The sequence below is a fragment of the Bidens hawaiensis genome, unplaced genomic scaffold, assembly GCF_021521415.1.
Source record: "Bidens hawaiensis isolate Kalapana, Puna unplaced genomic scaffold, B.hawaiensis_p1.1 tig00006950_1, whole genome shotgun sequence".
Classification (NCBI taxonomy): domain Eukaryota; kingdom Viridiplantae; phylum Streptophyta; class Magnoliopsida; order Asterales; family Asteraceae; genus Bidens; species Bidens hawaiensis.
Genome location: NW_027491476.1, coordinates 651,467 through 795,645, shown reverse-complemented (window position 1 = coordinate 795,645; position 144,179 = coordinate 651,467).

Here is a 144,179-nt window from a genome sequence, read left to right as displayed (position 1 = left end):
TAAAGCAGCAATAACTTTTCATTTCATATATTTGGTATATTAAACTTTGTTTTGTTTATTTTTTCTACAAATATTTATGATATGTCTGTTTGTTGTGTGTAATGTTATCAAATTTTTAATTTTTTATAATGTAATAACTATTAATTAAACTTATATTAAATATAAGTTATCCAAATAGTAGGCTCGCTTGGGCTCGCGGGCGTCGATAAGTGAAGATCGGACACGTTTATTTAACAAGCTTATTGTAAGGCTCGGGCTCCTTTAAGCTTGGCTCATATTGGGCCTTTTTACGAGCCAATCTTGAGTAGTTAGCAAGTTTAACTATCTTCATTGACCAAGATTATTTATTTTTTATGAATTTTTGTTTGTTTGTGATCAATAATTTTCTGGATCAGATTGGCTTATCAGTTGCAACAGCTCATGCATCTGGATGGAAACCAGAATGCCATCCTATGCGTAAGTTGTCTAAATAATTAACCGATACAAATGAACTTTAAATTCAAGATGTATACATTTTAGTTGGATTATATGCAGCCATATAGGACCTCACTACCTCATGAATATAAATAACATATCTACTGTATGATGTCTGATTCAGTGATTTTATGATTATTGATGATTTTATCGTCTTATCCTTTGCATGGAAATTGATTTTTATTATACAATTCACTCTTTTTTTCTTTATAAACATGAGATACGGCTGCAAATATGTGAGCATAAACTAGTTTTCAGTCTATTATATACATATAGCTTGAACCGAACATTTGGTGAACAGTTATGTGGGAAGGTTTATATTTATTATTTAATAAACGAACGAGCGTGAACTATTGTTTTTCCATTTAGTTAAAAGAACGATTATGGACAGATGTCTCATTTGTGTTTGTGAACGATGGTTCATTAAAACTCGTTTACCTGCCTTCATTTAAATTCATTTATATTTGTTGTTTTTTGAACTTCATACTGACTCATTTTAAGAATTAATAACTTTTTATTCTTAATAACCAATTTGTAGTTGCTCAATGTGAGGTCCAAAAACCGAACCCGAAACCAAATTTTTTTTTTCTTTTTGGGTTTCAAAACCTGTTTAGTTTCATTTCTACAATATATGTGAATTACTACATATGCAATGTGTTATATGCCAACTGATTTGAGTTCGAATTTTGGCTTTGCAGGGGTGATGGCAGTGGTCTTAGGCTCTTTAGACCGTGGCAGTGTAGGGTAGTGTCCAAGTGGTGGCTGTAGTGGCAGCGGTGTCACTTGTATGGTCTAGATTGGATCTGTACACTGGACTTACCGACATCCAAGTGTAGTTATGTTATTTGTAGGTCAATCTTTAAGAAGGTGGATTGCAAAGAGCCGTTTTCCGCCTTTTATCGCTACGTTAAAGGTAATTTCATTAATTTTTGTCCGGTTTTTTTTTTCTAGCAAATTTTTTCATTTTATTAAATTCAAACACCTGATTATCGGTCCGAATAGTACCACCAATATTAGCAGCCTCCTTTAGTGAATGCATGTTGTGATTTAGGTTTCAATTGGAAGGGCGGTCGATGAGTTCAATGCTGGCCTTGATTTGGGAGAGGGTCAAAACACTAGAGCGCCTCAACCACAGGTAAAATAGTTGTGTGCTAAATGGGTCGGGGTCGGGTCACTCCGATGGATTCGTGGGTTGGCCCGTTTAACCCTTAAATTTAAGGAGTAATTAACAGTTTTAACAAATTCTTAAAGTGAACCCACAATTACCATGGGACCAGGGGAGTTAATGGTAGTTAGTTAACATATGAGTTTTTATGATTTTTTTGTTTAATGTTTTTGCACATCTGGTAATTTGTAATATTATATGCAGCTTGGAACGAATTTTGATTTCATGAGGTCGGAGTCGACAATAGTTAATGCATTCCCATTCAATTCAGAGAATGAGGCGGTGTTACTGTTAAATTGGTAATTTTATTTGTTCCTTATTATAGTTTTTGAAATATGCATTTTTTGGTTATCGTGAACTGTTTATTTATTTATTTTATTTTTATTTTTATTTTTTACAGTCAGCTTATGAAGTTTATATACACCGGAAGGGAACTGCTGAAATTGTGTTAGCTGCATGTGCAGTTGACTTTTTTTGCGAAGTAACTTTTTTTGCTGTTGCCAAGTCTAACTTTTTTGGTACAATGAAGTTGTTTGCGATTTTTTGATGGTCAAAACCAATTGCATAATCATGAGTGGTCAAAAAGTTTTGGAATACCAAAAATGATCGCACCCGAACATATGAATTTTATTGGTTACAAAAATTGGATATTAAATACAACTTTCTTTCAATTCAGAGCAAACCTGAACAAACTGTTTGGGATAGTTTCTTTTGTGTTTGTTAGGATTGAAAATAGGGATGGCAATGAAACCCGACATAAATGGGACGGGTAATACCTGACCCATTAGGGTTTGGGACGGGTTTGGGATTTCTAATATACCCGATAACCTGATCTGATTACCCGATAACATATACCCATTTACCCGATTATATACCCGGTGTACCCGATATATCTTTTATATATATATATATATATATATATATATATATATATATACTATATTCCAAATATATTATTTGTCAAAACTTGTTTATGCCAATTATTTGAGATATTTTACCTTTATGGTAAACATCTTTGTAATCGATTAGTTATATTTTGTCAAAATCCCGTTTTGAGCCGGGTATACCCAACGGGTATTTTATCAAAACCCGATAGGAAACCCGAAACCCTATGGGAAAACCCGAAACCCGATGGGTAATTACCCGATTAAAACCCGACGGGTTTGGGACGGACTTTTATAACTGGGTATGGGTTTGGGAATACCTAAACCCGACCCAAACCCGACCCATTGCCATCCCTAATTGAGAATTTTGTTTTAAAAGATTTTGTTAGAGTTTGCAACTCAATTTCAGTATTTTGCATAAACTAAATTGTCGATATGTTGAATTTTACGGTCATGCGTAAACTAAATAGTCTACATGTTGAATTTTGTGGTTAAACAAACTAATTTTGAATGTTTAGTCCAAACTACTTTTCAGTCGAAATTAACAATCAATATGTTGTTTCTTTTGTTTGCTTACAAGGCAATAACAATGTTTTATAAAAATGTGTACATTATAAGCTGAAAATGCATCAAATCCAATTTAATGTCCTAAAATTTTAGAAAAAAAAAACTGTGATTTTTGGGTCAAACTTTACTCTTAAAATGTTTTTATAACTCCCACTTATGTCCAAATACTTAGCGTATTTTTACATCTAGTATTAGATATTCTAAAGTCGTATAACAAGAGTAACCCGAGTTGAGTTGTATCATGTAAACATCATTTTGATTATAATAAGTTTATATCTTTTGGGCTCTCTTTGGTGTTATAACGAGGGCCAATATTGTACCGTTACCTCAAGAACCGCAGCATCGCGTGGGTTTCCCACTGGTTTATATTATTATCTTATAAAACATACAGGCGTCCTTTCGTCTCCTGCTTTCTCTCACTGTAAGACGCCGGAACATTCAATGCTCGTATTATCAGGCGAAATCTCAATGTTCTCCGGCGAACCTTTCCTCTCCCATAGCCTCCTCTGGCATTAATTATTGCTTCGGTTTCATCTATAACTTTGTCATCTAATTTCTATTTCTATTTCTATTCCGTTACTTTCTTCAGCCTCTTTTTCGTTCTAGGTTAAATTAACGCTTGCAGAATCAACTTAAGCAGAATCGACACCGTTGTCTTCAACAGAGGATTCGTCTCCAATCAGTAACGATTCTGGCTTTATAATCTATCCATAGTCGCACATTAACTGCAACTCTGAATTTGTGATAGTTAGGGGTTAATGATTGATCAAATTAAATGATTTAAGGCACTCTCCAATCCATTCCCATCACAGCTGTTGATTGAATTTGGCTTTGTTTTCACATTGATAATTGATTAGGGCTTTAGAGCTCTGTGATTGTTTTAAGGGAATCATCCACTCAGCAAGGTGTGTTAACAGCATGCATCTATCTAATGTGTTCATCTATTCTATTCAGTTGAAGCCTAATTTTGATTCATTTAAGAATGAGACACCCTAATATTGTCCAAACAGGAGGTGCACGGCCGCTGCTGGTCTTGGTTACGTGAAGGGCGATGCTACTAAACAAACCCCAGGTTCATATATCACACAATCCAATTGAACTTTTTGCTAGACTCAATATGCGTAAATGTATATGTCTACCATGCATAGGATTATATGATAAGGACTTGCTTAATTATATGAACATTGAATTCAATATGCTAGAAATGAATCAACTTTTATTATCTTGATTCAATACTCAAACAAGCTTCATTTGATGCTCGGGCTTGATATGGCTCGGCTCGTAGTCTAACAAGGATGATGGGTTGGTTGTATCTGTATGTACATTTGTCGTGTTAAGGTCAAGCGATTTAAAGTTTTTTATAACCCATTTAACCCCTTTACAACTTGATGATGACTCACTGGCCTGTTTGAGGTGTTTTGATATGTTACATGGGTCGTGTTTGGGTTAAAAGAGGTGATGGTTTTGACACGAATAAATATATGGGCCTTGTTCACCCACTAGCACGACACGATCATGACATTAGTGTTTTACCGCTTCCTTTAATTTACGAATAAAAGTTTTATCATTTTCTTCCTTAATTATGCGGTTATGTTTTCCTTTCTGTTTTAGAGCCATTCAAATTGTTCGATTAGGTTGCTGGCTATTTCAACTGGAATAAAGCAAAAGAATTTGGTTAATAACACTATAACAAAGGTAACTAATTGCCCTGTATGGTTGTTCATGTGTGTGCCTGTGCTTCTTTTCACATTTTTTTCCTTATTTTACTTACTATGATATAAAAAAGTAAATGCCTATTATTATAATAGGATCTTACTACAATGTTGTAGTTTTTGGAAAAAGACTTTGTCGTCATGGTCTATCATTATGATGGCTTTGTTGATTAGCGGAATGATCTAGAATAGGCTAGCCGGGTTATTCATGTTTCAATAATGAACTAAACAATTTACACATCATATTATTTTGGTATGTTGTGTTTTCAAAGCTATTTTGGTTCTACTTCTAATTTTCGGTAATGTTACATGTGCTTTTTGCGAAGCATTTTTTGCACTCCATAGGTACGTCTGTCATACCATTTCTTTTAATGTCTTCCTGCTTCGAGCATACATATTCTCTTTCCAATGGTTGATGTTTGCTTTTCTTCTTCGGATTGCTTTTACGCTGAGTGTTAATCGGGCAATTTCTCATATTTTGGTTCAATCTTTGATTTTGTAAAATGTATTACATTTATTATTATGTTTGTTTTGTGAGAACCTGAACTAATAATGCGAATTTGGAGATTTTTGGGTGTTTGTGATTTGAGGTTTACATGCAAACGCTAACACGTCTGTTTGATGGAGAAACTTTCATGTATTTCTTACATTTATTTTCCGAAAACCTAAACTGATATGTTATATTCAATGAAGTCATATATCATGGACCCTTTGTGACATCGTTTTCTTGTATTAAGTAAGGCAGTTTCAATGCTATGTTTTTCAAGTTTATCATACAAATTTCGGATTAGTTTTCATATCATGACATTTTTTGTTATCTTTGCAGGTGCCGCAATTACAAGTCATTTGAACTTGACGTTGGGTAGGACTTTAATTGTTGATGCCCTAAGATTTTATGTTGGAATGTTATGACGTGTTTTAGTGTACACGTTTTGATGACATAGATAATGAATTTACAAACCCGCTACGAAGCGCCGACTTACACATAATGAATGTGAATTTGGGGATTATAATGCTAAACCAGATTTGTAAACTTGTAGTCTAATATGTTACTTTATTCCCTGATATCCAGGCCAGGGCAGCAACGTGTGATTTGGGGTTTCATGCGATTTGTATTTGATGGCAAAGTAGTGGAGGCTTGTGCACTTTTTTTTACTTTTCATTCAATCTAATCATGTGATTCAATCTCTTTTGCAGCCTACTGTGACTGATTTGGAAGAAAATTATATCATTAGTGTATGTCCCCTGCCCTTTTCTTTCTCCATTCCTTCCTTTCTTTCTTGAGTTTGTGACTCGATTGTATAATTTCCAAAAGGCTTATTTATACACCAGTAGCAAAAATACATTTAGATTTGATAAACCTTTATTGTCATTGTTTTAGTTTCATATTAGTGGTTTATTTAGTTTGTACCTTATATTTGAGGCTCCGTTATGTATGGACACTTAACTTTGAATTGCAAATGGATTATATGTATGGACCCTAGAATATTCATATTATGAGCATGAGGCAGCCTATAGTAATGACTATGAGATCATGTTTTTTAGCATACAAAAATTAATATCAACATTTGGGGTCTCAATATGAGTAAATAAAAGATATTTAATACGAGACATAAATATGGTTTGGAGGGGCATTTCTGTCTTTGTTGTTTAAATTGTTACACCACACTCATTTGGCTCATGGTAGTTTAATATTGATACATATATTCACTTATGTATTCTGACCAAGCTTGCAAAATGTGATCATCCATGTTAAATATTCATTCAAGTCTTATTCGAAAAAAAGCTCGTCATTGATTTTTTTTTTTGTTTTTTGCTTCAGACCCTATCTTGAAGTGTAGCTCGCTTAATATAGATGTATAAGAAATTAGGAAGCAAAGAAAAAAACAGGTTCATCGTGACTTTTCAGTCAAGGTTGGGTTTTTGTGGTCAAAATTGATTACTATTTGAATGCTATTTTGTGTTTCATCTGGAAATATATAATGAACTTCTTAATTAGGACTTAATTTTCAAGTGGCTCCTTTTAACCCGAACCAAGTTTTTTTAAGGTTGACTATTTTGACATGAACTCGTTTTCACTCGAATCCGTTTGACCGAACCCAGTCCGATTGGACCACATTTTGACCTGGCACCTAACCAAAAGCCATTTTTAGTCAAGGTTTTAACTTTTTGTGGGTCAAAGTCGGTTCCAGCTTGCTATTTTGTATTTAAGTTGGAAAAATAGTGCAAAATTATCAAATTGATTTGCTCTCAAATTCCAACTTCGCGATATTCATCTTCAAGGCTTCAACACTAGAGCGAGAAACACTAGGTTGGTATTTTGTACACGATGGAAATTTCATACCCAATGACCTTTTGAAAGTTTATGGGCCTAATTTAAACTGGTAAAGAAATTAGGTATTATGTTGCGTTTGATGAAATCATTTGAGGTTTTAGTGATTAAATTTTATTGTTTTATGCGGTCTCTCTTTATGAAGGCCCCTCAAATGATGGAGGCAGAATGATGATTTAAGTTTGTGTTTTTTTTCCTGCCATTGCCATTGGATACTAAATGGCATTTTATGAAGTTTAGAGGATGTAACATGTAATTAATGTGTTAGTTACAAAAACAATTAACATTGTAAAATATTTGTAATACCGTAAGTTAATGGAGTTCACTTTGTTTCTGGTATGAATTTGCATATTATATATAAATGTATAGCAAATCGTATCATCATATTATCAGTGTAACAGATTGCATATTTGCATACACTTTGACCAAGTAAAGTCAAATTGCATGTCAAGTTTGACATTATCTTATGTATGGTAATCTATACCGAATATAACATTTGCAATCACATATTTCCGGTACCATAACAAACCGACCCGCTACCAAACAAACTACCCGTCACAACACGCGGACACTATACTACTGTATATATAATGGATATTGGAGAGAGGGTGTTGAGATGTTGAAAATTTAAGAGTTTTACAATATATTAAGCATAATGTACAAGTTTTGGGCGGACAAAACGTGCATCCAAAAATTTGAATTCCCGCTCATCCCCAGTTCCCCACACACCTTCTTCTCTTCATTTCCAGCGAGAGAAAACAAAAGGAGAGAGAAATAGAGAGAGAAGGACCAAGGTCTCGGTGGTAGATGTGGTTCAAGCAGCGGTGAAGACACCAGTTTTTGGGTACATCGCAACAACCGGCTGAGGTGCAAAGCTGTGTCTGGTGGAGGCAATAACATACGAACGAAGATCAGAGGTAGCCTTGTATTCAGGTCCGACAATGAGTTCAGATCTATCGGAAGCGGAGGACTATCCTGCCGGATGAAACTTTCTTAAGCGGTAAGTTTAAATGATGTTGATTTAGACTTGGTTGAAACATGCAATTGATTTGGGTGTTTTATAGTCCCAATTGAGGCCAATCTTTGAACGGCTCTAGCGCTGAGGACGAGTTATTAAGCAATCAAGACTGTAGAAAAATCAACACTTGCTGCCATAACATGGGCAATCAATTAACCATTACTGGGTGCCGAAAATTAGGCTAACCTTATAACATCTGCAAATTTAAAAGTTAATATTGGTACTTTTCTTTTTCTATAAATATAAATGTGATTTTGTTGTCATAAAATTAAATGCTTTCATACAATTTAGTCATCTTGACACTACCATTTTCGGGATTATACAGAGGCAACCAGAGAGCCCGGTATCACTTCCGTAGCAGCTAAGTTTGATGGAATACATGGGCTCGGGTTTAAAGAAATTTCTGTTGGGGATTTTGTTCCTGTTTGGTAATAATAACTTACTCATATTCTGTTACTCAACTTTAATTCGTTTGTTTGAAAATTAACATTTCATTTTTTGTATAATTTTAGGTATAACATGCTGAAACAATTGAACAAGTATTTTCATTTTGGCTTCTTAATAACAATGCCGACGGGCATTTTCCTTTTGGCTTATTAATTATCGTAATGCTGACGAGGATGAAGGGGGCGAACTTATGTTTGGTAGGGTTGACTAATCACTTCATGGGTGATAAGGTGAACACACATCATATGTTCTTGTAACTCAGAAAGGCTATTAGCAAACAAGTACTATTCTATCTTTATAATTTATGTTATTGTGATAATTCTATATAATCTCATACCTGATCAAATTATTGCTATTGGAAATAATAACTTTTAGGCATCTGCTATAGTTATGCTATATTTATTAACTAAATTTATTAATATAAACATAAATATGCATCTCTAGATCAGCAGCAGCTACATTGATGAAGCGAGACAAATTTCCCAAATTCGGCTGGTGTCGGCCCCACAGAAGCAACTTTGGATCAATGTGATTCTTGAACGTGTATTTGAGTTCCCAACATATATACTTGACTTTTCCAGCTGATAATACTTATAAAGAAAATTTATAAATTACTACAAGTAATTGATGTTTTGATTGAATTAAACACTTTTATAATATTGATTTGATTCTTTCTTTCATTAATAAATAATTTGTTAAATGTTTTGAAGTATGTTTGGACCGGTTCAAGATGCGAGGATCCCATATCAGCAAAATCGGATGTTTGGGTTCTTTAGATTTATGCTCCCGGAGACTGTGAAAGCGATCTTGGCTAAAGGTATCTTGCACTTTGTGATTCAAGTGTGCTTGCTAAACCATGTAAAGAAAAGGGAAAATTACCCGACAAGTATGAATATTTTCTTTTAATCTTTTTTTTTTAAAGTTTCAAATGCTTTTTTTTTATCAATCTGTTAATAAATTTGCATATATTATGCAGGAAGCATCCGTACCAGATTGAAAGCTGATTTTTCTGGTTGCTTGAGTCCAACCGCACTTGAATCTGCTAAACCGTTTGATCATATACCATTTGGTGAGCATAAACATATTCATTTTAATTTTACCGTTACAGGTGCTCGAATGTTTAATTACAAGATGATGATAAGAAGAAAGCTAACCGAAATTAAAAGCCATCAGCTTAACCGCTTAATTAGGGTACTATACTTTTCAGTTGCTTGGGTACTGTCACGCTCAATTGATGCCGTAGTTGTACTCTTTTATGCTGGATAAAAAAAATTATATTTTATGAATGTTATCAGTAGTGGATAGTCTGGTTTCTATATTTCATTTATTGGATAATAAACAGTTAAGGGGGTGTTTGGGATTGCTTATTTTCCCCTTCTTTTAACTTTTTAACTTTTGCAAAAAGGAGAAAATAGAAAAAGGTGTTTGGATAAGTGAAAAGGACTTTATGTTTTATCTTTTCATTTAATGTAAAAAAACTGATTTTGAAAAGTCAAGAATTTGTGACTTTTGGGTTAAAAATGGCTATGTACCCACATAAGCTAATCCAAACATTTTTTTTAAAAACTTCTTTTCAAAAGTCATAAGTTATAAAAGTCCTTTTAACCAAAAGTTTTTTTGGACTAAATAAGGAATCCCAAACTCACCCTAAACCATTGATTGTTTGGGAGTTGGGGTGTTTTTGCAACGGGTGGAATCAATCCAAACCAATTGGGTTTAATGGTTTGGTTCTCATTTGGAACTTAAAACCGGCTGTGACCGTTTGCCTTTTATTAATTTTTTTTATTTTTTTTGGAATAATAATGATATTATTGAGTGTTGCATGCTTTTGAAGTTCGCGATGCCATGTAGCTTATGTTTATGATCAGTTTGTAAAGGCCTCTAAAAAAAGATGAGGCGATGCAAAACAAGCAGTCTATTTTAATTACCTTTTAAAAACAAAACAATATATATAGTTCCTTTTGACCTTTTTAAAGTCAAAACAACAAAAGTTGACCTGCTTTATTTAAAGCCAAACTGAAAATGAATAATACAAGGTTTGAATATCATAGACCTAAGGTACCCGCATAGAAAATACAATAACTAAGCAAGAGACCCTAAGGTACTCACAAATAAGATCCAATAACTAAGCAACCCTAATAAATAAGATCCAATAACTAAGTGGCCCTACAAAGTACAAACAATATATGTCGATGTATAAATATTACCTATTTTACTGTCACTTGATATGTTCAGGATTTACTAGAAACCAATGGAATCTATTATGGTTATACAATAAACATAATAAAATTTGTTATTTATTATATGAATAAAAAAACTAACAGAAGTACTACACGATATATCATCAAAGAATTTATAAACTAAGTTGTTCAAATGTATTGGTCAAACAGCTTGAACAGCTCTAATAGATTTCTTATCAAATGCTTTGTTCATTTTGAAGTTAGCAATTGTTAAGTAGGCCATTTGACTTCAAAACGTCAAATTTACAAGGAAAAGTTCGATTGTTTATAATAATAAAAATAGTCATCAATATTATAGTTTTATATGCAAGGCAACATCAATAAATACACTATATATAAATATTTTCCTATAGTTTCTTTGTTTACATGGTATTTTGGTAATCTATTTAGAACTTATAGTAAATAAGAGATATTAATTAGTAGGTATTTAAGTACGTGAAAAAATTTCTTCAACTTTGAAGCTATAGAATGGTCTACTTAATAATTGACAAGTTCATAAAATGACCCCTTTGTTTATGTAGGACATGTGTCACAATATTATTTAAAAATAGTAAAATAAAATAAGTATAACGATACTCTCGTTATACAAGAGAAATAGCATAGTACAGTACCGTGTACAAAACCAAAAAGGATATAAATATAAAGTACAAATTATATTAATATAAAGATTCATGTCGATGTCTTTGGTGAGAACTTCAACAGAAACTTCGAGACTCAAGTCTTCCATCCGATGAGTATCTTCACATTCGTCTTAGTTTTCCTTAGTGTAGCTAACTCCATTGACTGCAACAAAAGATGAACAAAACAATGTATATATATTGAGCTTGGTTGAGGCATGTATTCAATACGTTTCCCTTAAAACAGATTTCGGGTTTCTACTAAAGAGTCTGTATGTCTCCCAGGGTACAACAACCGGAACAGTGTGTGTACTGCCGGAGATGGCACTTGCACCCGTGATTGCATTAGGTAAAGTGGTGTTGTTGAAAAGAAATATGGAAGAATAAGATGGTGATGGAAACGAGTAGAGGGTACTCCTCTTTATAGGTTCCCACATATGTGGTCTTCAAGTGTTCTCTCTTCTCTAAGAATTCTTTTTTCTCTAAACCTCAATGAGACACACAAGAACTCTTGTATATAGAGCCATGTATGGATGAAGAGTCTCTTATTAATTAGAGACTTAATATTAGATATTAAACCTCTAATAAAGTAACATAAATACTCTAGTTAAGAGACATAATTCAATTTACCACTTAAAGAGTCACATAAAATAAAATCACCAAATATCCATTCACCATATTTTTCAACAATCCCCCACATGAATGGAGATTGATCAAAACACACAAAATATCCAATGGAACCTCGACAGTTGAGTATTGCAGGATAGGTAGGTGTTAGCTTTGAACCTTCCTTTATGTAGTATACTTAGTCTCCTAGCGGTTAGTAAATGCGATATCCTTGAACAAACCCCCATTGGTGTAGACACCAATACACTTCACACAATACTCTCCCTAGCCGGGCACATCTCCTCATTGTCGTGTCCATTATGGTCCTGGAACACTAGCCTGGTTCTGTGAAAGCTTTAGGAATTGCGCACCCTACAATTTCATTCGAAGCGACCCCCAGTTCTCTTTCACATAGGTGATTATCCAGAAATCATTAAAAGCATTAACGTTATAATGATTTACACAAATCATTAACCATATATTATGCTTAGCCTCACAACATGTCACTGTTGTTATAGGAATGGACTAGGAAGTAATTAGACTCCCTTTATAATTTATGAGGATATATATATGTTAGCTTATGTGCCAACTGATACATAAGTTATGCCCCCCACAGTGACCACCCTTGGATATATAATTAGGTTGTCCTATTGAACTTAGATCTTGGGATCTCTAGTCAACTAAGTTAGGTTTCCTTTATATACCCTTTTTCATGGGCTTTAGTCTCATTCCACAACATGATCTCTACTAAACCCTCAGGTTGTTGGATCCATAAATCGTTGACTTTGTCTAATCACTACATATAACTTGCGTAGTTGAGATCAGTTGTCATGATGTGTTCTTCACTTATAAGTTAATTTTGCCTATTGTCAACTTTCTAAGGCTATAACCTCACTGGCCACCTGAATCTGGTTATAATATTTGTCTTTGTAAGATACACTTATCATTAAGGCAAACACATCTCCATTATGTACTACAATCTTTTTGTCCTCCACTTAGTCGTGTGTTGCAATGTTAGATTGTTTTACAATAACCCTCATTGCTAAACCTTCCAAGTTAAAATGCAAGACACCCCACATTTAAGTGTTACTGGAAAACATTATCCAACTTACAAATGAGGTAAGTAAAGATTCTCTCTTTCTTCACACGCTTGAGAAGTCACTTTAATTACCATTTGTACATACTTCTAAGGGGTTTCTTCTTAAATGGCTTCCCCCACATTTCTTGCATTTGGATTTTTTTTTTAAACTTTACTAAGGACAAACTTGACACTCATAATTTGAATAAGATCACATCATTGTATCAAAGAGTTCATCAATGCTTGCTCAAAGAGCAATACATACCTTAGTGTAAGCTTCCACCACTTACTAGCTTTTAAGCTAAATTGGTCATAAAAGCTTGTTAACAAACCATCATAAATCCACTATCTTGGACAAACCTAGAAAATTGAGATCTTCTTAAGATCATCATAAGTTATGTCATTTCCTTAGATTGGATGAAAACCTTCTTTAAATTTGTCTATACACAAATTATTTCTTGTGTATGTTTTGAATGTTTCAAGTTAATTAGTCTTCGCAAAGCACCATAATTAACAAGTACTAGTCTAGCATGCTTTAGACTACAATACTCTAGCTTGTGAACAGAAGATGCATCATTCTGATCCTTCACAGCTTTAAGAGATAACACATTGTATCTTCCAAGCATTCATTTATCAATTTAGACAAAATAATCATATTTCATTTTACTATTCCTTAGCCTCGTCTTTTAGAATGCCTTTAAACAATACTTAATTCATCCATTAAGGTCATAAATCGGTTGCCTTTAATCTCCAAGGCTTCAACGTAAGTCTTCAATCCAAGTCGCTTTGATGAACACATTCATCACAAACATGACTAATCTACCCATATATTAAAGCAACACATTCTTTCCATATGTCATTCAACTAAACCCTCCACATAGGTGCCAAGTGTATAAGTTTCTATTTTTACAATTTTCATTTAATGAATGACAAAATGAAAAATATGTTGTTGGTGGGAATTGAACTCACTACCTTAATTTTAAAATGTTTGTGGCTTACCAACTCAATTAGGATGAATTGATGTTAATTTTCTCTTTATCTTAATTGTTATAGATTCACAACCTTCCATTTTGATTTCTTTTAAAATACAAATACATATATATATATATATATATATATATATATATATATATATATTACGGAAAAATTGAACGAAAAATTTATTTGAATATTTAATATGTTTTGGTTCGTCAAGCGAGTGGCAGAGAATATTATTATTTTATTTATAATATCTTTTGTATATAGTTAACAAACAAGATGTAACGCCCGTAAATTTCGTTAACCGGCTCGATCGTTTATAAAGGTTCGTTTAAAAGTCGGGGTTTCATCTTTCAAATTTAGAGCCTTGTAATACGTTTTAAATGTCCGCTTATCCATCCTTTTTCCCAAAACATCGCCTCTTATAACTTAAAGTGTTATAATAGTATGTACCACCCGACATTTTCGTTTAAACGGCATGCACGTTGTAGAGTTTGTATATTTCTTGGGTTTGCTCCGGCATACTTCGGGGACCTCCTTGACATTCCTGTAAGTCAAGCTAATTAAAATTTTCATCCAACTTGTTACATCTTTCTAATTGGAGGGGCTAGGGTGTAACATTCTATATTATATCACAAAAATATAAAAAAAAACCCTAACCCCCCTTTTCCTTCAGCCGATCGGAAGAAGAAGCAGACCCCAAGCCCCCGTTTTTTTTCTTTTTCCAGCCATAATCAAGGTGTGAAACTCTAATTCAAGGTTAGTACTACCCTAATACAAGTCTTTTTCACCATTAAACCCCCTTGTGGAACATGTTAGGGTTGAGTTTTGATGATAACAGTTTCTGGCAGATTCGTACTCGTTTATTGTTTGGTTCGTAAATTGATGAAAATTTATTATTTTTGATCGATTCTTCTTTTCTATAATGTTCTACTTTGAGTCTAGTTTCCAGAAAGGTATAATATGTAATTTTTGGACTAGATTTGAATGGTTTTTATGATTTTATAGGATCGAGTGTCAAAGCTGATGCGGGATGACGGATTCTGGTCTGTCTTCCCGACATCATAACTCTTTTTTGACAAGTCCAAATTGGTTGGTTCCACTTCTGAAACTTAATATTTTGAGTTAGAAATCAAACCCAATTTTAATCGTTTAATTTGGTTGGGTAATGATTTTTATAAAAATAAAACTATTTTATTGCGCACTGAAATAGCTGAACATACCTTTCTGTGTTGGAAGAATTTTTATGATTTTTGTGTCCACTGTAAAAATATAATAAAAATATTTTTATAAATCTAATACATTTATGCAACTCTGGTAAAAATTTCATAATTTATTTCTATGGTTTTCCTATGTAATAAAATACATCTTTACATGCTAAAATCTGCACGTTTTACTTGTTATTGATCTATTCGTTCGTTTTAGGCTTAACCGGTGGCTTTCCAATTGAGCAATTTCGGGACAGTTTTGGTTGGGGTTTTTGCACCAAAATCTTCGTAGGTACGTCTAGTATAACATACTTTATAATCATGTCCATTGGTGTTCGTTTGATTGGTCAACTAGTTGTAGATTGAAAACTAGTTTTCGGTTGTCTAGAATAGTGTTTTGTTGCGTTTAACGCGAGGGATGAAGTAAGTGATGACCAATTCAGTTCGGATAGCTTCGGTTTAATGTACGGGCTGTTGGAAAATGATTTTTATAAGTATTGGGGCTAAATTGGTTGTCGGTTACTCAAACGGGTCGGTACAACGCGCATTCGCGTTTATTGATTAGTTGGTGCGTTGTGTTTGCGAGTTACCGACCCATTTGACTCGTGTAGCGTCGTGTGGACTTGTTGGCTGTGAATTTATCATATTGGGTCCACACGGGGCTGAGTTGGACGTTAATTGCCTAAAAATTTTTAAACGTGCGTGTTGGTGTCACCTAGTGCTTCCGGGGGTAATTTGGGAATTCTTTATTCCTGGGAGTATCTAAGGGTCGCGTTGGTGAATCTATGGCCCCGGGGGGTGTTATGATTGAGTTTGATGAGGTCGAGGCTTTAGGTAACTCGAACCATGTTAGAACGTCTCGTAGGATAAACGAGTCCTTTCGATGTCGTTAGTAATGATTGTATGTAAACCGATAGGCGTTTGAGTTTTGGGGATACTTAGGGGTTCTCTAGCTCGTGGTGAAATCGTGCCTTGTGTCAGGTGAGTTCATGATGCCCCATTTTAATCTCTTTACGTTTTGGGCTAGCATACACACCATATTACAATTTTATTCGACTATACTCGTTTAAACTAATTGGATGGTTACACCATATTACAATTTTAGTAGCACACTTATGTTTATTTATTTAATAATTATTATTCCTATGATCTAATCGCGAATCAATCATAAAATAGTCAAAAACACAAAGTATATGACCTACTAGCAACCTATCATAATGACAAACAGTAATCAAGGCAACTATGGAAGAATAACAATTAATCAAACAATCCTAAATATCCATATGCATCAATTTAATATAATTAAACCTTTTACTAAGTCATAAAACCATAACGATAAATAAATCCCAAATCGAAACACACGTCAAAGTAGGTTCATCATAAGCATAGGCGGTCTATAATGTTTAGCCTAGCATAGTGAAATCAAACAAAACAAACAACGAAGAATTCATGGCGGATATAAAAGCAAACGAAAGAAAACAGAAGATAAAACACGTGTTCTTCATCTTCAACCAATGTGCGCACCACCGGATGATTCTTCAACTCCAAAATCGTCAAAATTAGCAATCCTAATTAAGCTCGGGAACTCTCCAAATTCGGTTGGCAACTTCAGGTCTGATTAAGGGTTAGATTAGAGGTGTTCATATAGTGATTAAAGCTCAAAACCCGGAATATTCTAGAAATTAGGTTGCTCGCGCCACGCGACCAAAATACCCTTCTTGGCCGCGCTACGTGGTCAAATTGGTCGCGCTACGCTACCAAAACCCCTTATTTGGCCGCGCAGCGTGGGCAAATTAATTTGGTCCCGGTCCGGTTCACTCCTTATCTGGTCCGGTTTGTTTCCTGATGGTCCGGTTCTCCGGTTCAGCTTGTTTTTGCTCATTTTTCGCCTTCTTTTCACCATAATTGAAACCCGGAACCTAAAATATAAAACCATGTTAGTAGTATACAAATCTTGCAAGAAACCGAACAAAAATAATAAAATAATAAATAAAATGTACACAGGTTTATATATATTAAACCTTTTATCAAATATCCCCAAACTTAACATTTTTTCGTCTCTGAAAAAGTCTAATTGCAATGCGATCAGAATTGGAGAAATACGGTCTTAAAAATATATTAGGTTATCTTAAAATTAATTACAGATAATACAAAAACCGCGATTGCCGATATTGTTGTCCACTTAAACCCAACCGCCGACAGATCAGACATCTAATCATGTTTAACATTAAGTTCGTTAACACTCAGTCTAAGGGCCTCACACCTAAAATCACAAAGGCACCTAATTTGTTTCAGGCATGTCAAAGCAAAGAGAAAACCATAAAGATTTTATTCTACCAGTGCAACCTAAAAACTTGTAACTATTAAAATTTAACTTCATAAATAAATACTTGAATTATTTTGAGCAATTTAATATTTCAACATAATTTAGACCTCACCCATGGATGTTCTCACCGTGGTTTCTAGCCCAGTGAGAAGCATGTAAGCTGTTGGTCATTTCTCATGAACGTTCTTTTAATTCTCACCTAGAGGCTTATCAGTCAAGCTGCCAACTCGAAAGAAAACACATAGGTTGTTGGATTTTATTTATTATTTTTATCATCGATCCTCATCCATAGATGTCATCTCTAAGTCACTATCCCGGAGGGAGACACATTAAATTATTGGATCCTTTTCAACTTTATATATATATATATAATTATTTCTATGCTCATTACTTATGTAAATGAAATCAAATTTTAAGATTTACAAGGTTTTAACCTACACTGGTACTTTTAAATACCTAGACGTTTTAGTTTTTCTGTTTTCCTAAGATGAGAACCCACAAGACTTAATGATTAAATTATATGTATATTTATTACATTCTCAAAATCCTTTCACTATCAGCTGGGCCTACTGACACATCCCAAATTAAGTGCGTTCCTGTTTTTATTATATCTTATTATTAGTAGTTTGAAAAACCAATTCCCGATAAGTATCCTCATCTCCCATTTATGTGCAAAAAGAAACAAAATCAAGGGACATTTTACAAAACTTTTTCAATTTTTTTTTTCATAATATAATTAACTACGACTTAAATATCCTATCCCCACACTTAAATTTAGCATTCTCCTCAATGCAAGGATAAGGACGAAAAATAAAAATTAAATCGGAATACAAAAAACTAAAAACCAAAAACAAAAAAAGCAAGATAGATAATGGAAAAGACTTGGCTGGTAATATGCGCATGAAATATGATGCCAAAGTCTTTATCCATAACTGGCTTCCATCTCCGAACGTGCTCAGCAAACGGTATCTCCTTCTCTCACACACGAATGGAAGCGGCAAAAACAACAAACAATATCTAAAAATATCTTATCAATTTGATAGATGTTAAGCACTTAAGTATTTTACCAGACCAACCAACCCACCCAATATATAAAACATGAATAAATAGCAGCAAATAATAAAAAGTATACAGTTCGGCTGCTCTATCCCCACACTTGAATTTTGCATTATACTTCATGGGGGTCATTTTTCTAGCTCAAAACCTGCAAAACTTAAAAACAAAAAAAAAAGAAAACTACAAAAATCTACGTTAGTGACTCGACACGACTCAAAAATAAATATAGGACAAATATACAAAATGTACATTTGAGTTTTCACTCAAGACACTCTCCTATGCCAACTACTCTGCTGGCCGAGTGGAGCGTCATCCACCTTGGTATAACTCCATGGCCCTCCAGGAAACTGCATCACGATATGACCACTTCATCAATCTTATTTCTCTTATCTCCAACTTCTCCAAACTCTCGCTTTCCACCGCCGCTTTCGCTATCAAACTCCATTAACTCACGAGAACTCGCGACCTCTCTCTCATCTTCCATACAAACTCTGATAGAACGGGGGTGATCAAGACGTGGATCCATGCCTGGAACAAAAGACTCAATTGAATAAACGGGACGACATGGATCAATTAGACCGTCTTAACCACTCAGATGCCTCATGGATTTAGCCACGTAAGTGGCACTATCGTCGCCGCTCTAAGAGTGATCTTACCTTCAAAAACATCAACGAGTGCCCTAGCAGTACACAAGAATGGATGACCTAAAATAATAGGAACTCCCTCATCGGCCTCCATATCTAAAACCACAAAATTTACGGGGAAGACTAAATTATCGACTTTCACGAGCAAATTCTCTATGATCCCCCAGGGTACTTCACCGAACGGTCAGTTAATGACAATGACATACGGGTGGGGGTGAGTTCTCCTAGGCCTAGCCTCTCATACAATGAATAAGGCATTAAGTTTATGCTAGCTCCTAGATCGGCCAATGCTTGGCACGAGGTATCCCTACCAAACAGACATGGAACAGTGAAAACACCGGGATCGGGTAATTTTTCCGGTACCTTATTGAGAACTACCGCAGAACACTCTCCGTTCCGTGGAACGGTTGAAAGCTCCTCAAGACTTTCCTTTCTTTTAAGAATATCTTTAAAAAACTTGGTATATTTCGGCATATGCTGGAGGGCCTCGATGAATGGAAGATTAATCCTAGCTGCCTGAACATGTCTAAGAAGTTTCCGTACTCTCGACTAAAAAATTTCTGATTCTTAAGACGAGATGGATACGGGACACGAGCATGATCTATAAGCGGTGACGGCCTAAAATCTCTTGGTTTCTTCTTCTCACTCTCTCTAACTATGGGCTCACTGGTTGGTGTGGTACTTGCTGGGCCTAGCTTAGGTTGCACTATCCAAGGAGTCTCCATCACTATCTCCTTATCAACTAACTCATTTATCTCCTCTACCTTAATCTCTCCCTCCGGACCTAAAACCCTACCACTACGAGTGGAAATGTCATTTAACTGAGCTGCCGGAATTTGCTGAGTGGAACCCGAAAACTAACCTGGAAGTCTCTCATCTAAACGTCGGGCTATATCACCTATGGTTCTCTGAAGATCTAAGAGTGCGGATTGGTGATTCCTTTATAGCAAATCATGTGAGCAAATTTTTTCTGAGTTTCCTGATCTCTAACCAGTATTTGCTTCATCATCTCTTCTAACCTACCCATACCACCACTCAAGTCCTGCCCATTGCTCCCACCATGACTACTTTGATCCCCACTAAACGACTGATCCTGCCCCTGGTTAGGATTTAAATTTGATTGGAAACCAGGGGGTGCACCGGAGGAACACCAATTAGAATTATAGTTATTATTTTTAAAAATTTTTCCAATTCGAATTATTATTTCCATTAAACGCATTAGGAATCCTATTTTGCCCTCCTATGAACTCTACCTGCTTCTGACTCATCAATGGACAATCTAAAGTCCCATTCCCCCCCTACACAACTCACACTTATCTACCTTAGCCTTAAGTTCTCCTATCTCACGAGTTAGGCTCTCAAAGGCAGCAGCCACACTAGTATCCAAATTGACCTGGTGCACACCTCGAACGGATGAGGGTGCACTAGTGATGGGATTTGAATTCCTGTTACGTGGCTTTTTAGGAAACTCAGATTGGGCAAAACTCTCAAATAATTCATTACACTCAACTACATTTTTCTTATCCATTAAATTACCTCCAACAGCAGTGTCGAATCGAGCCTGAGTCTCATAAGTCAGCCCATTGTAAAACTTCTCAACAAGGGTCCAAGGAGTAAGACCATGCTGTGAACAACGGGACAGTAAGTTCTGGAAACGCTCTCAAGCTTTATAGTACGGCTCATCCGGCTCCATGTGATTTGATCACGAAGACGAGATACTTTGGCAGGCGGGAAGTATTTCTTGATAAATGCAGTGCGCAACGCCTCCCAAGTAGTGAATGCCCCAGCGGGTTGCGAATCGAGCCAAGTGGCGGCACGACCTGTAAGTGAGAATGGGAATAAGTGGAGGAAACTGGCATCTTCATTAGCACCTTGCAATTTGAATGTTCTAAGCACACGAGTAAGACGGTTGATGTGCGATGGTGCGTCTTCATCGTCACGGCCATGGAATAGATTACTCTAGGTGAGATTGGCTATGACGTAATAGGGAATCTGCCAGGAATTAGGGTTATCGATTACAGGGGTGATGATGGGCGAGTGGTCTCCGGTGAAACCCTCAAAGGCTTGTTGGTAAACGGTTCGGTTGTCGGCCATTTAAATATCGGGATTGGTTCTGGGACTTGACGGCGGTGAACTGTGTGGTGATGACTTTGGTGGAGAATTTATGATGATCGGTGATGACGAACTGGCCTCAGACTTTAACGAAAGTGGTCATTGTGAATGTGGCATAAACCAGAAAAACACACAAGACCAACTAAGTAGACTCTATGTAAATACGAAAATAAAACTAAGAATAAATAAAATAAACTAGACTTAAAATTAAACTAAAATTAATTAGACTCCGACGACTCAAAGACAAAACAAAACAAGTAGCACGTATGTAGCGGATAAATCTAATCAAAGCTAATAAAGCAATCGCCAAGAGTCCCCGGCAACGGCGCCAAAAACTTGATGTGCTAAAAGTAGTAAAATAAAAACACGCTAATCTAGACACTAAGTAATAAATTCTAGACTCTTAACTTAACTAAAACTACTAACTGGCAAGTGAACCAATCGATTATTGTACAGCTAACTAAGTCCAGATATCGAACCCACAGGACTTTTTAAATTACGTCAATTGGCTAATTAGACTCAACTAATACTAACATGACTATTTGTTTGTTTAAAGGGGGGTTTTTATTTAAAATACTAATTAAAAAATAATTAAGGAAAACATGTAAAATAAATGAAAGCACAAGTTTGAGTAAATCAGATAATGATGAGAAAACTACCTAGGCTAGAATCCACTAAATTTCAGTTGCTAATTAACCGGGAAAATATCAAGTTATGAACTGGGATCATAAAATAGACACTTAAGAGAAAACCCGAACAAGACCCCTGACCCTTCTCAAGAGACACCTATGAGTTTCTAATAAGTTTTAACGCACACCAGTATTAAAAATCAAGTTTCCTTACGGTCACCTAATTATTTATGACTTAGTTCTTTTATATGAAATCCTACCTTACAGCTCGGAAATCAAAGGCAATTTAATATATTTAATTGATTCAATAGACAATAATAAATAATCAAACCTAGACGGACTCCTTACGAAGAACTAAATCTAGCAAGATTAGATAATAAAGATCTATCAATATCCTAGCACTTTACAGATTTTTTGTTAGCAGCACACTTAGGTTTATTTAATTAATAATTATTATTCCTATGATCTAATCGCAAATCAATCATAAAATAGTCAAAAACACAAAGTAGATGACCTAATAGCAACCTATCATAATGACAAATAATAATCAAGGCAACCATGGAATAATAACAATTAATCAAACAACCCTAAATATCCATATGCATCAATTAATATAATTAAACCTTTTACTAAGTCATAAAACCCTGACGATAAATAAATCCCAAATCAAATCATAACGTTAAAATAGGTTCATCATAAGCCTAGGCAGTCTATAATGTTTAGCCTAGCATAGTGAAATCAAACAAAACAAACAATGAAGAATTCATGGCGGATATAAAAGAAAATGAAAGAAAACAGAAGATAAAATCCGCTTCCTTCGTCTTCAACCAATATTTGCACCACCGGATCATTCTTCAACTCCAAAGTCGCCAAAAGTTGCAATCCTAAGCTCGGGAACTCTCCAAATTCGGCTAGTAACTTCAGGTCTGATTAAGGGTTAGATTAGGGGTGTTTATTTAGTGATTAAAGCCCAAAACCCGGAATATTCTAGAAATTAGGTTGCTTGGGCCACGCTACTAAAATACCTTTCTTGGTCGCGCTACGTGGGCAAATTGGCCGCGCTACGATACCAAAACCCCTTATTTGGCCGCGCAGCGTGCGCAAATTAATTTGGTCCCGATCCGGTTCACTCCTGATCTGGTCCGGTTCGTTTCCTGATTATCCGGTTCTCCGGTTCAGCTTGTTCTCGCTCATTTTTCGCCCTCTTTTCACCACAACTGAAACCCGGAACCTAAAATACAAAACCATGTTAGTAGTATACAAATCTTGCAAGAAACCTTAAAAAACTAATAAAATAATAAATAAAATGTACACGGGATTTATATATATTAAACGTTATATCAATGATGAACTTTATTTCAATTATTTCTAGTTGTAATATTTATTTCTTTTGAGACAATGTTGAGCTATGATACATTTATGTCGCACCTCGGCATATTCCGCCTTAGATTGGGGTGTGACAGATAAGGCTTTTAAGTGTACCGTATACCCTTCAAGTATCACTTTGTTTCAAGTGAAGTATTATGATGATGTGTCTGTTGATTTGAAGTACAAGACACGCACATGTAGAAAATGAGATCTTACAGGTATCCCATGTGTACATGTTTGTGCAGAAGCAGGTTTTAGAAAGGTGAATGTTGAGGAGCATGTTCATGCTTATTACACAAAGCAAATGAATATCAAGTCCTATGAATTCACAATTCCCCCATTTCCTTCAGAAAAATATTGGCCAGTAGTTCAGTTACCTTTAGACCCTTCACCAGTAAAGGTTGGCCCTGGAAGACCTAAGAAAAACAGAAAAAAAGATCCTCATGAACTCCCTAATAAACCTGGAAAGCTTAGTACATGGTGTGTTTAAAAAAAAGAGTTCATCTACTGAAAGATCAACTGCAGGATGTAGTCAAGAACCAAGGAGGAGGGGAAGGCCAAGAAACGCACCTATTGAACAGGGTTCACAAGGTATAACACACTCTACTCAAGTCATACAACAATCTAGTTAGGGACAAAAGTCACAAGGAAGGCTTGAAAGGCCAGCATAAACACAACAATATTCTAAACCCACCCAACAATCTACCTAAGGAAAGACCAAAGAAGACCTACCAGTCTGGAATAGTACCTTAAAATGGTCTTTTATCTGTCTTTTGTTTGTCTTTTGTTTGAACTAGAAAACGGACTTTATGATGGATGTTTATGTTTGCTTTAATGGTAATGTTTAAGATTATGTTTATGTTTGGATTGATGTTCATGTTAATGTGAAGAATTTGCAAGTTTTTGGCTTTATTTGATGCAAATGTTAGGAGCAGCCTATGAAATTCGGGCCTATTTGATCAGTACAAAGACATGTATTGCTGTTTGTTTGGCTAGTTTGGTATGGTGTGGTCACATATAGATGTTGTTTTGGGGTGCACTTGGATTCTGGTGATTTTATGGCTGCTCATTTTTTGATTTGTTCTTTATTATTGGATGATTTGATTTGGGTTTTTGAATTTGATATTGAAGATTAGAAGATTATACTGAACTTGGATTAAGGTACAAGAAGAGTCAAGCTTCTAATTTGCTCAATTTGAAGCATTTTGTGCTTAAAAGATAGCAGTCTTTGCTTTATTTGCTCATTTTGTCTAATAAATCATATTTCAAGACTTGATGGTGCTAATGTTATATCCAATATGTGGTATAAATGGTTATTTGATTTAGAATTATACTGTGGTTTAGATAGATTTTGTTACGATGATTTGGGTTCCATCGGGTTTTTTCAGGTTTTGGGTAGGGTAGGGCCAGGTTTTGATCGGGTATTGGTGGAACCGATTCAACCGGGTCCGGGTCGGATCCGGTTCATGTTCCGGGTACAGTTTCGGAGGGAAACCCAAAGCCCGGTCCATACCCGCAGGCAGGGTAGGGTCAGGCCCGGTTACTGGTAGGAACCGCCAAGTTGGTATGGAGTTATTTTTTTTGTGCACCTCTGCATAGAAATTGGGCTTGGTTCATCTGCATTTTGAAAACAATCAATATGCAATACATGTTGTAATCAATTATTTAAGTGTTTCTAAAAATGACAGATTATTGTTAGGATTGGTTTGAGGGTTAATTTGGAAAATTTGCAGAAAAGGCATTTAAAACAAAAGACAATTTTGTGATCTGCTAGAAGTGGTGTGGTTTGACTATGTTTAGTCAAATGAGCCAATTTTGAAAAAGTGACAATTTGGTAATTGAGAATATGTTTGTGACCAAGCAAATCAACATGACCGATTTATGGTATCCATGATTAAGGTCAAAACTATATTTTAACGTCAAGGGCAGTTTCGTCATATTTTGCAAAAGTTTTCTTCAAACATGAACACCTGGATGACATTATTGATGTTGGAACCTAGGATATGTAATGGACGACATTAGGATATTTTGAAAAATATTTCTTCAAATATAAACACCTAGGATATGTAATGGTAGTTTGCTGCAAATGTTGTTAGAATTGTGCACTATTCTGCCACAAATGTTGGAACCATTACAATGAGCATAAACCATTATATTTCATTAAGAAATCTTGGGCAAAATACAAATGAGAACCATTGCATCTAATAATCCTAATCAAAATCATGGAAAACTATTACAACCATTACAACAAATATATTTCAACTTAAGTGGCTAAAATACAATAACATTGCACCTAATAAGCCTACAACTGAAAACACATATGCTTTCTTTGACGTTAAATTCCAAAAAGTCGTCTTATTTTCAAACTTGAGTTCTCATCTTCGAGCTTCATATTTCATAACTCTAGTTTCAAATACTTCATCTTTAATGCCTTAATTTTCATTTCAAATAGGGTACAATTGCATCCGGTAGAAATCATAGCATCAACTTCTTGTTTCCACATGAAAAACTTGCAATCCGACCTCTAACACATTTACACATCAACAGATTAATTTTCAGTACATAGAATTTAACTTTCCAAAGTCCAAAAATTACATACACATGAACAAATTCACTTATAGGCCAAAGAGGGCAACCATAAAACTCTTTTCCTTATCGTGTACTTTGATTTCCAGGAACTCTCATGACTGCAACCATGTCATGATTACAATACACATTGCCATCGGTCCCAAGTCTAAAGATTTTGGGTGTATGGGATTGAACGGGGGTAGATGATGGTGAAGAACTCATGTCGGCTCAAAATCCAAAGAGTTAGGGTTTCAACTGGTAAAGGTGAAGTAAAAAGGGGATTTTAACTCATGTCGTCTCTCAATCTAAAGAGTTAGGGTTTCAATTGATAAAGCGAGATAAGTAAAATGGGTTTTTTTTATGGTGTCTATTTCCATGTAATCAGTTAACCATGTTAAAAAGAAATATAAAAAAGAAATTAAAATCCACATCATGTCCTAGTCAGGTTACATGTCAGCATAAAACTAACCCCGTTAAGTTTTTTTAACGGGAGACCATTGGGGGCCAAATTTATTAAATTTGGGACCGCCACCGGCGATAAACTGAATAGGGATTATTAATGGCCAACACCCTTTAATAGGGATTATTAAAATCCAATAAACCTTAATATTATTGGTCTTATCCAAGAGGCGGATGGAGTGAAGACCAAGGCACAAAACCACTATAAATAGATGATTAGGCCATGTGTTTCTTTGTGTGCGTAATTTTGATGTATTGAGAGTTTCCACCTGGGAAAGAGCTCCCTCCGGGTGGCGAGCGTTTATGATTATGTATATATGTATGTATGAGTGTTCTTTGTGAAAATCTTTTGATTAATGAAATCATACTACATCTATCTATTTGTGTTTCGATTACGAGTTTCCACCTGGGAAAGAGCTCTCCCCGGGTGACGAGCGTTTATGATTATGTATATATGTATGTATGAGTGTTCTCTGTGAAAATCTTTTGATTAATGAAATCATACTACATCTATCTATTTGTATTTCGATTACAATTGTTCATCCTATTATTGATTGTTAATCGAATCGAACTCTTCACATCCGTCCATAGATCTTTCAAGAGTGAATACATGTTGTTGATTCGATCCTAGCTCAGATCCAAGCTCGTCCGTTAATACCGACTATTCACGCTTCCGCACCGGAGCTTAGGTCTTGTCAGTCAGTTGGTATCAGATCGGGTTACCGAATTGTTCAGACTAACCGCTGATTTGATTCGATTTGCTATTGAATCCACATGGACGTTAAAGATTGAAGTTTGTTGAAGTTTTTGTGGGTTTTTGCATGGATTTGGATGAAGCTTGATGATTCGGAGATGATTTATGTGAATTGATGCTTGGGTTAATGATTAGTTCGGATATTCAACATCAATTTCACGTTATAAGTTCAAATTCGTCTAGATTTACAGTTTTCGATTCGTTTTAGGTCGAACTCGTTTATATTTGATATTCTAAATCTAATTTTTAGATGAAATTGGTGTTAGAATGATGATTTTGTGATGATATGGACTGATTTCAATGCTCAGTTTCAGTTTATAAGTTTTTAATTTCAGATTTGAAAAGTTTTCATATGTTCAAATTTTTGGGAAAATTAAAATGACGTGTTTAGGGAAAATTGGTGACTGCTTCTGGTTCGTATGGTATTTATGGTGTGTTTGGAGATAGTTTGGATGATTAATTTCATTATTTGGAAGATTTGTTTTTGCCCTACATGAGCAGTAGCTATTGATATGTGTTCGAACAGTTTGAATTTTTCTTATCAATTGCTGCTTATTCTAATTCACGAATAATTACTGGTTAAAGATATGTCACGAGTTTGTAGGACCTGTTCCTAGCAGCTATTCACAGCAGCTATGTACATTTTTGAGTAGTTAAATGCAGGTCCCGAGTGCTTAAGGTGTTGATATTGCTGGTTTGCTGAGAACAGCTGCAGAACATCTATTCTCGAGTATTAACAGACGGGGGCATTTCAGTAATTTGCTGTTGCTCGGTATATTCTGCTGATTATTTTTAACGATTACATGCTGAAATGATAAGTCAAGGGCACTTTCGGTATTTTAGCAGCTGATATTGTGTTTATTTCACTACATATATCATTTGCTGATTACAAGTACACGATCATGAAAAGATGATGAGAATGCTGATGCGAGTGGGCTGTGAATGAATATGTTCGAGTGTAGCCGCTACTGCTGCACTATTTGCTGAAATTGCTTAACACGAATAGAATGATAATCTGCAATGGAGAGTTTGGTATTTTCAAATCTAGAACGAACATTTCCTGTAGCAGTAAACCGATCAATTGCAGATTAAGTGTTGAAGCACTCATGGGTACTTAGCTGCAGATTGTTGAATTATGTGCAGATCAGATTGTTATTGTATCGAATTGCCTTTTAATCTTAAACAGTTGAAGTTAATTAGCTGTTGATGTAATTTTGTACACGAGCATATTTTATTCACTAGTAGCTGATACGGGCTTTAAGTCGCGAGTACTTAGCTGCAATTAAAGCTGCTGATTTGCAGCTGTTGCAAATCATTTTGCTAAGTATACAAGCAGCTGCTGCACTATTTCTAAAAGGGATTGTTTGCAGGGACAGAATGGTAAATATTGCAACTGATACAGGACTTTAACACAGAAAATTACATGTGTTTGGTGTTTGAATTCGAGTTTGATGAAAAAGGAATTAAGTATTAATTCTTCAAGTAGATGGTTTTTGTCTCGAGTACATAATATTTGCTCGAGCACATCATGTTTTGGATTCGAGCACATGAACCCCGAGCATATTCTTGTTTATCCCAAAATTATCTATCTTTTGGTCTTGAGCACACCTTGTTTATTCGAGCAAACCTTCTCCGAGCATACTTTGGGTTGTAATGAACAGTTAGAATTTAATATTCTAAACTTGCATGCTCGTGAAAAGAAAAATTAAAGTCCGTTTCTCGAGCACACCTTTGCTCACGAGCATGCTCATGAAGAAAACCTTAATGATCACTCACTAAGCATATCTTTTTTACCCTCGAGCACACCTTTACTCACGAGCATATATTTATTTGGGCATGCTCGAGAAGGGAATTAAAAGGAAATATGTGTGTTCGTGAACAGAAAGTTTGTGTTTGTGAATAAATTACAAGTTTTTGAAGAAACTTTTGGATTTTTGATTGAGTTGACTTTCTAAAGTCAAACGGGCCAAAATGGAGAAAAGACTTAATATTTGCCTATCCGTTGACTTTTTGACCATATGCTCTTAACGAAAAATGTTTGCCCAAGTTTGAGTGACTGTTTTGAAGTGACTTTTCTGGTCAACTCAGATGTTGACCATGTCGGGTCAATGAGGGGCAATTTGGTCATTTCTAAAGATTTTTGAGCAAAAACTGGGCAAAATTAACCAAAACTTCACGACTTTAACAAGATGCTTACAAGATCAAGATGGTTGATTTTTCGGAACATTTCATGAGTTGACTAAGTCAAACGTCAACTATCAATCATAAAGTTATCATTTTGTTTCATTATTTTGAATTTCATCAACAATTTTTGATAAGGATGGTCAAGATTGTTGGAATTGAAGAGTTTCATATTTTCACCCGCACTTGATTTGAAGGAACGTTCGTTAAAGATAATTACAAATAAATTGGGGAAGAAAAATTCTATAAATTTTATTAAAAATTGTTAACTTCAAATCAAGTGAAAGTCTCATGTAAAGGAAAATATGATCAAGATCGATTCACAATTCGATTTTCTTCAAAGACGTTTGTTGGTTTGTGAGTTCTTGGATATCCTAGTATGTGTAAATAGTTGGAATCTCTTCCTAAGAAAAGAAGTCACTTGAAATTCAAGAATGGGTTATAGTTTGATTCCGATATTGGTTCTTAATTCGGGAAAGGTTTGAAGGGAGTTTGCAAAGAAAGAAATGCGCTTTTGAAGAAAGTTGGATTGTTTGATGATCATACCGAGTTTATTTCCTTTCGTGTTGACCGATTGACACGATTTTGATTATTGGAGTTTGAAGCCTTGTTCTTATGCCCATACAACTATATCCAAATGGGATAAAGAGAAGACGATCTAAATGGACAACCGGAGATGCTTATTGTGAGAGGGAGAATTTTAATGAAAGGCATTTGGTTTTTAGGTGATCATGAAAGTGATTTGATGGTATCGGTCTAAGGGGGAGATTGTTGGGACTTATATTTTAGACCGACGCATCGAATTATTATTATTATTATTATTAGTGAAAAATATATTAATATTATTGGTCTTATCCAAGAGGAAGATGGAGTGAACACCAAGGCACAAGACCACTATAAATAGATGATTAGGTCATGTGTTTCTTTGTGTGTGTAATTTTGATGTAATGAGAGTTTCTACTCGGGAAAGAGCTCTCCCCGGGTGGGCAGCGTTTGTGATTATGTATGTATGTATGAGTGTTCTTTGTGACAATCTTTTGATTAATGAAATCATACTACTACATCTATATATTTGTGTTTTGATTACAATTGTTCATCCTTATATTGATTGGTAATCAAATCGAACTCTCCACATCCATCCATAGATCTTTCAAGAGTGAATACATGTTGTTGATTCGATCCTAGCTCATATTTGAGCTCCTCCATTAATATCGACTATTCACGCTTCTGCACCGGGGCTCGGGTCTTGTCACACAACAAGGGGGTTCTTCGTCAATTCGGTGCTTCATACACTCCAGAACAAAACGGGGTTGCTGAAAGACGAAGCGAAACACTCATTGAAGCTGCCCGAACAATGCACTCATACTCTATACTGTTAGAGCATGAAATGTCTAGTTCTTAGGTCTTGTGTTGTTAGGTCAAGATAGCATGTGATTAGAATTGTACGTTAATGTTTAGAACACAAAATGCAACTTATGGAGCGCATAAGTTATGCGATGTATAACCTATGCGCCGCATAAGTCCCAAACAGCCTATAAATTGATTGTTTGGTCATTGTGTTCATTTATGCTTCTGACCTTCTGGTTGAGTTGGTACATGTTGTACCTGATCTTGATATTGTCACATCTTATGTACCTATCACTGCTACCATTGAATAAACAAAGAGATTAAAGAGAAGTTTCAAGTTTTCACTTTGTTATAATTTTCGCTCATAGCATCATAGGGTAGATCTCATCCTGGATGCTTGTACACGTCACTCTGAAGACCCATCCAGGACTTTTAATTGGTATCAGAGCCTTATGGTTTATGATCTATCTAGAAAAGCTGAAAAACGTGTCTTTTCTACACATTTTTTTATCATTTCAGACGATCTAGCAGTTCATACTTCACCGAAACATCACATATTGTCATATACTTGGTGTTTAACAATATACCCAAAAATCAGATCATTTCAACATCGTTTTCACACAAAAACTTGTCAAAAGACTTTCAAGTACAATTATGCGCCGCATAAGTTACACGGCGCATAACATATGCGGCGTTAACTTATGTGCCGCATAACCTTATATGGAAAAACATATACGGCGGATATCTCGTTGTTAAACATAAACACCGTATAAGACCTATCCATATCACTTACATTTTGAAATGTCAACGTATAAGTATTTACCTGCTTATAAGATTATTTGGTTCATACAAATTTATGCGTTACATACAAGACTTACATGTGGATATATAAACATACACGTTGTCGTCTCTTATATGCTATAAATAATTGTACAATGAGTATTCAAGATCTTTAACTTGGAGAGAATACTTGGGATTAATATGCTTGTTGGTGTTCCCATGGGATTGGTGGAATTGATGGATCTAATACCATGTGCTTAAAAGTATTACAAAGGTGTGTTTGGTGATTCATCATTGATAGATGTATATGGGAATTGGAATGGGATAGTAGTGGATTGAAGATTGTTTGTGGACTTATGAATGATAGAAGACTCGATCTTAAAGCCGATGGAGAATAGATTTAAATTGTAAAATTTGTTGAAGAGATCGCCTTAAAAGTCAAATCATTTGAAAAGGATCGGGAGAGCATAATGTCAAAGGAGTCTTTGATCTTGATGACTGAGTTTTGGATGACCTAAAGGAGTTTGTTGAAGCATGGAATGTCTAGTTGCTTAGATTCCACTACTATCCAATAGGGAGTTTGTTAGATCATGAAATGTCTATTTCTTAGGTCTTGGGTTGTTAGGTCAAGATAGCATGTGATTAGAATTATAAGTTAACGTTTAGAACACAAAATGCAACTTATGGAGCACATAAGTTATGCGGCATATAACTTATGCGTCGCATAACAAATGCACCGCATAAGTCCCAAACAACCTATAAATAGGTTGTTCGGTCATTGTGATCATTTGTGCTTCTGACCTTCTGGTTGAGTTGGTCCATGTTGCCCTGATCTTGATATCGTCACATCTTATGTACCTATCACTGCTATCATTGAATAAACAAGGAGATTAAAGAGAAGTTTTCAAGTTTTTCACTTTGTTATGATTTCCGCTCATGGCATCTTAGGGTAGATCTCGTCGTGGATGCTTGTACACATCACTTTGAAGACCCATCATGGACGTTTAATTGGTATCAGATCCTTATGGCTCATGATCTATTTAGAAAAGCTCAAAAACGTTTCTTTTCTACACATTTTTTATCATTCCAAACGATGTAGCCGTTCACACTTCACCAAAACTTCACATATTGTCAAATACTTGTTGTTGAACAATATTTTCAAAAATCAGATCATTTCATCATCATTTTCCCACAAAAACTTGTCAAGGACTTTCAAGTACACTTATGCGCCGTGTAACTTATGCGCCGCATAACCTTCTTTGGAAAAACATATACGACAGATATCTTGTTGTTAAATATACACACCGTATAAGACCTATCCACATCACTTACATGTTGAAATGTCAACGTATAAGTATTTACTTGCTTATAAGATCATTTGGTTCATACAAATTTATGCGTTCCATACAAGACTTACATGTGGATAAATGAACATACATGTTGTCGTCTCTTATATGCTATACATACTTGTACAATGAGTATGTATTCAAGACCTTTAACTTGGAGAGAAGACTTGGGATTAATATGCTTGTTGGTGTTCCCATGGGATTGGTGGAATTGATGGATCTAATACCAGGTGCTTAAAAGTATTATAAAGGTGTATTTGGTGATTCATCATTGATTGATGTATATGGGAAATGGAACGAGATAGCAGTGGATTGAAGATTGTTTGTGGCTTATGAGTGATAGAAGACTCGATCTTAAAGCTGATGGAGAATAGATTTAAATTGTTAAATTTGTTGAAGAGATAGCCTTAAAAGTCAAATCATTTGAAAAGGATCGGGAAAGCATAATGTCAAAGGAGTTTCTGATCTTGATGATTGTGTTTTGGATGACCTAAATCTAAGCAATATACAAGGGGGAGTTTGTTGAAGCACGGAATGTCTAGTTGCTTAGATTCCACAATACTAAGTACTATCCAAGGGGGAGTTTGTTAGAGCATGAAATGTAACACCGCGAAAAAAAAAATTTCGATTTAAGTTTGTGCCAAAAATGTCATTAATCAAAGTTCAGGGACTTAAATTGAAATTTTTGGAAATTTTGAATCTTCGCGCGACACGAAGGTGCTAGCACACAATTCAAGGTAGAGCAGGTTCGCGCTACGCGAAGAGAATGGATAAGGCAAATTCGCGTGATGTGAAACCACGTTAAGTAATCGGGGACACGTGTCCAACCACGTGTCAACACGTGGCATCACGAGAGGTGCCACGTGTAAAATGGCAGCTGGAGGCGGTTCGCGCGACGCGAAGATGCTCAGATTTTACCTATAAGTAGGTGGTGACGGGTTTGAGTCATTTCACACCAAATTTCACCTTCACCTTCACACACTTAGCATTGGGAATCGTGCCTAATCGTTGTGACATTCCAAGGTCCTATTTTCTCGTGATTCAGGCAAGTAGAGGAGCTCTAACGCCCTGTTAATCTGTTTAGCAAGTTAGAAGCAAGGTTCTGCCAATCAAGCAATCACTCTGCCTTAGTATTAGCATTCCCGTATACTCACTAAGGTTAGATCTAAGTTTAAGTTATTTCCAATCATATTATAATAGCTTAGACTCAGTCAAGGCTATTGCCTTTAACCTTGAAAATATTTTCAAAAGCATTTACAAACAAGTTTTTAGTAAACATTACTTCTATAAGGGTAATGTTATACAAAATTATATTTTGACAGGTATGTAGTAACTGTAAGGGGGATATCATTAGTAGACTCTTCTTGCCTAAGGTAAGTAATTCGTACAAATCCCAAGCAACCGCGGGACCTGTTTACTTACCAGGAGAAGTTTACCAACGTGATAGACTCTATTAAGCCAAAGCATGCTATATCAAATGTCACACAAATACAATCATGATTTCAAACATTTACAAACCTAATCAAGGTTAAAACCAGACTTAAGTTCTGTAGTCTAATCAAGAAACACCTTCAAGGTATTCATTCAAAACCTGTTAATTTATAGGTTAAAAATCATTCACAATCAAGAAGGTTTATCAATCAATCACACCGACAGTACAGGTGAATACGTTAAACCTTTATAAATAGTCAGACATATTTATACCCTGTAAGATAGATAGGTTGTTTGTCTTATAGAGTCAGTTAAATGTTTACATGAGATTACGTGATCTCTAAAATGTTGCAATACAAATTAGAGAATAAAACAACTCAGACCGAATACACATGTGTCTGGATCCAAACATAACTGTTCAGCCTAAACAGTCAAAGGCTGTGTGGCCGCGGGCTAACAGTCATATATAGTTCTCTGGTATGGGCTACGTGGCTCGGAGAAATTGTGTGTGTGTAGGGCAGTGTTATATATACCAGAAATAGAAATATCTCTGCTGAGCTTGTCAAGAAAACTACATTTGTATTATAATTGTTATTTAATTGCTTTTAGAGTCATAACGATTCACCAACACATAGCTGACGTATTTTATTCCCCAATGCATGTAACTAAGTTTGGTATTATATGCAAGGATTAGAGTCGTCAAGGAGATAGAAGCTCGCAAATCAAGATGGCTTAACTTTTAAATATATTAATCCTTGTAATATGAAAACAATATTTTGTAAACACTAAACTTGGGTATTTAATTCCCAAGTAAATTTTCCAATGTAAATTAATATTATATTAACCTTTAAGTCTTCCGCTAAAATTAACCCATAAACTCTGATACATTTACAAAACATGTACCAACTAGTAGTCACACTCCTAGGCCCTAAGTTGGGGTGTGACATGAAATACCTAGTTCTTAGGTCTTGTGTTTTTAGGTTAATATAGCATGTGATTAGAATTGTACGTTAACGTTTAGAACACAAAATGCAACTTATGTGCCACATAAGTCCCAAACAACCTATAAATAGGTGTTTGGTCATTGTGTTCATTTGTGCTTCTGACCTTCTGGTTGAGTTGGTCCATGTTGTACCTGATCTTGATATTGTCACATCTTTATGTACCTATCACTACTATCATTGAATAAACAAGGAGATTGAAGAGAACTTTACGAGTTTTTCACTTTATTATGATTTCCGCTCATAGCATCGTAGGGTAGATCTCTTCGTGGAAGCTTGTACACGTCACTATAAAGACCCATCCTGGACTTTTAATATCAGAGCTTTGGTGCTCCATATTGGAAGAAAAAAACAAGAGACGCTCATTTCACCTCAAGAGTCGATCTATTTCTCAACTCGTTAAAAAGTTTGTTTCGGATTCGTTAAAGTCAAATCATATCCATAATTTCAGAGCCTTTTGGTGCTTGATTCTACAACTAATCGCTGAATCTTGTGCTTAATCGTTACTTCTAACGTGCTCGCTTTTAATTCCGTGTGTTCGTATTAACCGGTTTGATTTTTTATTGTTTCAGATCATTATCGATTGATGTTTTACGTATAGCACTGTTTAGGATTGATATACGATCGTTTTCGTGGTTGAATTTGTGTTCGATTTGAAGTTTACATTAATTTTGCGTTTTTCCGGCGAGATTTCCGGTAAAAACCTTTTTTCTGGCGTTTTAACCAACTTTTCCGATCACTATAACTAACTATTCCAGTGAATTCGTTTTTCTGGCAATATTGAAAACGGTTCTAGATATTTTCTTGTGATGACGTCATGGCCGCCATGGCTGTGGGCCTCGATCTTTCGTGCGTATAATACCTGGTGTATGAGGACATAACAAATTTTTGCAGCAGCATTCAACAGATTTTTCCGGTGTGTTTGACATCATTAAATTTACTCCGGATGTAATCATTTTCTGTTCATTCAAGTGTGTTCTCCGATCTGAACTGGTTGTCGAATTGTACTATTCTGTAGGAACGTGTTCGTATCGTGAATAAGATGTAGATCGATATCTATAATCAATGTGAAGGTGCGGAATCCCTAAACGTGATCGAAAACAACAAGGTTTCTCATTATCTTCTCTCTATTTCTCATATATATCAAGGTTTACAACGAGATATGAAAAATATCAGTACATATACGTTATGGACCAAAGAGCTATGAAAACATATGTCATAATCATTATTTATAGGCTGACAAAGGCATTTCTGGCGCATATGTTTTCAACCAGCGGATATGTTCTCAACGGATATGTCTTCAACGTATATGTTATACTCCAGAAAAACAGAAAACTGTTTTGGGCATAACTTCTTCGTTATAGCTCCGTTTTACGTGCCGTTTTCGCCCACGTGCTCGTATTCAAATTCTCTATCACTCCATATAGTAATATCTTCATTTTAAATCCATCTAAAATGATCAAACTTTTAGCTCCTTTAAAGCTCCGCTCACTTCATTTGACAGAGACGAAAGCAATAGACGTAGGCACTAACATATTCCTTGGCATCAATTGACATCAATACGCTTCAATTTGAATTTTCAGTAGATAATCAAAGTCAGATTTGATTATTCACAATTCAAGTTTGTATTCGCGGCAACCGATCTACTTCGTTTTGATTCCTTGTCAATTTTGATTTCGAGTTCGAGTTCAGAGTTACGTTTGCTGCTGTTGGATTGTTCATACGCTTGAATGTCAAATTCATTCTTACGATTCATTTGGTTAAAGTTTATACGCTAAAGAGTATTTGGTCACACAAGCTTTTTGAACAACTCTTATCCTTTCAACTAACTCTCTCTTACTCTCAAAGGTCAAAAATTATAAACACATAAACAAGATTCGAGATCTAGGTTCCTTAGTGTGATTTCCGCTAAGCACTAAGTAGATTGATCCAACAATAGTTTCCCCGCTTCCGATTCACGGAATAAGTAAAATAACGTTAAAAGTAGTGGTATTTTACTCTCCTCTTCAGATTCACACAAACAAGCCCGGTGCCCTACTTTAACGTTAGATTTAATCTTAAACACAGTTTGTTACAGCAGAAGCATTTACAATTTGTAGCAAAACTTTTACATTGAACCTCTATTTATAAATAGATCTTCAATATGGATAGTCTCGCACGCACCTCAAGCTTTCCACGTCATCAACAATACCTGCATGCATACTAAAAGTCAGCTACACATTGAGTGAGTTCTAACGTTTCTTTCTTTTCATAAAATACGGTTTATAAATAAATCGCATCTTTCAAACATAATCAATTAACCCAATTAGGGTTCCAATTGAATACATTAAAATACCCGATTACTCGATGACCAGTAAGTTTTAACTTAAAAACGGATTTTCACTTTAAAATTACTATAAGCAAAAACCTTTGGGGTAAAACTTGTCATTTTTGATTTGATATTATTCGCTAGCTCGGTAAAATCGAAAATAAAGCAGACAAAGTAAAATCATTTTGGATTTTAAAATTTTGCAAACCAAAATAAAATGCAGTAAATGTAAAGCAGTAAACAAGTAACATCTATTAATACAGTATATATATTTGTGAGTTCGAGCAGAGAATCATATTGACGAAGAAATCTCTAAGTAACACTTCAATTTCAATATTATTGTACACGTAACCCAACGATGATTGCAGCTATAGTTATCCTCTTAAACAATAAACAGACTTTTCAGAACTTTATGATATTTATTAAGGTTCAGTTAGACACGAATTTCATGTGGACCCCACCTATCCGATATAATATGTCTATCTCTTATACAGTGAATTTTCACATGTACGCTTTTCTCATGATTTTAAACTTTCGATATACTGTGACTCATGCAAAAATAATAAAAAGAAAAAAAAGAAGAACGTTAAAATTTTCCCTTAAGATCGGTATTACTACACGCAGATAAGGTTCCATTTTAACAAAATAAAAAGATAAAAATAAGCAGAAGTTGTATAAAATCTTAACTCTCAATTCGCATAATACCGTATTATCGCGCGGAGAAAGTCCAAGATTTCATACGAAACACCAAGAAAATAAAGCAGAATACTTAAATATTAATCCTCAGGTCGGATTATCTTATCGCGCAGGAGAGGATCCAATATTTGAATAAAAATAAAGAAAAAATAAAGCTGAATTTCTTTGCAAAATTAAAGATAAAACAAAGTAGAATTTTCTTCAAAAATGAACGCATGCACACACAGTAATCTTGTTGACTTATTGACTTTTATTAAATCAGATATAGTATCACACTTCAAGATGTTGTACCACTAAATTCGGCATTTGTTATGTTTATATCTTATCAGTTCCTATATAGTCTGTCAAGCCAATCATTACATATCATATTGCTGACCTTACGTATTTTTTAATTAAATTTATTCATGTACTAGATCAAACTCGTCAATGTACTATCATTTTCCCTTTGTGCTCAAGAACTCATTTTGAGGAGCATTTTTCAATGTTTTTGAATTTTTTCAATATTTGAATGTTTTTGGAGTTTTTAATTTTTCTGTATAAACAAAAACCACAATATTTTTGGATTTTTTTAAATATTTTTCTCCCCCTAAAAACTACAAATAGAACAAAAACAAGAAAAATGAAATAAAGTGATTCAACCGAGCTTTTGAATATCCGATAACGTTTTTAAACCATTTATACCAAGCAAGTATTGAAAACGCGTTTTATTGAAAGCCTTGGTATAAAGGTCAGCCTTTTGAAAATCCGTGTGAAGTTTTTCAATATCTATTAATTTCTTTTCAAAACAATCACGTATGAAGTGATAACCGATTTCAATATGTTTTGTTTCGGAATGTTGAACCGGATTTTTGGTTATTGATATAGTGGCCAAATTGTCAATGTAAATAGGAGTAGTAAGAAACTTCAAACCGTAATCTCGCAGATGCTGCTGGTTCCAGAGAACATGTGAACAGCAACTCGAGGCTGCCACATACTCCGCTTCGGCTGTTGAAGTTGAGAGACTGTTGTCTACTTATTACACTACCAGGAAACAAGCCGGTTTCCTAATAATTGAGTACCCGCTGTTGTAGACTTGAAGTTGATCTTACATCCTCCAAGTCAGAATCAGTATAAGCCGTGAGATCAAACTTATCGTTTGACCACCTTACAACAGTATCAAAAACTAGACCATCTGTCACACCCCATTTAGCAATTTGCAGAAGCGTAAAATGGAAATGTAACAGACACCTCTGGTATCAGCCACATTGTTTATAAAGAACAATACAAACTAATTTACAATGTTTTACATCGTTCTAACCTTTTTTTATAACTAGGTGATACAAACTAAATCCAGCCCGTTAAGCGGCTTTACTTCTTACGAGCACACTTGCATCAATTCACCCAGCATTGATCGCAAGTTAAACACATTGCACATTGACTTTCTAGTCCAAGACCAGTATACCTGAAAAACATGTTAAAACAGGTCAACTACAAATAGTTGGTGAGTTTCAAGAATTCAATTGTGCGTATAACAATCGTAGTTTGTAAATACGCAAGTATGTTTGTATTACGTTCACAAGTACGTTTGTTTGTATGTTTAGATGTAATTATGCTAAGCTACAATGAAGCCTTGACTGTTCGTGCTGCGTCCCTCCATTTCCCACACTCAATCAACCACTGTGGCCCCCCTTCCGCCCACAACATGCCCCGAGTAGCTATGTCTAACACTACATAGCGTGTTTGTATAATTATGGTCATGTGCAAACGGTTTTATGTCTCGGCAAACCATGTTGGCTTCGTTTGGGTTTGTCAAAACAATAGTACTATTCACAAGCCACCGGCTCGAAGTTAATCACTGTGTTAGTGGGGACTTTCGTGTGTTAGCACTTAGATAATTCCCATCATCAAACAATTCCGATTATATAGATATGTATCAACATGTTTTTCACCCCAAAAATTCGTAAAAACAGTTTAAAAGTGGGGTTAGGAAACTCACGGTTTAGTAGATGTTCAGTGCTGTATCGGTGCGTGTTTCGTCTGACTCGCTCTTATTTAGTCCCTATAATCAATACTAAATTATTGACCCGTGTACTACACATGTGGAAATATAACAAAAGCGTCAATTAAAAACATACAATTCAAACGACAATATATTTTTTATATGCTTGTTGAGACAAAAACATGATTTATAAATGCAAGTCATTCAAATAGAAACATAAAATTGAAAGATATAAACCTATAAAAGATTACACTACATAGTAGAATGCTTATAAAGAAAATTTAAATGACATTCAACTTACATTGCCGCTAATCATAGATCAAGTTTCAAGAAAAGTTTGAAACTAATATTTAGTGTTATAACACAAAGTTTATTATAAAAAAAAAGAAATAGAAAATAGTAAGTTATAATGTTGTTGGAATAATTTTGAAAAGAAAAAAGATCAAAATAAATATATATGATGTATATAATCCAACCTCCTTGTCTAGTTCCTCAATTTTTGAAATAACAAACCGAGATTTTTAATTTCTGGCTCTATCCTCATCTTCTCCAATGTTGCTTGATCGCTGGAATATTAGAAAACATTTAACCATATATCAATATTAAAAATTTAATATCTTGTGTAATAAAGTGTTGAATTTTATATAAAGTTTATCCACAGAATTCCATCTAGATTGAAGAACATTAACCGATTAAAGTTGAAAGACGTGTTTATTATTTTATAAAACTATGTATACAAAGTTGAACTTTTAGCAGATAGTCATGATAGAAATATAAATGAAAATAAAGCCAAAATAAAAGAAAAAAAGTTTGCATAAGTGCATATTGTGTATAAAAGAAAATGGACGTGTAGCTTTCTTAGTGGTTTATTTAGCTTGTCATGTTGTTTCTCAATGCTTTGAACCTGGTAAAAGGAAAAAAATTGCAAATAATTTCTGTGAGTTAAGTTATTGAAATTAGACACACACAAAAATAATTATATAACCATTTGTTGGGTTTAACCCATTTGTAAATTTTATGTTGATTGAAGGATATTTAAAAATTAATGTTCAACACATAGAAATCCATGTTGTTCTTTCTTTTCATTTATACAAAATTACAAAGTAATATATGGTTTAAATAGACATAAATGCCAACCAAGAGATTTAAAATTTAAAATAAACACTAAAACCAAAACAAAGTAAAACAAACTTAAATGAAACACAATTGAAAAAACTAAAATCAAAACAAAACTCATACCAAAATGAATCCAAAAGCTGATAAAACTGAAACCGAATCAAAATAAAAAACTGAAATAAAACTATAAAAACTAAAATCGATAAAATTCGAAACTGAAACAAAACCAAAACTGTAAAAATGAAATAAAAACAAATAAAAATGAAACCCATCCAAGACTAAATTGAAAAAATCGAACCAAACAAATCTAAATTAAAAAAACAGAACCAAACAAATCTGGAAAAAAAAGCTAACCAAAGTAACTAAAAGAAAAACCAAAACATAAAAAAAACTGAAATGAAACCAACAACTTATATAATTCTAACCGAAACGAAACCAAAAACAAATAAAAAGGATGCACAAAAACCAATTGAGTGAAACCAAAAACTAAAAAACGAAACAAATTGAACCCAAAATCCAAAAAAATAATAAATACCAAGTAATAAATGAGAACAAAAATTCATGTAGCATTAAATTAAATCTATATACAAAATTTGTAGTGTATTAGCATCATAAAATCCACGCTTATGAAAATTGATCGTGGTTTCATAAAGTGCATATATAATAATTAAGTTCACACACTTAAAAGTGAATAAAAATCAATTCAAATTTCAAAATTCAATATAATATTATTTAAGGATTAAAAATCCCTAGGATTTAACAGTTTCACAAAAACATGTAAGAAGCTGTTTTTTTTTACTAAATTCCAATAAAAATTAGAAAGTTTTATTTGAAATAAATACAAGGTTTTTATGGAAATATCATTAATGTTTAATTAGGAATTATTGACATGTTAACAAACTTTAAATAAATCAATTTATTCTGTATGAATATAAATTAATTTCCTTAAATAGGTAGACGTTTTTCTTTTTCCTGCACATTTCCCTTATTGAACCCATATTTATATTTAGTGTTTGTATATTTGTTTACAAAGTGTATGTTAATAATATAAAAAAAAGAAGTTTCAGTCAAATACTTCACACATATAAACTAAATATAACAAAAAAAAGACCATTTATTTTAAAGTTTACCTTGTTGTCTATTAGTCTTGATGTGTATTGAGGACACTTTTTCATTATCAAATTGAAAGCATCATGAAGCGGAAAATGAGCTTAAATCCGAGTAAAATGAATGTTAGTTATATTAGGCTATTAACATGAAGGGACGAAATAAAATCACAAAAGCTATACATAATGAATTATTAAATATGGAATACAAGATTACCATGTAGCACACCAACTCAAAGAATAATACACATCCAGACTAATAAAAGCTTCTTATAATAAAAACTCAATTGCCTATGAATGTTGCTGCGATTGACATCACATACTAACCTGGCCATGTAATTGATGAATTGTTAGGTTTATAAAACTGATGAAACAAAATTCAAACATACCTTATAAAATTGGCCATTCGTGAATAAAATTGTTATCGATGATCATTGATGGTGGCAATGAACTGATTGAATGGAAGAGATGACAATGGGGTTTGTTTGAGAGAGATTGAAAGTAAAAATTGTGAATATATTAAGTATACAAAATATTGAAATCGATGAATCTTTATAACATACCTTGTATAATCCTTGATTGAATAATGAAGAAAGCTTGATTTAACTAGAAGATTTAGGTTTTGCATAAATGTTTGATGGAGCAAATTGAGAGAAACGTATGAGAGAGAAATTGATGAAGAGATTTGAATGACAATTAGGTTTCCAAATGATATTGGTGATTTTTAAATTTATTTTTTAATTATTATATTACCAAGAAATTATAAGAAGACTTTGTATTAATAGAAATTAATCAGATGGACCAATAGAAAGGAGACAAAACTTATTGTTTTAATAATATATTTAGAATAGATTATAATAATATTAATATTTTAATATTATTATAATCTTCATACTAAACTGGGTTGTATATCTAGTCTGAATATTGCTGTCACACCCAAAAAGTGTCAATAGGTTTAGATTGCGATGTTGTTCAACTTCTAATACTTAAAATCAAACTTGGCTCAGTTTCCCCGTTTTACTAGCTGGGCCAAGTTATTCGTTTACGCGTTTAGAAAACAGGTATGGGGATGTAAGCTTGGGTAAACGTGTTGGTTGATAAAATGATTAAGTTATAAAGAAAGATCACAAATTAGAGGTCTGAATTTGCTACGGGGCTCGTTTCCGTTTATTGTTTGGTTTGGAGAAAAACACACACAATTCACCCAAATTGTCCGGATTTCTCATAAAAAGTTTGTTTTTACTTAATTAGTTCATAAATATGGTTTTTGATCAATCTTAATGTTCTGATATTCCAACCGGTTCGTTAATCATGAACTCGTCAGTTTTTATCAGAGTTGAATTTATTTAATTTTCAAATTAGTACAATTAATTATCCGTTAATTATTAAATTATTAAAGTTTAGATACTTGTCAATTAAAATATGTAGATTTTATAAAAATATTTATGGAATTATTTACTGATTTATTAATTTATAAAAAATCATTTTATATGCTATATTTAGCCCGAAAATTGTCCGTTTATACCAAACGATTTCAGAAAAATCCAACAAAATTCCTGAGTGATTAAAATATTCCCTAAAACAACCTATAAAATTTACAGAAACTAACAGCCTTGCCAAATACCCTTTTCGAGCCAAAACAAATATGAAATCTCGAATAAACGCGAATCCACAAATCATATTTAGGTTTTTCCAAATGACCCCAAATTTCATATGTGATCATATTATACCAAATCTGAGTGTTTTCGTCCAATTTCTTGTTAAATTAGAAAAACATACCATTTGTTTGTAAAAATCGAAAATATTTTCACGGATCGCTTAAAACATCCCAAATACGTGTTTTGTAGGTCTTGTTCGGCTTGACGGATGATACATTGCTTGTTTGGCAACTATCTTTCGCGTTTTAGTTCATAGCGGGTAGTTAAATGAGCATATTTTTGTTTAACCGGTTTGCTATCGTACTAAGGCCATAATATCAATATATTGGCTTATATTAAACGTATATCACTTATAGATAGCCCCCCCCAGGGATATCTGGGTCATAACCAAACTTGTTTGGTTAATCGTTTGCTCGATACGTAATAAGTGGTTAATCGCTTATTCGGCATGTAATTACTGAAGTGTATCCGGTTTTGTCACGAATGTCACACTATCTTACCATATTATTCTATCAGTTAATCCATTGTATTTATAACTAGACCACCTTACCATAACAACACGTGCCCTAAACACAGTATATGCTGTTAGTCCTTTATTGTTTCTGTGCTCGTGTTTCCTTTACATAGCACTATATCATTTCCATAAATGGAGTATCTGTCTAACATATAAGCACTTGCATACTACTCATGAGTATTCATAATGTAGACAGGTATAATGTGACATTCGTGACAAAACCGGATACACCTCAGTATTTACATGACGAATAAGCAATTAACCGCTTATTGCGTATCGAACAAACGATTAACCAATTGGGTTTGGTTATGAACCAGATATCTCGGGGGGGGGGGGGGGCATCTATAAGTGATATACATTTAATATAAGCCAACATATTGATATTATGGCCTTAGTACGATAGCAAACCAGTTAAACTAAAGCATGCTTGTTTAACTACCCGCTATGAACTTAAACACGAAAGAGAGTTACAAAACAAGCATTGTATCATCCGTTAATCCAAAAACGACTTACAAAACACTTAGTGAGAATGTTTTAAGCGATCCGTAAAAATATTTTTGATTTTTACAAACAAATAATATTTTTTTCTAAATTTACAAGAAATTGGCCGAAAAACACTTGGTTTCACGCTGTTTATCGCACCCGATATATTTTTCTCGCCAAAAACCTAAACCTGAAATAAACTTAGACTTGGGATTTCACGTTCGGACACGCAAAACGAGACTAATGGGCGAAAAATAGGCCCAAGAAGTCTAGGTCGCCAAAGTGGACTGAAAACCCCTTTTTATATCTTTTTTTCTCTAGTTTTGTCAAAAAAAAATTAGGTCATTTGCAGCTGCTAGGGTACTTCTTCATATATTTTAACCAAAAGCCTAGGTAAACTTGTTATTTTGATCATTTTTTTAACTTGTTTAAACATGTTTGATTACATATAAACATAGTTTGATTACTAGAAATCACTTCTAACCATGCAAAAACCCTAAAAATTGTTCAAAAATATGGCTTGATCATACACATGGTTAGGAACCTGTTTTGATAAGTTTTGTGGCCATAAACACCGATTAATGGGTTTAAATCGCTTTTACGGTTCAAAAGTTCGGTTTAAAGCCCTAACCGAAACCCTAAGTTCCAAGGCTGTTTTGTTGATGATACATGCTTGGTTTGTGATATAGGACCTCTAACTACCTTACTTAGAAGCACAAGAACCCTGAAATTTGAATAAGAGAGAGAAAACGAACGAAAACCGCAAAGGTAATACCGAATTGCTCGTTTATGGGCTGTTTAGGGTTAGATTGTGATGTGCATATTGTTAGCTTGTAAAATTTTAAGCGACATCAAGGACCATATGAACCCTGTCCAAATTTGGTATTTTTTCGACTATCCGAGAATATTTGGTGAATTTATTACCGATTAGGGACGTATATTTGGTAAAAATACTTAAAATGCTTGAAAATTTATGAAATTTTGTGGGAACTCAGATTTGTTATAATATGATCACATATGAAATTTTGATTAATTTGAAAATCTCTAGCTATGTTTTGTTGATTCGAGTTTATTCGAGTTTTTATAGCCATTTTTGACTCGAAAAGGTAATTTGGAAAAAGTGTTAGGTTCTGGGAATTTTTTCAGGGTGTTTTGGGAAGTATTTGGATCACTCATGAACTTTGTCAGATTTTTCGGAAATCGTTTGGTGTAAACGAACGATTTTCGGGCTAAATATAACATATGAAATGAATTTTTATAAATTAATAAATCAGTAAATAATTCTAGAAATATTTTTATAAAAATCTACATAATTTAATTGATAAGTTTTTAAAGTTTCATAATTTAATGATAAACTGATAATTAATTAAGCTAAATTGAAGATTAAACAAATTCAAATTTGATAAAAACCGACGAGTTCATGATTAACGAACTTGTTGAAATATCAGAATGTCAAGAGTGACCAAAAGTCATATTTATGGGTAAATTAAGTAAAATCAAACTTTTTGTGAGAAATCTGGACAATTAGGATGGATTGTGCGCGTTTTTCTCCAAACCAAACTGAATAAACGGAAACGAGCCCGTAACAAATCCAGACTCCTAAATTGTGATCTTTCTTTATAACTTAATAATTTTATCAACCAACACGTTTACCCAAGTTCGTATACTCATATCTGTTTTCTAAACGCATAAACGATCAACTTTGCCTACCTGGTGAAAAAGGAAACTGAGCCAAATTCGGTTTTGAGTATTAGACATTGAACAATATCACAATCTAAGTCTATTGACACTTTCTAGGTGTACCAGCTATATCCAGACTAGATATACAGCCCAGTTTAGTATGAACATTATAATAATATTAAAATATTAATATTATTATAATACTGATTATAGGGTCTGAGTGCCAGCAAGTAGAACAAACCAGTATTTGATACCGGGTTGAATATCTACTAAACTGTGAGTTTCATGACCCCACTTTTAAATTGTTTTTACGAACTTTTGGGGTGAAAAAATGTTTCTATATCTCTATATACTTGGAATTGATTGGTTATGGGAATTATCTAAGTGCTAACACACGAAAGTCCCCACGAACACAATGATTAACTTCGAGCCGGTGGCTTGTGAATAACACTATTGGTTTGACAAACCCAAACGGAATCGGCCTGGTTGCCGTGTCACACATAACGTCATTTACACATGACCATAATTATACAAACACGCTATGTAGTGTTAGACATAGCTACTCGGGGTATGTTGTGGGCGAAAGAGGGGCCACAGTGGCTGATTGAGAGTGGGAAATGGAGGCACACAGCACGAACAGTCAAGGTTTCACTGTAGCTGTCACACCCCGATCCAGGGCCTGGGTGCGACATCCCGGGTTGGTATATAGTTTTGTAAATATATCAGAGTAGCGGGTTCATTTTAGCGGAAGTCTTTTAAATATTAAAATATTAATTTTCATTATCAAAATTACTCGGGAATTAAATACCCGAGTTTTCAGTTTTACAAAACAGTGATATTAATATTACAAGGATTTAATAATATTCAAATTAGAGCCATCTTGAGCGATCTTCTAATGACTCAAATCCTTGTACATCATCTATCGTCAACTAATTACCTACATGGGTTGGAAAAACACGTCAGCTATATGTTGGTGAAACGTTGACTTGATAAAACAGTTTATAACAGTCGTTAAATACAAGCATAGTTTTCTGTTCACAATCTCAGCAGGAATACCTCTCATTCCCGGGATTTGTACCACTGCCCTACACACACAATTCAAAGGTTCCCCGAGTACATAGCCCCTGTTCGGAGACATCTTTCCCATAGGCTATGTGACCCTATTAGAGAACTGGTTATTACTGACTTGGTTTTGTATGCCAATTATCAGTTATGTATGGATCTAGGCACATGTGTATTCGGTCTGAGTTGCTTTTTATTATCCATTTGGTATTATAACGATTTTAGAGACAATAATCTCATGCAAACATTTATCAGACTCTTTGCAATAAACAACCTGTCTATTATACGAGTAAAATCAGTTCAAATCGTAAAAGGTTAATGTGTTCACCTTGTATTATCAGTTGGTAATATCAGACTCCTTAGTTTCAGTATGCTATTAACCTATATTCATAATAGGTATGCATAAGTACGTAGTTGGTAATATTCAGCAGACTTTAAGCCTGTTTCAGTTCAGCAGACTCGAGGTCTGATTAGCAGACTTGAAGTCTGATTCAGTTCAGCAGACTCGAGGTCTGATCAGCAAACACTTAGGTCTAACCTAACCTTAGTAGAGTTATAGTCGTTTTATGAAAATACTTTGGATTTACATATGACGCTTGGAATAGCACGCTTTGGCCTAATAAAGGATATCACGTTGGCAAACTTCTCCAGGTAAGTAAACGGGTCCCGCGGTTGATTGGAATGTGTACGAATTACTTTCCTTAGGCAAGAAGAGTCTACTAATGATATCCTCCTTCCAGTTACTACGTGCCCGTCAAAAAAATATTTTTGTAACATTACTTCATGTATAAGTAACATTATTATATTCAATAAAACATTATTTGGAAAATCAGTTAAGTTTAACGACTATATCCGTAACTAAGTTCTGATAACTATATAGTAACGTAACCTAACCATAATCCTACCTTAATCGACTAGTCGGTGAGTAAGAACTAAGAAAACAGTAGCAGTTCAGCTCGTGCTTCGCTTACGGGATCAACAGTTCGTTTTACAGCGTAGCAACACCTCGTTTCTTTGCGAAATCAGCCCTCGGAAACTCGGATCAGCCTTGCACACTTCCCAATGCTAACTATGTGAAATCTAAGGTGAAAATGCGATGAAAGGGGCTGAACCCGTAGCTGCCTATTTTTAGCCTCGACTTGTGCATCTTCGCGACGCGCGAAAATACAGGCTATGGCGGTTCGTGATGCGTGAAGGTGCAAAGGTGGCGCCGCAATTTTGCATGTCAATCCTGGAGTGACATGTGTCGACACGTAACCTAATAAGCTTTGAATCATGTGCCAGCAATTTCGCGACACGCGAAGTTGTTCAGCCCTCATCTTCACGATGCGCGAAGATGCATGAAGATCAAAATTTTCATTTCAGTCCCTATATTTCCAGATTTGGCATTTTTAGTCCAAAATTAGATGGGGTATTTTCGCGATGTTACAGTAGCTTAGCATAATTACATCATAAACATACAAACAAATGTACTTGTGAACGTACATACATACATACATACATACATACATACATACATACATACATACATACATACATACATACATACATACATACATACATACATACATACATACTTGCATATTAACAAACTATGTTTGTTATGCGCACAACTGATTTCTTGAAACTTGTGAAACTCACCATCTACTTGTAGTTGACTCGTTTTAACATGTGTTTCAGGTGTACTGGATTGGATTAGAAAGCTAATGTGCTACATGTTGGATTTGCGATCAATGCTGGGTGAACTGATGTAAGTGTGCTAGTAGGAAGTAAAGCAACTTAATGGGCTAGTTTAGATTTGTATCACCTAGTTGGTAAACAAAGTTAGATCGATGTAAAATATTGTAAATTAGTTTGTATTGTTCTATATAAACAGTATGGTTGATACCAGATGTGTCTGTTACATTTTTGTTTTACGCTTCAGCAATTTGCTAAATGGGGTGTGACATATAAGGTACTACGACCCCCCTTGATGTCCATATCATGACTTACTCACATTCTTCATACATCTTTAACATAAAGTAGTTAAGTAAATTTATTACTAGTTTACACATTTACTTTCACAAATATAACATGTCACGCTCATCTTTTATCTTCTTCCTTGAGTATGCATACATCCCCAAAACGTTTAAAGCTAAAAGGGGGCTAGAACTCATCTGGATTATGTTCCACTCGGAGTTAACTGTAACACTTCTCCTTAGTTGCACAAGGCTTAACTGTGTAATAATTCATAAGTATCAATTAACGACTTCTAGCCACATCATACTTCTTTGTTAGTGAAGCTTTTAATGAACGGGGGTCCGGGGGCAGCGCCCCTGGTAGCGGGGTTCTAGGGGCGGGAGGCCCATGCAGGGTCTAAAGGGCAGAGCCCCTGACTGGGGTCAAGCTGAGCCAAGTCAGAAAATCTTATTTTCATTAATAAGCCTTTACTAAAAACTTCATCAGAAAATGACCTTTTCTTGATTCTGAGCCAAGTCTAGACGATTGAATCGAGTCTATTCTAACCGAGTCAAGTTTCATCGAGTTGAGTCCTTTCTAATCGAGTCGAGTTTCATCTAATCGAGTTGAGTTTTATCGAGTCGAGTCCATTCTAATCGAGTCGAGTTTCATCTAATCGAGTCGAGTCCATTCTAATCGAGTCGAGTTTCATCGATTCAAGTTTGGATTCCTTTTGTTTTTTGATTCGATTCATTTTGTCTTCCAAACGAATCGAGTTTCTTGAGAAACTCGATTCGAATATGCTTTTCAATGCGTTTCAGCTATAAATGTTCTCTTTCAACTCTATATGACTGTTTTATCAATAGAATGGGTTTCGGGTCATAAAAACTTCATTTCCTTACTTTAACATGGTCCGAACGTCATTAGTTCGTCCTGAATCATCACAAACAAATTGTTCACTAAAAAGTTTATGTTTTTCTAAAACTATAAGGCCCAATTTGCCTTCGTATCAAATCTTAAGATAAACTGATGTCTAAAATATAAGATCCCAAATCTCGGGAATCCTACAGTTGGTAATCATATCCAAAATTCACAAAAATTTAAAACCAAAAGCAGGTACATTTTATTAAAACCATTTCAGAGTAATAATAAGCGGAATAATAGGTGTCAAAATTCCAAAAACCGAGAAAAGGTGCCCAACGTTAAATATAAAATAAAAATATTCATTTCATTAAAAACCGTTTAGAGTAACCAGCAGCGGAAAATGTCAAGTAGTAAAAACCCCAAAACCGGGGACAAGTGCCCAAAACCAAAAATAAAGTAAAATAGAATATTCTTTTTATTTAGAAGTTCTCGACTAGTAACGCCTTCAACCGTCCGAGTATTCTCGAGCACGTAAAAAGCGATAGTTCTCTACTTCTCAACTTGAAGATCAATCTAACATACACACAAAGTTAGCTAAAGCTGAGTAAGTTCATGTCCTTTTTTTTTTTTTGCAAGTGACATCCATAAATCAGTTTAAACTAATAAATATAAAAATGTTGGGAAAAATCATAGGTAAATAAATAAATAATTTTCCTTGATCAAATCATAAGTAAATAAATAAATAAATAATTTTTTTCTTAGTCAAACATGCAACACGAGCCTCCTCACTCTGGGTCTTCTCCAAGTAATATATTTGACCCGGTCGCGGTTTAACAAAACAAAAATGTCGTAACACGAGCCTCCTCACCCCGAGTCTTCCTCGAGTAATATATTTGACTTGGTTACGGTTTAACAAAACAATATCACGTAACATGAGCCTCCTCACCCCGGGTCTTCCCCAAGTAATATATTTGACCCGATCACGGTTTAGCAGGACGGCGGGCCTCCTCACCCAAGTCACGAGACACGAAGTCAAGGACTCAAGTAATGTATTTGACACGCCGGGACGTAAACATGCAACACGGGCCTCCTCACCCCGGGTCCTCCCCGAGTAATATATTTGACCCGGTCACAGTTTATCAAAACATACACATCCAAATACATACTGACAAACATCTTAATCGATTATTCAACCAAACAATATCATCACGAGTAATCCATAAAATAATGAATAATCTATGAATTAATACTAGGCCTAATAATATCCTCGAGCCTAGACCAAAAGTAATATATATAACCTTAAGAAATATATGACCATAAACGATTCTAAATATGAATTTCCAGTAGTGGAACCAACCAATTTGGACTTGTCCAAAAATTACAAATTATACCTTTCTGGAAACTAGGCTCAAAGTAGAATATCATGGAATCAAGAATAGACAAAAAAAATCAATTTTCATTGAGTTAAAGACCAAACAATAAACGAGTACGAATCTGTCAGCAACTGTTTTAATCAAAACTCAAACCTTAACATGTTTATGACATCTTTAGGGTTCAATACAAGGTTTTAATGGTGAAAAAGACTTGCATTGGTATAAAACTAACCTTGAATTGGAGTTTGGCTCCTTAGAATGGCTGGAAAAGAAGGAAAACAATGGATTTGAGGCAGCCACAAAGGACCGATCGGACAAGAGGGGAGGGGTTAGGGTTTTTTTGTGTTATAATAATTTAATTTGCGCTCTAGCCCCTCAAGTTTGAAAATGGTGATAACTTGGATGAAAGATTAAGTAGTTTAACTTACGAGTGTGACAAGGAGGTCCCTGAAGAATGCCAACTCAATCCCGAAAGATATACAAACTCTACAAATGTCTTATGCCGATAAATGAAAATATCGGGTGCTACATACAATTCTAACACTTTAAGTTATAAGAGGCGATGTTTTAAGCAAAAGGACGGATAAACGAACTTTTAAAACGTATTACAAGGCTTTAAATTAGGAAGATGAAACCCCTGATTTTAAACAAACATTTATAAACGATCGAGCCGATTGACAAAATTTACGGGCGTTACAAGTCTACCCCCCTTAAAATGGGATTCGGCCCCAAATCCCACTATACAGGAATGAGCGTAGATTGAGACAACTCCTAATCATCTAATCATACAAGAAATGGAAGAGACAAAACCCCTTTGGGCACAAAGCCTACAAATAGGAACAAAACATGTAGCTCAACAAGTAAAAATATACTTGGAATGATATTACGCTACTACTTACTTAAAGGAGTGTGGGAGTTAGGCGGTCAAGCACAAAGGAAACCCAGAGTGACAGCATGCTACGCCTCAGCTAAGCAATTATGCACAAAGCGTTTGAGAGGATGAAAAACGAACGGGAGAATTTAAGGAATGAGAGGAACTTTAACGCTAACGACACGAGCATTAGCCATATCCTATCCCAACAAAGACCGAACCCTAACACAGTCAAGCACAAGTAGCGTTTATAACATGAAAGGTAATGGTAAACTGCTAATAACATCAAGTGTTATTAATTGTTTATTTTACCCGCCCATCCTAAGCACCCCCTGCCCCTAACCATATTAGCATCCTATCTAACACGTAAGCAATTATACACATAATGAAACCCTAAGGCTTATAAAGATGATTAGCAAATAAAATTACCTCTTGACGTGCAGCTACTCGTGGTTGACATTTCTAGTCCTCTCTTTTACAGTTCGAGTCCAAGCATTCGAGAATGCTCGGATCCCTCGAACCATGGCTTTGATACCAACTTGTAAGACCCCGAATCCCGTGAATCCTACAGTTAGTAATCCTATCCAAAATTCACAATAATTTAAAACCAAAAATAGGTACATTTAATTAAACAATTTTAGAGTAATAAACAGCGGAATAATAGGTGTCAAAATTCCCAAAAACCGGGAAGAGGTGCCCAAGGTTAAATATAAAATAAAAATATTCATTTCATTAAAAACGGTTTAGAGTAACCAGCAGTAGAAAATGTCAAGTAGTAAAAACCCTAAAACCGGGGACACGTGCCCAAAATCAAAAATAAAATAAAATATTCTTTTTATTTAGAAGTTCTCGACTAGGAACACCTTCAACCGTCCGAGTAGTCTCGAGCACGTCCAAGCGATAGTTTCCTACATCTCAACATGAAAATCAATCTAACATATACACAACGTCAGCTAAAGCTGAGTAAGTTCATGTTTTTTTTTTGCAAGTGACATCCATAAATTAATTTAAACTAATAAATATAAAAATGTTGGGGAAAATCATAGGTAAATAAATAAATAATTTTCCTTGGTCAAACCATAAGTAAATAAATAAATAAATAATTTTTTTCTTAGTCAAACACGCAACACGGGCCTCCTCACCCTGGGTCTTCCCCAAGTAATATATTTGACCCGGTCGCGGTTTAACAAAACAAAAATCACGTAACACGAGCCTCCTCACCCCGAGTCTTCCTCGAGTAATATATTTGACTCGGTCACGTTTTAACAAAATAATATCACGCAACACGAGCCTCCTCACCCCGGGTCTTCCCCAAGTAATATATTTGACTCGGTCACGGTTTAACAAACTTAAACACGTGATACGGGCCTCCTCACCTTGGGTCTTCCCCAAGTAATATATTTTACCCGATCACGGTTTAGCAGGACGGCGGGCCTCCTCACCTCAAGTCACGAGACACGAAGTCAAGGACTCAAGTAATGTATTTGACACGTCGGGACATAAACATGCAACACGGGCCTCCTCACCCCGGGTCCTCTCTGAGTAATATATTTGACCCGGTCACAGTTTATCAAAACATACACATCCAAATACATATTGACAAACATCTTAATCGATTATTCAACCAAACAATATCATCACGAGTAATCCATAAATAATGGATAATCTAGGAATTAATAATAGGCCTAATAATATCCTCAAGCCTAGACCAAAAGTAATATATATAACCTTAAGGAATATATGACCATAAACGATTCTAAATATCCTAAGGAATAGAATATAATTCACACATAGTTTCATAAATCCACAAATACGAATAAGGCTATGTAATACCAACCAAATAGTTTAAACGAGTAAAATCGGGTAAAATTGTAATAGGGTGTGTATGTTAGCCCAAAACGTAAAAAGTTAAAAAGCGGCATCATGAGAATCACTTGACACGAGCCACGTAAATACCAACAAGTTAGAGAACCTCTAAGACAATTCACAAATCACAAGCCTGTCGGATTGCACACAAAGATTACTAACTAAACCGTATTGACTCGTTTATCCTGCGAGGCGTTCTAGCAAGATTTGATGGACCTAAAGCCTCAACTATACCAGTACCAATTACATAAGCCCCCGAGGCCATGTATTTACCAAAAACACCCTTAGTTAATTCCGGGGACAAAGGATTCCCAAACTACCCCCGAAAGTTGTTAGTTGTAACGAATACGCGCGTTAACGAGTTGTTTATGCATTTAGCAACCAACTCAGCCCCGTGTGGACCACACATGGTACAATTACAGCCAAAAATCCCACACGACACTACTCGAGTTGAATGGATTGGTTATTCGCATGAACAACGAACAAACTACCAATTAAACGCGAATTTGCGTTGTACCGACCCGTTTGAGCAACCGACAATCAATTCAGACCCATTAACATAAAAATTAAGTTTTTCACAGCCTGTATAACATACCGAGGCTACACAATCTGAATTGATTGTTAATTCCCTCAAACAACACGCTAGACGCAACAATCAACAAACTAGACAACCGAAATCCTAGTTTTCAATCTATCGACAATTGATCAGTCAAACGAGCTTCATAGCTCACGATACTAAAGTATAACACATATGACATACCTAGGAAGATGACGGAGCAAAACCTTACTTTAAACAGCCCCGACAAGAACACAATTGGACAACCACCAGTTAAGCCTAAAACGAACGTATCGATCAATAACTAGTATAACATGCAGATTTAACATGCAAAGATGTATTTTATTGCATAGGAAAACAATAGAATTAAATTATGAAATATTTACCAGAGTTGCATAAATGTCTTAGGTTTATAAAATTATTTTTATTATATTTTTCCAGTGGACACAAAAATCATAAAAATTTCTCCAACAAAGAAAGGTACGTGCAACAAAAGTGTTTTATTTGTTTAAAAATCATTACCAAACCAAATTAAACGATTCCAATTGGGTTGTAATCTTAAATCAAAATATGAAGTTCCAGAAGTGGAACAAACCAATTTAGACTTGTCAAAAAAGAGTTATGATGTCGGGAAGTCAGACCAGAACCCAACTACCCGCATCAACTTTGGCACACGTTTTTATAAAATCATAAAAACCATTCAAATATCATCCAAAAATTACAAATTATACCTTTCTGGAAACTATACTCAAAGTAGAATATCATGGAATCAAGAATCGATCAAAACAAATCAATTTTCATCGAGTGAAAAACCAAACAATAAACGAGTACGAATCTATCAGCAACTGTTTTAATCAAAACTCAAACCCTAACATGTTTTTGACATTTTTAGTATTCAATACAAGGTTTTAATGGTGAAAAAGACTTGCATTGGTATAATACTAACATTTAATTGGAGTTTGGCTCTTTAGAATGGCAGGAAAAGAAGGAAAATGATGGAGTTGAGGCAGCCACAAAGGACCGATCGGACAAGAGGGGAGGGGTTAGGGTTTTTTTGTGTTATAATAATTTAATTTGCACTCTAGCCCCTCAAGTTTGAAAGTGGCGATAACTTGGATGAAAGGTTAAGTAATTTAACTTACGAGTGTGACAAGGAGGTCCCTAAATAATGCCAACTCAATCTCGAAAGATATACAAACTCTACAAATGTCTCATACCGATAAACGAAAATGTCGGGTGCTACATATAAATCTAACAGTTTAAGTTATAAGAGGCGATGTTTAAAGTAAAAGGATGGATAAACAGACTTTTAAAACACATTACAAGGCTCTAAATTAGGAAGATGAAACCCTGGATTTTAAACAAACATTTATAAACGATCGAGCCGATTGACGAAATTTACGGGCGTTACATAAAACCTAACCTTTACACCAAGAATATACCTTTTTAGGTCCCGGTTTTGCTTCGGATCCGATTCAGCTCTTGAATCTGGATTCGTTCCTTGTTGTTGATGGTGATTGATCATGAAATCTACTCCCTTTCAGCTCGGATTTGGATCCGGACAGGAAGTAGGAGTGCTTGAATGTGTTTTTGAGTGTGTGGAGGCCAAGGTGGAAGTAAGGGTTTTAGGGTTTATGGAGTATTTTAAGGGTGTTAAAATACCCCTAAGCCTATGGACCTTAAAGGCCATCACCATCCCTTAATCCATCTTTTATTTTCTAAGTCCACATTTAGCTTATTATTATTCAACATAATTAAATACTTACACACAATTAACTATCTGTCTTATATTATTATCCATAAAAGTAGGATGTTACAAGTTCTATATATATCCTACCAACTAAGCCCAACACCATCCAAAAGCCCACCGAGATCAACAGATCTCGGTTTACAATCAAAAGCCCAAACTACCAAAAACTAAGCCCAAAACTACAAGCATAAACCACAAAATACAACCCAACAATCTCCCCCTTGGTTTATTGTTTGACTTCAGCCTTTCTCAAAAATGTTAACCGGAAACGTTTAACATGCATATATGTCTTCACTTCTGCCTTTCGGCGTATATACTGTGGCTTCTAAAAAGACATTTGGAAGTTAAGTATCTTATTTAAGGCCTTTATTCCGGTAATAGTAACCCCGACCGGTAATCCAGCACAGGTTATGCTACTTCCCATAAGAGGTAGATGAACATGACATCTATTATCATGAACAGCAGCAAGTATTAGGCTTGATTGACTCAGAAAAGTCAAACACGATGTATCTTTGGTAGAACCAAAAAGTCCTCGGTCAAAGTTTGACCGAGAATGCTTCAAAACATCTTCAAAACGAAGATCTCTCTGATTGATCAAAAGAATCTGGTCAGTCCATGCCGAGAACCTTAGAGCACTATTCATCATCATCATCACACGACCAAACCTATAACTACAATCAATGACTAAACCGATAATCAGTAACTTCAATAGAAAATAAACAAAACTTCCGAATGATTAATCAAGTAATTCCAATGATCACCGAAAACCCTTCAAACATATTAGATTTCTTTACCTTTTAAAGAAATCTACTTGAGAGTACAAAAGAGACAAGATTGGATGTATGGCCTTTTAAGCTACCTGGTCACATCAAACTTGGCCGAAAACATTTACTGACGGAAAACATCTGGCCGAGAAATATTTACAAAGAGCCGAGAACTCACAAGACTGAATTCGCTGGGCCAAAATGATCTGACAGAGAACTAGAAAATCCATTTGACCAAACTAACCTTCCCGAGAACCAAACCCACTCACTTAGAAAAAGAACCCCGATAGAAAAATGATATCTTGAAGTGTGACATTCATGGCAAAACGAGGTATACTATATTCTTTACGTAACAAGTAAACGATAAATCGGTTAATTCGTAGTGCTTAAACGAGTAACCGACCGATACTAATTATGACCCGTATACATACCGAGGGGTCATATACGAGTTATATATATGTTATAGAGGCTAACATATTGATATTTAGGCTCCAGTACGCTTAAAACTCTTTAAACGAAAAAGGTTTAATTTATCGATACGCTATAAGCTTAAACGCAATCGTTAATATCAAAACAAGCATTGTAGCATCCGTTAAGCCGAAAAAGATTTATAAAACACTTATATGACATGTTCTAAGCAATCCGTGAAAATATTTTGGAATTTTACAACGAGTCAGTACGTTTTTCTTATTTTACAAAAATAAGCTGAAAAACACTCGTTTTTAAGCTATTTCTTACACCCGAATTAATTTTCTTGCGAAAAACCGGACCCGAACTAAATTTGAAATGGGCTTTTCATGTTTGGGCTTGTATGAATAGTTTAATGGGCCAAAACAGCCCATTAAGGGCCCATTCCATAGTTCCGATCGCCAGCCACCATATTACACATTTCTTTTATATAACTTATACTTTAAGTAATCTTATTCATTCTAATTCACAACATATTTTGAAGTCCAGCAGCTCTAACCTCTGTTCTCTCAACTCCCTTTCAAAAACCCTAAGGTAAGATCAAAGTTTATAAAGATTTAATCAAGTTTGATGCATATAATTAACATATAAACATGTTTTAGTTAGTTTTAAACATGTTTAACCATCCAAAAACCCTAAAAATCAAGTAAAATTATGTTTTGATGTTAAACATGTTTACAAACCAGGAACATATACTTTTTTGGTCATAAACGCGGATTAGAACATGAATACAACGTTTTTACGGTTAGAAAGTTCGGTTTGAACCCAAAACCGAAACCCTAATTATCAAGGCTGTTACATGGATGATTTATGCTTGGTTTGATGTTATATGATATGTAGATATACTGAGTTTGCAACCCGAGACCCGGAAAGTCGTTTAAGCTAGCAAAATTCATCGAAAACCGACAAGGTAAACCCGTAACACTCGTTTAGGGGCTGTTTAGTATTAGGTTGTGACGTGCTTGTTTTTAGCTTGAGAAAACTTGCAGGGACATTAGGGATCATATAAATGAGTCCCTGTTCAAATTTGGTAATTTTTCGATAAACGGAGAATATTTGGTGAATTTATTCCCGTTTATGAGCGTTTATTTGGGAAAAATAGCTAAACATACTGAAAAATTCTGAAACTTGGTTTTGAAGTTTTATATGGGATGGTAAGATCACTGATAAATTTTGGGAATCATTGGAAATGTCTAAGTATGGTTTGTGCAATCATGGCTTAACCGAATTTTAACAGCCGAAAAACGCACAAAAAGGCATTTTGTCAAAAGAGTTAGGTTCTGGAAATTTTGCAGGGGCTATGTAATAACATTGAGGCCATTGGTAAAAATTATCAGATTTTTTGGAGGTCGTTTGATATAAACGGGCCATTTATTACACGATTATAACCTATTAAATGAATTTTTATAAATAAATAATTAATCATAAAATTTATGAAAGTATTTTTATAAAATTCTCCATGTCTTAATGTATTTTTACAAAAATTTACATAATTTATATATAAGTACATATTTAGTTATGATTAATCAAAGATTTAAATTATAATTGTTTTAACGAAACCGGCAGTTTTGTGTTTAACGGACTGACTGGTATGTCAAAATGTCAAAAGTGGTCAAAGATCATATTTACAAGAATTCCGGACAATTCGGGTGGATTGTGCGCGTTTTGTATAATCAAACCCGTGTGAAAACGGAAACGAACCCTGCAATCAAACCAGACACCGAAACCTTAAAATTCTTTCATAAATCAAATTATTTTATCAATAAATATATTTACTTAAGTTTATGTGATCTTACCTAATCCCGAAACGTATAAACGATCAACTGAGCTAGGCTCGGAAAACGGTGAAACTGAGCCAAATCCAGTTTTAAACATTTCATAGTATACAACGTCACAATCTAAGACTATGGTCATGTTCTGGGCCTAACAGCTATACCCAGATTATCTATACAGCCCGACTTAGCTTGAACACTATACTAGTATTAACGATACGATACCGTTTATAGGAATCAGGCTATAAACGAGACATCTGACTATTTGATACGTGATTTCTGTGCGAACTACGATAAGGTGAGTTTCACGACCCCCACTTTCTAAACTGTTTTACGAACTTTTGGGGTGAAAAGCATGTTTACATATACTGATATACTTGAAAACGTGTGATGATGTGAATTATCTAAGTACTAACACTTGACAAGTCCCCACAAACACAAGTGATTAACTTCGTGCCGGTGACGTGTGGATAGTACTATCGGTTTGACAAACCCAACTGACAGAGCCGGAGGGGTATGCCGGAACATATGTAAACCCAGTTGCACATTGTCATTATATTTTTACATACTGCTATGTGGTGTTAGACATAGTACATACTTGGGGCAAAGTGGCTGTTAAATGCCAACGGGAGTGCATGGGCAGTGGAGGCCATGTGTTTTAGCTCGTTTCGGTTTCACTTGTGGCTTAGTATAATGCATCATACACAGACATATATACATACACACTGTAAACTTTACGAACTCGTGAACTGATTTCATTGATACTCGTGAAACTTGAAACTCACCAACTAGACGTAGTTGACCCGTTTTAACATGCTTTTCAGGTAAAGCAAAAGTGGAATGATTTCCTTACATGCTTGGTGTTAGGAAGAAAGTTGAATAGCTGTGAATAGACGCTGATATAATACTGTATAAGAAGCTCGTAAACCGGTTATGTGTTTTTCTCATCTAGTTTGTAAACTTAGTACCAACCCATGTATTATGATGTAAATTAGTTTATGAATTTCTTTATAAACAATGTTGTTGATACCAGTGTTATCTGTTACATTCCCGTATTACGCTTCCGCAACTACCTAGTTGGGGTGTGACATGAAGACACTTGTTTTAATATGAGTAAATATGAGGTAAAAACAAAGATTAATAAAAACAAATAATAAAAAATAAAATTAAAAATAAAACAAAATTAATTTATCTATCCAGCTTTCAGAGTATTTAACATGTATTGGGATCAAATTTCAGCAATTTGAAAACGACCGGCCTTTCTAAGAAAAGATCAGAACATGAGATCATATTGATTAGTATACTTTCACAATGATTCATTTTCAGCATTATTATGACATAGTGAAAAGGTTGATGGCAGGTAATTAGAACTTAGCATGACTTTCATCGTGCCAGTGATATGCTTAGGTTCAATTAGGCATAAGACTTATATGGACATCATTTATGGACCTCTGATGCCCCCTATCTTTTCTCAAAGCTTATTTGGTTTTCCCCAGATCACCCTAGTTTGACTCCAACCCCCTAATGCTTGGTCAAAAGAATTTCTTTATTTAAAAAAAATTTAAGCTTTAAGTTAGAACGTTGGACTTACATGCCATCCGGACTTACATGCCTTACATTCAGGGTGTTTAGGACTTATTTGTATGCACCACCCCTGTAGTTCCCTGGTACCCCTTTATGCTTTTTAAAACAAAATTTCTTTATAGTAATTTACACTTATATATACACAAAATTTGATTTTTTTTTCTTTTTACGATCAAGACACTAACGGGCTTGTGTATGACTGGGTAATTGCTTTTCTGCCTATCATTCGAAGAGATGTATCTAGGGACATGCAAACATCTTCAAAATGAGTCTCCACAATAAGTTTAGCAGATTTAGTTTATATCACTTTAAACTTTTACTTATCATGGAAAGCTACCATACACATCAATGGCTAATCAAAAGCCTTTTTAGCTTAATAACTTCACATGTTAGGCACACATAATCAATTTATCTATCATTTCTCAAAGGTTGTATCAATTTTCATTTGAAAATATTTTAAAGCTTCTAGTAAGCATTTGCTGAATATTAATATCACTCCCCAGATGATAACGCTGAAGAAAATTTTAAATTCAATCACCCCAGTCTCCATCAATTTTCAGGTAAATGGCTATCCCGTGTCTCTACAAGTAGACGATAGGACCAAACATATAGGAGTATATGTCCCTCGAACCTAGGTGACCGATATAATTTTCAGTGAAGGAATCAAAATAGATATATTTTTATTATCATTATTTTTTTTAAGTTAAGTTGCCCGGTCACTTTTAGTTGCCCCGGTCAATTTTAGTTCTAAGGTTAATGGTTATCCCGTGATTCAAGAGTTGATTACATGACCAAACATATGAGATATGTCCGTTGAACTTGAGTAACCGACGTAATTTTAAGCAACAAAACAAATCAATTTTTTTTAAATTAAGCACGCACACACACTCTTTTTGTTTTTTTTTTTGTGTTTTTCTCCCCCTAAATTTGTACAAACTTAACCTCAAAAATATTTATGTACAAATTTAGCCTTAAAATACTCAGTCTTCAAAATGTAACATCTTAAGAAACCCTACAAGCACATTGAATCTGGCTGTTCTGACCGGTTTCGTAAATAGCTCCGCCACATTATTATCAGTGTGGACCTGTTCAAGATGAATTAGCTTCCGGTCGTAACAGTCACGAATAAAAAGAACTTTAATATCAATGTGCTTAGTTTGACAATACTGTAAGAACCGAGCCCCGGTGCGGAAGCGTGAATAATGGTCGTTATTAACGGTGGAGCTCGGATCTGAGCAAGGATCGAATCGTATTCGCTCTTGAAAGGGGATTTTGGACAGATGAGTGGTGTTCGGGAGAGAGCCTGAATCGATTACAATGAACAATAGACTGGATGAACAAACATATGCAATCGATTCAGAAAGATAAAGAAGTGGCAGTATGATTTCATTAACCAAAAGATTGTCATTACAAAGCACTCATACATACACACATACATACAATAAAGATCAGCCACCTCCAGAAGAGCTCATCCTGGAGGCGGCGGCTCTCTCAAAGAGATAAACCCTAGATCTCACACAATACACAATACACTCATTGCTAGAAAAATTAACAAATACATCTATTTATACTAGTCTAGCATGTCTTGGTCTTCAAGCCATCCACCCTTGGTTGAGACCAAAAATATTAATTATTTTTCACCCATAATTATAATAATTCGATGCGTCGGTCTAAAATATAAGTCCCAACAATCTCCCCCTTAGACCGATGCCATCTAATTTCAACTCTATGTGATCAGCAAATAATCTTCCATTCTTGTTTCTTTCCTTGTAAGTCATCTTCAAACCTTTCCTTTGCTAGGTATGCTCGATGAGTGTCTTCGAGCAGATTTTACTAGGAATATATTCTCTTTCGAAGAATACATATTCCCTTTGAGTAAGCTTCGTTCCTCTTGACTTGTTCAAGCTTTGCTCGAATAAGTCCATCGAGCAAGCTCATTCTTCTTGATGTCTTCAGCTTTTCTTATTCAGCAATCTTTAGCATGCTCGGATGTAAATCTTGCTCGGTAACTGAACTGTGCTCGAAGTCTTAGCTTTGATTCACGTGACATCCTATTATTGCATCCATGCTCGTCCCCATGTGCTCGATCATCCTGTGCTCGTAACACTTGGTTAGAACTTGTATGATTAAGTTGTTTGCTCGATTGGCAATCCATGCTTGATAGAAGAATACTCTTGCTCGTTGAAGTGGAGCTTGCTCGAAGCCTTTAACACTTAGAAGAACCAACCATTTAAGGTTCAGAACCTTGCTCAAAGTAGTAAAAACCATGCTCGATCGCACCATACTCACAAACAAAGAAACATCTCTAAAGAATCTTGGATTGTTGATCAACTTTTCCTTAACTTGAGTCTTTTCACTTGATTTGAAGCAAGCAATTTGCAATGAAATTCAAGAATTTTTACTCCCCCAATTTCGTTGCAATTGTCTTTGAAAATTGTGTCTTCAAATCAAGTATGGGTGAAACAACCTTGACCATCCATATCAAGATTGTTGATTCTGTAATAAACAAAGATAAACAAAACATTATGTTGGTTGACACTCATAAGGGATGAAATCCGTAAGCTTGGTCAACACTTGTTCTTGTAAAGCTCTTTGATGAAGTTTGTGAAAAATTGATAAAGCTTTGATTTCCTTTTGCTTGTTGATGATTGGATAAAATTTACCAAAATACCCCTGGTATATATCTTCCGTAAAGGTCAGCTTGGTCAAACGGTCAACGACACCAAAAATCTCAAGTGTAATTCATTTACGAGCATGGATTCAGTCCACGAGCACACATAAGTTAAAGTCCCTTCACGAGCATACTCAGTGTTTACTCAAGCATGCTGGGGAGCTTGCTCGAGGGCCTTGCTCGAGAAAACACCTGTCTTTTTCTTTCATCGATCATGCTGGAAAGCTTGCTCGAGGCCCTTGCTCGAGAAAACACTTGCCTTTTTCTTTCATCGAGCATGCTGGAAAGCTTGCTCGAGGCCCTTGCTCGAGAAAATACCTGTTTTTCTGTGTCGAGCATGCTGGAGAGCATGCTCGAGTACTTGCTCGATGCCTTTGCTCGAGAAAACACTTGTATTTTTCTGTCGTTACTCGAGCATGCTCCTGTCTTTACTCGAGCAGGCTCGAGACCTTGCTCGAAATACTTAGTCTTTCATCAAGCATGCTCGAGACCTAGCTCGAATTACTTGGTCTTTCATCAAGCATGCTCAAGACCATGCTCGAGACCTTACTCGAATTACTTGGTCTTTCATCAAGTATGCTCAAAACCATGCTCGAGACCTTGCTCGAATTACTTGGTCATTTTCTCTCTTTTCCTGAGCATGCTCAAAAGCAAAAGTGTGCTCGAAAACACTTGTATTTTTCTTCTCTTTTCATGGGCATGCTCAGGAGCCAAAGTGTGCTCGAAGAAGGTTTGCTCAAGTAAAACAAAGTATGCTCAAGACCAAAAGATAGATTCTAAGATAAACCAGGATGTGCTCGGGGTTCATGTGCTCGAAACCAAACTTGATGTGCTCGATATAAGATATGCTCGAGATAAGCTGTGCTCGAAGAAACACTTAGTCATTTTACATACTTGAGACATCCAGACTTCTTTTCTGCATCATCAATCAATGATTTTCCAATACAGAACCTGCTTGAATATTCCCTTTGCATCTTCCATCTGCTGCTACCAACAATGATTAGATTGCTCCTGGTACCTGTTCATTCTTGACTTCTGCATATTAGATTGTACCAGCAGCAATGTTCTTCAATATTCCATTTACTGTTCAAGCAGTACACTCATATCAGAAACAGTTACAAACACATAAAACCCTAATTTTCAGATCAAGAACCAAGTTTCTTCATCTGAAATTAATCGTTGTAGAAATATCCCAGTCATCTCGATATCAACCATCTATCTTCAATCTATCAACAGCCGTTACAGATCTGAAAATCATCTTCAATAACAGTTTTGCCCCAAAACGAGCTAAAAACACTGTTACATCAGATCTGGACCGACATGACCAAATAAACATGAAATTGATGTTGAATCTCTGAACGAGTCATCAACCCAAACAACAATCCACATAAATTTTACCCAAATCTTCAAATAATTTCAAAACCCTAAAAAAATTTTCAACAAACCTCATCGGCTTAACGTCCATGGTGGATTCAAGAGCGAGATGAATCAGATTAAGCGGTTAGTCTGAACGATTCGGCGACCCGATCTGATACCAATTGTAAGAACCTAGCCCCGGTGCGCAAGCGTGAATAAAGATCGTTATTAACGGTGGAGCTCGGATCTGAGCAAGGATCGAATTGTATTCGCTCTTGAAAGGGGGTTTTGGACGGATGAGTGGTGTTCGGGAGAGAGCCTGAATCGATTACAATGAACAATAGATTGAATGAACAAACATATGCAATTGATTCACAAAGATAAAGAGGTGGCAATATGATTTTATTAACCAAAAGATTGTCATTACAAATCACTCATACATACACACATACATACAATAAAGATCAGCCACCTCCAGGAGAGCTCATCCTGGAGGCGGCGGCTCTCTCAAAGAGATAAAACCTAGATCTCACACAATACACAATACACTCATTGCTAGAAAAATTAACAAATACATCTATTTATACTAGTCTAGCATGTCTTGGTCTTCAAGCCATCCACCCTTGGTTGAGACCAAAAATATTAATTATTTTTCACCCATAATTATAATAATTCGATGCGTCGGTCTAAAATATAAGTCCCAACAAATACCAGATATAGAATGGAGCATTCATTGTTGGTAAAATGAGAAGAGAATCCCTTATCACAAATCTGCGACACGCTGAGCAGACGATGCTTTAACTCTGGAACATAGTTGACGTCTCCCATCATGTGTCTGAAACAACCACTATCAACAAACCATGGTTTGATAATATTCCTCCATAGCTGTTCCTGCACATTTTGCGAGATTAGTTAGTTTTGGGTACCCAGTCCATAGTAGTTCTGGGTAAGCCTGACTTGGTTAACCGTGTAACGGGTTGCCAAGACATATCATTGATATAACGTTTAATATACTTAATCCCGTGTATATTTTATTTAATATTTTATTAGTTTACGTTCGGTTTTTGTTAAGATTTGTATACTACTAACATATTTGAATAAATGTAGGTCCCGGAACTCGTTCGTGGTTAAAGAGGGCAAAAAACGATAAAAAACAAGCCGAACCGGCGAACCGACGCATTAGGAAACGAACCGGACCGAACCAGGATTGAACCGGACCAGGCCAGATTGGACCAGTTCCCCCTAGGCCGGAGCACCGCATGGCTAAGGGGAAGGAGGCCGTCGCGCGGCGCGGCGAGCTCAGTCTCCAGAATGTTCGTTTATTTAGCCGACTTATGTATTTTTGCACACCTGTTGCTTATATAAAGACCCCTAAACTCACCCTTAAGGATACCTTGAAGTCCAGACGAATTTGGTGGGTTCTGAGGAGTCCGAGAGCAGTTTCCGGCAGCTTTGGAGTAGAAGAATCAGTTGGTGTTGCGCGTATTAGTTGAAGGCGAAGAACACGGGTTTTATCTTTTGTTTCTTTCGTTTTCATTATTTTATCGCCATGAATTCTTATTTGTTTGTTTTGCTTAAACCTAAGATGCTAGGCTAAATTGAATGAACTATCTAGACTTATGATGAACTTATTTTGATGTTTTGATTTGATTTTGAGATTTATTTACGTTATGCATATGGCTACTTAGGATTGTTTGATGAGTTTTATTCCATAGTTTTCCTTGATTATTGTTTGTCATATAATAGGATTTCTATTAGGTCAATTACTTTGTGTTTTTTATTATTTTATGATTGAAGTCATGATAAGATCATAGGAATAATATTGTCAAATAAACCTTAGTGTGCTGCTAACCTAAAATCTGTAAAGTGCTAGGTTATTGATAAGTCTTTACTATTTAATTTTGCTAGATTTAGTTCTTCGTAAGGAGTCCGTCGAGGGTTGATTATTTATTATTGTTTATCAAATCAATTAAGTATAGTAAATTGCCTTTGATTTCCGCGCTGTAAGGTAGGATTTCGTATAAAGAAACTAAATTATAAACAATTGGGTGACCGTAAGCGAACTTGATTTTTAATACTGGTGTGCATTAAAACTCGTTAGAAATCCGTAGGTTTCTCTTGAGAAGGGTCAGGGGTCCTGTTCGGGTTTTCTTTTAAGTGTCTATTTTACGATCCCAGTCCATAACTAAATATTTTCCCGAGTCAATTCATTACTGAAATTTAGGGGAGTCTAGGCTCGGTAGTTTTCTCATCATCATCTTATTTTCATAACAAACTTCATTTTCATTTAAATTACTTGTTTTCTTAATTAGTTTTTAATTATAGTATTAAATTAGTATTTTAAATAAAAATCCCCCAAACAAATATAATTAATAAGTCGTGTTTTGTAGTCAAGTCTAATTAGCTAATAAACGTAATTTAAAGAGTCTCGTGAGTTCGATATCCGGACTTACTTAGCTTTACTAGAATCGATCGGTTCACTTGCCGGTTAGTAGTTTAGTCGAGTTTTAGAGAGTCTAGAGTATTACTTAGTGTTTATTTTTAGTTAATTTAGTTAATAAATATTAAACTACTTCAAGCATATCAAGTTTTTGGCGCCGTTGCCGGGAACTCTTGGCAATTGCGTTATTTGCTTTATTTGGACCTACTTGCTATATACGTGCTACTCCGTTGAAGTCCAAGGCAAGGTCATCATCGTCTGAAAAGTAACCAATCACCGTAGAGGATTCACCAAAATCGTCACCCGCCAATTCACCCGCAAATTCACCACCACCAAGTCCTAGACCCTTCCCAATGGTCGAGAATAACCGCACCGTGTACGAGCAAGCTTTCGTAGGGTTCCATGGAGACCACTCACCCATTGTCGCATCCGACATTAATAACCCTAACTCGTGGCAGATCCCATCCTAGGTCATGAACAACATCACCAATCACCACCAGTTCCATGGCCGTGAAGATGAAGATGCACCGGCACAAAATGTTCAATTTGCAAGGTGCTAACCAGGATGCGATCTTTGTTCACTTGTTCCCGTTTACACTTTCAGGTCGTGCCGCCACTTGGCTCGATTCGCAACTTGATGGAACATTCACCACACGGGAGGCGCTTCGCAATGCATTCCTCAAGAAGTACTTTCCACCTACTAAGGCCTCTCGCCTCCGTGATCAGATCCACTCCTTCCACATGGAGCCGGATGAGGCGTATTACCAAGCTTGGGAGCGTTTTCAGAATCTGCTTTCCCGTTGTTCACAACATGGGCTCATACCTTGAGCACTTGTTGAGAAGTTTTACAATGGGCTTATTTATAAAGCTCAAGCAAGGTTTGACACAGCTGCTGGGGTCAATCTGATGGACAAGAAGAACGTGATCGAGTGTAACGAGATGTTTGAAAGTTTTGTGCAATCTGAGTACGCGATAAAGCCACGAGGCGGGAATTCAAATCCCGCCACCAGTACACCTTCATCTGCTCGAGGTGTACACCAGGTTAATCTGGATACTGGTATAGCTGCTGCTTTGGAGAATCTCACCCGAGAGATAAAAGAGTTAAAGACTAAGGTGGACAAGTGTGAGATGTGTAGAGGTGGTTATGGTATGCTGGATTGTCCGTTGATGAACAATCAAGATGTTGATTTTATGGCTGGTCAGAACTAGTTCCCTAATGCTTACAACAACAACAATCAGAACTGGAACAACTACAAGAGTCAGAATCAGAATCAAAATCAAGTGCAAAGTAATTCGAATTGGCGTTCGACTGGTGGGCCACCTGGTTTCTAAGCTCCCTATAACCAAAATCAAGGTCAGTATAATAGTGGAACTTCTAATGAGCAAAGTTTGTGTAATGGGAAAGATTCAAGTGGTGGTATGGGAAGATTGGAAGAAATGATACAGCAAATCCTTAATAGAGATCAAGTCACTCAAAAGACCCTTGCCGATCATGATCTGCTTTTGAAGAATCAACAATCACCTATGCTTGACATGCAACGAACCATCGGTGATATTGCTCGACAACTGATTGAAAGACCCCCGGGATAGTTTTAGGTTCTACTCAACAGAATCCGGCCGCTCAAAAAAAAGCCAATTACTACTCGTAGCGGTAGGGTTTTGGGTCCCTAGGTGCGAAGGAATGAGGTTGAAGTGGAAGATGAGGAGGTGATGGATGAAGAGATCGAGATGGAAGTACCGGGAAAAGTGCAGAACACGTCACCAGTTGCACCGCCAGTAGTGAAGAAACCGGTTGAAGTCCAACCATCACCTTTGATTGATCACTCTCGTATCCCGTATCCCGCTCGCGCGAAACACCAGAAATACACGCGGGAGTATGGGCATTTTCTTGATATGTTCCGACAGTTGAAGATTAATCTCCCATTCATTGAAGCCCTCCAACACATCCCGAAGTACGCAAAGTTTCTGAAAGACCTGTTGAAGAGGAAAGATAGGTTGGGGGAGGTGTCATCGATTCCCCTTATGGGAGATTGTTCATGTAACGTCCGTAAATTTCCGACCAAAGGTTTAACCTTGTAGTGTTGTATGCACCTTTCGGGCTTGACCCGGCATTCTTCCGAGAGCTCCTTGCCACCCTCGTAAACGTATTTTACTTAACTTTTCTTACAAGTTCAACGATTAGTAAAGTGGAGGGGCCAGAATGTTATTTTGTTAGTATATTTTATATATATAAAAAAAAACTAAACCCTAACCCTAACCCATCACCGATCGGCGCCCCCTCCCCCTCTCTTCTCGATTCCCGTGCAGGTTTCAGCCATTCTCTGGCCTCCCGAGTCTAATTCAAGGTCGGTTCTATCATCATACAACTCTTTTTCACGATTAAAACCTTTGTTGAACATGTTAGGGTTGAGTTTTGATTATAACAATTTCTGACAGATTCCTACTCGTTTATTGCTCAGTCTGTAACTCGATGAACATATATTTTTTATGATCAATTCTTGTTTCTATGATATTCTACTTTGAGTCTAGTTTCCAGAAAGGTATAATACGTAATTTTTGGACGAGATTTGAATACTTTTTATGATTTTATAAGATCGAGTGTCAAAACTGATGCGGGATGACGAATTCTGGTCTATCTTCCCAACATCATAATCCTTTTTCGACAAGTCTAAATTGGTTGGTTACACTTCTGGAAGTTATTATTTTGAGTTAGGAACCAAACCCAATTGGAATCGTTTAATTTGGCTGGGTAATGAATTTTATAAAAATAAAACTATTTTGTTGCGCATTGAAATAGCTGCACATACCTTTCTGTGTTGGAGGAATTTTTATGATTTTTGTGTCCACTAGAAAAAAAAAATAAAAATATTTTTATAAACTTAAGATATTTATGAAAATCTGGTAAAAATTTAATAATTTAATTCTATGGTTTTCCTATGTAATAAAATACATCTTTGCATGCTAAAATCTGCATCTTATATTCGTTATTGATCGATAAGTTCGTTTTAGGCTTAACCGGTGGCTGCCCTTTCTCGCATCTTTCGGGGCTGTTATAATTGAAGTTCGTGCTCCGTCATCTTTTTAGGTATGTCTAGTGTAATATACTTTAGTATCATGAGTTTTGACTTCGTTAGATTAGTCAACTGTTGATGAAGTGAAAACTAGGTTTTGGTTGTCTAGTTTGTCAATTATTGCGTCTAGCGTGTTGTTTGAGGGAATTAACAACCAATTCGGATGTTGTAGCCTCAGTATGATTTGTTGGCTGTGAAAAACTATATTTTTATGTTATTGGGGCTGAATTGGTTGTCGATTACTCAAACGGGTCGGTACGGCGCAAATTCGCGTTTATTGGTAATTTGTGCATCGTGCTTGAGAATTACCGACCCATCCAACTCGTGTAGCGTCGTGTGGACTTGTTGGCTGTGATTTTACTAAATTTGGTCCACATGGGGCTTAGTCGGTATCTAAGTGCTAAACAACCCGTTAACGCGCGTATTCGATAAAGTCAACAATTTTCGGGGGTAAATTGGGAACCCTTTGTCCCCGGGATTAACTAAGGGTAGTTTTGGTAAATACATGGCCTCGGGGACTGATGTAATTGAATTTGGTAATGTCAAGGCTTTAGGTCAATCAAATCATGTTAGAACGGCTCGTAGGATAAACGAGTCGGTACGTTTAGTTAGTAATCTTTGTGTGCAATCCGACAGGCTTGTAAACTGTGGATTGGCTTTGAAGTTCTCAAACTCTTTGGTGTTTGTGTGGCTCGTTTCAGGTGAGTTCATGATGCCCCTTTTAAATCTTTTTACGTTTTGGGCTAGCATACACATTGTAATACAATTTTACACGATTTTACTCGTTACAACTATTCGGATGGTATTACATAGCCTTATTTGTATTTGTGCATTTATAAAACTTTGAGTGGATTATATTCTATGCCTTAGGATATTTTAGACTCGTTTATGGTCATATATTCCTTAAGGTTATACATATTACTTGTGCTCTAAGCTCGAGGTTACTATTAGGCCTAGTATTGAATGCCTAGATTATCCATTATTTATGGATTGTATGTGATGATAATGTTGGTTGGATATTTGAATTAGATGAATGTGTATGTGTTGGTAAACTGTGACCGGGTCAAATATATTACTCGGGGAAGACCCGGGGTGGGGAGGCCCGTGTTGCATGTTTATGACGCGGCTGGGTCAGATATATTACTCGGGGAAGACCCGGGGTGAGGAGGCCCGCCGTTCTATAAACCGTGGTCGGGTCAAATATATTACTTGGGGAAGACCCGGGGTGAGGAGGCCCGTATCACGTGTTTGGTATGTTAAACCGCGACCAAGTCAAATATATTACTTGGGGATGACCCGGGGTGAGGAGGCTTGTGTTGCGTTACGGATGGATGGTGATCTTGGCCGGGCCAAACTATACGGCTCAGGTTCTTAAATCCTGTGGCGGGCCCTGAAAAGCCCGTGAGGGGGGAGGCTCGTATGGCTTGATCATCATCGGATGTTACGTGTTTGGGTTGTACGTGTGCTCGACCCTGAATGTTATACGTGGATGTTATATATATATTGTTATATATATAGGGATGTACTTAAAGGATGTTATATGTACATATGTATGAGAATGTTTAGTCTTTGGTAATGATGACTTAATGAATGTACTCTTTTTATTTTTAAAGTTTTGGCATGACTATCATAATTTCCATTACTGATATTATTTATTTAAAACTTGAACTCACTCAGCTCAAGCTGACTTTATGTGTATGTTAGTGTGAGTTTCAGGTTTAGAGGAGGATGCTTACCGCTTGGACGTGCTCGAGACTACTCGAAAGGTTGAAGGCATTTCTGGTTGAGGATTTCCAATAAAACGGATATTATATTTATATTTGATTTTTAGACACTTGTACCCCCGTATTTGGGATTTTCTTTTAATAATTACACTTTTTCTGCTGTTATTTACTCTGAACTTGTTTTAAATAAAAATGAATCGTTTGGTTTTAAATTTTTGTGAAATTATGGATGTGATTACCAACTGTAGGATCCCCGGGATTCAGGGTCTTACAGTTCAGCGGTAGTGTTGAACCGCGTGCCCGAGAAGTTGTCGGATCCAGGTGTGTTTACGATTCCAGTTTGTTTGGTAGTGATGCGATGAGCCATGCATTGGCGGATTGAGTATTAATTTGATGTTGTATTCTTTGTACGAGAAGTTGGAATTTGGCGATCTTAAACAGACTCCCATGTCTTTATCGTTGGTCGATCGTTCTGTGAAGTATCCACGGGGTATTATTGAAAATTTGCTAGTAAAAGTGGATAAGTTTGTGTTCCCGGTTGATTTTGTGGTGCTTGACATGGAGGCCGACGAGAAGGTTCCCATTATTCTAGGTCGTCCGTTCTTACGAACCGCGAAGGCACTTATCGATGTTTATGATGGGAAGATCACGCTTCGGGTTGGTGATGAGAATGTTACTTGTGATGTCGCGAGATCGATGAAGCATCCGAGTGATCAAGATGGTTTCAGTGGTCCATGTCACTCGGTTTATTTTATTAACTCGTTTATTGCTGGTATTGATAGCTGTTTCGATTACATTTGTGGTACAGATCTCGTGGGAACTAATGGTTTGGTCTATTGTGATGATTTTGGTGAGGATGAGTTGTGTGAGAACGATTCGTTTTGTGATGAGTTGGCTGAGATTTCGGGTTTGCCCGAGAAGATTGAGATAAATGAGATTAGTTGTGAGAATGAGGCGGGTTTCGAGGAGAAACCCGCTCCATTGGAGTTGAAAGACTCCCGTCACATTTGGAGTATGCGTATCTTGATGAGGGCTCGAACTTGCCCGTTATTGTGTCATCCAAGCTTACGGAGGAAGAAAAAACGAAGCTGATTGACGTGTTGAAACTACATAAGGGGGCGATTGCATGGAGATTGTCCGATATTCAAGGTATTAGTCCCGCTTATTGCACGCACCAGATTCTAATGGAGGATGAGTACAAACCGGTGGTGCAACCACAAAGACGCCTCAATCTGAATATACAAGAAGTTGTGAAAACGGAGGTGTTAAAGTTGATGGATGCCGGGATGATCTACCCGATTTCCGATTCTCCATGGGTGAGCCTGACCCAAGTTGTTCCGAAGAAAGGTGGTATGACCATTGTGATGAACGAGAAGAATGAGCTTATCCCTTCGTGTACGGTTACCGGTTGGCGTGTGTGTATTAATTACCGGCGATTGAAAGATGCCACCCGAAAGGACCACTTCCCGTTGCCGTTTGTTGATAAGATGTTGGAGCGTTTGGCAGGTTAGCAATTTTATTGTTTTCTTGACGGTTTTTCAGGTTATTTTCAAATCCCCATTGCACCGGAAGAACAAGAGAAGACGACTTTTACATATCCGTATGGCACGTTTGCGTACCGTCGCATGCCGTTTGGACTATGTAACGCTCCGGCTACATTTCAGCGTTGTATGGTGGACATATTTCAAGATATGATAGTGAAGTATGGACTTCAAGCAAGACTAGACGATCGAGCATGGTTTTACTACTTCGAGCAAGGTCTTCAGAACCTTAAATGGTTGATTCTTAAGTGTTAAGGCTTTGAGCAAGCTACACTTCAATGAGCAAGAGTATTCTTCTATCGAGTATGGATTGCCAATCGAGCAAACAGCTTGATCATACAAGTTTTAATCAAGTGTTACGAGCACAGGATGATCGAGCACATGGGGACAAGCATAGATGCAATAAGAAGATGTCACGTGATCAAACAAGGACTTCGAGCACAGTTCAGTTCCCGAGCAAGATTTACATCCGAGCATGCTAAAGATTGCTGAATAAGTAAAACTGAAGACATCAAGAAGAATGAGCTTGCTCGATGGACTAGTTCGAGCAAAGCTTGGACCAGTCAAGAGGGATGAAGTCTGCTGGAAGGGAATATATTCTTTGAAGATATTCTAATTAGAGTATGCTCGAGGACACTCGTCGAGCATACCTAGCATAGTGAGTTTGCTCGAGCAGGATTGTTACCTTGCTCGAGGACTCAACACTTGTATTATTTTGTATTTCATTATGTAATGATTAGGAACTTCTAGAAGGAATGTCAGGGTCTATAAATAGGGGTCCTAGGATTCCATTTAGGATACGGATTTACAGGTTTGCACACACAGAATACGAGAAACATTCCAAAAGAATATTCTATTTGTTTCCTCGTATAGCCGCCGCCGTCATACACGAAACCCTAGACATTCCTTTCACTGTTTCATTAATGAATCATTTAATACAGTGAATCTTTGTCTTTGAATGAGCTTTTATTGATTATCTATTATTGTTTTGTGTTTGCAATTTTCACTCCTTTATTCCCACTCGTTGGATATCCTGATTCCGCCAGGATATTCAACAGTCCTTTGGGTAATCTTGTCGGTGTGTTCTTGTGAACCTTTTTAAGGTTTCACCCGATTCACGGTCCTGACAAGTGGTATCAGAGCTTGTGTAAGCTCGCTGAAGTTCACGGGACTGAAGGTGTGTGATAAAGCTTGAAGCTTTACTCTATTTTACTACTACAAATCTCAGATCTAATAAAATGGAAGACCAGGAAGTTTCCACCAACAAGATTCCAAGGTTGCTTGGACAAGAAAACTTCATCAAATGGAAGGTACTCTTCGAAGCAGCTGTGAACTACAACAACCCAGAGCTTTGGACTTCTATCACTGAAGGAATCTATGTTCCCTCAACAGCTCCGAACAACAATGCCACCGTTGAGCTAAAAATGAAGAAACGAGACGATAAGGATTTGCATATGCTGAAGTTAGGGCTTTCTTGGGAAATTTTAACAACTGTCAATCATCATAAGACCACAAAGGGTATGTATGATGCAGTTATTGAAATGTTTGAAGGGAATACTGAATTAAGAGACATAAAGAAACACAGACTGAAGCAGCAACTTGACAGGTTCAAGTTTAAAGACGGAGAAAAATTGAAATCAGTCTTGCAGAGGTTTATGACTATTGTAAACGACATAAGAACGACTAATTTGTAGATTTCTGACTTGAGCTGAACAAAAAGCTTTTATCATCCTTGTTTGGAGAATGGTACACTGCTAGCAAGTTTATCAAAGAAAAGGCCAGTTTTCCTAACTTCAAGTTGGATGATGTGATTGCCTTTCTCAAGGCTGCAGAACATGAGATGATAGAAAACCATATGATTAGGGAGGACAAGCCAAGTTTTTAAGTGAACAATGCCCTTGTAGCACCTATGGGTAACCTCTCAATCAAGAACCAGTAGCCTATTATTGAGGAACCATCAGACACAAGTTCAACTTGCAGTGGCCAATCAAGATTTAATGTTCAGCAGATTGAAGATGACACTCCCTCTGCAGCAAATGGGCAGTCAACATTTTTGCAGAACAATAATGCTCAAGGAACAGATTATCAAGCATTGTTCTCTATGTTTACTGAGTTATACCATGCTTTTGTCGCCAAGAACTTGATCAACACAATTATTATGCAGGAAGATCTTGAGCAAATCGATGCTGATGATTTGGAAGACATGGACATAAAATGGCAGGCAGCTATGTTGGCTGTGAGAAGAAAAAGGTTGTATAACAGAACAGGAAGAACGAGTTTTAATGGACCAAATGAAAGAATCGGCTTTGACAAATCAAAAGCCATCTGTTATAACTGTCAACAACAAGGACATTTTGCTAGAGAGTGTAACATGCCTAAGCAAGTTGGCAATCAAGTGAACCAGAATCAATTCTACCAGAACCAGAATCAGAACTTCCAGCACCAGAGAAATCAGATCACCAACCAAAACCCTTATCAAAGTCCGAATAGACCCCAGCAACAAACATTCCAACCCCAAAGAAACAATCAAATGCAGGTTCACTCAAATCATAACAGAACTAATCAGAATAATGTAAACCAGCTGAGAGATCAAGGAAATGTTGCTGTAACCAGGGTGCCACAGGATGGGAAATTTGATTGGAGCAACCATGCAGCAGAAATGGAGAAGGCAAATGTTGCATTTATGGCTAAAGTGCATGAAAAGCCTGAATCCTCAAACTCTTAGGTACAATCTGATGTTTCAATTTCTGATCTTCTTATTACTATTGAAAAACTATATCAGGAGATTGGAAAGTGGAAAACTGAGTGTGGGAGAATGGAAGCCTTCTTGAATATGTATGAAACAAGTGAAGCAACTTACGAAAGTCAAATCAAGGGGCTTGAAGAGGATTGTATGATGGCATACCAAACCCAATCAAGAATGACAATTGAAATTGAAGGGCTGAAGAAGATGTATGCAGAAGAGAAAATGAAGAATGCTGAATTGCCGATTCAAATGGAATTCTTGAAGAACCTTGTTTCTATAGGTAATATAGTGGGTTATGTTGATAAAATGACAGAGGAAGAGAAGTATAAAAAGGTGCCACCACCTTTTTGTGACAGTTATCTACTGAAAGTAGATAAGGAAAGAAGAAGTGAGTATCTTAAGCAATTCAAGAATGTTTTTGATGATAAGGTTGAATTTGTTAAGCAATATGCTAATGTGTTTGGGGACAAGAATGGAGAGTTTGCAGTGAAGCAGAGTGAGGAGCCAGAGATTGAGAAAAATGAAAAGATGGAAGGTGAGAAAAAGAAGTGGAGTGAGTATTCCAGTGAAGATAGTAACTGCAGCTGTGGAAGCTCAAAGTCATCTAAGGGCAAGAAGAAAAGAGGATTAAGCAAAAAGAAAACTGAAAATATTCCTCTTCTGCCAAAGATGACTCCAAAGATGAAAAAACAATATGAAAAGATTAGAAGAGAATATGTGGTGTTTGACATCTTTGCAAGACCACAGCCTGAAATCAAGAAAAGAACAGAAGAAACTGTGAAATCTTCCTATGGTCTGTCACATCCTCCAATCTATCCAGTCTTCTCAAATCTTGAACTTTTTGACATTGGAGATGTGGAATATGTTCCAATGAGAAGATCTGTTGGAAATGAAAAGGGAAGCAGTTTAAGAACCCATTCCAAGTTCAAGCCTGTTATATTTGTCAAAGAAAAATATCATCTGAAGCCTGATTTGAATAAACCAATCAAGATGGACTTCAGTAATTCACTATGTCCTAAAACCTCCGTAGGCTTTGATTTCCCCAAACCCAGTGACAAAATTAAAGACAAGCAATTGCTTGAAGATATGGGGAGCTATGCAAAGGTCTGGTGTAAGAAGTGTGATACATCTGGTCATCACACTGACTCTTGTTGGTTTGAAGAGGAAGAATTTGAAGTTCCTGATGTGGTTTATGGGTTTGATATGAAAGGATACAAGAAAATGTATCAAAGATATTTAAATAAAGAAAAAGGCAGTTCAGATGATGAAAAGAAAAGGTCAGTGCTTGAAAAGAGACTGAAATAAGTCTTAAAGATCAAAGATGAACCAAGTGTATCTAGCAAACCTGCAAAGAACAAAAGGTCTAGTGATAAAGGAAAAGAGAAGATTAGAACTGGTGTTCTTAATGGAGATGAGAAATTTCTGATGAAGCAGGGCTTTGAACCAAGAGGGTTCCAATGGAAGACTAAGAAGGAGGTGACTGAAAAGAAGAACTATGTGATTGAGCAAAATGAAAAATTATTCAAAACACAAGTTGTGAAGAATGGGTCAGATTTAGACATAGAAGAAGAATGTGAAGTTGTGTGTGAAGACCCACTTCCAGTTCCTGTTCCAACTCCTGATGAATCTTCAACTGATACTGAATTACAAACTGTTGCAGTTTGTGAATTAGAATCCAATTAATTTTGTTTTATATGTATGTGCAGGAACAGTCCTTGAACAGTAATGACTTATGGTATATGGACAGTGGATGTTCCAGGCATATGACATGTGACAAAGGAGCTTTAGTCAACTATGAAAGAAAATATGAAGGGCTAGTTTCCTTTGGGAGTGATGAAAACGGAGATACACTCACGAATGGCAAGGTATCCTTTGAGAATGTTCTACATGTTGAAGGACTTCAATACAATCTGTTGAGCATTTCTCAAGTATGTGACAAAGGATACAAGGTAGCCTTCAATGATGAATATTGCCTGATTTTGAAGCCTGAGTTTGTGATTCCAACTAAAATGATAATGATGATGGCTCCAATAAATGGCAACCTCTATGAACTAAGAATGAATACTACAACTTCAAGAGGTGGTTCATACTTTGTTTCCAAAGCAACTGAAAATGAAACCAAGCTATGGCATAGGAAGATGTGTCATGTGAACTTAAAGAACATGAACAAACTTGTAAAAGGTGAACATGTTGTTGGCATTCCCACAAGAGAGGTTCAAATTGGAAGAAAATGCACATCTTGCCTAAAAGGAAAACAACATAAATCCTCACATAAGAGCAAAATTGTTGGTGCATGATGTCAGTAGTTCAGTGTCGAGTGTCTGTAATCGTGTTAGTTAGATTTGAGTTTTGTATGTAAGCGAAGTTACTAACAAGTTCGCTTATATGGGGGAACTTGTTAGACAAGCGAAGTTAGGGACAACTTCGCCTGAACATTCCAGGCGAAGTTGTCGTGTCTATATAAGCTATCTTGTATACGGCTTACTTAGAAAAAAAAAGTTAATTCAGTATTCGAGTCAGAGAGTTTTGTATCGGTGAACATAGTATCACGTGTTTACGGTTGGAATACAACGTGTGTTTGGTTATCGTATCGTGTGTTAGCTCGTATTGTTTTCTATACTCGTAACGTCTTACGTAGGGATTCCGCACCTACGTAGAACGCGATATCTCGTGTAGATCCGGCTGGGAACCTACAATTGGTATCAGAGCATTTGCTCGATTGTGTGGTTCGGGATTATCACGCGGGTGTAGAAATCGTTCCGTTCGACTATTCGCGGGACGAGTTTTCTGAGTTTTTGTGCTATACTCACCTCCTACAATCATAAACAACCCATAACACCTTCACAAACCTCGAAAAACCCAGAAATCTAATCTGCAGAAAGTTCGTGTTCATCAGGCGAAGTTGCCGTCACTGTTAGTAGGGTTTCGGCGAAGATATAAGGTTAAGCGAAGTTATCCACAACTTCGCCTACCTCTTCAAGTTCGCTTACCTCAAGCGAAGTTACCCACAACTTCGCCTACCTCCCAAGTTCGCTCAACTTAAGTGAAGTTATTCTCAAGTTCGCCAATCCGGCGAATTTAAGAAAGTGAGCGAAGTTACAAATTCACGCGAAGTTAAGTTTTAAGCGAAGTTATCCACAACTTCGCCTACAGTGCTGTTTGAAAATAAATTTTTTTATTTTCGGATTTCTTTGAGTTTTGAGAAAGATGTCTTCAATAAACATTACCGAACTGGTAAAGATGGAAGTAGAAGCGGGTTCGGCTACAAAGGCACCTAAGATGCTTTAGAAAACTGATTATGTAGCGTGGAAAGATCGTTTTGAACAATATGTCAAGTATCAAGATGCCAAGATGTGGGTGTGCATACAAGATGGTTACATTCCACCTACTGCTGAGTATGAGGGTCGTGATCAGATCAAGAAATACAAAGAGATGGAAGAAGAGGAGAAGAAAATGTATGAGGCCGAAAGCAAAGCTCATGCAGCAATTACAATGGCTCTTCCACAATAGATACTTCACACCTTCCGAAAGTATAAAACTGCTAGAGAGCTTTGGGAAGCACTTGAGAACCGGTTTGAGGGCAATGTGGGAATTCGTGCCTCGAAAATTAAACTTCCAAAAACCCAATTCTCGGTCTTCAAGTATCTGAAGAATGAATCACTTGATGATATCATCACTAGATATTATCATCTGATGACTGAACTCAGCAACTATTCAATTGCTTACAAAGAAGATGAGATTGTTGAAAAGCTTCTTGATGCTCTCCCACAAAAATGGGAGATGTATACTGTGTTGATGAGAGAAGACAAAAACTTTGCTGACTATGACCTGGAGACAGCAGTTAACAAGCTAAGAACGTTTGAACTGAACATGGTACGAAATGAGACACCTACCGATCAGGTTCAAGACCCGGGTATGTATGGTGCAAAGGTTAACTCTGGATCAAGTTCGAAAACTAAATCATCTGCTTATTACTCTAAGGGAGAGTCAGGCGCTAGCTTAACACATGAAGGGCATGTATCTCTCAACATGAACGGTGATGTGTGCTTTGTAGCTGGAGGATCAAATGCTTCTCAACCTCAAGCGACCAAGAGTAGTTTTTCCCCAAGTATGTCAAACAACAACTACTCGAAGATGCCCATGAGTGTTAAATCTGCTGAACAGCAGTTTGCTCTCTATGCATCTTTTATTGCTTCGTATGAGAACTACATTCAGGGTAAGATTGTTGATCCTGCAATTTTGGATGAAGACTATGATCAGATCGATGCTGATGATCTGGAGAAGATGGATCTGCAGTGGCAGATGGCAATGATTGTCAGAAGGGTGAAGAGGTTCATGAAGAAGACTGGCAGGAAGTTTGTCGGAGAGAGGCCAGGGTTTGATAAGTCGAAGGTACGCTGTTACAACTGTCAGCAGAATGGCCACTTTGCAAAAGAGTGCAAAAATGAACGTGTAGAACGCAGTCAAAACAGATCTACACAGCATAGTGGTAGTGGTAATGACTATAGAGCCATGATTTCCAGACAGAACGAGGAGTACAACTGGAATCTGCATGTTGAAGAAGTATTTGAACAGGCCAATTTGGCAAAAATCGAAACTGCAGATAGTGAGAAGGGAACTGGCGAAAATGAAGCTTACATGGCAGATATAGCAGACCAGCTCTCCGAGGTAAGTACCGAACTCCTTTGTACTAAGTGTGAACATCTGTCTGAACAACTGACAACTATAACTGATCAGTTTGTTAGTTTGGATGCGCAATTTAAAACTTTAAAAGAAGATCATCATTTCACTAAAGCTAGAGAAAATAGTTACAAAGTAAAAATTAAAGCTAGTGAGAAAGATATTAAAAGTCTTAAAGCAAAGCTTGCTGAAAAAATTCAAGTGATTGATCTTAGCTATGAGGTTCTAGAAGAGAAAACCAAACTAATAGCTGAAAGGGAAAAACAGATAGCTGATCACCAGGTAAAAGTGGTGGAACTTAACAGGAAACTTGAGCAATTCAGAAATTCCTCCGCTATACTTGATCACCTCGTTAGTGATCAAGGTTCCCCAAAAAGGGGAGGAATTGGTTATCATGAAGTTCCACCACCTTTCAATCATAATTACACTTATGACCCTAGTAATCAGAAATCTGTTGATGTTGACTATGGTCAGACAGTTCCAGTTCAAGTTACTACTAAAGAACCAGAAGTTAGTAAGCCTGTTGCAAGTGTTAAGATTTCTGCTCCGAGTCCTGTCTCATCTAACTCAGACAAGTCCTCTGAGTCGTGTGAGACAAAACAAGAGGAAGTGTTACCGAAAAGTGGAGAGAAAAATAAAACACCTGAAAAGAAGTCTCCACTAAACCCGTATGTCCCACCATATGTGAGATAAACGGGCAGTAATACAGCCTCAACATCTAAGACAACTATTGATAAGAAAGTTGAACACAGGAGTTGTTTTAGATGTAATCAAATAGGACACCTTGTTGCTGATTGCCCTCTGAAGCAGAAATTCAGAGGTGTGAGGACTTCAAAATCTGAGAAAAGAACTAACGGTAATCAATATAATGGTAAAAATGAAAACCCATCAAATTTCAGAAAATGGACTAATTCAGGTTTTCAAAAAAATAGATCTCAGTTTTACACTGCTAATAACCAAACCTTAAGTAATAATTCTTTTAATTCTCGAAGGTTTGGATGGCCTCATAGTCAATCCACAAGAAGGTATCCTGTTAGGACTCACAGAAATTATTATGATACTAACTTTGGACAGCCAAGGTACAGAATGTATCGACCCAAGACCAATCGGTCTTGGGTCCCCAGATTTTAATCATCTGCTTTAATCGTGCAGGAACAGTTGAACAGGGCTGCCAACAATCAATGGGTTGTGGATAGCGGCTGTTCCCGGCACATGACGGGTAACAAGAAATTGTTACACGACTTGAAACCTGTTCAAGGAGGAAGAGTGAGTTTCGCAGGAGAGAGCGGTGGAAGGATTACAGGAATAGGGACGGTGTCAAATGGAAAGATGACTTTGGAGAAAGTAAACTTTGTTGAAGAACTGAAGCACAATCTGCTGAGTGTTTCGCAGATTTGTGACAAAGACTACACCGTACATTTTACAAAGAATGAAGCGATTGTGTTGTATCCTGGTTTTAAGATACCAGAGGATTGGATTGTTATGAAGGCTCCAAGAGTGAAGAATACGTATATCATGGATATGAGATCGACTGAGATGGCCACAGAAGAATCGTGTCTTCTGTCAAAAGCAACTGAATCGGAGTCCGAGTTGTGGCATAGGAGAATGGGGCACATTCATCTTCGGAAAATGAACTACCTTGTCAAAAATGGGCTTGTGCTGGGTGTTCCCTTGAAGAATTTCAAATTTGAAGACAAATGTTTATCATGCAAAAAGGGAAAGCAACACAAGAAATCCCATCACACCAAGAAGGTCAATTCAATTGTCAGTACCCTAGAATTACTTCACATGGATCTCTTCGGTCCCGTGAATGTAAGAAGTCTAGGAGGAACATCGTATTGCTTGGTGATCACTGATGATTTCTCTCGATATTCCTGGGTATATTTCCTGAAGTCAAAGGATGAAACAGTGCAGATGGTAAAGAATTTGATTACCAAGGTTGAGAATATCATGGGGAAACGGGTTAAATTCATCAGGAGTGACAATGGAACTGAGTTCAAGAACTATGAGATGGAGATCTTCTGCTTACAGAAGGGGATAGAACACCAATACAGCGCACCGTATACACCGCAACAAAATGGAGTGGCTGAGAGGATGAACAGAACCTTAATTGAAGGAGCCAGAACCATGCTGGCTGATTCGAAACTTCCCGTGGTGTTCTGGGCTGAAGCTGTTGCAACAGCCTGTTATATCCTTAATAGAGTGTTAACTGTTAAAAGATTAAATAAAACCTGTTATGAACTTATGCATGGGAGAAAGCCAAACTTGAGTGGTCTTGAACCATTCGGGTCCCCATGTTCGATATTAAAGACCAATTCTAAATTTGGTGAAGTAGCCAACGAAGGAATCTTAGTCGGATACGTTGTTGGGACTCCCAACAGACGGGTCTTTAATACATCGAACAGCAAGGTTGAGGTGGTGTGTAACACTGATATCACAAGTTACAAATCACCAAAACCAAGCTCGGGACCCGTTGGGGTTTTCGACTATGATAGACTTTTTAAATCTTTTAACATACCTTATCTGGATTTTGCAGAAGTTGAGGAAAGAATTGCTACGAAGATGATATGCGATGAGGAAGACACTTTGGTGCAACGACCACAGTATGATGAATGTCAGCCTTCCTCGTCAAATGCTATCAATACCCCTGCTGCCTCTACTGAAGAGGAATTCATCAATCCGTTTCACTCTCAACATCAATCACCCATTGATGAGCTATCTTCGAACTTGGAAGATAATCTGAATGTCAGTTCGGTTCCGACTACGAGAATTCACAAAGATCATCCTTTGGAGAACGTGATAGGTGATCTGTCCGTCGGTGTACAAACAAGACAAAGCTTGAATGAGCACACCTGTGTTTACTCAAGCATTAAAGAATCAGGCATTATCAACGAATGCTTGTACACCTGCTTCATCAGCCAGATTGAACCAAAGAACTATCAAATGGCTCTTAAGGACAGCTCGTGGGTCGAAGCCATGCAAGAAGAGTTAGCTCAGTTTAAGAAAATGGAAGTATGGAACTTGGTTGCAAAACCAAGGAATGTGCATGCGATAGGCACGAAATGGGTCTTCAAATGTAAGAGAGATGAGAAAGGGATTGTTATCAGGAACAAGGCGAGGCTGGTTGTTAAAGGCTTTAATCAACAAGAGGGGATTGATTACAATGAGGTGTTTGCTCCTGTAGCAAGATTGGAAGCCATTCGTTTGTTTTTGGCATTTGCTGCTCATAAGGAGATGAAGGTTTTTCAGTTGGATGTGAAGAGTGCGTTCCTAAACGGTAAAGTCGACGAGGTTGTGTATGTTGAGCAACCTCCTGGTTTTCCTGACCCTGACTTTCCCGATCACGTGTACAAGCTAAGTAAAGCGCTGTATGGACTACATCAGGCACCTCGTGCCTGGTATTCAACCTTATCAGATTACTTGCTTGAGAATGAGTTTGAAAGAGGTAAAATTGATAGCACATTGTTCTTCAAGAGAAAGGGTAGCGACTTTCTGCTGGTGCAAGTCTACGTGGACGACATTATCTTTGCTGCATCAAAGGTCGCCATGTGTCGGGAGTTTGAGGCCGTCATGAAGAAGAGATTTGAAATGAGTGCTATGGGTGAACTAACTTTCTTTTTAGGATTGCAGGTTGATCAGAAGAAAGACTGGATGTTCATTCATCAGACGAAGTATGTCCATGATGTTCTCAAACGCTTCAAGATGGAGGACAGCACTCCATATGATACTCCAGTCCGCGTCAATCACAAATTGGGTGCTGATTCAGACAACGATGCAGACGTGGACCCAACCCAATATCGGGCAATTATAGGTTCTTTAATGTACTTAACTGCTTCTAGGCCTGATATAATGTTTGCTGTTTGTCTTTGTGCACGCTTTCAGGCAAACCCAAAAGAATCTCATTTGAAGGGTGCTAAGAGGATACTGCGGTATCTCAAAGGCAAGCCGAAGCTGGGGTTGTGGTACTCGAGAGGAGGAGACTTGGAGCTAGTCGCTTACACAGATTCTGATTATGGAGGGTGCAATGAGAGTTGGAAGTCTACAACTGGCGGATGTCAGTTTCTTGGTGGCAGACTAGTGTCGTGGCAATGCAAGAAGCAGACCTCAGTCGCAATTTCAACATGTGAAGCAGAATACATGGCAGCATCCAACTGCTGCTCCCAGGTTCTTTGGATTCAACAACAGTTGCGCGATTATGGTCTGAATTTCTCACTTACTCCTATTTGCATTGATAACACTGCTGCTATCTCAGTAACTAACAATCCCGTGAAGCACAGTAAAACTAAACATATTGACATACGTCATCATTTTATACGGGATTGTGCTGAGAAGAAACTGATTGAGCTCGAAAAGGTTGACACGTTAGATAATTTCGCTGACTTGTTCACGAAAGCATTTGACAAAACGAGATTTCAAAACCTTGTTGAGCTGAATGGGATGATCAATCCCGAGTAACCATGCCATATGTTTGGTTAAAAAAAAAAAAAAAACGTCACTATCGCTTAGAATTATGTCGGTTGCCTCAGTTTGAAGGACATGTCTTCGGATATGTTTGGTCCTCATTTCTACTTGTAGAATATGAGGATAGCCATTAACCAGATGACAGAAAGTGACCGGGGCGGTTTATGATGTGTTTTTATTCTTTCGCTGAAAATTAGTCGATCATACTTAGTTAGAAGGACACATACTAGTATGTGGACGGTCCAGCTGATCCATTGGATCTTCGGGATAGCCGTTTACCTGAAGACTTTGATTTGGTCGGGGCGTTAGAAGTTAAATTTTTTCTTTTCGGGAGATGAAATTATTTTTCAAGTCTGCTACTTCGTAAGAAGTTACTTTACTATGATTAACAGAAAATTGATCCAACCTTGAAAATGATAGATATACTGATTCTGTGTGCTTAACTAGTGAAGCTATTAAGTCTAAAAGACTTTAGAACAGTCATTGTATGTCATGGTAGCTTTTTATGGTGCGTAAAAGTAGAAGTGATACTAACTAAATCTACTCGATTTTATGTGGAAACTCCTTAAGAGTTGTGCGTGTCTTCATACATATCTTTCCGAATGATAGGCAAAAAAGCGATTACCCAGTCATACACGAGCCCGTGAGTGTTCTGATTCCCGTGAAGATAAGAGTGTCAAGACGCTGCAGTGATCCAGATTCGGGACTTGCAGTTATTTTCTACTTGAAGTTGTGTATATACATGTTTAAAAAAAAAAAAAAAAAAAAACTTCTAGTGTTCATAATGTTAATGATTGTCAATCAAGACGCAAGAAGGTGAACGGGAAGCAGAGTCTAAGATCGAAGAGTAATTACTACTTAATCAGACACTACGGGTTGAGGTCAATCGGGGTGACTTGGGGAAAGTCAAATACGACTTGAGAATAGATAGGAGGCATCATAATCTCTAAGTTGTTGCCCACTTAAGTTTTGAGCTTAATTGAACCTAACTCGTATCACAGAAACGATGAAAACCATTTTAAGTATATTACCTGCTTACAACCTGTTTCTTTATGTCATAATACAGCTGAACACGGATCTGTGTGACAGTCACGTAATTAGTATGATTCCTGTTCGGATCTTCTCTAAAACATGGTAGTCCCTGTCGAGACTGAAATTTGATCCCGTATACTTTAATTTTTCAAATTTTTGTTACTTTTGTAATTGTTTGATTTTATACCTGGTTACTTGGTCTTGATCGTATCATTTAACGCTTTAAAGGATGTTTTTAAAACTTTATTGAAAATTGTTAAAAGTATAGGGGTTTGTTTTGTAAATACAGGCGAACTTGTTTATAACTTCGTCTGGAATAGGCGAAGTTATCGATAACTTCGCCTGTACTAACATTGACCCTATATAAAGAAGTTTATAGGTCAAACAGTTTCATTATTTCACATTCAGCGAACTTATACTCTCTGTAAACCTTAGCGAACTTATCGATCAAAATCATCTGTGTTCTTATTTCGATTCCCTTCCGTGATTAAAGGTGTGTAGGGTTCGATTATCATATTATCATTGTCTATTGAGGTTAATCATCAGTCATTTCGACTCAATTCTCGACCTCGTCTTTCGAAACCTTAAACACCCGATTTCAAACTTGTTTTTACGTGATAGTAAACTACTTGAACGTCTAAAACTTCCTAAAATCAAGTATTTCGGAGTCCTCGATCTCCGAAATCATCCTCTACACGTCGTTCGTAAATCCTAATTGTTGCCGATTCGAATTCGGCGAAGTTACAGTTTAGGCGAAGTTGTCCGTAACTTCGCCTGAGGTTTAACTTCGCCTGATTATTAATTTTTAAAACAGTTTATGAGGCGATGTTGTGATTAGGCGAAGTTATCAGTAACTTCGCCTGGACCTTTGTACTTAACAGTTATCAGACGAAGTTCAAGTTGAAGCGAAGTTGTTTCCCAACTTCGCCCTACCTTTAACTTCGCCTATACAGAATTGATCACAACTTCGCTCATGGTAACAGGCGAACTTGTGATTTGCTTTGACGTTTATCTAACTTAACCTGTTTGTTGCAGATATGGCTGCTGTTGCTGGAGCAGGTGGTGCAGGCGGTGATGACGGAGGTGATCACCAGAGACAGTTCTTCCCGGGTCACAACATATACATAACATTAGACCCGGAGGCGAGCGGAGTTGATGATTTCCGCGACATCATCACATTTCTTTTACGCTCGAGGATATTCCACGCGATTACAACAACTCTGCCAATATCCTTGCCCAATATTGAGGATTTTTGGCAGACAGCGGAATACGACTGTAGAGTCGAGCCCCCGGTGATGCGCGCAACAGTCAACAATCAGATTGTTCAGTTCTCTTCTGAACAAATCCGGGCGGCTTTACGATTTGGGAATGAGACAAGGGATGACCCAACAGAGTTTGTAGCTCCTTTCCGTGATGGAGCGTTTTTGAGAATGGGATACTCTGGTCCCTTGGGGGATACGCAGAGGAGGAAAGGCTTTTTACTTGACCAGTGGCGCTTTCTCATGCATGTTATGATCGTTTGCATGTCAGGGAGAAAGGCGGGCACTGATGGCATGGGCGCGACCATGCAGTCAGCGATGACTGCTCTGACTTACAACAAGCGATTCAGCTTTAGTCAGATGGTCTTTTATGAGATTGATCGTCAAAGAAGAGCGATGGCGCGTGAGCGATTCATCATGTATCCAAGATTCCTACAAATGATCTTGAATCATGTTTCTCCAACGCTTCCTCAGCGCCGTCCGATCCGATATGTAGAGAGTGTGAACAAACGGATCTTCGCCCAATGTAGATCCTCCAGTGCGAGGAGCAAACCTGAGCTCCGTCCTCGACATACTCCACTCTTTGGGTACTTGATCAACCCGGGGTATGTGCCTGCTCGAGGGGACGAGTTTAGGGACCCGGCACGACAACAGGCAGGAGCACCTCAAGTTATACCTGCTGCACCTGTTGTGTCACCGGAGGAGAACGTGGACCTTGATGCAGAATTTGGTGGTCAAGGCTTCTTTGATATGGATCGGGTGGATCCAGAGGAGAACGTACATGTTCCGGTTGAACGTGCTTCGACTGTGAATGTTACTAGGACAACTGCTACGGTGGCTGGTTCTGATTCTGATGATGAAGTGGCAGAGACAAGAAAGATTATGGTAACTCGAGAAAGACTACATGGGAAAAGAAAGAGAACAGATGATGACAGCGAGTCTGATTATGATGAAGAGGTACAACAGTTGATCCGGAGGTCAAGAAGGGAACGGATAGGTGCAGGATCGGGAGCCGGTGAGAGCTCTAGGGTGGTACGTTTCACTCCACCAGCACTTTCCGGTATGACAATGGTTCCCTCATCACTACAGGTTACAAGGCCAAGCGCTACGGTTGTTCCCGTGGTGGCTACCTCATCTACATTTGGCCTCCCACCCACTACTTTCCAACTTTCGACTCCTGAGATCGTTTCATTGCCGCCTCCGACTGTTACTCCATCGGAGGTCGTGGCACAATTTATAGAGTCGACTGTTGTGGCCACTGCAGGGCTATCGGTGACGATACCACCTGCGGTTACGTCTATCTCTACTTCTGAGGTCCCAGTGACATTGGAAATCCCTCCTCAGTACACTCAAGATATATCACATATGAGGTTCGATTTCGATGCAACCCTATCAGACTCTGAACGAATAGCAGCACTGGAACGGGTCGTGGCAGAGCAGTCAAGGATTAATCTTATCCAGACCCAGGCTATTCAACGCCTAGTTGCAGAGAATCAGATGCAGTCGTCCCTGCTGGTACAACATGGAAAAATCATAGATGCTTTCAAGGAGTTCTTGGCATCTCAGGGGGAGACGAGCTGTAAAGGCGATGAGTTGAGGACCAAGAGACGAAATGATAGAGACGATGATCCCAATGCATCGAAAGATGCAGGTGGTGGTGGTGGATGTAGAGGAGATGGATGATGTTTTGGTTGGTGATGATGATGTACTACCGAGTGATGTGATAGAGAAGATTGGTGAAGAGATTGTGATTGATACAGAGATAGAAGAGGGAGAGATAGTTGAGGAAAATATTGAGCATGACATTCCAGATGTTGAGAAAGCAGATATGAGTAAAGAGATGGCAAGTGATGAGTCTGAATGGGAAGAGCAGCCTAGATGGAAGGAAGGCTATGATCAGTGGTTCGTCAAAACGAAGAAACCGGTGGTTCCTACAATGTTTAAGAAGAGTTACAACATTAAAGGCTATGCTGAAGCGAAGAAAGGAATTATTTGCTGGATATATGATGAGCAGTTGAGGCTCTTCGTGATTAAAAGGTATGACGGTGTTCAGTACTTTAGAAGGATGTTAAGATCGTTGAATACATTGCCAGAATATGAAGTGAAAGACTTAGCCAGATTGGGATTGATAAACAGAAGTGACGATAATATGGCTAGAGTCATTGGGAAATTTGTGTGGAAAGAGAGTATAAAAGAGAAGAAATTTGAGCTGTTGAAGCCACAAAAGGGAAAACTTGTTGAAGACAAGAATAGAGGTTTGAGAGCAGATGGAAAGCCTTGGATGATTATGAAGTATAAACCGATCCGGTGTTTGAAAGAAGTACCGATGAAGCTAATGCCCAAGGATGTGCTTAAAGACCTGAAGTGGTGGTTTGTAGATTGTGAGACAGCTGAGGCAGTGATGGAAGACGAAGATGAACAAGAGCTGCTTAGAGTGTATGATCCGATGCACTTGGTAAACTTATCGCAAGCTGATTTGCAGGTGTTGAATGATGAGAAGATATTTTATATTCCTGCTTGGAAAGACGAAGCGAGGAAATATCAAAGAGTTGTCTCGGTTTGTGTTCGAGAAGGAGTGCATGCTTGAAGATAGAAGATTGAAGATTACAAGACACGTGTTTGAAGCTAAAGAGATGAAGCTACTGCCAAGGGGGAGTCTGTTGGTGCATGATGTCAGTAGTTCAGTGTCGAGTGTCTGTAATCGTGTTAGTTAGATTTGAGTTTTGTATGTAAGCGAAGTTACTAACAAGTTCGCTTATATGGGCGAACTTGTTAGACAAGCGAAGTTAGGGACAACTTCGCCTGAACATGCCAGGCGAAGTTGTCGTGTCTATATAAGCTATCTTGTATACGGCTTATTTAGAAAAAAAAGTTAATTCAGTATTCGAGTCAGAGAGTTTTGTATCGGTGATCATAGTATCACGTGTTTACGGTTGGAATACAACGTGTGTTTGGTTATCGTATCGTGTGTTAGCTCGTATTGTTTTCTATACTCGTAACGTTTTACGTAGGGATTCCGCACCTACGTAGAACGCGATATCTCGTGTAGATCCGGCTGGGAACCTACAAAAATGATAAACACAATTGATGAGGTCTTGGAACTGTTACACATGGATCTATTTGGTCCTTTAAGTGTTCCAAGTATTGGAAACAAAAGATACTTCCTAGTGATCACTGATGATTATTCAAGATTTACTTGGGTATACTTCATGGGCAGCAAAGATGAAAACCCAGACCTGATTAGATCCTATGTGCTAAAGATGGAAAATCAGCTTGAGAGGAAGGTGAAGGTCATTAGAAATGACAATGGGACATAATTCAAGAATGGAGTTATGGATGAATTCTGCACTTCTAAGGGAATTTTTCAACAATACAGTGCACCTAGAACTTCTGAACAAAATGGTGTTGCAGAAAGAAGAAACAGAACATTGATTGAAGCTGCAAGGACCATGATTGCTGATGCCAATCTGCCAGTCACTTTTTGGGCAGAAGCAATCAATACTGCATGCTATGTGCAGAACAGGGTTCTATTGAACAAGGCTCAAAACAAGACTCCATATGAAGTTATCTTCAAAAGAAAGCCTTAGGTGAAGTTCTTAAAGCTATTTGGATGCAGATGCTGACTATTGAACACAAAGGATTATCTAAACAAATTCCAGTCAAAATCTCTGGAATGTTTCTTTGTGGGCTACTCATCTCATTCAAAGGCTTACAGAGTCTATGTGAAGGAGCATATGGTGGTTATTAAGTCTTCGAATATAATATTCAATGAAAACCATTTTAACAATGTTGAAGGACCCAAGTGGTTGTTTGACTTGGAAAAGATGATCAAATCTTTTAAAATCTACAATGAAGATATTGATGACAGTATGTACAGAACCAGCTTTGAAGAAAAGGGAAAACAAAAACAAGTTGATCTGGACAAACTGTGGGCATCAGTTGCTCCTGAAGCAAATGGATACAATTTTGAGATAAGCAACCAAGGTGAAGCTGAAGCTGAAAGAAAAGGACAGGAGGCTGCTGTTGAGATCTCTAATGAAGGTTCAAGTTATGTTGAAAGTGAACCTATTCAAAGTCAACAACCTATTCAGACTACAGGGACAAATCATTTTGAGGACGGGTTTCAATCTTTGTTTGACTCAATGCAAATTGGATCAAATGAGGAATCAACATCTAAGATCCGTCAAACTCAAGATGCTGATGAAAGTCAAGAGAGAATTGAAGATGAATCTGCTGAGTTAAACATGACAAATCTAGAGACAGAAGTGTCTGCACAACAAATTATGCAGACCACCTCTATTGAAAGAAATCACCCTGCAGAAAATATAATAGGAGACTTACATGAAAGAGTGACTAGAATCTCTTCTGAAAAGGCAAACATCTCTCTGTATGCCTGCTTCTTATCCCAAGTTGAGCCTAAAAACATTGGTCAAGATTTGAAAGACAACATCTGGGTAGAAGCTATGCAAGAAGAGTTAGCCCAATTCTGTGACTTACATGTATGGGACTTAGTGGACAAGCCCATAGGCAAGTATGCTATTGGCACAAAATGGGTATTCAGGAACAAGAAAGATGAAAGGGGGATAGTGATCAAGAACAAAGCAAGGTTGGTAGCTCTAGGATGCTTACAGGAAGAAGGAGTGGACTTTGAAGAAGTCTTTTCTCCAGTTGCAAGACTAGAGGCTATCAGGATCTTTCTGGCATATGCAGCATCAATGAATATTAAAGTCTATCAACTTGATGTAAAATCTGCATTTCTGAATGGAAAGATTGATGAAGAAGTTTATGTCACTCAACCTCCTGAATTTGAAGACCCAGTTCATCCAAACAAGGTTTACAAGCTCAGCAAAGCACTATATGGACTGCACCAAGAGCCTAGTATGATGAGCATTCAAACCATTTGTTGGAAAATGGCTTCTACAGATGAGCCATTGACAAGACTCTATTCTATAAAAGGAGAAACAGAGATCTTCTGCTACTGCAAGTGTACGTGAATGACATTATCTTTGGCCCTCCAAATGAACAAATGTGCAAAGAGTTTGAGCAAGTGATGAAGTCCAAGTACAAGATGAGATCAATGGGGGAAATGAATTTCTTCCTTGGACTTCAGGTGCAACACAAAGCTGATGGAATCTTCATTAATCAATCCAAATATGTACAAGAGATTCTTAACAAATTCAAGTGCCAAGACTTCAAGAAAGTGTCCACACCAATGGACACACAAGAGAAAATGGTACCTGATGAAAAGGGGGAGCCGGTGGACCAGCGTGAGTATAGGGCCAAGATAGGATCACTTATGTATCTTACAACATCTAGGCCAGATATTATGTTTGCTGTGTGTGTCTGAGCCAGATTCCAAGCTAACCCCAAGGTTTCACATATGCTAGCAGTGAAGAGGATATTCAGATACTTGAAAGGAAAGCCAGATTTAGGGATTTAGTACCCAAAGAACCCTTCCTTTGATTTGATGGCCTACACAGATAATGACTATGATGGTTGCAACATGAGTAGAAAATCAACCTCTAGAGGATGCCAGTTTCTAGGGAACAGGCTGGTGTCGTGGCAATGCAAGAAGCAGACTACAGTGTCAATCTCTACTGCTGAAGCTGAGTACATTGCTGCTTCTGCTTGCTGTGCACATGTTCTGTGGATTCAAAATCAACTGCTGGATTATGGTTTGAATTTCTTACTTACACCTATTTTAATTGATAATACTGCTGCTATGTTTATTGTTAAGAATCCAGTCTAACATTCTAAAACTAAGCACATTGAAATTAGACATCATTTCATTAGGGACTGTCAGGAAAAAGGTTTAATAGAAATGAAAAGGGTAGATACATCTGATAATTTGGCTGATTTGCTCACCAGATCTTTAGATAAAACCAGGTTTTATTTTTTGTTAAAATGCCTAGGAATGATAAATGCTGATGAAGTTTGATTTAGGATGTGTGCTTAAGTGAGGTGCTTACTGATTATTTCTATTACTCACTTTGAATGCTTGCATGATAATTTGCTATGCTTGACTGATTGCTCAAATTGCATAAATCATGTTTATGACTGTCTTTGTATGGAAATTTTGATAGAACTGCTAATTACAGCTTTTGGTAATTTGATCTATGCTTGCATGATGTATTTCTGTGATTCTAGGTACTTCGAGCATGAATCTGTGCTTGATAGTGTCCTTGTTGCTCTTCGAGCACAAGCAAAGGCTCTTGTAAGACTATTCCAAGTCATTCGAGCACAGATGTCATAGCTCAGCTGCTCGAGCATAGAATTCTGTCTTGAAAAACCTTTTTCAAGTATTTCGAGCATAATTCTGTGTTGCATGGTGTGTTTAATGCTCTTCGAGCACAAACAAACAATACTTGAGGTTTCTCAAGTAACTCGAGCACAAATGATGTGTTACATGTGGTCGAGCATGGACATGTGTTGTGGAAAACTTTTGAAGCATTTCAAGCACAAGTATACTGCTCGAGCACTAAGCTAAGTCTTTCGAGCATAATATCTGAAATGATAAATCTTAAGCTTGATCATGTGACTTTCGAGTATGCTCGATGAACTTCTGAGCATGCTTGGCAGACTCATGTGATTATCTGAATGATTCCTACTGTCTGAATGAATGTGTTTTGATACTGTGATAATGTGTGCTAATTAAACATGCTTAAATGACAACACTGTTTTTAAAAAATTAATATTTCTCAATTGAACATTCAAAAGGAAATGGTTTTTAAAATGGTAAAAGTTTTTTGACTACGCAACACTGTTTTCGGTGAATATTTCATAAGAGACATGATAATATTATCCAAGTTCACAGCTTAAAGAAGCTTGAAACTATTTTTTGTGGAGATTGAATCCAACCTAAAATGGGAAATGATAGAAAATTGTTTAAGATAACTCACCCATGGATTATAAGTTCAAAGGGCTTTGAGTACAATCATTGGCAAAGTATGGTAGCTTTCCATAGCCTGTAGTTGTCATATGTGATATACACTTAAATTTGCTAAGTATGATGTGGTGAAACATTGGAAAATAAGGTATGTTCTCTAGCATATCTCTCCGAATGATAGGCAGAAAGGTTATTATCCAATCATACATGAGCCTGTTGGTGTTTCTGGTCTATCAAAATATTTATTAAGTATTTGAGCAGAAGTAAATTATTGCTATATGGAAAATTACTCAAAAGAAACTAAAAAGAGAGTGATTGAAAAAGTATAAAAAGAACAAACAAATATAATATAAATAAATAAGTTTTCTGATTTCATGACTTAAGGGGCACTAAGGGAACTACAGGGGTGGGGCATTCAAATAAGTCCTAAACACCCTGAATGTAAGGCATGTAAGTCCGGATGGCATGTAAGTCCAATGTTCAACCTTACAGTCTGTTATCAAAGACAAAATATAAATAAATAACTGCTCTATTATACAAAAATCAATTTTGACCAGGGCATCAGGGGGTCGAAGTCAAATCGGGGTGATTTGGAGAAAGCTAAATACGCTTTGAGAAGAGATTGGAGGCAATATGAAGATATAGTGATAACCATTCCTAACTTAAGCTCTAATTGAATCCTAAATGTATCACAAAAAGCAATGACCATTATGCTAAGTATACCTTGCTGTCAACCTGACTTAAGTCATAATAACACTGACCATGAAGTGGTGTGATCGTGTTCTTAAATAGTCTGATCCCATGTTGAGATCTTTTCAAATAATTTAAAATGAATTTTACTTTGAACTGGATTTTGATCTCTTATTTCACCTTAAACTAACTGTTTAGGTCAGCTCATCAAATTGAAATGATCATTTTTAATTCAAGCAGAAGAACTTTGCTTACTAAGCATGATAACATTGTGTCAATCATCTTATGTGACTTGTATGACTTATCAAGTGTTTCGAGCATACATCTTACTTTCAAGCATACTAATGAAAATTTTTTGTCAAAGTGTTTTGAGCATGCATCTTGCTTACGAGCACCCACTACTCTGTGAAAATGGATGTTTTATGTATGATTGCCTGATGAATTGTAAGACATTAGTTTTCAAGCATAGAAGTATGCTAGGTGATTCAGACTGACCGTTCGAGCTTAAGGAAATGGATCACTTTGTTAAGTAGTTCGGGTAAATTTGTGGACTAGACACTTAGGTTGTGAGTTCAAGTACAGGCATAGGAATGATTTAATATGCTAAGGCTTTCGAGCATAAGGGTACATCGAGCACATTGAGCCTTAACAATCTAAGTTAATCGAGCAAAGGCTCTAACACTTAAGAATGCATCCCGAGCATAGGCCATTGTCATGATATATTTCTAAGTATCTCGAGCATGATGCATAGTCGAGTAAGGTTCGATTACTGGTGTGTCTCAAAAATTTGTATTGAATAAATTTTGATAAGTATAGTCGACCACACTACACCTCGAGTATGACTTAATACTCGAGCAGATACTATGATGATCATTAGAAATTTGGCTAAGGCATTGAGCACAAGTCTAGTTGAGTAATCTGTCTCGAGTACACCAGTGATCGAGGACAGAATATTCCAAGTACATGGAGCAAAGGTGGTACTATGTACTCATGTACAGAGGGAGCCAGCTGTTACCTTGGCTGTATGCTCGAGCAAGGGAGGTACATTAAATTTGAATTAAATGACAACTGTCGGGCACTAGACGACAAACCAAGGTATTGTACCACCCAAACGTTAGGTATAAAAGGGGGACTTAGAAACCTTTTCACATATTTCTTCCTCTTTTAAACCTAACCACAAAAACCCTCTTACTCGTGCTATCTTCCTCTTGCTCGATTGCTCCAATACTTACTTGATTTTACTTCGATTACAGCCATTAGCTCTGTTTCGACTTCGGTAAGACATCGTTATTCAATTATAGTCGCACCGATTTCGAAATTAGGGTTTTCAATTGATTTATGGACTAGCTGTTTACTTGTTTTTGCAGGTACGCATATTACTATGGAACAGGTCATTGAAGACACAAAAATCATCTACTCACTTCGATCATTAGTTCTGCAATTTTGTGTACTAATATATTTTCTTGTGTTTGCAGAACTGATGGCTTTCAAATTCGAAAAGAGGCATAATATGTGCGCTCAGTTGGAGATAGATGAGGACAACCGAGAACTGGAGCCAATGATAAACTTTTTGAGGGACTCTAACTTGCGAGTAGCCCTTACTTAAAGCCCCACAATTTACAGAAATCATGTTGCAGATTTTTGGGGCTCGGCTACATATGTGAATGATATTAATGGGGAAAGGATTGAGGCATCGGTCCTGAATAATGACATTGAGATAACAGAAGCATCTATACGAGCTGCTTTGGAACTGAACGATAACTTTAATGCTCAGCCATCTTACTTGGTACCAAGGTTGTTAAGAGTCTTCCAAGAGAGTATGGGATACCAAGGAGGAGTAAAGGAGGGACAATTTCAAAAAGGGAGTTTTCCATTGATCTATAGGTTCCTGATTCATCATGTGATCCAGTCCTTATCTCCTAGGAGAGGGACTTGGAGTTTATTGAGTAGATAGCTTGGGACTCTCACAGTAGCCATACTCAATCAGCAACCCTTCAACATTTCCAGACTTATCTTTCAAGGGTTGGCATCAAGTGTAGAGAAGCAAGTCTATCGGCGATTTCTTATATATCCCAGATTTCTACAGATCTTGATAAACAGAGAATTTCCTGATCTTCAAAGAATGGGAAAGGTTTTGAAACTGCAGGACCCAAACATATGCAAATGAATGAAAGATGCTCAGAGCAAGTTTGTTGACAATGATGACTAGGATATACTCCCATGGTTGCTCGTACAGCTCTAGGTGCTATTAATGTGCCTAGAACCCCAGGGAATAGTGATGATGAAGAAGATGATGATGCAGATGATGATGATCAAAATGATGATGGGGACAATGGTCCAGAGGGTGGACATGGTATGATGGTTGATAATGATGATGATGCACAGGAGGTAGTTGAGGGAAATGTGCCTTTGATTGAACAAGTTGCACATGAGGCAGATAATATAGAGGTAGTAGAGCATGAGGAGACAGATGAACAGGGTGAGGGTGTAGTCAACCAAGCTGCAGAGCCAATGGATGATGATGTTTTTGTAGCACAAGTCATCACAAATGTTGCGGAAATTGTCAACAAAATAACTCCACCAGACTCACCACCACCTACAGTTTACCATGATGACACGGATTCTATTGAGATAGATGATGTGAATGACGATATTACTTCCTCACCAGCCACAACTGAACCTGCTCTATCTGATACTGAACCAACTGATAACATTCCTGTCCATACAACACCTAAATCTCCACTACAAGATCCATTTCATTCCTCACCAACTCAACCACCCCAACCCATTCAAACACCACCATCTTCCCAAATACAAAATCAACCTGTTATTGACATTACCCCACCAACTCAATCAATCCCATTTTCTGAACCATATAAAGTTCCATCTCCAGAAACTGTTGAGTCTGAACCATTCTCTGAACCTGCCTCAAAACCAAATCAAGAAACTCCATGTAACATCCAACTTTTTGTTAAATAATAAATGACGGAAAGTTTTGTTATTAGCCGTGTGTCGTTAAGTTAGTCGTGTGTTAAGTGTTTGGATAATATTTGGATTTGGAATTGTGAGTGGGTTGTGGGGCCCATGGCCCCCTATATAAGCCTAACCTCTCCACCCTTTCACCATTTTGTTACCTTTCACCACACACACACTCAAGAACACACACACTTTCTCTCTACATTCCGGATCCAAATCCGTGTAAAAAGAGGAAGAATCTCGTGTGTAGACATCATCAAATAACAAGAATCACGTCCAGATCTACGTATTTTCCGAATATGAACTCGAACCCGAAGCAAATAGTAGATTTCGGTTTAAATGGTTAATTTTTATGGTTAGAATCGGCATGCAAACGAATATAATGGTAGATCGGGTTGTGAAATGTAAGAAAAAATATAAACTTAGTAAGTTATAACCTCTTGGGTGCACTTTAAGGTAAAAAGGTGGCGTTTGGACCATGAGAGATATGGGCTCAGGATCAGGTGCATGGGGTCAGAATGTGTCGAAAGTTGAGAAAGAGTAAAAATCAGGTCCTGAGGATGAGCCATGAAGTAAAATGGCTTTAAAATGGTAAAAACGAAGAAAGGAAGCATTTCGCTACGCTCAGCCATGAGAAGCGAAACAGGCATTTCGCTTCGCTCAGCCATGAGAAGCGAAACGGGCATTTCGCTTCGGTCAGCCATGAGAAGCGAAACGGGCATTTCGCTTTGCTCAGCCATGAGAAGCGAAACGGGCATTTCGATTCGCTCAGCCATGAGAAGCGAAACAGGTATTTCGCTTCGCTCAGCCATGAGAAGCGAAAAAAGGTTATGCGAAGCGAAATTCTATGCGAAATTGTTTAAGCGAAATTCAACCCCAGCCAGGGGCTCTGCCCCTTGGACCCTGCTAGGGGCTGCCGCCCCTAGACCCCGCTACCAGGCGCTGCCCCCGGACCCCCGTTAGTTGAGAGTTTGATTAACTTAGATATAGGAAGTAGTAGTAATGGATAATTGACACGCGTAATGTATTGTACAGTTAGCCGTGCACAACTAAGGAAGGGCATTACCATTAACGGCGAGAGAAACCGACTCCAGGTGAGTTCTAGCCCCCATTTCCTTGTTATGTTTTCGAGGCTGTGTGCATACTCCTAGGTGGTAGTTAAAATGCTTATTTTAAGTGACAGGTATATGATACGTGCATAATCGTGCATTGAATGTTATTACTATATGATGGTTATGCGAATGAATGTGTATGTAAATATTATATACATAAGACAAGTAAAGTATGCGCTTATTATAGGGACCAGACCCTTATAATATCTGGGATGATAGGGACCAGACCCTTATAATATATGAGATGATAGGGACCAGACCCTCATAATATCTGAGATGATAGGGACTAGACCCTCATAATATCTGAGATGATAGGGACCAGACCCTTATAATATCTGAGATGATAGGGACCAGACCCTTATAATATCTGAGATGTTAGGGACCAGACCCTTATAATATCTGAGATGCTTAAGATAGAATAGCTTATGGTATACCATAGGGTTTTATGAGAGAAAGTATGTAAGTACGTATGCATGTATATAAAGTATGTGTGAAAGAAGTAATAGAAAAGTAAGGTATGAATACGTATCTTCGGACGCGTATGAGTAAGGATAGGAATGTATTGTATGTTAAATTGATTAACTAGAACTCACTCAGCGTAGCTGACTTTTAGTATGCACGCAGGCAGATAGGTTGAGGCAGCTGGCTTGAGGAGAGACACATGGCACGAGCTAAAGAGACTGGCATCTATGAAGAAGTGTCATGACTATTTTATGTTATGTTATGAAAAGACAATTTGTATGTTAAGAAAAAAATCAATGTTTGTAATGTGATGTTTGAAGTTTTAAATTATTCCGCGAAAGTTTAAATTAACTCTGATTTTAGAACTGTGTTTATGAGTAAATCCAACACCAAAGTAGGGTTACCGGGATCGGGGCCTTACACTCCACCATCAAGCCCTAATCTCTATGATATTGTATGTGAGAATGCCAGGCTTGAGTTTGAGAACATCAAGTTGAAAGAACAGAATGCCATATTGGCTAAAAGGAACTCGGCTTTGGAGGCTGCATTGACTGAAGCTCTAATGAAAATTCGAACGCTAGAGGGGCAGCCTGAGGTTGAGAAGACCTCAGATGCACCAAAGCAGGGGGAGAAACCTGAAGGTGCAGAGAGTTTAAAGGTGATTGGAGAGCTCTATGAAAGCTCTGATGAAGAAGTTGTGGAAGTTGGACCATCAAATGCTCTAAACGTGATAAATCAAGCATATGATTATGGAGATTTGGATGATGAAGGGGAGGATAAGAAAGAAGAGGAAATTGAAGAAGAAATGTTAAAAAGAAAAGAAAAGGGAAAGGGGATTGCACTTACTGATGATGATTTACATCCCCTGCCCCAACATAAAGTCCAATATGATGATATACTGCACAAGGAAAATGTAATTGATCCAGATGTTGTAGAATATGAATCTGTCAAGACTGTCGTAAATTTAATAAATGAAGATTTGGAGGCTTTGGAGAGAGAAGAGGAGGAGGAAATTCCTCAAGAGGTCCTTGAAGCATTGATAAACATGAAGGAGAAAGAAAAGGAGGATGAGAGGAGAATGAAAGAGGCAGATGAGGCGATAAAGGCCACACTAGATGCTATTAATGCAAAACTGAATTATGAAGAAAAAGAACAGACACAGATTGAAGAACCAGTGATAAGTGAGCCTGAAGAGCCAGTAATAAATGAACTAGAACAATCTGAATCTGAACCTGCTAATCCTGAGTTGGATTGGGATCGGTCATTTATGAAGAAGATGAAACCATTGAAGTCTCAGCAAGTACAATGGTAAAATTGGTCATAATGAAGGATCTTATACACATTCTGAATAACCCAGAAAGGCATCATCCAGAAATAGTATCAGCAGCAAGAAAGGCACAAAAAGACTTTAATAACATGAGAAAAGAAAGAGAACCTAGAGTTGAAGAGCCTGCTGTAGTAAGTGAACCAATCATAGAAGAAATTATTGATGAAGAATCTAAGACCTCTGAAACAGTTGATGAAGAAATCATTCTTGAGGAGCCAGAGTTGAAATAACCCAATCCAATACTCCCACTCCATCTCAACCATCTTTGAAGCGAAAGGATACAGCTGAAATTGAGACACCCAAACCTAAAAGACAAAAATCCGTAAAGAAAATGGTGTACAAAATAAGATTGGAAAAAACTGGAAGAAAGAAGGAGGACTCAATCTGAAATAAATGAAGACCCAATGATTGAGGCTCTCCACAATCTTGAAGAAACAGTTGATTTAGAAGTTGAGAACGAAGATGATGAGGAGTCAAAGGATGTTGAAATGGAGAATGAAGACAGAGATTATCTTATCAGCTTGGAATACGACATTAAGTACCTTCAAAGACTAACAAAAGAACAAATGGCAAAAGAAGCTGAAGGGTGGAGATTGAGGAAGTCTAAAAGAGAGTTGTTAATGAAGGCTGGTCACAAGCGTGCATTCCTTAACTTGCAATCATTTGAAAAAATAGACAGACTCTACAAAAGGGCTCTCGTGGATGACATATCTGACTATGTGGAAAAAGTGTCAAAGAAGAGGAAGAAGGAAGAAAAAGAGTTAATGGAATCTGACAGCAGTAAAAAGAGAACGGAAAAGAAAGCCAGTGATGAAGCAGATTATGAAATTTTAAAGGCTAAACATAAAGATATCAAATTTCTTCAACTGTACAGCTACAGTTATAATTATTGGATAAACCTTTCTCCTGAAGAATTGAAAAGAAGAATTCAATAGATAAAAGACTCTCACAAAGATCAGGCAAGTCGAGAAAGATTTGAGAGAGAACAGGAGTTAAAGAGGAGGCTACAGAGGGAAAGAGATGAGGCTAAAAAGAAAGAAGAAGAAGTGAGGAAATGGTTTGAAGACCCCAAAAGGATACAAACCTTGAAGGAAATTGTGATGGAAAAGGACTGAATAACAGTTTGAAAACATGCCTCATGACCAACTAATCAACATATACAACAGAGAGCAAAAGTTATATATGGAAACCCAGAGAAAACGACAAGAAGATATGAAGAGAGCAGAAATGATGAGTGCTCTTCACAAGAAAGGGGTTAGAATGTCAAGAATGCTGGTACAGACTGATGAAACAATAAAAAGATGGTATAAAGAGAAAGGGCTCAACAAATTGAAGACAACTCAGCAAGGGAGCTCGAGCTGAACCCCAAGGTCTGAGAGTGTGAGGCCCGTGCCACCAAGAAATCTAAATCTGCCCACACAACTCTTCTTTGATAAACGATCCAAGACCTTGAGGGTTATTACTGAAGATAAAGAAGAACATCTCTTCATCTTTAGAGATGACTTGAGAAATTTTACAAAAGAACAATTAACCAAGATGGCTGAATTGACATTGTATGACAATTAAATCAGAAGTCAGCCATCTGGTCAACAAAGAAATGATCTCTCAAAATTTTTAAAAGAACAATCAGAAAGAGGGTTTCCATTCCTGCAACAGAAGAAGAGAGAGATAAGAAGCTAGACAGAGAGAGAGAAAAGAAACAAAAGGATCAATGAAGTACATATCTCTGAACTCTCCCTCTTTGAGATGAAGAAAAGACAGTCTCAAGTCAACAGCTCGCATGGTAAAAGGAAAACATTAAAAGAGTGCTTAGCCATGAGAGAAGTGATGCAGGAACCAAACTCAGCGGTGCAACAATTTGGGAGAATCACTTACATAACGTACAATCAGCACAATGATTCAATTACATTGAGAAATAAGTTTGGCATACCCATTGTAGTGATAAGACATGATGAAGATCTCAAATTTATGCATCCACAGGACTTTCAAGACTTGATTAAGGCAAAATTTCCATATGACTCCTCCGATTCCGTAGAGCTTGACATGATTAAACAGAAGGCTGCATTTGTAAAGAGAATGAAAGAAGGAACTGATACAGGGAGTAGGAGGAGAAGATAGTAGAAAAGAGGATGAACGATGATTAATTATTTCTTTCTATTTATCTTTGTATTTTTAGTCTATACTTGATGTAAAAACTTTAATGTGTAATGCGCAAGAGGCAGAATACGTATGTAATGAAATGACATATTCTTAAATGATACATCTTTAATGTCTGATACATGTGTCTGCAGGTATGTTTTGGTGCATCTGAGCTTGTTCCAATCTAGGGGGAGATTGTTGGGTCAGATTTATGATAAGGAAGATTGGAATCTTCTCAACCTCCTCAGAAAACGGCTAAGTATGGACTTCGAGCAAGACTAGATGATCGAGCATGGTTTTACTACTTCGAGCAAGCTCTTCAGAACCTTAAATGGTTGATTCTTAAGCGTTAAGGTATCGAGCAAGCTACAATAAGCAAGAGTATTCTTCTATCGAGCATGGATTGCCAATCGAGCAAACAGCTTGATCATACAAGCTTTAACCAAGTGTTACGAGCACAGGATGATCGAGCACATGGGGACAAGCATGGATGCAATAAGAAGATGTCACGTGATCAAAGCAAGGACTTCAAGCACAGTTCAGTTCCCGAGCAAGATTTACATCCGAGCATGCTAAAGATTGCTGAATAAGTAAAACTGAAGACATCAAGAAGAATGAGCTTGCTCGATGAACTAGTTCGAGCAAAGCTTGGACCAGTCAAGAGGGATGAAGTCTGCTGGAAGGGAATATATTCTTTGAAGATATTCTAATTAGAGTATGCTCGAGGACACTCGTCGAGCATACCTAGCATAGTGAGTTTGCTCGAGCAGGATTGTTACCTTGCTCGAGGACTCAACACTTGTATTATTTTTTATTTCATTATGTAATGATTAGGAACTTCTAGAAGGAATGTCAGGGTCTATAAATAGGGGTCCTAGGATTCCATTTAGGATACGGATTTACAGGTTTGCACACACAGAATACGAGAAACATTCCAAAAGAATATTCTATTTGATTCCTCGTATAGCCGCTGCCGTCATACACGAAACCCTAGACATTCCTTTCACTGTTTCATTAATGAATCATTTAATACAGTGAATCTTTGTCTTTGAATGAGCTTTTATTAATTATCTATTATTGTTTTGTGTTTGCTATTTTCACTCCTTCATTCCCACTCGTTGGATATCCTGATTCCGCCAGGATATTCAATAGTCCTTTGGGTAATCTTGTCGGTGTGTTCTTGTCAACCTTTTTAAGGTTTCACCCGATTCACGGTCCTAACAGGATCGGGAAAAGTTTGACACTATAAGTAGACTTCCTCCATCGACGAATGTGAAGTCAATCTGGAGTTTCTTGGGTCATGCGGGATTTTATCGGTGATTCATCAAAGATTTTTCTAAAATTACTCGCCGGATGACCCGACTCCTTGAGAAAGATGTACCGTTTGTTTTTAATGATGAATGTGTGAAGGCGTTCACGTTTTTGAAAGAGAAGCTTGTAAGTGCTCCCGTCCTTTTTTCTCCCGATTGGAGTTTGCCGTTCGAGCTCATGTGTGATGCTAGCGATTATGCGGTTGGAGCGGTTTTGGGGCAAAGGCGAGATAAACATTTTCACCCAATTTATTATGCCAGTAAGACATTGAATGATGCCCAAAAGAACTACACCACCACCGAGAAGGAGCTCTTAGCCGTTGTTTTCGCATTTGACAAGTTCCGCTCGTATCTCGTGCTTTCGAAGACCACCGTTTTTACCGATCATGCAGCCTTGCGTTTTTTCTTTCACCAGAAAGACGCAAAGCCTCGTCTCATACGGTGGATTCTTCTAGTTTCCGAGTTTGACATCGAGATTAAAGATAAGTGGGGTGCGGAAAACATCACAACCGATCATCTATCCCGCTTATAAGACCCGAGGAGAGAAGAGTTGCGTGAGGAGGAGATTGGAGATACATTCCCTCACGAGTCGATCGATTTTGTTGCGGCTGAGAAGCAAGGTATTCCATGGTTCACTGACTTTGCTAATTATTTGGCTAATGGTTTTGTTTTGGAGGGTATGACTACGCAACAAAAGAGGAAATTCTTCCGAGATGTTAATCGGTATGTGTGGGATGATCCGTTCTTGTTCAAAATTGGTGGTGATCGGATTATGAGGAGATGTGTGACGAAAGAGAAGGTTGGGATATTCTCAAGCATGTTCACGAAGGGTTGACTAGAGGTCATCATGGTGTGCATGCTACCGCGTAGAAGGTGCTTGATAGTGGGTTCTATTGGCCGACAATTGTTAAAGATGCTGAAGAGTTTGTAAAGCTTTGTGATGCGTGCCAAAGAACAGGTAATATTTCATCCAAGAATGAGATGCCTCAAAACCCCATACAAGTTCTTGAAATCTTTGATGTTTGGGGCATCGACTTCATGGGACCGTTTCCCACGTCGAATGGTAATAAGTATATTTTGGTGGTGATTGATTATGTGTTGAAATGGGTGGAAGCACAAGCGTTGGCCATGAACGATGCACGAGTTGTTGTGAGGTTTCTTAAGAAGTTGTTTACTCGTTTCGGTACTCTGAGAGCTATCATTAGTGATCGGGGCTCCCATTTTTGTAATACCGTCATGGAGAAGGCATTAGCTCGTTATGGGGTTATGCATCGTACTTCTACTGCCTATCACCGTCAAACAAATGGTCAAGTCGAGAATGCAAATCGAGGGGTGAAGAGGATTTTGGAGAAGACGGTTGGGGCTAGTCGAAAGGATTGGTCGGAGAAGTTAGATGATGCGTTGTGGGCATTCTTGACCGCGTACAAAACTCCATTGGGTACTACACCGTTTATGCTTGTTTACGGTAAGTCTTGCCATCTTCCGGTTGAGTTGGAGCATCGTGCTTATTGGGAATTGAAGACGGTAAATGTCGATCTTACCGAGGCCGCAAGGAAGAGATATTTTCAGATTCATGAGTTGGAGGAGCTTCGGGATGCAGTATATTCCCGATCGTTGAACATCATAGAAAGGACGAAAGCTTTACACGATCGGCGTTTGAAAGGCGGCAAAGAGTTCAAGAAAGGCGATAAGGTATTGTTATTTAACTCTCGTTTGAAGTTTTTTGCAGGAAAGTTGAGATCAAAATGGACGGGACCGTATTTGGTGAAAGAAGTTTTCCCGTATGGAGTGGTGGAGTTGGAGAATTCAGATAATGGAACATCTTGGAAGGTGAACGGTCATCGCTTAAAGCACTATCTTGGAGGACCGGAGGAAGCAATCGAGATGGAGGAAACTCCTCTCGATCCATCGCACAGATTTGTCACACGTGGTTCTTGAGTGAAAACTCAAGTGTAGAGTTTGTACATTCTTTCTTATTTTATTTCTATTTTATTTTTATTTTTCTTTGAGTGACTAACGTTGTTTTTTGCAGTTTTCTTTATTTTTAAATGTTTTTATGTTTTGAAGAAAGATAGAGAGAAGATCCCCTTGAAGTATAATGCAACATTCAAGTGTGGGGATGGAGCAGCAGGAGTCATATACTTTTCTTATTATTTATTTGCTGCTTTTATTTATGTTTGTTGGTTGGTCCGGTTCCATACTTTGAATAATTAATATCTATCAGGCTGATAAGATAAATTTTTAGATATTGTTTGTATTGTTGCCGCTTCCGTTCGTGTACGAGAGAATAGGAGATACTGGTCGTTGAGCGCGTTCGGAGATGGAGGGCATTTATGGAAGAAGACTTTAGCGTCATACTTCACTCGCATATTACCAGCTAAGTTTTTTTCTTTTTTACATTGTTTTTATGTTTTTAGTTTTTAATTTTTTTAGCTATGTTTTGTTTTTATTTATTTTTGTATTTTTAGGTTTTATTTTGTTTTTAAAATTTTTGTGAGTCTTGTTCCCGTTCCTGCATTGAGGACAATGCAAATTTTAAGTGTGGGGATGGGAATACATATGCTTTTCGTTTTAGTTTTTCATTTAAGTCTTTAAAAACAATGAAAAAAAAAGTTTTGAAAAATGTCCCTTGTTTTTGTTTCTTTTTGCGTATAAATGGGAGATGAGGATACTTATCGGTAATCGGTTTTTCAAATTACTAATAATAAGATATATATTAAAGAACACGCACTTAACTTGGGATGTGTCAGTAGGCTCAGCCTTTAGAATGAAAGGGCAGTTTGATAGGTGGTTTTTATCGATAAATATGATTTTTAGTGGGAAACATGTTGAGTCTGTATAAAATACGAGATGAAAGGTCGGGCCATACTCAAGCCTCATTTTTAGTTTGATAGTGGAATTATGAATTTTAAAGAAATCTGAATATGCTATCATACGATGATTGGGTAGGTTTAAACGTTAAAGTATACCGTGTAGCCGGTGATATAAACTTAAAATCTTGCACTTCTAGTTTTAGTGTTTAACACTTCATAGGCGTATGGTTTTATAGCCTTAAATCCTATATTGATGGGATGCCTCGGGTTAGGAGACCACGGGTCGTTTTACGGTTGTTCATCTGGGTATCTTCGGATATTTAAATAAATAAAAGCTTTTAAGCATAAACCCGCAGTTTACTGCCATTACACTCACTTACATCAATTACAGTGAAGTAAAATCTTGATGATCCAGTGATCATCTGTAACGCCCGTTAGTTTCCGACAAAAGGTTTAATCTTGTAGTGTTATGTACACCTTTCGGGCTTGACCCGGCATTCTCCCGGGAGCTCCTTGCAGACCTCGTAAACGTTCTCACTTAACTTTCCACCCAAGTTGCTACATACTTCAATTTGGAGGGACTTGGATGTAACTATTTTTATTATATCATAAAACAAAAGAAAACCCTAACCCTAAACCTATTTCCAGCCGATCGGACCTGGACCCCCCCTGCTCGTTTTTCTTCTGCCCAGCCAAGTTTCAACCGTGAAAACTTCAATTCAAGGTCGGTTTTATGATTCCCCGTGTCTTTTACACCTTAATTGATCATATTAACGCGCTTATTGGTCGTTAAGATTGAGTTTTGATGATAACAGCTTGCTGACAGATTCGTATACGTTTATTGTAGGGTCTGTAACGCGATGTTAATCCACTGTTTTTGATCGATTCTTGATTCCATGATGTTCTACTTTGAATCTAGTTTCCAGAAGGGTATAATACGTAATTTTTGGACGAGATTTGAATGGTTTTTATGATTTTATAAAATCGAGTGTCAAAGCTGATGCGGGATGTCGGATTCTGGTCTATTTTCCCGACATCATAACTCTTTTTCAACAAGTCCAAACTAGTTGATTCCACTTCTAGAACTTAATATTTTGAGTTTGGAATCAAACCCAATTGGAATCGTTTAATTTGGTTCGGTAATGAATTTTATAAAAATAAAACCATTTTGTTGCGCTGAAATAGCTGCACATACCTTTCTGTGTTGGAGGAATTTTTATGATTTTTGTTTCCAATAGAAAAATATAATAAAAATATTTTTATAAATCTAATACATTTATTAAAGTCTGGTAAAAATTTATTAATTTATTTCAAAGGTTATCCTATGTAATTAAATGCATCTTCGCATGCTAAAATCTACACGTTTTACTCGTTATTAATCGATAAGTTCGTTTTAGGCTTAACCGGTGTATTTGGTTAGTTGAAAGGTTTTAGGGGCTAAGGTAAAGTAATTAGGTATGGGTTGGGCCTTGGGCCAAGTGTTGGGCCTTGGGCCAACATGTGGGGCCTTGGGCCAAAGTGTTGGGCTTGAACGACCCATTAGGCAAGAGTGTTCTTACGGTCTAGTTTAGTAACGCGTTGTGTACTATTTACAGTCCCTTACTTGTGAGTGTTCACTTAGGGATTTCCTAGCTCGTTGCAGGTGTTCGATCGATTACAGGTGAGTTCATTATGCCCTTTTTACTCTTTTTATGTTTTTGGCTAGCATACACACCAAAATCCAATTTTATACGATTTTACTCGTTACAACTATTTGAATGGTACTACATGGTCTCACTCATGATTGTGCATTTTGAAAGTTATATTTGAATTATTTTATATGCTTTAGGATATTTTAGACTTGTTTATGGTCTTGTATCCTTTAAGGTTTTACGTACATTATTAATGGTCTAGACTCGAGGATGTTAGTAGACTTGGTAGTAATTGAATATAAGTTGACCTATTTACCAAGTTCCCGTATGGGATGATATATATATATATATATATATATATATATATATATATATATATATATATATATATATGGAGGTATGTATGTATCTATGGGTATGTGTTACCTTATAGCCTACGGTTGTGTGATGATATTTAGTGCCCGTGACTAAGAATGATGTGAGTAGGCTTATTGATGTGTGTGTGTATGGTGACTCACGGCCGGGTCAAATATATCACTCGGGTTGTACCCGTGGTGGAGAGGCCCGTGTGACGTGATCATCATTTTTGCGGGTCAAATATATTACTCGGGTTTTAAAATCCCGTGGTGAAGAGGCCCGTTGGATGTTGAGCCGTGATCGGGTCAAATATATTACTCAGGTTTTACCCGTGGTGGAGAGGCCCGCATCACGTGCTTGGATGTGTGAGCCGAGATCGGGTCAAATATATCACTCGGGTTGTACCCGTGGTGGAGAAGCCCGTATCTCGTGCTCGGATGTGTAAGCTGTGACCGAGTCAAATATATTACTTGGGTTTGACCCGTGGTGGAGAGGCTCGTGTCACATGCTTAGGTCTTACCGCGTCCGGGTCAAATATATTACTCGAGTCTCGACTCGTGGTGGAGAGGACCGTGTACGTGTGTTCGACAATGAATGTATTACTTGGTGAGTTATATTATTTATTTTATTTTATCCTCTCTATTGTTTATAACTATAACTTTGAAAATAAGTATGAATTATTGTTTATGAAAACTTGAACTCACTCAGCTCAAGCTGACTTTGTGTGTATGTTAGATTGACTTTCAGGTTAAGAAGTGGATGCTGCCGCTTGGACGTGCTGGAGACTACTCAGAAGGTTGAAGGCATTTCTGGTCAAGGATTTCAAATAAAACGAATATTTTATTTACAATTGATTTTGGACACATGTACCCGTGTTTTGGGATTTTTAATAATTAAACTTTTTCCGCTGTTATTTACTCTGAACTGGTTTTTAAATACAAAGAATTTAAATTTTTGTGAAATTGTGGATGTGATTACTAACTGTAGAATTCCCGGGATTCGGGGTCTTACATCATCCCGCTGTTAGTCATACGTGGTCCTCTTACTTGCGTCCCATACCATTAAGAACAAGATCAACTAAAGACACGACGTATGTAAACCGACAAATGGAAACTTCTAAAATCACGGGTGGTAATGGGTCCGAGGTATTGCTTGATAACGGGGGTATGTATGTATTGGGGAACACTAGCTAGTTAGTTGAATAATTGAACCTTAATCGTATCTAATGGCTGCTTGGTATACTTTGATGTTTAAATTTAGATGTATAAACAATATCCTTGATCGTCTTAGCTATTCATGATAAATGTGCAACAATGTTTTAATATGCTATTATTGAGGTTTAAGTCAAGTTGGGCTGGTTTGATCCGGTAAAATCTAAAATAAAACGGGTCTTGACTGTGGGTTCCATTAGATTATATACATAATAATAATAATAATAATAATAATAATAATAATAATAATAATAATAATAGTTGGATCTTACTTGTCCCTGTAAAGACAAATGCATGGGTTTAATTGGACAACAATATCGATGATCGCAGTTTTTGCGTTGTTCTAAAAAAGGTTTGTAATACTGTATTTCTCCGATTCTGATCCCGTTGCAATGAGACTTTTTCAGGGACGAAAAAAGGTTAAGTGCGGGATATTTGATACAACGTTTAATATACTTAATCCCGTGTATATTTTATTTAATATTTTGTACGTTTTCGTTTGGATTTTGTTAAGATTTGTATACTACTAACATATTTTAATAAATGTAGGTCCCGGAACTCGTTCGTGGTTAAAGAGGGCGAAAAACGATCAGAAACAAGCCGAACTGGAGAACCAACACATCAGGAAACGAACCGGACCGAACCAGGATTGAACAGGACCAGACCAGATTGGACCAGCCCCCCCCTAGGCTGGAGCGTCGCGCGGCCAAGGGGAAGGAGGCCTTCCCGCGGCACGGTGAGCTCAGTCTTCAGAATGTTCGTTTATTTGCCTGACTTTATATTTTTGGACACCTGTTGCCTATATAAAGACCCATAAACTCACCCTAAAGGATACCTTGAAGTCCAAACGAATTTGGTGGGTTCCGAGGAGTCCGAGAGCAGTTTCCGGCAGCTTTGAAGTCAAAGAATCAGCTGGTGTTGTGCGTATTAGTTGAAGGCAAAGAACACGGATTTTATCTTTTGTTTCTTTCGTTTTCATTATTTTATCGCCATGAATTCTTATTTGTTTGTTTTGCTTAAACGTAAGATGCTAGGCTAAATTGCATGAACTATCTAGGCTTATAATGAACTTATTTTGATGTTTTGATTTGATTTTGGGATTTATTTACGTTATGGTTTTTATGGTTTAGTAAAAGATTTATCTATAATTAATTGATGCATATGGATACTTAGGATTGTTTGATGAGTTTTATTCCATAGTTTTCCTTGATTATTGTTTGTCATAGATAGGATTACTATTAGGTCAATTACTTTGTGTTTTTGATTATTTTATGATTGAAGTCATGATAAGATCATAGGAATAATATTGTCAAATAAACCTAAGTGTGCTGCTAACCGAAAATCTATAAAGTGATAGGTTATTGATAAGTCTTTACTATTTAATCTTGCTAGATTTAGTTCTTCGTAAGGAGTCCGTCTAGGGTTGATTATTTATTATTGTTTATCAAATCAATTAAGTATAGTAAATTGCCTTTGATTTTCGCGCTGTAAGGTAGGATTTCGTATAAAGGAACTAAATTATAAACAATTGGGAGACCATAAGCGAACTAGATTTTAATACTGGTGTGCGTTAAAACTTGTTAGAAATCCATAGGTTTCTCTTGAGAAGAGTCAGGGGTCCTGTTCGGGCTTTCTTTTAAGTGTCTATTTTACGATCCCAGTCCATAACTAAATATTTTCTCGAGTCAATTCATTACTGAAATTTTGGGGAGTCTAGCCTAGGTAGTTTTCTCATCATCATCTTATTTTCATAACAAACTTCGTTTTGTTTAAATTACTTGTTTTCTTAATTAGTTTTTAATTATAGTATTAAATTAGTATTTTAAATAAAAATCCTCCAAACAAATATAATTAATAAGTCGTGTTTGTAGTAGAGTCTAATTAGCTAATAAACGTAATTTAAAGAGTCTCGTGGGTTCGATATCCAGACTTAGTTAGCTTTACTAGACTCGATCGGTTCACTTGCCGGTTAGTAGTTTAGTCGAGTTTTAGAGAGTTTAGAGTATTACTTAGTGTTTATTTTTAGTTGATTTAGTTAATAAATATTAAACTACTTCAAGCACATCAATCATCATTGTTATCAAACATGGAATTATGCTATGACACGGACTTTATTACCAGGGACTTTGGCAACCACATGTATTTTGGCTTTAAAAACTTTTGATTTAAACAAGTGGTTTACTTGGTCTCTGGTCTGCAGATAGAAGACACATTTGATTTTAACCTGTTCAATTTTCTCGGTTCATACACCCACTTTGGTCTAGGAACCGAGACCGTGTTTTCTTTCGGCTTCTGGGTCACAATGGGCTTGGTCTTATGAAAACTCGACCTGTCAGCCTTGACTCTTCTCCCATTGCCTTCAGAGCGCCTTGTGTCATAATGCCTTGAATTATTTGAATGAAAATTTTTGTAGGCATGATGAGACATGGTCTTCTGATGGCGTTTATAATATGGAACGTATGGGAGACAAGAGCAATTTCTAGCAATGTGACCGGGAATGCCACAGTGAAACAAGTTTGTTTCTTTATCTAAAAATCATTGTGGCCGATTCCCGGTCTTGCACTGTTGTGTGAGCTTGCCTTTACATCTTTGGACTTTTCATTAGAGACCTCACACTTAATATTACATGAACCTCTTTCTTTCACAAACTTAATTGACAAATGATTATTTTTCTTTTTATGTTCATTAATTTTATTAAAAGACAGATCACTGTCTTTTGAAGTTCCAGAAAAGTTAACTGAACGATTGTCTTTGCTCTTAAAAATGGAGCCCACACACACATTAGTAGCACTGTTATTCAAAACAGACAAAACATGCAAATTCAAAGAAACAGATGAGTCAACGGGTGATTCATCATCTTCCTCAGTCCAGTCCTCAATTATGACTTCATCTGCACATGAAATAGACACATTAGAATCATTCACCCCTAAGGTTAATTCAGTTGCTCAATCTGTATCAACCTTACCAGTTGCAGTTGGCTTGCCATACTACATAAGTTTCTCCTTTTCTTCCTCTTCCTTGGTAAGGGGAAGACTTGAGTAGTTATTATTATAAGGGGGTGGTACCATGTTATAGCCTAGACCTACACCCTTATGTTCTTTCCATTTTAACTGTTTCTCTATCATTGACTCAAAAATAGCACTAGAGAAATCAAATTTTTTAAAATTGAATTCAACATTTTCAAATTTATTCGTCAGTTTGACTATCTCCAGTTTAGATGCTTTTAACTCGGCGGTTAGTTCAGCTATTTTGGCTTTGGCATCTAGATGGTGACAGCACTTTATGCTAAAATCTTATTGAAGTTTAGAGAAATCTAGTTTTTATGCCTCTAGTTTATCATTTAAAGCTTTTTCTAGTTTCTTTAGTGTTGAGTTTTCATGTTTGGCATTCTCAATTTCTCTTATTAGATTACTATTATGTATTTTGTACAGGCCTACCTTATCAATGCAAGATTGAGAACAAAGTGCAGTAGTTACCTTAGTAGGTTTGGTGGAGGTGGAGGCCATAAACGCATGCTGAAGTTCCATCTCCTACTCTTCAGCCTCATTCTCCTCTTCATCAGCATCCATCTCAACGAAATTTGCAACTACATTACTCAGGCTCAGTGCTGCCTTCTGATCCTCCCGGGAGAAGTTCTGTGCAATTTGCCATGAAATATCCATCTCCTCCACATCGTCAGGATGTATCTGATCCAGCTCAGTAACTACCACCGGTTGCGCTAAGTCTCCGGCAAGAAAAGCATTATAGCAGTTCATAAAACATGTCGTTAGGGCTATGCTCTCTTGAGTCTCCTTTGAAATAATGGGAATTTGAGTGTGAGACTGGTTGGAGGCGGCCATAGAGGCTTGTGATTCGTTGCAGTAGTTTGTTGCGGAAAGAAAACAGGAGTAGCTGGTGTAGAATGAGGAATGGATTGACTTTGTGAAGATCTAAACCTGGAGAAAGTTTGTTGAGGCTGCTGCGGTTGAGGTGGCTGACTCTTGAACAGAGAGAAGTTCTCTTGAGAGACCAGTGCATTATTTGTTGGAGTGCCAAAACCTGCAGTGTTGTAAGTACTAGCATGATTAATGGCACGTTGCTTGTCATCCATGTCACAAGCCTTGATGATTGCCATAACCTCCGACATAGTCAATCTGGACAGATCCCTGGTCTTCTTAATGACAGCCACATTCAAGTCCCAGCTCTGAGGCAGTGAGTTAACCAGCTTGTTGTTGATCTCGGCAGATGTGAGATTTATATTTGCAGACCTAATCTCCGTGATCAACGAGATGAACCGGTGAAGCTATTTCTCCAAAGATTCTCCTAACACATGATTGAACATGTTAAACTGTTGTCTCAGAAGATCTTGCCTACTTCTCCTCATGTCCTCATTTCCTTCAAACACTTCAGTGAGAGCCTCCCAGAGTCTTATGGCAGAGTTCAACTCTCTAAATCCCAAAGCAATTTCAGGTGAAAGAGCCATGGTCAAGGTGGCTAGAGCCTTCTCATCTTCCTCAACAAGGTCAAAGTCAGCATTTGTATACAACTCAAGTGGCTTTGTCCCAACCTCTTCTGAGCCTTCTCTTTGATAGGTAACCTGAGGACCTCTGACTATGCTTCTCCAGATTTTCGCATCCTTTTCTTTTACGTACTTCTCAAACCTAAACTTCCACTCCGCAAACCCGTCTAATTTCAATAAATGAGGCACACGAGTGGTAGTTCCCATAATGGAATCAAGATCTTGATGGAGCGATGCATTTGAGGACATACTGACATCTGATTGATCCATAGAATCCTTAACCAAAAACTTAATGGAATGACCAGAGAATCTTGAAATCTTCCCAAGAACTCCAAAATCAACCAGAGAACTAAGGATAGTTCAAGATATGGTAAATCTTGAATATTTAACTAAATCTCGAGAATGATGGGATTTAAATTAAATATGAGAGATACCAGAATCTACTCCAAACACTGCTTCACCAGCTGAAGAACACGAAGAACACCCTTCTTCGAGATCCAGAGACCTTCAACACAATGAACCTTCTAAGATCAACGTCAGAATCCTTAAATCACCAATTACCGAGCCTAGAATAGGTCTATAGGCTCTAATACCAATTGTAAGTCCCGTGATGGATCTTTAAATATGATATCAATATACTTAACAGTTAGGCGGAAACCAACCAATAAGTTGATTCTGTGTAAAACAACCAAGAACACACCAAACACAATAAAGAAGCTTCAAAACACACGTATATTATGCGTCGGGTGCTTAAGCCCTTAATAACTTACACGGTTAAAAGATAATGAACAAACAACCCTAAACCATTAACATATGTTCTATATGTATCCTACCAACTAAGCCCAACATCATCCAAAAGCCCACCGAGATCAACAGATCTCGATTTACAATCAAAAGCCCAAAACTACCAAAAGCTAAGCCCAAAACTACAAGCATAAACCACAAAATACAACCCAACAGTTTATATGTATTTCTGCTTTACATAAATATTAATAGTGCTTTTATTATTATTAATTAGTATTATATCAAAATATTGTTTTTATAATTCTAATGGAAATGGAAAGGGTGAAAGAGACATTATGAGAATACAAATATTGAGAGTGTCGAGTTTTCAGTAAATATGGCAATGTAGCAGTACATAATACCGATAAAGGAGAATTCAAATGCTAGAGTGAAAATGACCAACTTAACTTTTGAAAAAAGTCAAAACATAGGATGCGGCAACATGGTAGCCATATAAAGGGTTTGCAGGGTTTTTACAAGTGGGTAGAGTTTTCATTTATAGTTAGCGCACACGCGCACACACACATATATAGGAAGAGGATCAAGAGAGAACTCATTTTTATAGAGAAAACTTAAAAACTCCTGAAGAAATATTTTTAATTAAAAATAAAAAATATTTTCAAATTACCATTTTTGCCATTATTCTTATATTTTGTTACTCTTCACTCAAAAAAAAATGTTGTAATGCACATGTGTATTATTGTGCAATACTGTTGTATTACACATGGGTATTACTATGTATTTTTATGTTCAATAGTGTTTAATTGCATATATTCAATAGATGTGTATGGTATATGTGCAGTAGTGTTGTATTATATGAAAAAAATAAAAATAATAATAATAAAAGTCGATGTACTGCACATGTGCGGTAATGTTGTGTTACACATACATACTAATGTGTATTCGATGCGCGTATTAGTCTTGTATTGCATATATACAATAGTGTGTGTCAAATATGTGCAATAGTGTTGTATTCTATGCAATACAACACTTTTGCATATATGCAATGCAAACTATTACACATGTGCACTACCCCGACGATGTTACCGACAAGGCTTTTTTTTTTTTTGAAACACTAACATCATATAAGAATAATGTTAAAAAAAAAAGAAACTACAAATTTTTTTTTTAAAAAGTTAAAAAAAATTCTTTAGAAGTTTTTAAGTTTTGTCTTTAAGTGAAGTTTTCATTTTATCTCATCCCTATAATCCTTTCTATATATATATATATATATATATATATATATATATATAGAGAGAGAGAGAGAGAGAGAGAGAGAGAGAGAGAGAAAAGGGTTAAAATAAAAATACATAGTTTCATAGAAAGAGTAGGAAGTACATGAAATTTAAAGTTAGGAAACTATGTTAGCCTATTTAGGAAACTATGTAGACTAAATCCTAGATCCTAGGAAACTATTTGATATTTTGGAAACTGCTAATCTCAACCACTAGATCCTAGATCCAAGGGCCTAGATCTATTCTTACTCTTCTTAGAAAACTATCTATTTTTACTATAACCCACCCTTATATATATATATATATATATATATATATATATATATATATATATATATAGGGGATTTCAAATGAGAACCCCTTTGAGTTTTAAGAACTCGAAAGAACTTAGTGTAACAATATTTTTTGAATTTTTTTTACACATGCGTAATATATGTAGGTTACATACACGTAAAAAGTTACAGAATTTTTTACGCACCGAGTCGACTTTTTACACATGTGTAACGGACGTAAAAGTTAGTGCAACCACTTACATCTTTATTCTTTCTCCTACTTTGAAATTTTTGTCAGATTTAATCTCAACCACATATTCCAATCCATTTAATTAAATGTGTGGCCTAGAATGGAGTTCTTAAATTCTTACAACTCAACATGGTTCTCAAAAAATCCCTCCCATATATATATTTGGTTGATTTCATTAAAGAATCGATATGAGATTTAAGAACTTAAGAACTAAATGTGTGTATCACATTTAGCCAACTCAACTTATTTTGTCTTTAGGTTAAAGGATAATAATATAATTTGACCACCTCTTTCTCTCTCCTATATATATTTTTTAATAGATTTAAAATATATAGGATGGTTTTTATTTGAATATGAGTTTAATTTGTTTCTTTTATTGCTAAATTCTGATACTTATTATTTTTAAATATTTAATTGGATTTGAGGTTTTTCTTGTCCCTTCAGATTATAATTATAATTTATAAGCTTTGGTATTTGACATTATATCTATACTGGTTTTTTGAAATCAATCAGTTTTTATTAAAGTAAGTTTTGTTGTAAAAGAAATAATAATCTAGTGACAGAATAATAGAAATTTTTACTACTTAATAAATCAAACATTTTTTTAATAGATTGTAATTATAGGTGTTTTAATTTTTTTAATATTGATTAATTTGAATAAAATATTTCAAGAAAATATTTCATTATTTAGATCCGCAGCTAGCCAAAAGAAAATCTTTACCAATATATAACTACTTGAAAAAAAATATATGGACTTACACAAGTTACAAACTTTTTTTAAAAAGCCAAGAGAATATATGGATTTACACAAGTTATAGTTTTCGTTTTTTAAAATGTACCACTACTTTTTAATGAAAAACAAGTTAAGAAAAAACAAAAATTAACTTATGTAAATGGTTTGTTTTATTCTTTTAAGAATATGTAACTTGAGTAAATGTAACTTATGTAAGTTTTATTATATAAGTATCCTTAAATTTTCTATTTAAATGTAATATAAATTATAATAATGTAACTTGCGTAAAAATGATATTATATAAATGTAGTTTATGTAAATGTCATTACATAAGTTGTTTCAATAGAAATTCGTTTTTTTAATGTAAATGTAACTTGTGTAAATGTTATATGACTTATGTTAATGTAATTTTGTGTAAAAATTTTATTATATAAATGTTACTTAAGTAAATTAACATAAATTTTTACAATAATCATAATTTCAAGTTTATAAAAAAATGCTTTATTTTCTTAAATCATTTGTTCTATACAAAAATGAAATGAAATGCTGACTTATTAAAATGTGCCGATTAGTATTTTTGTTTTTTTTACCTAAATACCCTCTCACTATTTAATATAGTTGTTTCTCTCTCTTCTTTTAATTTTAAATTCTTTTTTAATCACAACCATAAAAAATCATAATTTTAATTAAATGTGTGGTTCGTAGTAGATTCTCAAAGTATTTAAAATTCAACTGGTTCTCAAAATATCCTTCCCCATATATATATATATATATATATATATATATATATATATATATATATATATATATATATATATATATATATATATATATATATATATATTAGGATGATTTTATATCAATTTTAATTTTAAACATTTTTTTTATGTCTATTAGGATGATTTTATTAATTAGGGTTGAGTAAACAAACTAGATGTATTCCAGTACCTGATGTTGATTTTCAATTACTATATATTAATGTGTATTCTATTATATTTCGGCTTAATTATTTATTGATTTTCCGTTGGTTTAATTATATCATAAAGTCATTGATTTTTTTTTATTTAAATACTTAACTGAAATACATCCATAATTGGCTTAATATCATCATAAAACTGTTGATTTTTCTTTCATTTATCAACATATCCTCTTTGTTTTTAACTCCGTCTTCCACAAAGCAGGTAACTATTCTCATGTTATAGTTTTACCCATTAATTTGATTATCAATTTTTCAAATTTGATATCTAAATAGGTGCAATGGAAAATCAGTCAACTACACAGAATGCTCAGTCAAGCAGCATACCGACTAATGATTACGACAATAAGTCACACTTTCTGTCTAAATTATCATTTTATTATCTTAAACATCCATCATACTTTTTTATATTAATGTATTCCATCGTAACAATATTGTGGTTGAATTGGACCATTAGAGACTGTTATTTGTTTGTTTGTCGGTAGCCAACGTTGCAAAAAATGTGGATACCATGAACACATCATCATCCTCTTCCAAACGACATAACACGAATATAAAGGTTACAAATTGCAATGCATGCATCAGATTTAAAGTTCCACTAAGATTAGAAGGGATCAAGATATATCATTTCGTAGAAGTCGACAATCATGGATTTGCTAGTAATCATAATATGGACCTAACAAGAGGAAGAAGACAATTACAAGGAATATACTCAAGGTCTGGAAACTATGGGTTTTGATTCAACCATTACTCACCCTCTGCAATCATCTTTAAAGGGTGGTCACCACTTGGTTATAGGATCAAAGACTGACTAAAAGAACCATGTTTTCCAAAGTTACTATGTGTTTTTAACGCTTGTGTTTTGTTATTCTACGGTGGTTATCATTATCTTATCATTATCTTATCTAATGATGTCACCAACGTCAATTTCCGATTATATATTACATGTTGTTACCTATGTTATTGTGTAGGTTAAAAAGTATGCATGTACGTATTTGTTTAACAATGTATATATCTAATATATGTACATTTGGTTGTATGTATATACATGTCTATACACAGTAGGTATGTATGCATTAGGTATGTATGCATGTGTGCCTGTTTCAATATATGTAAGTACTTGTGATATTATGTGTGTCTATGTTGGTAGGCACGTTTATCTATGTACTTATGTAGGTACGAACATTTACATATGCACATAGGATTTCAGCTAAGCTAGTATGTATGTACGTATGTATGTCCTTACATATGTGAATGTAGGTATGCATATGTGTACGTATGTAGGTACAAAAACATATGCATCTGCAAGTATGAAATCTAGGTGCGTATGTAGATATGTGTGTTTATGTGTAAGTACTTGTGATATTACTTATGTGTACATAGGTACTTTCGTGTTCATGTAGGCTCGTTGGTACGTATGTACGACATGTAGATACACATATGTGTACGTATCTAGGTACATAAATGCGTATACCCGCACGTATGGAATGTAGGTGCATATGTAGGTAGTTACGTTGTTATGTATCTACATATGTCTTCACGTATTCCAATACGTATGTTTGTATATATGTAGGTATGTCAAATCTTACGCATTTATGTTTTTGTATGTATACAAATGTATTTATGTAGGCATAGTTGATTTAATGCAAACATATATGTACATACATCGGTATGTCTATATGTAGTTATGTTCGTCAATATATTTGTATGTGGTTGGTGAAGGTTTGTATCTCTTTATGTCTGCACGCATGTAGTTATGTTCGTCTATATATTTGTATGCATGCAGGTATGTGCGTATGCATGCTTGTGTATGTGTACGAACGTATTTATGTTATATTTTTAATTTTCATGATTCTCGACGATCTCTTGCTGATGACCGTCATTTTAGCCATGCAAAAACCTAATTAAACTATATAGTTAGAGTAAGTAGGGTATCGTATCCACGAGGAGCATGTGGTCAGCATTGCAAAGTTTGTTTGATTATTTAATCTAAAGTTAATTAACTAAGGTGGACAAACGATGTCAAGCGAAAATTAAAAGATTGATTTTAAAAACAATTTAAGGAAAACGTAACCTCCTCCGGATTTCAGGTTCTAGGTTTCACACAAAACTTGTTTGATTAATTGGACACCACATAGACATGGTGTTGGAAATTAGTTAAAGTAGATATTGAGACAGGCTTTTGTCATCAAACCTATGCAATTCAATTACCATGTTATTAAGTCAACCCCCTTTAGTCACCCAACGCGCTTCTAGGTTTTGTCATCAACCGAATGTGGTTGTAAAGAAAGAACTCAAATCACCAACAAACTGTTCAATTATCTAATATTTAAATGTGTTATATGTTTGTCATCACATAAACAACTCCAATACATAAACAAACAAAATTAAGTGTTTCACCTATAAGAACCGTTCACCCGAAAGAAGTCACAAACAAAATAGCCTTGCATCTTAATGGCGAATATTTCTGTTCTTGGGTCCCGTGAACAGCAGCCAAACCTACTCCCTTTTGCGTCTCCAAATGCTGCCGTCAAAAAACCTTTTTTCCTTTCTTTTTTTTTTTGCGTGACCTGCTATTCTATCCCCTAATACCACTGGCCCAACAATTCATTAAGTCAAACTTTGCAACCCAATTGAATTACGTGGGGCCCAACTTAATTGTAGTCCATATGCAAACACAAGTTAATTTCATTCGTTTGCTCATTACTCCTCAACTCTGTTGATTCTTTTACTTTGTTCCTATGCACACGAGAATAAACAAACACATGCTTTAAATCCATGTAGTAGTTATATTTTAATATTCTTTAAATGCAATACGTATTTAAGTGTCACAAACTGTGACTTTAATTCTTTCTTTTCTTTTTCGATTTATTTATTTATCTAATCTCAAGCTTAAATTAAATACAATAGACTTTTTTTTAACTTGTTTTAACTCCTAACCTATTAAATATAAAAATAAACTTAATATAGTTGTGCTCCGACAAATATTCAACTAAAAATACAAAATTATTTGCAATTAGCTATAGCCAAACACCCACTCATCACATCTCCACACTTATCATTTGCTTGCCCTCAAGCAAACTATCATGCAACACATACACCTCGATCGATGGTTCACCAATTATCATCATTAATGCTAGTTAGGTCTAGGGTCATACCCAATTCTTAAGGCTGACACTTTCAAAATTGATAACCCGCCAAACAATTTAATGAAACATTTAAAAACAACGGAACCGCCCAAACAAGTATACTTTGTTTCTGGTTAAGGCACACATGATCGCACCCCTCGTGTGTGTGTGTGTGTGTAAATATATATATCCTCTCAGTTTAATATATGAACCAACAAAAAGTGTGCTGGTATCTCTCTACCCTCTATACCGAGTATGAACACAATGTAATAAGCTTGTGAGCTAGTCATATCTCCACCCATTAACCACCGGTTGCATAAAAAATAGGACTAAGGGTTTTGCTGTGGCTTAGGTTTAGGTATGGAATAGGATTTATTTAGTGACTTATGGTAGATGACCCAATATATTCAAACAATCCCAAACTACTGACTGACTGTTATTTACAATCAATACTGTTATTTACAACCAATACTGACTTCAAGCATTAACTCTTTTTGAATTTTTATGATTTTTCAACTTTTTTTTTCTCTCTTTTTTTTTCCTTTTTTTTCTTAAGATTACTGACATCAATATATAGAAACAACTGACCTGATGCATATGTACATTGTGTACTATGCTCAAGAACTGACAATATACAATTCTAATATATCGGATTTCATCCATAGGGTTTAAAACAAAAGGCCAAAGCTAACACGGCTGGTAATGTGAGTTTAAAAATGAAAAGGAAAATACACAAATTTGGCTCCTAAGGGATAATGTAGGGTAGGGACTATGGAGTCCTTTTTTTTTAATGTAAAGGCTATTATTATATGTTGGCTTCTACAGTCCTATTTCTTCATACAGGTGGTGGTATTAAGATCTTGACATGCATATGACAAACAAGTTCTAGATATCATGAACATACTAGTTACACTCTTTATAGCACTCATATGACATGCGTATACATACATACATACATACATACATATATATATATATATATATATATATATATATATATATATATATATATATATATATATTATATGTGTATTATATATAAGGCAAATTTCATACACGCACGGAAGGAAATAGGCTGCCGATGTGAAACATGTGTACCCGTCCCCATGACTCGTTATCCCCATCTAAACGGTCCATTTTTATTTTCCCGTTTGAAAAATATTTGATGAGAATACTTTCCAGAAGCTTAAAAACTGACCATGACCAAAGACCTTTTACTTGGCATTAATAACAGTAATTGGCAATTTACAATTCCGGCTTTTACGCACATTCAAGCTACTATAAGGCAATAAAAATTTTCAATTTTTCCCCCATCCCCACGCTTGAGGTTAACATTGTACTAAATGTTAAAAATTTAGCTTTTTAAAAGGACATTAGCGAGGACGGGGTTAAAATTTACTGATTGTTAATTTTAAAATCGGGTCTTATGTGATGGTCTAACAAACTATACAATAATACAATTACACTTTTAACACATAAACTAGAATGACAAAACAAAGCATGAAACAATATCACCTGATATTTAGAAGCCCAGTTCCATTGCTGGCTTGGGATGATCCGTCTTCTCAAAGACTTGAATTAAACTACAAATCTTAAAAATGTGTAGAAGCAAGTTTCTCACAAATATTATACCTTAGCTCCTTTAAGAATTTTGCAAATTTCTTTTGTTCAAATAAAATAATAATAATAAAAATAAAGTACCAAGCCAAATATTTAGTTTCATATTGAGTTTTGTTTAACAAGTACACATTAAAATACCTAACTCACTTTCGTAGGAATCACAATTGCATTTAGCATATGCAACAAGCCCTTTAAACCTCCCGGTAGCCCGGGTGGACGAGTATGGTCTCGTGAAGGTTTATAGTAAACTACACCCACAAAGTTTTAAATACAACATAATATACACGTACCTGAATACAAGGCCGGGTTGCCTCCCGGTTAGTGCTAAATTTTTGTTAAGGTCTTCAGCCAGACCATACCTGATGTGCCATTCATGGTGGTCTTGTGGGGTGCTTGCCTCCTTCCGCTCCTAAACTTGTTCCTTTCTCATTATTAGTTTTTTCCCAGACCATATCATAAAATTTACAAGTTTCTCTGCAATATTCATACTCCAACAATTTCTTGGCCTTTTTTCTTCTTCTCCTTCTTGACTTCTTCTTTACTTTCTCTTCCTTTAACATGTCAATCATAAAACATTCTTTCTTGTCTGTTTGATTCTCCTTCTGAAGAGATCCACAATTGTCAGTTTTATGATTAGATAAATTAGAAAACACCTTTAAAATCATTTTCCTTTCTCCAAACCTCATTCTGACCGTTCCCTCAGCACAATTAATAATAGCCTTTGTTGTATATAAGAACGGTCTAACTAGAATAACAGTCGATTGTGTATTTTATACGCAATCAAGCACGAGGAAATCCACAGGATAATAGAATTCACCAACTTTTACAATCACATCCTTTACAATCCCCCTAGGACACGTAGGAGTTTGATCAGCCAACATCACTGTGGTTTTAACTTTTTGAAGTGGCCCAAACTCATACTGATCATACAAACTCCCCGGTAAAATACTCACACAAGCTCCAAGATCCAACAAAGCTCCGTCTAATTTAATATAACCTATTTGTATTGAAATAATAGGTGTTCCTGGATCTTGAAGTTTTGGGGGAAGGGTACCCATCAAAACGACGTTCATACTAGCAGTTAAATCAAGTTGTTTAGGAAACTTGTGACGTCGTTTGTGGGTACTTAACTCTTCTAAACACTCAACATGATCAGGACTCTCTTTAATTTGTTCAAGCAATGGTTTATTTATTTTCACTTTTTCAAAACTCTCCCACCTTTCACCCTTAGGTGGTTCCGGTTTACTTAAATTTTTCGGTGCAAGTAAAGCTAATGGAAATGGAACTTTTACATTCAAATTACTACTTTCAGCAAACTTGTTATTAAAATTGTTTTTAGGTTTTGTAAAGCTTTTAATTTCCTGATCATGTTCACCCTCACACTGAGACTCAGTTATATCATTCACCCCACCCTCAACACATTGTGATGAATAAGTTTCAACAACTGAAATTTCAGAAAGAGGACAACTACTTACCTCATTTATGCGGACACTCGTCGTGTTAGAGGATTTGTGAGCCAGACATATCTGAGTATCACTACAAAGCTTACCTTGATCTCTTCTGATGATTGCCACTTCTTCAGTTAATTGCGTAAGTTGCTGTGACAATGCCTTGATTTCCTTATCTCTCATCTCGTTGCCTTTCTGAATATCCATCATTAACTCAATAATTGTATCCAATTTTTCATTGATGGAGTTATCATCCGACCCATCTGACATTCTTGCCAATTTCGTGAAACTGCTGGACAATCTTGATAGTGATACGGGCCTTCACAATAACAAAAATCACCATTATTGCTCATGGTGACAATAGCGAGCTTGGGTTTCTGGATTTTCTATTAAAAATAACCTGCAAAAAGAACTAAAATACACAGGGTAAAATGGAACAGAAATAAAACAAAACAAAACAAGAAAAATCTTTTTGTATTTTTAATTTTTTTTATTATTATTATTTTTAATTTTTTTTAGAAAGCTCAAACAAACGATATAACACTAAGCGCACTGGCTCCCCGGCAACGGCGCCATTTTGATGACCGTCGTTTTAGTCATGCAAAACCTAATTAAACTATATAGATAGAGTAAGTAGGGTATCGTATCCATGAGGAGCACGTGGTCAGTGTTGCAAAGTTTGTTTGATTATTTAATCTAAAGTTAATTAATTAAAGGTAGACAAACGATGTCAAGCGAAAATTAAAAGATTGATTTTAAAAACAATTTAAGGAAAACGTAACCTCCTCCGGATTTCAGGTTCTAGGTTTCACACAAAACTTGTTTGATTAATTGGAAACCACATAGACATGGTGTTGGAAATTAGTTAAAGTAGCTATTGAGACAGGCTTTTGTCATCAAACCTATGCAATTCAATTACCAAGTCTACTAGTATTAAGTCAACCCCCTTTAGTCACCCAACGCGCTTCTAGGTTTTGTCATCAACCGAGCGTGGTTGTAAAGAAAGAACTCAAATCACCAACAAACTGTTCAATTAACTAATACTTCAATGTGTTATATGTTTGTCATCACATAAACAACTCCAATACATAAACAAACAAAATTAAGTGTTTCACCTATAAGAACAGTTCACCCGGAAGAAGTCACAAACAAACTAGCCTTGCATCTTGATGGCGAATATTTCTGTTCTTGGGTCCCGCGAACAGCAGTCAAACCTACTCCCTTTTGCGTCTCCAATCTGCTGCCGTCAAAAAACCTTTTTTCCTTTCTTCTTTTTTTTTTTGCGTGACCTGCTGTTCTATCCCCTAATACCACTGGCCCAACAATTCATTAAGTCAAACTTTGCAACCCAATTGAATTATGTGGGGCCCAACTTAATTGTAGTCCATATGCAAACCCAAGTTACTTTCATTCGTTTGCTCGTTACTCCTCAACTCTGTTGATTCTTTTACTTTGTTCCTATGCACACGAGAATAAACAAACACATGCTTTAAATCCGTGTAATAGTTATATTTTAATATTCTTTAAATGCAATACGTATTTACATGTCACAAACTGTGACTTTAATTCTTTCTTTTCTTTTTCGATTTATTTATTTATCTAATCTCAAGCTTAAAAAAAATACAATAGACTTTTTTTAACTTGTTTTAACTCCTAACCTATTAAATATAAAAATAAACTTAATATAGTTTTGCTCCGACAAATATTTAACTAAAAATACAAAATTATTTACAATTAGCTATAGCCAAACACCCACTCATCAGTTGCCCACTAGAATGTATTAGTTAAAGTTTTCACTAGATACAAACACCACACAAGTTTCCTCATTGTCATACTTAAACTTAATTTGTTTGTTTCCCAAGGACTTATTGTGAGGCCTACGATGAGCTTTTTTAAATACACAAGTAAATAGTGGGTTAAATTTTCATGATTTTATGACTGGGAATCATATAACTATTCTATTTATATCAATCATATTTCACTTCTTTTTAACATACATCTATGTTACTGTAAAATTACTTTTTTCCAAAGCATATAAAGGTACCCATTATCATTATTGTAAGCATATTTTTAATCAAATCTGGATTATTCAATTGGGAGCATCAAAACATATACCCATGCTATGCTATGTAATGTAAGCTTATAATATATACGCCACATAACATATAAAAATGGCACCATCAAACAATATAACACATGCGCTCATTTCATAACCAAGTTAAAATCCAATAAGTTAATACTTTTAAAAGAAACCAACCACATACATAAGTTTTAAAACCGAAACTTACAAACATGCAGTGGAAACACCATACATAACTAGCAGATTTTCAAAACGCTTGAACCAAACAAACTAACGTTTAACGAAAACCAAAGCCTAAAACCATTTAGTATAACTATATAAACCTTCATCGGCCAAAACTTCATTCCTTCTTGAGAGCTTCCATTATACCTTTTTTATGGGTGTCTATCGACTAGTAGAATCTTGGATGTGTACTTTGTCGTTAACCTGACTAATGCCTTTTTCAGCTTTAACGACTCATCTCCTAGGCCACAATGACATTTGACCCACCCTTGAACGTCTCCATATGCCTCACTTTAAAAAGCCCAGACTCCGCATAGTCATCTTTTGTGGCACTTAGATTCAGCCATTTCGATGCTACTGCCTCCATCTCAGCCGTCTTTGGATGATCATTAATTCTTAAGTAGATCAAAAAAACTCCTGCAACTAGCATACATCACTTAATTTACCGCATGAACACTTTAGCCACTTATAAAAAATTAATCACTTGTATTCGACTAAAATTGCACTGACCAATTTCTCGACTGCATGCACCCAAAGATCATTATATTCCTCATCCTTCTTCTTTTTTGCTTTCGACCTACACTTCTTTGTTGATGTATCAACACTGTATAACACGAAAACTGAGAGGTTCTTTACATCAAAAAACACCAAAAATTAGTGATCAACCGACATAATCGGAAGAAAAACATATCATATGGTCTTAATTTGATCTTTGTCGCATCGTTGTTCAACGCATGACTAAGTTGCACCTTCATTAAGGACACGCATTTAGTGAAGTCATAATTTTAGATGCCAAATTACTTTCACTATGTTATATTAAAAAAAATCAACATAAACACAAAGTTAACAGGATTAATATTTTGCAAATACTTACTGCAAAACGTATCTTGCACCGAAAATGTAAATAGTACACCTACATAGGTCTACCTGCCTCAGGCCAATTAATCGTTACACAACTTCACACCTAAATACAACTAGCTCGCTACACATCATTCCATATACCTGTTTACCTAGAAACTTCCAAATTTAAAGTAAACATTTTCCTCGACCGAATATCAAAACATACATTAAAAGTATAATGGAAACTAATTCCCATGTGACAGCACCCCAATTTTTTCATCAGCATCAAAACTGACAAGACTCCATCATAACCCTCCAAAAATCCAAACCCCAGTTATGATTCAAAACATATCGCTACACAGCCAAGTTGAATAAACTCATAAATAACATACACAAACAGAATCAACAAACTTAAAATTGTCGATTCAGTCTTTTTCAAAAGTAGTGTCGATTCAGTCTTTTTCAAAAGTAGTGTTGGGCATTATCATCAACTACATGTAAATTACATCGATGTTTTACTGTCAATTCTACTTTGCTCTACAAAACATCACGAATTTAATTGCATACCTTCAATTTCTTGCCTATTGACCTGCCACTGTAGAAATGAGAAAATCCCCAATTGAGATTCAGAACACCCGATACAAATGCCTAGATGATCGATGGCTACTTATACCTAGTCTCGTGAATGCTTTCACTTTGTATTTTATCAAAAATAACTCTGGCTTTAAGGACCCCAACATAATAATACCAAATTTTTAAGTGTAGGACACTATGATGAACTACAACTAAACTAGATCAATGTGTATGCTTTATTGACTTTATACACTACTTTGATAAAAAAAAACAATTTCTGCAACATACCTTTAATTTCTTGTGTAGGGTTCGGCCCAATAGCAATGAAAAAAAAACCCAAATTAAGCTTCAAAACCTAGTTTTGTGAACAAAAAAAGATGATCGATTGCTTGTTATGGACACCCGAATGGAATCAGTCAACTTAAACCTCTCGATTTGGCATATTAATTTTTCATGGGAAGAGGATTTCATGACTAGTTATGCCAAGAAGTTTTGGAGTAAAATGAGGGATGTTCCATACGTTACTTACTGTAAGCTACACACTATTGACGTTTTTGCCCTTTCAAGCAAAAAAATCCGTTAAAATGCTCAAACTATTTACAAAAATGCCATAGTTTAACATAAACCATTGATTTGTGTAATGAATGGTTGAGATTCACTTCTCGCAGTTCTTGTTATAATATTACTTCTCGCATAATCCATTCCCTATATATATATATATTATATATATATATATTATCCCTCGTATTACAAGGGTTGCTTAAATTTTTCGTTTCTAATATTGTGAATGTATTTTTCTGGGTTTTAGTTTATTTATTGTAAGAAGTTAACAATATACTTGAACCTATTTTGATTAATTTATGTTGGGTTATGTTCATTTTCTAATGAAACGTTGAATGAATTATCCACATAGTTTTTATATTGTTCGTTTATGTTCATTTGTTATAATTTGGATATTATTTTATGAAATTTTTCATTAAAGTTAAACTTAAAAGAAAAAAATCGCTAATGTAACTAAATCCCTATTAAGAAATTAAATTAGGGTTTGATTATTGGGTTTATTTTACATTTTACGTTTATAATATTTACATATATATTTTATTTTAATTTTATTTATTGTAAGAAAATTAATAATATACTTAAGGTTTGATGATGAAAGGATTTTACAAATAAATGAATTATTATAACCCGTTTAAAAGCTATATGGGTTTGATGAGACCTATGACCCGCTTATTTTTTTTACTATAAAATTGTTTCATAATTATAAATAATATCTTTTTTTTAAAAATATAGGATATTAATTTTTAGTATATCCCTATTTTATGGGATTTTCATATAAAACATTTGGTGAGATCAACTTTTAATATAATGAGATGTTATAATATGTTTAATGGCTATCTGGGTTTGGTGCGACCCATACCCGTGATTCGGGTCAAATGCATGAGAAATCACCATTTACAAATAAAGCAATTTGGTGGCTTGAGAGAAAATAGGGAGGTTTCGTTTATATATATTTAAGATACACACACACACGCGCACACACACACGCACACACATATATATATATGATGTGTGGGTGAAATAATGTTTGTTAAGTAAGTTATATCGTGTATTTTATGTGTTTATATGTCTTGGACACAATTACTTTGAGTGGTTTACATTTGCAGGTGAGTGGAGCTTACATGGGGTTAAAGGAGCTAAATTTAAACATATTAGATGGAATTTAAATAAAGATTTTATTTAATGGAATGATAGAGAATTTTAAGACGAAGACGTGGCCGAAAACGGTGCTTAAAACGGAGCTATAACGAAGAAGTTATGGGCAAAACAGTGCGAGGGGGCTGTCATCGTAAAGCAGACAATGATGATCGTAGGCTACGGTCACCACCGTAGCTTACGGTGGGGAGACCGCAGGCTACAGTCTCCTGGGCAGAAAAACATGATTTTAAGGTTTTATCTTCCATATTTAAGCCCGGTTCAACCCTATGCCGCCTATGCTTCATACCCTAATACACTTGGACTATTTTGGGGCCGTTTTCCACCCTTCTAACACATCGCAATCATCATAATCATCCATGCAATCATCCATTGAAGAATCAAGAGAGCTAATGAAGACAACTATGCAAGGCTAATCCGCTTGTGACCGTCTCCGGGTGTAGGGTTGAGTTGTTTGTTGGATTGTTGGTATTTTAAACCTAACTTTTGGATTTTGTTTGTGTGCTTGAAAGTGTTTTTGGTTATTGATTGATTTACAGTTTATCAGTTAAACGATTTGTGGTCATCAACAATTAGGATTAAGTTTTTAGTGTCATTGACCTAACTATCTTTAACCATAGAACTAATAATTCATAAATACCTAAAATTAACAATCAATTAGATTATTGTTTAGCTGTTTCTATCATTCGGATTGAGTTCTGATAATCGACATAGTCAAACATTTAGTCTTTTGGTTTATTGATTCAAAGAAAGATTATAATCCAATAAGTTTAGTTTTCTATCCAACTTGCTTCAAAACCTGAAACCTGGAGATTGGTTACCTTTTTCTTTATTGTTTACAAATCAACTTAATAGTGTTTTCATTAAACAAACCTTTTAAATCGCATGACATCGTTTGTCGACCTAAGTAAAATTAATTAAAAATCATCAAACTTGATTAGCACTTTCCACTGATTCCCTGTGGATTCGACACCATACTTGCCCTAGCTAGTAAAGGTATTTTATAAATGTTTTTGATTGACCTTTCCACATCGATCAGTATATATATATATTAGGGATGACAATCTTGACCCAAACCATTTCAAATGGGTCAATTTAGGTTGTTTAAAAAAAATATATTGGTTGGTTTGAGTTATAGATTTTAATAAGATGGGTCAAAATGGGTCACTTGAAATTCCATCTTCTTATTTTCGGGTCAAAATGGGTCGACATATTTAATGAAATGGATCGATGTGGGTTAGTGTCTTAAGGAAAAGTGGCAAGATCGGGTTGAAACGGGTTTCGGATTTGAACGAGTTTGGTTTATGTTTCGAGCCGACACGAGTTTTCGCACTAGACGGGTTAGGTTTCGGTTTTCGTTGTTTTTTTTGTCGGTTTCGGAGCACAGGGCGGGTTGGGTCTGGGTTTCTTTTGTTTTGTTAGGTTTTGTCGGCCTTTTGTTTCGTTATGATCGTTTTTTTTCAGTTTCATTTCTGTTCGGTTTCAGTTTTTTAGTTTCGTTTTGATCAATTTTTTTCGGTATCTATCACTTTGGTTTATGTTTCATTTTCATCGACTTTCGATTTCAGTTCATTTCTCAGGGATTTTTTGTTTTGAAGAAAGAGATCAAAGGCGGAAACGTTTTTGTTTTTTTACATTTTTCGTTTTTGATTTTGTAAGGCCTCGAGCCCGGGTATCCTACTTTAGCGTTGGATTTACTCATAAACGTAGTTTGTTATAGCGGATGTCTTTACACATCGCATCAGAAATTTAAAACATTTTATATAACAACTTCCTTCTCTATCTGTTCTTCAATATGGATAGCCTCGTACGCGCCTCGAGCTTGCTACGTCATCACAATACCTGCATGCATACTAAAAGTCAGCAATACGCTGAGTGAGTTCTAACGTTACTTTCCTTTCCATAACATACGATTTGTAAATACATCACATCTTCCATACATTTATACATAGCATAACATTTATAATCTTTATTTATTTCCTCTATGTCTAACTATCAATCAATTCATAACTATATTCATATGCGCTTGCTCATAACCGAGCCTCCTATTCTTGCTCATAACCGATCCTCCTACTCTTTCTCATAACTGAGCCATCTTTCCTTGCTCAAAACCGAGCCTCCTATTCATGTTCATGAGCGAGCCTCCTATCCTTGCTCATAACCAAGCCGTCTATTCATGCTCCTAACTGAGCCATATTTCGTTGCTCATAATCGAGCCATAAAGTTAGAGGGACTTGCTATCCTAACTTATTGTGCATGCATGAGGCCCGAAGGTTCTACGCATGAACGTATACACATTCTTTTATACATAGCATTCGTACTCATTTATATTCATATATCCTTTTACACAAGCATTAGTAGGGTTTGTTCCCTAACTCTCTCTGTTCTAATAATTAACGTTCAAACATTCAAATATATATTAATAAATTAATATATAAACACCTTCTATAATATATATATATATATATATATATATATATATATATATATATATATATATATCATTAAGTAAAATTGCATATGTCTGTTCTTTCACATACGAATATGATTACAGCACCAAAACATTTAAAGGAAAAAGGGGGCTAAAACTAACATGTAGTCGGTTCCGCTCGGAACTAATAGTAATACCCTTCTTCAATTGAGCACGACTAACTATTTAATAATTACACGTATTAATTCTTTATTATAAATATCTCCTATTATTCTTTAGTTGACGATCCAAACTTAAAACTTTAACGAAGCCAAACTTTATTTGTTAACGAACCGAACGCATAAGTTAAGGAACCGTCTTTTATAGGTTAACGGTATCTTATAGAGTCGGGTTACTTAACGAACAGGGGGGGTTTCTGGCTTGAAAACGCCCGACTCAAACCATTCGAGTCGAATGGTCCATTCGAGTCGAATCTGCCATTCGAGTCGAATCTCCCATTCGAGTCGAATCTCCATTCGGCTCGTTTGGTTCCGGCTCGGCTCGATTTGGGTCCTATTTTGCCACTTCTTGCGTCATGTTATGCCCGGTTTATCGTTAGGACAAGTTTCGGGCTATAACAACTCCATTTCCTTGCTCGGTATGACCCAAACAACACTTTTTCAAACCGACTAAACCCAAGTAACTTTCTTACTTTAAAGTTCACACTATTCTTTCTTTTGTTTTAGCAAGACCCGATCCATCTAAATCTTTGAATCTTACACAATCTAACACAAAAACCTAATTTTTAATCTACAACGTACCTTTAAGATTTGGCTTGGATTTGGATCTTGAACTACTTGCAAATCTAGACGGGTTTCTTGTTGCTTGGGTAAGTATTAACTTGCTACACCTTAGACCTTGGATGAAATATGGAAGGAAAGGGAGGGTGTGTTTGTTTGTGTACAGAGAGAGTATGTGTCTGGATGATGAAGATGGATGAATGAGGATGCTTGGAGTCTTTAGGGAGAGTAGGAGCTTAAATATTCCCAACGTAACACCCCGGCTTTAAGCGGAATACGCCCGGGTGTGACGTACAGATCACTCCTAAGCTCGTAACGCTATTAAAGTGACAATAATTATATTTACTTCATTTCATTACATCACAAATACACCGTTTGGCATAAATAAAATAACAATATAATAACTTTAAATTTCATTACGATATGCTTCTAATAACCTAATGGTCCAACTAATCTAGTCTTCAATCGTTAAATTTCAACCTGCAACACGCTTAAAATAATATATTTTGTCAACAATAATATTGGTGAGAATTCATAAAGTTTTGAATATATATATAATACGAAAAGTGTAACATTCACAAGTCAAGATGTATAGTCTTAATCATATAGCAAAAGAAAAGTAAATACATGATATTCCTGTTCGCTTGACATAAGTCAAATCTACTAAGGAACCCCTGTTCTCCGAGCTACTTGGAATATAGAATAATGGTAATGATACAGCCATTTAAAAATGGACGGCGCTGGTACGTCCCGTCGGACCCTACCACTATGAGTATATGTATGATACCGCCATTAACAAATGGACGACACAGGTACGTCCCGTCGGATCCTTCCACTATGAGTATGTTAATTCACCAATAAAAACAGTAAACTACTAGCACATAATCACACAGTTTACAAGCAATATGGTACAAAACAAATGCATACAAGACACGCATGTGAATTTTAGTTTGACACAATAAAACCAAGTTTGGACGTGCTACACCCCAAAACGTAAAAAGATAAAAAAAAGGGGGTTATCAGAACTCACATTTGTATTTGGGGATACTTGGACGAAAAACCAAAAGTGAGTATAAAGAAAGCCGAAGAGGTCAAGCGTCACGAACTATAAGGAAAAATCTAAGGGAATCAAAACTAGCTAACGGGGTTAAGTAGTTTGATTTGTTTTTTTTTGAGTTTAAACGCTATTTGAATATATATATTATTAAAGATTATTTTAAGTTTTACGGGTGTTTAATGGGTTATAATGTTACAACGAAAATATTTTTAGTGATAATTATGGCGCGGTTCCTAATAATTATTAAGCGCAGTTTGAAGGATATAAATCTATTTTAGTAGTTTACGAAATTAACTAAAATATTAATATAATATTAGTCGGGTTCATTACAAAAATGTAACGAAACGAAAGTTGGTTTTTAGACAAAAATGATAAATATAATTTATAAATATTTTTATTTAATTTAAATTTAGTTTATTTAATTTATTATTATTAATAATAATTTTATTTTGAATTTTAAATGATTTTTTTATATATAAGAGAAGCTGAAAAAAAGTGACAAAGAAAGTGCATAGACCCGGGTTCGAACCCGGATCTTAGTCATTAACAAAACAGAAAAGAATATTTATAACCGCAAGTTAACATTGTCAGCAACATTTAACTCTAGCAATTTCAATTAGTTAAACCAGTCCAAGTTTTTTCAAATTACGTTAGGGGTTTCGATTAACAGGTTAAAATGATTCAAATGCACAGTTTAATTACCTTAACCGATGCCGGAACAGGGGTAGGGGTGGATGAAGGTGGACGGAAATCCGAAGCTTACGAGGATCAAACGGTGGGTTTATAGCGTATAATAATGAAATTAAAGGTGATGAGAGAGTTTAGATGAATGCAAGGATTGTATTTATACAAAAAATTGTAGCGGGGACGAGTAATTTGGGTTAACTAAATTGGCTGAAAATCCAGCGAGTCTATCGGGAATTAAGGACGGTTATGGTCGTTAAAACACAATTAATTAGCTATATTATGTTTAATATCAATGACAAATAAAAACAACGCATGAAATACACGCAACGAAACTTAAGATATATATATAAACAAAACCGAAAAACTAAAAATGGTTCGGGTTTTCGGGTTTGAAAAGTAACGAATGTTATAGGATTCACAACTTTTAAATTTCGTACAGAAATTAAAATAAAAATAAAATTTTAAATGAAAAAAAACCACTAATACGAGGAGTTGTTAAAATGTTTTAACAATATTTTATATACATAATAAAAACAATAACATCGATTTTTGAATGACCTGAAAGACGCCACAAATTGGAAATATGATATGGTCACTTATATATAGGATGTACCAGCAGCGTATCCACCGTACCCTTATAATGCTGAAATTGTCTCGTCTTTCAAAATCACTCCAGGTTTCGAGTTATTGCACACAGCGTACTTATTATGTCTTCCATGCGAGGACTTAGATAATTACGTGTCGACCACTATTACCTTTATCGTCGGATGGTCCACATAATCCGTCCCATTTTGTGGGCTTCAAGATAAAATAAATTCTTATATGAATACTTTAAAAAAATAAATAATTTATAAGGATTAAAAGTAACAAAAGTATATAAACAAGTCCTTTATGTCATATATCAAGATAAATAATGTAATGTTAGGGTTAACAATAACCGACGAAATAATTGAATACATTTAAATAACGAAATTCTAGAACTAAAGAACATCCAAACAGAGGGTTGAAAGATGAAATAAATTAACAGAGTACTAAATTCAAAAGAAAGCCCTTGATATAAGGATACTATGTTAAATGAAAAATATTCATCATAAGCTAAGGGTACATGAAACAATAGGGTCATGAAAGAATAAATTCATGGAAACATATGATAGCCACAAGAAACTATCAAAGAACTAGGAGAAGTAAAAATAATGACGTGATGGTGTTAGCATTATAAATCTCGAGGAAGTGTAACCGCCACAAGGAGGGGTTTATGTTTGAGATGTCCACAATGAGATATCAATAACATTCAAATATAATATCAAATCATAGAACAAGTACATGAGGCTTCTATTAGATAACAATGTCTTTAGCTAAAAATATAGCCCCGGCTTGAAAGTAAACCGGTCATAGGCAGCCAAAAGGGTGATTACGGTTTCTATTAGATAACCATGAACATAACCATGCACATGGTCCAGGTTTCCACTAACACTTGCGTTTGGGGTTAACCGGTCAAAGACCGCTAGATTGAATCATTTAAGAGTTAACCAAATCTTACTTAACGTATAGGATGCGTGTCGTGCTTAGTGAGAATAGTAAATCATATCGATCATATGCAAACATAAATTCATCAATATCATTGAAAATTTAAGGTACATAACGACATATTTCAAAAGGAAAGAACAGAGACAAAAATAATAAATGCAAAAAGAAAGAAAAAAAAGAACGTTGTCCGCAGAGCTTTTCCCTTCGAGGATAGGTGTATCTTTGGGTATAAGGGCTAGTGTGGGCCGGTGCCATGATTTCTTAGCTGAAAATCATTGGCGTTGATGTACACACGTCCTTTCATATCTTGGATGGCTTGGCTTACTTGAGTTTGATCTACTTAGTTTAGTTGGGTTTGAATAGCTTGTATGTGTTGGGCTAGCATTGGTTGGGCTTGATCGGATTAAGCTTGGTTGACTTGGGTTTGTGGTTGTAAGGTTCAGGCTTGATATATTTGGAGTTGGTTGGTTTGGTTTGGACAGGTTTGGATCTGATAAACGAGTTTTGGGCATGCGTTGCGTAGATGGTTTAGGCTACCACAATGATAGCAGGCTCGTATGATTAGGAGAGTGGGGGCATGTGGTGGGACATATGGTTGTTGGAGTGGTTGAATAACAGGTTGTGGGACGAAGGGGTGGCGTTGGATATGCATTGGTGCTCGACATGTGTTGGTGTGGTGACCAAAACGATCACAGTTGGTACATCTTTGGCATTGACCGGTAGTGGGGTGGTGGAATTTACATGCGTTACACAAAGGGTGTGTTCCCGTGTAAGGCTTTTTGTTAGGTTGGGTTTGGGTTGGTTATGGCATAGTTTTTGCGTTTATTGTTGTGGTTGGTGTAGGCGGTTGGGATGACTCAGGCTTAGTTTCTTTTTGTTCGGATGGTGATTTCTCGGTATTTTCCTTCGAACCCTTCATTGTCAAAGTCCTAGCTTTGACATGATTATCAGTGAGGGTTGCAGCAAGGTTAATGGCGTCACCAAGTTCTTTAGGAGAATTGCTGAGGATGTTGTCTTGGATTTCTCTCGGTAGTCCTCTAATGTACTTGTCAATGGCACGCGAAGTAGGGGTAACAAGGTGTGGCACCAACACGCTATGTTTATTGAGACGGGAGGTGTAAACAGTGTGCTCACCACCTTCCTGCTTGAGATTCCATAATTCTGGCTCCAAGTTCATGAGTTCGTTTGGAGGACAAAACTGTCGAGTCATCAGGTCTTTCTATTCGTTCCATAGAAAGGCCATGGCAGCTTCAGCACCGCGGGTCAACTTTTCCTTGACCCACCATGTAAGGGCACCTTTCTCGAAAACACCTGTAGCGAATCAAGTTTGCTTATCATCAGGACATTCAATGTGGAGAATCTCGCTCTCCATCTTTTCGTACCCCTGAAGTAGGGCAGTGGCACCTTGAGTTCCATCAAAAGTGGTAGGTTTTGCATCAGTAAAGTTCTTATAGGTCACAACAGGAGTTGAGGGCATGGGAGGAGCAGGGTTATTGCTAGCTATGATGTTCTGGTGCATATGGGTCATTATATCTGGTAGGACCGCTACAAGTTGCTTAGTGATCTTGGCAGTCATCTTGCTGCATGAGGTTCTAGATGAACAACGATGAAGGTGATGGGAAGCCATGTTACGAACAAGGGTAACGGAAATCGTGAGACTCGGAATAGTGCATGATATATAAAGAAATCCTTGATAAAATTTGTTAAAATATGAAAACCATACTAATAATAATTGTTGTGAGAAACTTAGAGTTTTCATGAACCACCATGGACTCTTATATTCCAACACAAAAACCGAGATATCAAAAAATAAATCGAACCAAAAGCTGGGTATTCGTGTTTCACCACGACTTGACAGACTTTCGATTAAAACACATTGTAAAAAATTGAGGATCAGAGTCATACGTCGCATGAATCACCATGACTTGTGTGACATCCTAAGAGTGCAACCATATCCTTATCACAAAGGGGACATAGTTGAAAGCGTGAAGATGTGATTTATGAGGAAGAAATATCGGAAAAACCCAAGTAAAAATCAATTTGAAAGTTTTTGAAAATCTTTGATTTAGGCCTTGGAGTTTGTGTGCGAACATGAGTGCAGGCGATGTTAAAAAATGTCATAAATATAAATAAAAGCGTATGAATGAACTTTTAATACAAGTGCCGGCATATAGCACATAGAGTATACTTGCAGTTTAGCCCTAAATAAAATATAACTATGCTAGGCCGATATGTCTAACAACCTATATTATAGTTACGGCTCTGATACCAATCTGTAACACCCCGGCTTTAAGCGAAATACGCCCGGGTGTGATGTACAGATCACAAATACAATGTTTGGCATAAATCAAATAACAATACAATAACTTTAAATTTCATTATGATATGCTTCTAATAACCTAATGGTTCAACTAATCTAGTCTTTACTCCATAAACTTCAACCTGCAGCACGTTTAAAATCATATATTTTGTCAACAATAATGTTGGTAAGAATTCATAAAGTTTTGCATATATATAATACGAAAAGTGTAAAATTCACAAGTCAAGATGTATAGTCTCAATCATATAGCAAAAGAAAAGTAAATACATGATATTTCTGTTCACTTGACAAAAGTCAAATCTACTAAGGAACCCCCGTTCTCCGAGCTATTTGGAGTATAGAATAATGATAATGATACCATCATTTAAAAATGGACGGTGCAGGTACGACCCGTAGGACCCTCCGACTATTAGTATATGTATGATACCGCCATTAACAAATGAACGGTGCAGGTACATCCCGTCGGACCCTCCCACTATGAGTATGTGTATTCCCCAACAAACACATTAAACAACTAGCACATAATCACACAGTTTACAAGCAATATGATACCAAAAAAAAATGCATACAAGACAAGCGTGTAAATTTTAGTTTGACACAAGGAAACCAAGTTTGGACGTGCTACACCCCAAAACATTAAAAGATAAAAAAAAAGGGTTATGAAAACTCACATTTGTATTTGGGGATACTGGGACGAAAAACCAAAAGTGAGTATAAAGAAAGCTGAAGTGGTCAAGCGTCACGAACTATAAGGAAACATATAAGGGAATCAAAACTAGCTATCCGGGCTAAGTAGTTTGATTTTTTTTTTGAGTTTAAACGCTAGTTTACGGGTTTTTTAATGGGTAATAATGTTATGACGAAAATATTTTAGTGATAATTATGGTGCGGTTCCAAATAATTATTAAGCGCAGTTTGAAGGATATAAATCTATTTTAGTAGTTTACGAAATTAACTAAAATATTAATATAATATTATTCGGGTTTATAACGAAAATGTAACGAAACGAAAGTTGGTTTTTCGACAAAAATGATAAATATAATTTATAAATATTTTTATTTAATTTAAAATTACTTTATTTATTTTATTATTATAAATAATAATTTTATTTTGAATTTTAAATAATTTTTTTATATATAAGAGACACTGAAAAAAAGTAACAAAGAAAGTGCATAGACCTGGGTTCGAACCCGGATCTCAGTCATTAACAAAACAGAAAAGAATATTTATAACTGCAAGTTAACATTGTCTTAAACATTTAACTCTAGCAATTTCAATTAGTTAAACCAGTCCAAGTTTGTTCAAATTACGTTAGGGGTTTCGATTAACAGGTTAAGATGATTCAAATGCATAGTTTAATGACCTTAATCGATGCCGGAACAGGGGTAGGGTGGATAAAGGTGGCCGGAAATCCGAAGCTTAGGAGGATCAACGGTGGGTTTATAGCGTATAATAATGAAATTAAAGGTGATGAGCGAGTTTAGATGAATGCAAGGATTGTATTTATACTAAAAATTGGAGCGGGGGACGAGTAATTCGTGCTAATTAAATTGGCCGAAAATCCGGCGAGTCTATCGAGATTTAAGGATGGTTATGGTCGTTTAAAACGCAATTAATTAGTTATATTATGTTTAATATCAATGCCAAATTTCGTTAGTATCAATTATCGGGTCAAAACGGAATTAAAACTGGTTTATTTTCCGGTAGCCAGATTTGATGACGGAAAAATGTGGGTTACGGGAAGGGTGGGCTGGGTGATTTTGTAGAATTATTATTAGTTTGGGCAAATTACAACGCCGGTCTCTCAACTTTCAAGTTTCCTTTAAAACAAAAAGAATAATAATGCATTTTTATTTTAAACCTTAAACTTTGATGATATTATAAATAATGTAATAAGGCTATAATATTTGGATATTTACATATTTAACCCGTTAAAGTTTGTGAATTGACTAAACGTAAAAAACCCGGAGTTCCGTTAATTGAACAACCGAATAGACAAACGAACAATTGATAAACATGAATCCTCGTGAATATATTAATAATAATCGTTAAACACGAAATAAAATTAAACAACAAACTGGGTTGATTTAACAAACGCGGATACAAATCCAAATGCAAATAAAAACAACGCATGAAATACATGAAACTTAAGATGACCACTTCTAAACTACCATCTCCTTTTAACCAATTTCTCCCCAACACACGGGAGTTCTGCAACGTCTCCCAAACAACATCTCGAACGGAGGCATACCTATACTCAAATGGTAGCTGTTGTTATACGAGAATTCTGCTAAGTGAAGATGATCATCCCAACTTCCTCCAAAGTCTAATACATAAGAATGTAGCATATCCTCAAGGGTTTGGATAGTCCACTCCGACTGTCTGTTTGTGGATGATACGATGTACTGATGTTTAGTCTCGTGCCCATTGCTTCATGAAATCTCTTCCATAATCTAGAAGTAAAGCGGGTATCTCTGTTAGAAACAATCGACAACGGTGCCCCATGCTTCGTTATCACTTCCTTAATGAACACATTTACTAACGTCTCTGACGAGATGGCCTCTCGTATAGGCAGAATGACAAGACCCGAGCCTCGGTGCGGAAGCATGAATAATGGTCGTTATTAACGGTGGAGCTCGGATCTGAGTAGGATCGAATCGTATTCACTCTTGAAAGGTGTTTTGGACAGATGAGTGGTGTTTTGGAGAGAGCCTGAATCGATTACAATGAACAATAGACTGGATGAACAGATATATGTAATCGAAACACAAATAAAGAAGTGATAGTATGATTTCATTAGTCAAAAGATTGTCATACAGAGCACTCATACATACAATAAAGATCAGCCACCTCTAGGAGAGCTCATCCTGGAGGTGGCGACTCTCTCTAAGAGATAAAACCCTAGATCTCATACAATACACAATACACTCATGCTAGACAAATTAACAAATACATCTATTTATACTAGTCTAGCATGTCTTGGTCTTCAAGCCATCCACCCTTGGTTGAGACCAAAAATATTAATTATTTTTCACCCATAACAATAATAATTCGATGCGTCGGTCTAAAATATAAGTCCCAACACAGAAAGTGAGCACTATTAGTTAAACGGTCCACAATCACCCAGATGGTATCATGATTCTTAGCTATACGCGGTAGCTTCGTTATGAAATCCATAGTGATGTGTTCCCATTTCCATTTGGGTATCTCCAAAGGCAGCATCTTCCCATACGGTTTCTGGTGTTCTGCTTTAACCTGTAAGCAAGTTAAGCACTTACTGACATAATCCACCACTTCACTCTTCATACCCGCCCACCAGTAGTCTTTCTTCAGATCTTAATACATCTTTTTAGATCCTTGATGGATCGAGTACC